Source organism: Alligator mississippiensis, chromosome 8 (assembly GCF_030867095.1).
Source record: "Alligator mississippiensis isolate rAllMis1 chromosome 8, rAllMis1, whole genome shotgun sequence".
In the NCBI taxonomy this organism is placed as follows: domain Eukaryota; kingdom Metazoa; phylum Chordata; order Crocodylia; family Alligatoridae; genus Alligator; species Alligator mississippiensis.
Window position 1 is genome coordinate 80,782,166 of NC_081831.1, and position 143,264 is coordinate 80,925,429.

At 47.2% G+C, this 143,264-nt stretch overlaps 1 protein-coding gene across 1 annotated transcript; it reads left to right on the plus strand.

The window, feature by feature from the left end:
- The first annotated feature begins 901 nt into the window (after positions 1 to 901).
- Positions 902 to 99,142, plus strand: GPC4 (glypican 4). Its single transcript, XM_019492796.2, has 9 exons — positions 902 to 1,083; positions 51,186 to 51,344; positions 67,776 to 68,167; positions 84,639 to 84,804; positions 92,411 to 92,541; positions 92,775 to 92,921; positions 93,477 to 93,613; positions 95,611 to 95,786; positions 96,419 to 99,142. The coding sequence occupies exons 1-9, from the start codon at positions 939 to 941 to the stop codon at positions 96,622 to 96,624; spliced, it is 1,659 nt and encodes a 552-aa protein (XP_019348341.1). The 5' UTR covers positions 902 to 938; the 3' UTR covers positions 96,625 to 99,142.
- The last annotated feature ends 44,122 nt before the right edge of the window (positions 99,143 to 143,264 follow it).

The following is a 143,264-nucleotide window of genomic DNA, read 5'->3' on the forward strand; positions in this document are numbered from 1 at the left end:
CTAACTTTTCCGGCTGTTTTTCCAGGGGGGTAAAAGATGCGACGTAGGGGACGGGCGCTCTTAAACGGGTATAAGAACAAACGCATATGTTTTATATAAAACGATTGTGTCTGCTGTACAAAGTGCTACACGTGATATTATCAGGGGGTCGTTATGTTTTAATGGGCGAATGCATTCATTCCTAGTCGTATTGAGGTATATGGTTTCCAGCTGTACCTCGGAGCCAAGGAATGCAAAATATGGTAGCGTAACATAGCTATGCGTGTGTTATTTGTACCGCGATAGCTCTCGTAGGCCCCACTCAGCTTCAGGGCTTCATTGTGTTAGGCACTGTCGGGGCTGGAGACTGTATAACCTCGATAAGACACAGGAAAAGAAGGGGGAAAGACATATTTTCTGTAGAAGAGGGACAGAACTGCATTTGGTATGCAAAGACTGAATGACTTGCTCAAGGAGACGAAGGCAGTCAGTGGCAGAGATGGGAACTGGCTTTTTTTTTTTTTCTCCCTATAACAAACCTATTTCACCCGAAGTCCCAGCGATGTAAAAGCATAAGGATCTGATGCTACAACTTTGCACACAGAATACCGTTTGGGGTACAGAGAAGGCACCCCCCCCCCCCCCCAAAAAATCCTCCGTCTCGGTCTTCTCCTTGAAGTTGTGAGACTCATTCTTCACTCGGATGACATCTGCGAACCTGGACACGCCACAAGCGAGTCGATACTTTCAGTGCCACCACGCTCCGCGGAGTGACGCCGGATTGCGCTGCTCCGCCTCCTGGCGCGTCTACACGGGCAGTAATGCGGCGGGGCGGGGCGGGGCGGAGCAGGCGCCGCCCCGGGCCCCGCTCGGCCGCGCACAGGCGGTCCCTCCCGGCTCCGGCTTTTGCTGCTGCGGGCTGCTCCGCCCGCGCGCGGCCAAGTTTGCAGCGCTCCGCGATGGCCCCGGCCGCGCTCTGCGCCCTGGCCGCCGCCGCCGCCGCGCTCAGCCTGGCCGCCGCCGCCGCGCCCTGCTCCGACGTGCGCCGCCTCTACGTGGCCAAGGGCTTCAGCCCCAGCGACGCCCCCAGCCACCAGATCAACGGTGAGACACGACCCGACCCGACCCGCACCGCCCTTTGTCCCGTCCCGTCCCGTCCCGTCCCGTCCCGCCGCCTTTCCCACGGCTCCGCTCCGCTCCGCTCCGCTCCGCTCCCCGCGCAGCGCAGCGCAGCGCAAGGCAAGGAGCCCCCTGCACGCGGCGCGGCCGCTGCGGGAAGCAGGCAGAGCAGAGCCCCAGGCTGCCGGGCAGCACTTTCCTTCCCTCCGCAGCGGCGCTGGCTGCGTGGGAAACGCGGGCGCGGGCTGGCTCGAGTAGCCGCACTGCCCCGCCGCCGCCGCGCGCCCCGGCTGCGAGCCGGGCACACACGGACTTCGCGGGCAGGGCTTGGACACCGGCAGCTTTGCTCTGGAACGGGGGAGGAGAAGAGTGCTTGGAGGGGGGAGTTTCCCCTGATGGGGCTTTTTTTTTTTGGAAAAGAGGGGGGAAGAGTCCTTGGAAGGGGGGTTGGGACATAGGAGGAAGAGTCCTTGGAGGGGGGAAGTTTTCCCCCTGATGGGGCTTTTTTTTTTGGAAAAGAGGGGGGAAGAGTCCTTGGAGGGGGCAAGTTTTTCTCTGTAATGGGGCTTGTTTGGAAATGGGAGGAAGAGTCCTTGGAGGGGGCAAGTTTTCCCCCTGATGGGGCTTTTTTTTTTTGGAAAATAGGGGGGAAGAGTCCTTGGAAGGGGGGGTTGGGACATAGGGGGAAGAGTCTTTGGAGGGGGGGAAGTTTTCCTCTGTAATGGGGCTTGTTTGGAAATGGGAGGAAGAGTCCTCGGATTTGGGGGGGGGGGAGTTGGGAAATAAGAGGAAGAGTCCTTGGATTTGGGGGGGGGAGTTGGGGAGTTGGGAAATAGGAGGAAGAGTCCTTGGAGGGGGGAAGTTTTCCTCTGTAATGGGGCTTGTTTGGAAATGGGAGGAAGAAGAAGAGTCCTTGGAGGGGGAAGTTTCTGTCTGATGAGTTTTTTTGGAAATGGGGGGAAGAGTCCCTGGATGGGGGGTTTGGGACATAGGAGGAAGGGTCCTTGGAGGGGGGAAGTTTTCCTCTTTAATGTGTTTTTTTTTTTGGAAATGGGGGGAAGAGTCCTTGTAGGGGAGAAGTTTTCCCTTTGGTGGGGCTTGTTTTGGAAACAGGGGGAAGAGCCCTTGGAGAGGAGAAGTCCCCCCCCATCCCTCCCCCCCACCCTGAGGCTTTTCTGGAAACAGGGGGAGACGTTTGCACCGGCAGTGACACTTGGGGGTTGGGGGTCCCGGGTGAGCTGCAGCCCCCTGTTCCCGAGCCCCCGCTCTACCATGGCGGTCCCCAGATGCTGGGCGCACAGCTCGGTGCCCTTGAATCTTTTTGCAAACTGGGTGTCGCAACCCTTTGCCGTCGGCTCAGGCCTGGAGGCCCCCTTCACGCCCCTTCCCCCCATGGCGGTGGGATAGTGGTGTGTAGCCAGGCTCTGCCTCTGCAGCAGTCGGGGTAAAGAATAGAGCTGTCTCCAAGTTGGTTTCATTCAGAGCAGAGGTCTGTGCGAGCCGCCTCGGGACGCACAGAATGGCTTTTGTATCCCCGGCACTCATTCACGAGTAAAACGTGAGCCGAGATGACGGTGGCAAAGGCATCTGTGTCCCGTATTGCCTAGGTAGGAGTCTTGGCATTCAGACTCCTCAAAGCCGGCGCGTACTCAACGTCGGCCTCTCGCCAAACTGCAGAATAAGATTTCAGCGCTGTCACGTGAAGCTGAATTGGCTTCTCGCGAAGTGACACTTCAGAGGAGTAATTTTGCCCATTTTTTTTTTTTTCCCCTCGTGGACTTACACTTTCCAGGGACAGGAGTGCCGTTAGCGGCCGGCAGTAGGAAATGGTAGCTAATGTGCTCACACCCAAAACATTTTATTCTTTTTGTTTCATCCTTCATCTCCCTCCCAGGGCTGCTGCTTTTATTTCCCCTTTTGAATGACCTACTGGACTGCATTCTCCAGGGGAACAAAGGAAGTGCCTTTTTAGCTGGAATCCCTTGGGAGACCACCAAGGACTTCAGCTCATGCGCTGCAGTTTCGCACTACTTTCAACAATAACAAAAATGCATGACTGAATGGCTCAAAAATGTGGAGTGTTAGAGGCATTCATTTGAGTCTAGGACACTGTCACAACACAGACAGACACAAGTAAATACCTTTAGACGGCGAATATAGAAGCAGGGGTAATCTCTACCATTGCTCTCCCCTCGAAAGATGCAGATATTGTCCCCTTGGCTGACATAAAGCGAAGTGATTTCAGTCCTCCGGACTTTGAGATTGTCAGAGTAATGATGTGCATTTAGCATCCGTCTGTTTGAATCAAAATCGTGCGCCCTTTGTACTTCTTCGAGAAGTATTTTAATGAGAAACATCTGAATGGGTTGAGTTGAAATGCTCCGCTCCCCTTTGCCTTTTTTTTTAAATGGCTTGCAATAAGTAAGGGAGTGTTGATTTTTTGGGTTTTTTTTTAAAGTTGGATCAGTGTCATGTGCCGGGGTTGGGACAGGAGAATGCCCTGTCCCCTTGAAGAGTTGATCTAGGCCTAATTTTATATATCATAATGAAGGGGATTTGATGTGCTTTGGAGGGTGTCGAGAGGGCATCACGCTGGCAGGACTTGTCCTGAAGTGGCTGTCAGCTTGACCCTGGCTTTTGAAATAAGAGGTCAGAGAACTTCAAGAATTTAACCAAAAGCTGGCTTTCTCTGGTTCAGGATGCTCATCAAAAGCCGCCATTAGGTTGTGTCGCCGTCTCTCGGAGGAGAAACAAAACCACCGTGTCAGGCCTGTACAGCGACAGGTCTCGCAAAGTGACGCTGCGATGCCGGCTGCTCGGAGGAGACTCCCAAGCATCCTCTGAAACACCAGCACGTGCGTCTGCAGCCCTCCTCTGCGGAGGTGCTGCCCGCACAGAGGGAGTTCGCTGTGCTCGTCTGAAGGCAGGGCGGGTTTGCACCTCTGTAGGCTTTCCAGATCTGAGATGGGGGCATAAGCGTTCGTAAGCACAGGGCCTCCTTCACGCCTGCTCCGGGGTAAATGAAATGAATTGTGGATCACGGTACAACCCCTGGGATTGAGTCCCTCTGCACAACTGGATGGGCCTGGGGGTCGGACCAGACACGACCTCCTGAGGTCCCTTCTTGCTCTTATTTTTGTGTGTGTGTGTGTAATATATATATGTGTATATAATATATGCATGTGTGTATGTATAAATGTGTATATGTGCGTGTGTGTGTAATATATGCGTGTGTGTATGTATAAATGTGTATATGTGCGTGTGTGTGTAATATATGCGTGTGTATGTATAAATGTGTATATGTGTGTGTGTAATATATGCGTGTGTGTATGTATAAATGTGTGTATATGTGTGTGTGTAATATATGCGTGTGTGTATGTATAAATGTGTATATGCGTGTGTGTGTAATATATGTGTGTGTGTATATATAAATGTGTGTGTGTGTGTAATATATGCGTGTGTGTATGTATAAGTGTGTGTGTGTGTGTGTGTGTGTAATATATGCGTGTGTGTATGTATAAGTGTGTGTGTGTGTGTGTGTAATATATGCGTGTGTGTATGTATAAGTGTGTGTGTGTGTGTGTGTGTAATATATGCGTGTGTGTATGTATAAGTGTGTATATATTTCCCCTGCCTGAGTGCAATATTTAAACAGAAACAGGGGAAAGGAGGGAGGGGAACCGATGCAATTAAATATATGTGCGTGTATGTATATCGAAATAAAAACAATATTATTTAAATGCATCTGTTCCCCCCTCCCTTTCCCCTGTTCCTGTTTAAACATTGCACTCAGGCAGGGGAAATCAAGGCCCAGTCTCGCATTGCCTAGGTAGGAGAATCCCTCCATATAGATCTGGTGTAAGTCTGGGGCCAAATGGTTCTTTCCCAAGGAAACGGTGAAAGTGAACGTAGGGAAAGTGCGGCCGGATAAGCAAAGTGGAAGAATTGGGGTGCCGATAATGTCCCCGATAAGGACTTGCCGTGCTCATTCTCTAGGAGCGCTGGTTTGACTTCAATAACGAGCGCAGCGGGGAAAAGGGACGCGAGAACCGCGGATGCGATAAGCTTGCTTACGCAGCGGTAACAGCGGGTTTTGTATGCTGAACCCGTGCGATGGTGGACGGCCGGTGTGAGGTGCTGAGAGCGCGGCCTGTCAGGTGTTCCTCGCCTGGCACAACCACGTGGGTTAAAAAGTGTGCGCTACAGCAGGCAGCTTCGGCAGGCCGTGATTTTCAGGGGACAGGTTACAGGAGACGGAAAGCTGTCATCACACTGCGTTTTCAGTTATCCAAGTTGGCCCGATAAGTGATTTCCCTGCCTGACAACTTGATTTTTGGCTCACTTGAGTGCTTCTTGCTTTTTGAGTGCATAGCAAAGGGACTGAAAGAGGGTGCTAAAAAGTTTTATGGCAAGTTTTGTGGTTTTTTGGGTTTGTTTTTTTTTTAATCTCTTTGCACTCCCACCTTTGCAATCAAAATGCTGGGGACATAAACTAGAAAATGTCGAGGCCCGAAACCTTCAAGGAAACCCCCATGGACACCCCTTAGCTCTGAGTCCCATAATAAAGCACTTGGTTTTAATTTAGGTATTCTCTCCTTGCATCTGTTGTGTGGGAGAACTAGGGTGTCACTGCTTCATTTCTTCTTGGCTCTGAAATACAATTCATGTATTTCACAGACATCAGGGCTGGAAGGGACCTTGCAGGATCATCGGGTCCAGCCCCAGGGGCAGGAAGTCAGTCAGGGTCATAGGATCCCAGCAAGATAAGTATCCCCTCAAAATACAATTCGCATCTCTTTTTTTTTTTATATCAGATTTTGGCCTACAATTGGCTTAGACCAAGTGTCAAACTTAATTTGGGTGGCCATAAATGGTAGGTAATTATCTAGCTAACGTCCTTGGTCATAAGTATTGCTTTCTAAAACAGCTGATCAGCTGGTATGTAGCGCTGATAAAAGGGGTCTGATACGGTCACGAACAGAGGAGAATGTATAACGCACAGCTTCTTTGAGCGCTTATTTAAGATGCAACAAACTATTACCTATTAAAACAAGTCTAGAGGCAGCCTGTGATCCTTCTGGGAGGGTTTCTCTGTGCTAGGTTGTATCTGCGAGATGTAAAGCACCCTCTTCCAGATGTCACCTGTCGTCCTGTCGAGGCTGGGGGTGGCTTGAAGCTAAAAGTGGGGTGTAAGGTGTAACCTCGCCGCTTGGGTGGTTGGCAGGGCAGCGCTTGTAGGACCGCGGCTGTCCCTTGGAAGCGCTGTGTTGGCTGAAACTTTCCTTGGCCTCTCAATGACATGGTGAATAACGCAGAGGTGGGATGGAGGGAACACAAGGTTGTAATTCGCTTGTGGTTTCTTTCATCAGCGGAGCCGCAAGAATGCAGCTCGAGTTCTCTGGGAACGGCCGCGGAGCCCGGGAAGGGAATGCAGACCTATGCCCACGTGTTTCTAATATGTACCTCTTCTAAACAAACCAAATGGGAACCAAAGTCCTTGCAAGCTTTGCCCTTTCCCTTCTCATCACCAGCCCCTTTGATATATAGAGGAACCGTGACCGGTTCCTGGACGTTCGCGTTCCTCGGGAGAGGTAAGGATGATGGATGGTGGTTCGTGAAGATTTTGCAGCTGGGTTTGAGTGCCGAGGACCTTGTTGGCACCTCCTGACAACCATCCGCTTTCTGCCCATGTAAACTGAGGGCTCCGGTTTGTCCGGGAGAGGCTCCTTGCAACCCGTCTCTCTGCACTGGAGCTCTGAGTCCTTGTGCTCTGTGTCTCCCTCCCAGGGATATAACTAAACCAGGCCCAACAGGGATGATATCTTCATTTTCTGTAGCTCATAAAGCTGCTGTTGAAGTTGCATGTCCCTTCTTAGGATCTCATCAAATGATGTGTGTGCATGCGCGTGTGATTCTTGAGAAAAGGATACCCCTTGTTAGGCGTTGGCCCGAGGCACACGACTCATTTCTGGCACTGCCCAGGAAGCATCGTGGCTGCGGAGTCCATGTGGCTCTGGATCGTGAAGAAGGCTGGCTGTGAAGTTGTCACTTCAAATTGGGAAGCACAAAGTTGTTTCGGGGGAGCGTGGAGCGCTTCCTGCCAGGGCACATCACCGAAGGGCTGGGGCATCGCGGACAAGGGGCGTTCAGGGAACCGCCAGCGCCTGCAACGAAGTGACGAGCGACGGCTTCTCCTAAATGAGATTCCCCCGTTCGTGCACGCACGCTGAACGCTTGTCTGGGTGTCCGTGTAAAACTCCCATCCCATCCCTCTTTTAGGAAGGAAAGTGGTTAATATGGTCTAATTCCTTTTTCTTTTTTTTCCCTTTTTTTAAACATTTTTTTTATTCCCTGATCAAAATATTTTCTGGCCTGCTTGTGGAAAATGTAATCGTTAACCTCTGAAAATGTTGTCCGCGGGCATGTTTTAAACCGTCCCGGATATTTTAGCATCTTCCTTGGATTGCACAATGGCTTGGAGGTGGATGAAAATGGAAAATGTGCACTATTACAGAGCTCAGACTTGAGTCTCCCCTTCTGGGAAATAGCGTTGGAGACCTATTCCAAGGGCATTTGTTGGGATAGTTAATAAAGATGCGTAGAGTTGATTGATTGATTTTACTTTTTGATTGTATTGACAGAGCATGACAGCTCCACTCTTTCCTCTGCGCTGGCTGAAAGCTAGTCACCAGTTTTCATGTGGCTCACGGTCAGTGTTGGCCAGCTGGGGAAGGTCTAGGTGGTGTTTCCCTGCGAGCTCGTGGGGATTTGTGAGCTGTTGGTTTTCACGTGGCCTCTTCCCCTGGAGACACCCGTCTTCTCGCACCCTCCAGACACGACTCTTTTGCTCTCTAGCAGCACCGGTCTCTCTGCTGAAGCTTCTTATGAGACCCATCACAGGCTCCCATGAATGCCTCCGAGGTTTCCTTCTCCCTTGGAGTACACGTCGACCTTGGCTGCCCTGCTCTGGAGCGCCGGCCTGGTGCAGAACGACTTGCAGTCCACTCGAAGCTGTCCATGAGACGAGGACATGGGTTTGCAAGCGTGGCCCTGCACGTTAGCGGAGAGACTTTCTGACTGCTAACGTCCCCACCCATCCGGAAACGTCCTTGAGGCAAATAGGGTGGGAAAGCAATGTTAAGACGCCGCTCGTTGTATTTTTAGCGGATGCTGATGCTGTTCAACAGCTGGAAACAAGGAGCGGGGGGAAGTCGGCTTCATGGGATTAGCTTGTTCTCCACAGACCACCAACAAGTGCTCTGTGGACCACTCGCTATGCATAGAGCCCGTCCATTTGGCAGCCATCGATTGCTGGCTCATTTCTTGGACTGTTTGCGTGGAGCGATACTTTCTCTCCCCGAAGTCGTCAAGAGCGGTGTTTTGTTTGACTACAGCGCTGCATTATGTCCTAGCAAACTGCAGTGTTAAGCATGTGGTGAACAGTAACTGCTTGCAGTGGTCCAGTCTGAGTGGGAGTATCGTTTTCCTTGGCAGACGCTTCATAGAAAGGCCTGTTTCTGGTGCCAGAATAAGCAGTCATTGGATTCCATACCATTCATAGCCCAATTATTATCTATTGTTAAAATTGCCTTAATTATCAGATGTTTCCTTAGACGTGGAGCTGTTTTCGGAGAGGCTGAATAGGAGTGTGTACATTGTGCAGGAGGCCTTGGTTACACAATGTTTTTAGCCCTATCTTGTCATTTCAGGGAGATTTTCTGTGGCTTTCATATGTCAACAGGCTTTTCGTTCTCCGCCGAAAATGAGCTAGAACAAGGCCAGCACAGTGGCGAAGTGCTAGGCGCGTTGCTGCAGGACCGGCGTTGCCAGCAACCTCAGGATGCTGGGCTCGGCTTGAGCGGGGCGGCGTCGGCTTTGGGGCGAGCCGGGCGGCGGGGAGTTTCGTGTGCGTAGTGCCTGGCTATGAAGCAGCATCCCAGGTCTTGGTTGCTTGTCCTGTATAATTGAAGAAGGTCCTAGGATCCAGGACCAGAAGATGAGCTGCCGGGGGGGGTTTCTCCCTCCCTTTTGGGGGGATTGGGAGGGTTATCAGCTGACCAGAAAGTGGTGCCTGGTGTCTGGGCCTGTGGTCACAGCCTGGGAAGAATGACAGACAAGGAGGGTTCAAAGGGAGATCAGGAGTCGCATCTAGTCCAACCCCTGCTCCAAGCAGGACCAGCCCCAACTACATCATCCCAGCCAAGGCTTTGTCTACCTGGGTCTTCAACACCTCCAAGGATGGAGACGCCACCACCTCTCGGGGTGACATGTTTCACCTCTTTGCTAGCCTTCTAATGAGAAAGTTTTTCTTAATATCCAACCTCAACTTCCCTTGCTGCAGCTTGAGCCCATTGCTCCTTGTCCGGCCATCTGCCCCCACTGAGAACAGCCCAGCTCCATCCTCTTTGCAGCCCCCCTGCAGAGAGGTGAAGGCTGCTGTTCAATCCCCCTCGGTCTTCTCTTCTGCAGACTCAATCAGCCCAGTTCCCTCAGCCTCTCTTCACCAGTCCTGTCCCCCAGCCCCACAACCATTTTCCCAGACCCTTCCTTCTTTGCAACAACTGGGGTAGGGCTGGGCTTTGGTGTGATGGTGTGTGTATATCTATTGGCTTCTGGTTAATGCATGCACCAATATTCAAGTTATTGCAGGAGTCCCAGAAGCATAACATGAGCTGCAGGTCTGTGCAGTTCCCTGGAGTTCACCTGGCGGAAGCAGGGGTCAGAATTGGTGCGTGGCTTAGCAGGACCCATAGGGAAGCCAAGGTGTGGCAGGAGACAGGTGGTGACATGCCTTTTTGTTCCTGGGGACACACAGTGGAAGCAGTGGGAGACACGGGACCCGTAGGGTGCTTGTGTGCCCGGGAGGGTGCACGCGGACATGCAGTACATGTGGTAAAGCACAGCTGGAACGGGGAAGGAGAATTTGGTTTGCTCCCTTGGAGAACGTGTGCGCTTGGGCTGGGTGTGAAACGTGCTGGTGAAGATGCCTGGTCTATAATGAGGAATCAGGACTGGTGGGAGAGGTGATATCTTTTATTAGACCAACTAGATTTTTGCAAAAAAAAAAAATCAAAAAAAATCCTTAATTGACTCTCCTTATTTTGCAAAAATCTAGTTGGTCTAATAAAAGATATCACCTCTCCCACCAGTCCTGATTCCTTTTGCCTCTAGACCAATACAGGTACAGCCTAGATACCTGGTCTGCAATATGCAGACAGTTGGGCGGGAGGCTCTGAGTGGCCTCTTTGACATTTAAAGTCTCTTCTGTGGCTCAGTAAGGAAGTGTCCAGGACCCGTGACCAGCCCCTCCTTATTCAAGCAAAGTTGTGCTCCTGCAAAGGGCTGGGGTAATGGCCAGAGGCCCTCCCGGCTTCCTGCAGCATAGAGAAAAGCACTGCACGGTCACAGAGGACTCTCCCCCCAACGAGGACTTTGATATTTTTTTGTTTAACGTTAGTCACTAGGGGCAATAATCTCTCGGCATTCTTGGCATTCTTGGTGCCTTGCCTTTCTTTTGGGATTATGAAGAAAACTCCCCTCCCCCTATGTCTGATATAATGTTACAGGAGAGCTGTTCACTTCTTTATTTTTTCCTTCCCCCCCCGGCACCCTCCACAAAATCCTTACTATCGGTTGTGCTTTGCCAGGTTGTTCTGCATCCTGTAGTGCCAGGGGAGAGGAAAGGCAGTGTGTTGCACCTGTGCCTCTCCCAGCCCTCGGTGCCGGGGTTTACAAGAAGACATTTCATTAATGCAGGAAAACAAAAGGGTTTCTCGGGGGTGGGGGTCTTCTGCTTGGAAGTTGCTTCTCAGCCTGGTAAGGGCTTTCCTTTGTGCGTCGTGGGGCGGTTTTGGTCTGTCTCGATTCTCCTTTGCCCTCTCCTAGTCCTTGCGTGGCAGGTAGCTCGGGCAGAGCTGCTGCTGAAATGCTGCCTGGGTTCCCGGGATGCTTATAGCGCCGAAGTGGCAAAAGGCAGCAGTTGGCAAGCAGGGTTCGAGGGGGAAAGAGCAGCTGGTAAAAGGCATCTGAAATCTCTTTGGGCACCTCTACACGTTCATTAATACGCTTTTGCTAATGCACCTTAAATTAAGGACCTCCATTGACAGGTTACTAGAAAAAAAGACACGTTCGCCTATTTTAATGCACATTAGCACGCACGGCTTTTTTGTGACGCTTTAATGCACATTAAAATAAGCCAGTGCACATTAAGGCACAGGTGTCGATGCTCCCCTCGTGCCTCGAGGGGTGTAACGGCACAGGCTGCATGAGGACGGCTGCACCTTTTCTCCCAGCTTGGCTGGTGCTGGGGGCGGGATAGAGCCAGAGTCTTCCCACCCTCCTTTCCAGGTACAGGAGGGGCCCCTGCATCACCGGGTGTGTGTATTTGGGACTCTGATGTGCCCTTGTGGGGCTATGGAAGAGCACTTGCCTAACGGAGAATTTCTCATGACTGCCAGAGCACTGGGCTGGCCAGCAATGGGACCCTAAGGAGGCTGGGGGGGAACAGCAAAGTGTAAAGAGGGTAAAGACAGCAGCTTTGCATACGTTCCCCGAGGCTGGAGGGTGCCAGTGGCGAACATCCCAATGCAGGCTGGATGAAGCGAAGTGACCATATGTACCGTGTACGGGAGCTGCCTCGGTGCCCGTAGGGGGTGGGTGGAGGGGCAAATGTGCTAAAAAGCACTTTTCTGCATTGCAAAGTCTTGAGAAAAGACTGCACTTGTGTGTTGTTCTGGGTACAGCAGCATGCACGCCTCTCTCGAAGCATCTAGCATGCTATTGAGGGCTGCCGAGTATTGGTTGTACTCTGAAAACGGTGTTTCAACATCCAGCTTTTCAGATTTTTTGGGAATCAAGCAGGTTGCAAAGAATACCCCCACCGTGGAGTAGTCCTCATGGGAACGCACGTGTGCTCCTTCAGCCTCGATAGTGCCTTTTTCTTCGTACAGACTTTATCCGCTGTCGAACTTGCAAACCAGAAAGCAGCAAACGTGTTTGTGGTGGTCATCGCTGACTTTTCCCTTGGTGCTTTATAACTTTAACTGCGGGAATGTGCTTTGATGGGAGAGGTAGCTCAGGAATGAAATGTAATTCTCTTAATGTTTCCAATTTAAACTTGAGAGTTGACTGGTGTTTTAAACAAATTCAGATGGGGCAAACGATGAGAAAAGCTTAAAAAAATTTCTCAGCATTTTTGTGGGAATAAGACTCGTTTTTGTGCGGGGCGCACTGCCGTGTTCAAAAGGCATATAAGTATTTGGGACTTAAACATCATCAGCATTGTTGCTGGGTTTTTTAATATTGAAGGGAAATTGGCTTTACTAATTGAATTTCTACCGAACCACAGGAACCAATAGCTGTTCTTTCCCCAGGTCACCGTTGGGTTAGTTATAATTGTGTACAGTGTAGTTAACTCCTCGTGCTTGGTATTGCTTTTCTACAGATGAAGACGCTTTCGGCAGCAACTCATGAGTTTTGCATGTCCAGTTTGAAATGCCTTCCAGGGACCCGTCCTAGGAGAACTGGATGGTCTCCTGGTGTTCCTGGGCAAAAATGAATGCACCTGCTTATAATAACTTGGGTCACAAAGGGTCTAGCTACTAATTTCATTCTTCTGAGTACACCTGCAATAAATATCTGCAAATTAACGACACTGGCTTTATAACATCCAGTCACACGAGGGTGGTGCTTTGTCCTGGCATTATTGGTCTTGGCACAGTTCTGCCACTTTTGCACGTTTGCTGGGTTTTGTAGGAGCATATGCCATGTCCGGCTTTCCTTAGGCTCTGCTGACATGGGGCCTGTGTTGTATTTTTTGCATTCGTGGCAGCGAGCACTGAACGCTGTGTGCTGTGCCTAGAAGAAGGCTGTAGTCATTTCGAAGGCAGGAGGATGTGAGGACGGGATGTATCTCTGTTTTAGAAAGAACGAGGAGCGGCGTGAATGCTAATGAAATCGGCACAGCAGGCAGATGGAAAGCTGCGCCGTTCTTCATGTGCTGTCCAAACAGGGCCCTGGTCCTTCAGCAGCCGCCTCTAGATCTGCATCTTCTAACATGCAAGGCTCATCTTCACTATGCTGAGCCTTTGTGGTGTCTGAAGGGCTCAAAACCTACTTGGCTTTGCCTGTCTTCCAGTGCTGGGCGCTGTCACGCTTTGAGGAAGCACCGTGCAATGCAGGGTGTAGCTGCATTATGGCACCAGCTGGTTTGGGGGAAGTGGCCCCAGTATTGAAGATGCTTGAACAGGATGGATCAGGGAATCACATAGGACAAACTCATTAGGATGCTCCAGGGTTGTTGGTTGTAGCAGTGTTGGTCTAAGGACATGTGTTGATCTAAGGACACCCGGTTGTAGCCATGTGGATCTAAGGACATGCATTGCCTAAAGACATATGGTTGTAGCCGGGTTGGTTTAAGGACATACATTGGTCTAAGGACACACGGTTGTAGGCGTGTTGGTCTAAGGACACACGGTTGTAGCCGTGTTGGTCTAAGGACACATTACATCTACTCAAAGAAGCCGGCTTGCATTAGGATGCTCCATACTTTTCCCATGTTCCTCCCTTGCTGTTTGCCCTGTTCGGTAGCTGTCTGTCGTAGTGATTGCCAGTGGATAGCATTGCACGGCAAAGCTTGTGTTGATGTATCTGCTGTTTGAAGCTGAGGATGTGCTGCATCCCACGTGCAGTTTGTCTCTAGAGCAGTGGTTTTCAACCTTATTTTTTTTGCGGGCCCCTAAAAAGTTTCGAATGGAGGGGCAGAGCCCTTTGAATTGTAAGTGTGAGTATTCACTTACTTTGGATTGATCATAGTCATGTCTCGCAATCCCCTTAGACATAATCTGCGGACCCTCAGGGGTCTGCGGGCTGCAGGTTAAAAACCACTGGTCTAGGGCATCTTTCAGCACATTGGAAAGAGCAGGGTATTTGCAGAGTTGCTGAGGCCAGTCTTCGATCCTGCATGGACGCGTGATGCGTTTGTTCCAGTCGTTCGATTGGGGTGGTAGCAGAAGCAATATACGGCAGTGATGTGGACCCACGAGTTTAAATTATGCATTTGTATGGGATCGGTCTTACACTGATGTGTGCCTGGGGGGGAAGTTACCCCCTGGAAAGTGAGGAGTAACTTCTTGCCTGCGTGAGTTATAGTAACGTACCCGCTAGTCTATGCAATGCAAATGGGCTCCTTTGGCACCTAGCGGCTATGGGTAACTGGTTTGGGAGAGCCGGGCATGCGTCTCCGGTACAATCTGGAGTAAGTTACTCCATGGTAACTGTCATGTGTCCATGTCCTGTCTCACCGTGACCGTATGGGAATCGCTGCTGTGTCATACAATTCGCAGGCAGCTGGTCGTGGGTGAGAACTTGGCTGCGTTTTCCAAGGAGGATGTGAAGAAAGGAAGACACAAATAAAGAAAGGCATCGCAACCAAGCTGCAGGGTGAGCCCTGGTTTTCTTAACATACTGGATCAGTCTGGAGGTTGTTCTTGCATGGGATTTGTATGGGATCGGTCTTACACTGATGTGTGCCAGGGGGGAAAGTTACCCCTTGGAAAGCGAGGAGTAACTTCTTGCCTGCGTGAGTTATAGTAACGTATCCGTTAGTCGATGCAATGCAAATGGGCTCCTTTGGCACCTAGCGGCTATGGGTAACTGGTTTGGGAGAGCTCTTATTTCCAGACAGACATCACGGGGTCGGGAAGGATTTGCTGGCCAGAGAGTCTAGCTTCAAGGAAGCCTGGATTGGGTTTGCTTGGTCACCTTGACCATTCGGGTCCAACACGCTAGATCCCAGGCCTTTCCGGCGGGCGGCAATAACTCACGTCTGATCCGCCAGGTTTCAATAATTGCATTTTGAACGTTTGACATGGATTCAATGCAAACTTTTCACTTCTTTAGACTGTCCTTTGTGGATCCTATTTTTACAGAGCTGAACCTGTTTTGATTCAGCATTCCTGGAATATAAAGGCCGAGCCAGGCTGAAAGGTAGTTTCTGCTCTCCTAAATACACGCGACTCTTGTCTGAATGCCTTTATAACCAACTGGCCAGAAGAGTTCTTTATATTAGGGAGACTTTTTCGTTAAAGGTAACTTTACCCCTGGAAGATTAAAGAGAAAGTTGACTCACTCTGCTCAGAATGAGCATTGTTAAAGGAAGGAGATTTGCTTATAATGAAGGGAGCCCTTTTTTCCTCCTCTTACAATTGTAAATGGAAACCCTTTAACACTTGCCATGCTGTCTTGGGCCATTCCCGTGCAGCAGAAAGGTGAGATGCTATGTAGGCGGAGGACCTAGAGCGATTATAAATGGATGCAAAGTCCTCCTTAAACTTTTTTAATGAAAGAAAAAATCCAAAATCTACATGTAAAGTTTGTGTGAAGTATTACTAGCTCCCATTTCCCCCCTTGGGTTTTGTGGGAAGAAGGTGTCCTTAATTAGTTACTTGTCTCTAGGGCTCTGTCTGCACTGCTTTATAGCGGTGACCTTAATGTTTCCCTCAAGCCTCCACCTCCTGACCAGCTTCCGGCACCACTCCAGCCTACCCCGTGTGCAATGTGTTTCCAACCTGCCTAACTGGAAATTAAAAAAAAAGTCCTCCAGCAGCAATCCCATAATTCCCTATTGCTGAATTCAGCCCCTCTCTACTCCTTTTCTTGCCTCTACTGCCTGTAACTGGAATCGGATGTGGGAGGGGAGACGACGCGCTTGCAGAGCGATTCCTGCAAGGGCTTTGCTGGGGACCAAGCAGCCCGGTCTGGCCGGCGTTGGTGCATGCTGCACGGGGCGATGTGGATGGGGAGCGTGGCCCGTGCAGCTCTGGCCCGTTGAAGGCATTTTAGATATCATTTATCAATTGAAGGGAGCAGCCCTGGACCAGACACGCTAGGATAAAAGCATGCATTTAAAACAGGATAGCCCCGCTATTTCCAAGTAGCGGGTGGTGTTAACGGGTTGAGGCGACCGGCTCTCCTGCTAAACGTTCGTCTCAAGCGGTTAATGCCCGTTCGAGTGGAGCTGGCTCTGCTGAAACTAGGATCTGAAAACCTGGTATCTGTCAGGCTCCTTTTTCGGTTTAAAGCTCTGCTTTTATCATAGCCTGGACAGGCCCTGGGGTTCTCCTACGAGGGAAGAAACCCAGTGTAGCGATAAGGGGCAGAGCCACACGTGATGATATTTAATCCATTCAGAATGGAAAACTCCTGGCCCTATAAAACCATACGCTTCTCTTTTTGTTTGCTGGGGGAGGAAGGGAAAATAGCATCTGTAGCATCTCCCTGAATGACCGGGCAATATTGATATAACAATTCTGGTTTGCTTTCCTGCGCTCTCCTAATGAGATCACTTTTCTTCAGTGCAATGGTGTGCCGATGCCGTAGTGTGTACTCCCATCCTCGCTTGGTGCCGTCTGTAGAAAACAAGTTGGCTTTTTCCTTGCCGTGAGTTTGCTTAACATGCTTTTAAGTTTGACCTTCCCCTTGCCACCAAAAGATCCAAGACAGCGGCTTTTTAATTGGAAGAAAGGAAGTGAATTTGCCTTCTGTTGCCGAACCAGTTTCTGCAAGAGCTAGGTAACGTTTCGGCGTAATAGTGCATCGACGCGGAGGTTTGTGTTAAATCCAGTTTGAGTAATCGCTCCGTTCAATTCTAATCCTTTTATAATAAACTCACTTTTAGCTACTGTCAGGAGGGGAAATCTCCGGACAAATTTCATCAGCCTGTAGGAGGATAGTCTGGAAACGTTATCTCCGAGATCCACAATTTCAGAAGCACTAATCTCTGACAGTTAACATACATCATGGATGCTGTTTGTGTATATTAGACTGCTAGACTGACTGTTACGGCTTGACCTTGATGTAGTACTTGTGCATTCGCCGTGTTTGAATGGCGGAGTCACCGTATCACGGGTTTACCGCTTGTTACTAACAGCTTTTACGCCGGCTGGGCTGCAGATAAGGTCTCGCCAGCTACCGCCATAAATACCGGAGGGTAAAAATCTAACATCGATCACGGTTGCTTTATGTGCAGGAAAGGACAATATTCTCAGCGACCTTTTGGAAAGGTCAGTGCCTCTCATGCCATAGCTAATTTTTAAGGGCTGAGAAGAGCCGCAGCGGCTGCATCGATGCTGCAGCGAGGGCCGGTCCTTTTGACGTGAGCCAGCTTGCTCGGGTGCTGTGGGCAGTTTAGCCCAGCTTGGACCAGCCACCCAAGTACGTCTCGGGTTTCGTGGGCAAGCATTGGAGCCTGTGCAGAGATCTTTGCTGCCAGGAATACACTGCTAGTCGGCATCGGCCCACCACGTCGAAGCTAGCTCTGTTGCATACCTAGGAGCTGTGGTCATTGCGGTGTTTGAATGTACAGACCCCTTAAAATGTTTCCCTTCTGCTGTCGGCCCTTTTTAATGAACAAAATTAAGTGAAGCGCCAGGTTTCAGGGGTCGGGAAGGCAAAAGCATGAATTTTCCCTCCTCTCCAGTGTTTCAAAACACCAACCCACGCTTGATGGAGCCCACGATTGATTGATTGATTGATTGATGAGTGCGTGTCTTCTGGAGGTGCTCTGCACCCGACCTGTTATCTGCTGCTTAGGCCACACGAGTCAAATGCAGCGAGCGGGTCCATCTCCCGTAATGGGGCAGTCGCTAACATATTGGAATAGCTGCTGGAAAACTGGAAGGACTTGAGCATCCGCATCTGAGTCCGCAGGAACCATGTGCCTTCCTCCCTTTGGCATCAAATGACTGTTTTTTAATTAAATTTTTTTACCCATCTGTTTGGAACGACGCGCTGCCTGTGGGAAATGAACGGCTCGGTTATGAGACAGAAGATGGGAACAGGTCGGGCTTGGTAACACTTTCTCCGTCCTCCGTGGCCTCAGCTCTGCTCCGGTCTCGCAGCTTTTGTGCCAGTCTTGCTCAGGCTGTCAGTTCCTCTGTCTGGAAGAGGGTCCCGATCCTATGATAAACCAAGGTCCCGATCCTGCAATGATCCCCTTTCTTCTCTAGGATGAGCAAAGAGAGGACATCTGACTGCCAGCAGGGTCCCTAGGGCAGGAGTGACGCATCTGAGCAGCGTGCACATCCACCGGAGGGTCAGCGCGGTGTCTTGGGCGACTGCTGATACAGCGCTCTGCTCATTCCTGATAACGGGGATCAATAAGGAAGGGAGGTGCAAGCACAAGGGGTGGCGAAAGCCAGCTTGGAGCGAAGCCGCAATGCTTTATGCAATAGTTTGGGCCAAAATCTGCTCCCTGACCCCAAAGGCCAATGCTTTGGAAGCCGGCCGGCGGGGCGAGTAGCAAGGAACTCACTTGAGACTTCATGCTGCTGCTTAATGCAAACGCCCAGGCCCTGATGCAGCGGAGGGGGAGAAGCATGACGTCTCGGGGGGAAGGGGTGGGAAGCACGTGGGGTCCTCACCGAGATCCTGCGTTTCAGGCTTGCAGCTAAGACACGTTGCTAGAATTTCACCTTCTACCTTTTTTAGAGGCTCCTTGTCTTGCACGAGGCCGCGGCACATGCATCTCGGCTCACAAAACAGCCAGCCTTTTCAGAGGGCTGAAGCCCACCGTCTCTACGAGGGCAGTTAAAAAATGCTTATGCTCTTCTTGGAGATGTAAGAGCAGCCTCACGTCTTGCATCCGTTTCTAAAATGCAACGTGTAAGTAGATCGGTCTGGCTCGAGCCAGGGGGACCTCAGTGGTCGTTGCGGGAGCATTTTAGAGATGCAAGCATGCTCGTGAAGTCCTCTTCCCCCCCCCCCCCCCCCCCGAAGTGAAAACTTAGTAGGAAACTGAAAAATAGTTCTGGCGAGTAAAGGTTAATTTCCAAATATCAAAATATGCACAAAAGGCTAAAGGAGATTTCCTCCTTGTTAGTGAATTATGGCTTTAAAATATTTGCATTATTTCCTGGAAGATTTAGGAATAATTATACAGTACTTAGGAGCAAGACATTGCCAGATAAACTTAACAAGTCTATAATTTGTACTCGAGGCAAGGTTTCCTGTAAATGATAGCTCTGTTTTAATTTTATAATACTGCTTCCAAATGTTTGCTGCTCATGGATTGCTGGCTAAATGAGACCCATGCATTTGGAGTATTATTTTTATGGACAATAACGACTGCTGTGTTAGGAGGGTACTTCTGCACCGGGTCACCTTTTTTGTTCACAGTGGCTTGTTATCCTGTCCTGTGCCGGACCATGGCTGCTTAGGCCGCGTGGATAAAATACAGCGGGCAGATCTCTCCTCTTTATTGTGCAAAATGCTTTGTGCTATTTTCGGATAACCCTCTGCTCTGCTGGGTTTTTGTTGTTTTTTTCCCCCTGAGTTTGAGAAAGGACCGGTGAATAGTTTTAATGCACATACTTTATTTCCATTACTCAAAGCAGGAGTCATGCATAGTTACAGCCAAAGACACTTCACCAGCTCTGGGGATAACAAGATAGCTGACAGACTGGAATGCAGATTTATCAGGGGTAAAAACTGGCAAAACTCCTTCTTCTTTTTAGATAGGCCTTTCTTCCCATCACCCAACATGTGCCCATCGCCAGCTTTAACCCTTTGAGCTGCGTGCCTAGCATCGCCGGGGACGTGTGACAGAGATCAGTGTGTTTTCTACGCTTAAACCGCTCTGCCTCAGACTGTGGTTTGGTTCAGTTGTGCCTCCCCTTCCCCTGTAACTATGAATCTTTCCAGAAATGTTTTTAAGGGCTTTTATTTTCAAGAGCCGGTCTTTGCACCAGATGTCTGGGTGTATGACCACAGAATGTAAATTTTGCTCTCTATTGCCTTTGCGCTGCTGGTGAGGGAGACGACTGGGCAGTTGCAAATAGGACGATGTGGTATGAAATCAGCTTTCTTGGGGATTTGATCCCTGTTCATTTCTTTCTCTCTCTCTTTTTTTCTAAGCAGAGTATTTCATTGACTCGGGTGACGCAGAACCACGAGTTTAAACGATGCATTTGTATGGGCTGGTTTGGACAGGGACGATCCTGCCCCAGGCAGGGAGTTGGACTACAGGCAGCCCGACTTCTCCAGGATTGTATGATTTTTATCCCTTTTTTTAGTAGTTGAAGGCTTTTTGGCCAACTTTTTGAACAACTTGAGCATCTTCTACGTGTCGTCTTTTCTCCCTCCCCCGTCTCATGTGTCTTGAATTATGCCCTCTTGGGTTTCTTCCAGCGTGGGCACAGTCGCTTCTTTAGCTGTGTGCCGCTATGGTTGGAGACCCAGGCTCTGCTTCTTGGGAATCCCAAACTGGGGTATGTAATAGAAAATTTCAGGTTGGGGGGGACCTTTAGGAGGTCACATCTAGTCCAACCAAAGCAGGACCAGCCCCAACGAGCGCATTTGGAGGATTTGGAGCGAGTGTCTCTCTTCTTGTTTTAATGAGCTCTTAACTAGCTGCCGGGGTGGGTGGGCGGGTGTGCTGCACTGGTAGTTATTTTGGTGGGTCTGCTTCGTGACTGAATGAGGCATGAAGAGAATTTCTGTCTCTGATTTAGAAGTGAGAAGCTGCTTGGGAATTGCGCAATGCTTTGTGTTTCGGAAACCGGTGCTGCGTGGGGGCGGCGTGGGCCAACGTGGGGGACTTGCGGAGGGGAGCAGCAGTGAAAGCAACCGCTGAAAGCTCCTCTGAAGGGCATGGACCCCTTCTTATGTGTGTTTCCAGTCTCATTTTATTATCCATATCAATGCACGCGCTTCCTGTTGCAAAGAGTCAAGACCGGGGGGCATGGTATTCCCTCTCCTGCTTAGTGGAGGGTGGGAAACTGCTTAAAAAAGGAGCTTGCCTCGACCCATGGATAGAAAATGTAGGGTTTACTCGTTTGTCGTACGTATGAGACCAACCTAGCCGTGTGCCGGGAGGCTTGCGGGCTGCAATTGAAAGCCACGTGTGTGGTCTGCCTGGTTCATCGTCCCGGCGAACGTGCTGCTGGAAGCCCCTTGAGCTCGACAGCAAATCCGAGGCACGATTTCTCTTCTGCAGCCAGACAAAAGGGGGCAAAGCAGTTGCAATGGCCAGTGGTGCCCCTCCAGCGGCGAGCCTGTTGTGTCCTGCCCCTGCCGATCGCGGTGCCCGACGGATTCACCTGGGAATGCGAGCTGGCGTTGGCTGCCGCTGGCGGTGAATGGAGGGGGTGGAAATGATTCAGTAGTTTAACGACTCCATGTGCAGCCTGCGATGGGAACGTCTCCTCCTCTGCTGCATCTTAGCAAAGCCCTCCATTAGCCAGCTTGCCCCCCGTAGCGGGGTGCTGACTTGTGTAAGCCTGTTTCCGCTCCATCTTCCAAAGGGCTGGGTGTTTAGAGACGTTAGGAAGTAAATGGGATGAGAACATGTTCATTGGAAGCCTTCCCCCCCCCCCCTCCATACACCCCCGCTTGGCTTTTTCCATATGGAGAAAATGCAAAATTTGGCAAAGTTCAGAGGGTGGCGGCGGCTGCTATTCGGGCTTTCTAATCCTGCCAGCCTCCTGCTCCAGTGCCAGTGCCATGAGCTGCGAAGAGCGAGCCAGTGGCTGCTTGGATGGTAGTGCTGGCATCGTCACAAAAGCAGCACTGTGCAGAAGCACAGAGCCCATCATGCTGGGTGGTCCTCCGCCGATGGGGTGGGACGGGAGATAAATGCACTACTGTAAGTGCCACCAGCCGTTGACCTTTTAGACGGCCTCTCCGTCTCGAGACAGTGGCCTGTGAGGAAGAAGAGGGTGGGGGTCCCCCACCCCCTTTACATTTTTGTCTCCTTCCTGAATTTCTGCTTCCCTTCCAGCTGAGTATCCGGCACTTGGAGATTGTCTCAAAATCATCCCTGCGTTTCAGAGGGAGTATCCAGCGGGGCGTGGGTGGGAGGACGGGGAGAGCGGCTTCGTCCGCAGGGCAGGAGTGAGAAACAGCTGGAGGGGGATCTGGGAGCTAAAAGCCCCAAATCCTTTGCTTCCTCTTTGTGTTCGGATGCCTTGCTTCTGTGCATGCTACTGCAGCTTCCCCCGTCGCTGCCGGTCATTAGCAGGGCAGTGGTTTCTGCACCCTTGGAGCTGGATGGTGCTTGGCGTGCTAGGTGCTGTACGTGGTCCTGCCTTAAGTGCTGTACTCCAAAGTCCTGACCCCGTGGTGCGGTGCATTGGCTTGTAGCCCCCACCAGCTGCTCCTAAGGAGGAAGGGGGCCCTTGGCATACACAGGACTCCAGAGTAAAGTTTATTTTTACATTATTTTAAGATGTTTCTTATTTCCATAGACTTCAGGAGGGAGGGAGACGGGCCCTCGTGCAATCTCAAGGGTATCCAGACATAGGCAGCGAGTGGAAATGGTGCAGTTAGTCATCCACCGATATGTTTCAATGGGGTGAAGTGGTAAAAACCCAGGACGGCTCGGTGACTCCTTCACCTGCTGGGGAGATGAAGAATCCCTGCCCCTCCTGGGACGCTGGGCCGGGTCTGCGGGCTGATTGCAATTAGCAAGCATTGTTGGTAGCTGCTGCTCTCTTGTCTGGGCACGGTGGGACTGTTCGGACCCTGGGAAATGCCGTTTCCTGGAGCATTTGCTGGTGGAAACTCTTGGAGCTTGGCCCCTGCACCTTGCTGTCTTCATAAAGGAGCCCTGGAGTAGCATCGTCCTGCACGGTCGGGTCTACACGCCCATTACAGCAGCTCCCCGAGTGCCGCTCTGCCCTTGTCCTTTGTGGGTGCCGATGCGGCTGCTTTCCACATCTCTCCTTTTCCGTCGTTTGCTAAACTTCTTTTAGGAACAGACTTCTCAACGAACAAACAGAGCACGTGTTTCAAAAGTGGGGAGGTGAAGAGACCGGCCTGCTCTCCTCGTGGCGGTCATGTCACTAGGGCCGGGGCGGTGTGATGCTTTCAGACCGTATTGCAGAGCTGACCCGAAAAGGGCTGGGGCTGGGATATGGGACTAAGGGTAGGCATGATGGTTGTTCTCAGGCTGGCTGCAATAGACTCCACCAAGGGGAACGGTGAAGCAAAGATGGCACGAGGCAATCAGGACTCGTAGTAGAGGTGATATCTTTTATTAGATCAAAAAGATTTTTGCAAAAAACCAAAATTCTTTAATTGCAAGCTGTCGGGCACAAACACCCTTCATCAGGCATTGGAGAAAAGACTGTTGTACCCCATGTGCACCCTTGAGCTAAGAATAGGGCTGCTCTTGATCTTCCCCCCTCCTTGGCTGCTACTGGGTGTTGAAGACAGTAATAAGATTAATGAAACCTCTTAACAGTTCTGCTTGCCCTGTCCCTCCCCTCCAAAACAGCTCCCATTTCTCAAAGAAGGTCCGAGATGCATCCTCGATACCACGTTTGCTGGCTGTGTCCTGAAATGCATCCCGTCTCATCGCAGTCGCCGCATGACGGCAAAGCAGAGCACGCCACTTGCTGTGTTATCCAGGGATTTAGTAACTTCTGGGAACAGGGCTATCCAAGAGCTTCCCTGCCCCTAAAATCTACTAGCACGAGGCTGCTTCATTCATGGTCATCGCCTTGCCTAGCAATGACCGTGGATGAAGGCAATGACCAAATCTACCAGGCTGCTTCATTCATGGTCATCACCCTGCTTGGCAATGACCATGGATGAAGGCAATGACCAAATCTACCAGGCTGCTTCATTCATGGTCATCGCCTTGCTTGGCAATGACCGTGGATGAAGGCAATGACCTAGTCTACCAGGCTGCTTCATTCATGGTCATCGCCTTGCTTGGCAATGGCCGTGGATGAAGGCAATGACCTAGTCTACCAGGCTGCTTCATTCATGGTCATTGCCTTGCCAGCCAGTGACTCGTTATGACTGCACTTATGGCTCCTACTCTAACGAGGCTGTTTTACAGATGTAGCGTGCATGGCTTTGCTAACCCCAAATGAGTTGTGATGATGTGGGTACTTGTTTAACTGCAATTAGCTTGGGAAGGGCAAGGGGTGGTAATTTCCAGTCCTCCAAAAGAGGTCATCAAATTCTCAAGTGCAGACAAGGCTGACGAGCGGGTTTGCAGCGGTGTGGGATGTGCCCATGAACACCGGGCTTGCTTGTGGAGAGAAGAGGCCTTTGGTTTTCAGCTCAAGGTTGCCAAGAAGACACATTTGGCTTTGTAGGCAGTGGAAAAATACGTCCCTCAGATAGCAAGCCCTGTGCCAGTGTTACAAGATCCATCCCTCCTCTTGGACTCCGTTAGCAAGGCAAGAGCGTGAAGGCGCCCTGCAAATGCGCGGGCATCACGAGGGGCTTTGGAGTTGGTAGCACAGTCCAAGTAACACCTCTACTGCACAAAGCTGCCTTCGACCAGGCTGCCAAAGGGAAAAATACTTCCCTTTCTGCAGCCCGTGTGGAGCAGCTGCAACGTTTTTTTCCCCGTCGCAGCCACAGGCTCTTTGGCTGGGGAAGGGGGCACATGTGGAATGACATGCATGCTTGGGAGTGGGCTGGGGAAATCGGAGAAGAGGCTCTTATCTCAAACAGATGCAGGAAAGCCGTTTATACGCAGGCCAAGAGCTGTTTGCCTAAACACCCGATACGCACCGAGGAATGAAGCGAGCGGCGGGCCCGGGCTCTCCCTTGGAGCAGCCCAGAAATCTTTCCAGACGGAGATGTGCTTTTCATTTAAAACGGGGTTTCAAATGCCGATGGGCTGCACCGCTGGTGAGGAGAGCGGCATCTCTTCTTCGGTGTCTGCTGCAGGATGGGACGCGTCCCCCATCCGTCCTGCCCCTCTCCCTTGCTGCGCTTGTTCTGCAACGGCTTTCATGCTGCTTTGGCCAACAACCCGGTGTCTACCCACGGGGGGACGATGGGGACAAAGCTTTTGTGCCTCCCTTTCAGCCCGCTGGGCTAATGGGCTCTTGTTTGTGACGAGGGAAGAGCTAACGAGATACAGGCCTAGACCTTTAATTGTGCCTGCCTTGGGAAAGACCTGTTTTAAGCAGAGAAGTGGCTTTTAAAAGATTGCATCCCAATATTCAGACATCTCCCTGCTGATGTGATGAGGGCAAGTCGTGGCGGTGCGTATGAACGGACAGACGGGCAGCTCAGCCTGGCGCGGCTGAGACGATGCGACAATGAAAAGGCCAAAATGCTTGATAGACCTGTTGATGGTTGAAGAAAGTTTAATTTGGTAGCATCCTAATTTTAGTCCCTCCCCCCTCCCCTACCCCCTTTTCTCTTCTAAGTGAGATTAAAGGGATCCAATCTGAGTTTAACCAGAGACACTGAGAGGCTTTTAGATTAGGGCCAGGGCAACGTCGTGCTTCCCAGGTCTGCTGCAAGGGAAGGTTGTTTCTAACATAGGTCACATTATGCGGTGGAGTACAGTAACCCTCTTGTGTGAGAGCTGGATTGCTTGTATAACTGATGCCCGGGCTGTTGGCATAGTAGCCCTCGGTGGGAAGAGCTGGCAGGGATTTGAGCACGTTTCCCGGAGTGGGTGGAGGGGCTATGGGGGGACGGACCCAAAATTATTTACAAACTGAGCTGTAGTTTTAATTGCTAGGTGACTTCTCTTGCTCAGTTTTCCCTATAAGTGCATTGTGATGGCTTTGGAGATGTACAGAAAGTTTCTCCCCAGTGGCTGGCTGGGATGAGAGCTCGCTGGGAAGCTGGGGAAGGATATTTGGTTTTGAAAAAAAAACTGACACCCCCCCCAAATACAAAAAACCCCCAAAAAACAGCCCACATTGAGCTGCTGAGACCTGCTCTGTCACTGGGGGTTTGGGATCTCACCTGGGATGCAGAAGACCCCAGGTGAGGTTTGGGCTCTGCCTGGCTCAGAGCAGGTCTCTCCCATTTGCAGAGTGCACTAGTGATGAGCAAGGATCCTGGTTTTCTCTGATTTAAAAAAAAATCCCCAGTTTTTGGATTAAAAAAATATATATATTAGTGGTGTTTCATTTTGATCATGGACACTGTGGGTTTTGGGTTACTTTACGGACAGCATGGGTGGTCTGGGCTCCTTTCCTAGCTGCAAATTCGCAGTGACCTTGACCCAATTGTCCATGCCTCCCTTCCTACCTGCAAAGCTTTCCTTTCCCTCCTCGCCTTCGGTCTTGCTCGATTAAGCACCGGGGGCAGAAGAAGTTCGGGGCACGTGCTGTCACTCGCTCTGTGCACGCGTAGGCCTGGTGCCGTAGGGATCTCCGGCTGGTTGCGGTCGCTGGTAGCGTCACATGTGGCGCGTTTCGAAACCTACCTTTGTGTGTTTGCTGCAATGGTGAATGAATATCTTTGGATGGCTTCAATTGCAAAAAAAAAAAAAAGCTGTGAATCAGAAATGCATGGTTATGGCAGTGCGAAAATGTGAAAGCAGCAGAAGTGCTAATCCTTAGCTTGTCAACCCTGTGGAACAGCCTGAGGTTAGGAAGCATCTTCCCCAAAGGGCAGGTGACTCAATATTAGTTTGAAAGCGGTTGCTTGTATTCAGTGCAAGGCGGGCGAGATTTAAATTGGCTGACAGCTGCCCTGTATCTGCAGCATCTTTTGCTTATCGCTGTTGAAGAGGAAAGCAGGTCTAAATAAGCAGCTGGGTTGAATTGGTGCAACTTCTTGAGCAATAGGAGAGGAGGCGGTGGACCCTGTTCCTAGTCTGTAAGGTTTTGGTTTTGGGGCAGAAATTCAGATTTCAGCTGGAATTGGATTTCTTTCTACGATGCTGCTCTTATCGGTTTCTATTGTTGGCTGGTGCCTGCAAGACTTGCACAACGGGGATGAGGGGCAGGGATGTCCAAGTGTGGTTTGAAGACCGTCTGCCCTTCGGAAAACCTGGTAGGAGCCCCGAGGCTGATGGGACAGACCGTAACAGCAAGCAGGAGACGATGCAAACATGGTAGCGGCCTATTTATGGAGACATTTTTCTCTCTGGTCCCATCCTAGACCTTTGGTAAGGGGCCATCTCCCAGAACAACCCTGCGTAACCCTGAATAGAGCAAGACAGTGGGCAGAGGTGAAAGTTGCCTCCGGGCTCGCTCGGCGAAGTTGCTGCCAGCAGGAACATTAAGGCTTCTTTTAGAGAAAAGAGACGGGAATAAAGAGAGCAGTGTGCTGCTTGGGACTTCCCAGACCGCTGCTGTTCCAGATGCTCCGTCAGCTATGAAACGGGGGCGGATGGGATGCTTTGCTTGCTCTTAATCCATTGCACTGGAAATCCACGTTAAGCATGTGCTTCTGCAGGCTCTGTTGAATTGACACCGTTAACCGCTCCGCATCTCGGCTCTCCACGTGTCCATTGAGTTCCTGCCTCCTTTGCACCGGGCTAGTTAGGTGGTATGGTGGTCAAGTGATGGATGTCTCTCTCTGTGGTTGGTCCAGCATGCAACGCCGGGCCTGTCTGGTTTCAAGGGCAGTAGACTATTACAACCCTTGGCAGATCCTGCCGTTGCATCTTCTGGAACATACGTCTCCTAGATAAAATATTAGCAGAAATGGATGTGCTTGAGAGCCAACAAAACACCGCTCTGATGCCTTCTCTTTGCTTTTTCGGTCATTCGGGAACATGTAGACTCAGCAGCTTTCAGTGGGTCTCGCAGTTATTAGCAGGAACGAAGAAGTCATTAATGATTTGCAGGGTGGGATCAAGTGCACGCTTAGCCAATTCATGGATGACACCAAGTTGGGTGGAGTTGCAGACACTCTGGAAGGCAAAAGGACCTGAGTAGGTTGGAAAAATGGTCTGCGATGAACCAGAGGAAATTCAGCAAGGACAAGCGCAACATCCTGAACTTGGGATGGAAAAACTGGATGCACAAATCCAGGCTGGGGAAGGACTGGCTAGGCTGCTGTGCTTCAGAGGAGGACCTGGGTGTTAAAGTAGACCATAAGTTGCATAGGACCCAATAGTAAAAAAGAAGCCAGCGACATTCTGGGGTGTATTAAGAGGAGTGCCCTTGCAAAGCACGGGAAGTATTTCTTCCCCTCTGTTAGCACTGGTGAGGCATCACCTAGAGCACTGCCCAGTTTTGGGCCCCACACTTGAAGAAGGATGGTGGCCAGTTTGGAAAGGGCAAATAAAATGTTTAGGGGCCTGGGAGACCAGACTTGTGAGGAAAGGCTGGAAGAGCCAGGGTTATTTAGGCAGGAGCAGAAAAGACAGAGCGGGGGTTTGATACCAGCTTCCAAATCCCGGAGGGGTGATTACAGAGACGGCGATGGGCTTTTCTCCATGGCTGTAGGGGGAGGACAGGGAGCAGTGGCCTCAAGACGTGGCAGAGGAAATTGAGGTTGGAGATTAGGAAGAGCTTTCTGGTTAGGAGGATGCAGGCTGTCTCCATCCTTGGACACTTTCAAGAGAGACGTGGCCGGGGCAGGTTTGTCAGGAATGATCCTGCCTTGAGCAAGGGGGTGGACTAGATGGTCTCGTGAGGTCCCTTCCAGCCTGACTTTCCTCTGATCCTCAGTTTTGGTGCTGAAGTTTTATCCTTTTGGCTGGGGACAACTGGTTCTTGCAAGAATGAATCAGGCCATTTATTTTATATCCCCCCTTTGCCCCTAGTCATGCATAATGACCTGCTTTCGGGCCAGGATTTCCAAGGTCCTGGGAAGTTAGCTGCTTGATTTTTTTTCCCCTTTTCCCATGTCTCTAATTCCACTGCTTATTTGCCTTTCTCCATATACAATTTCAGGCTCAGACATGTGCCTTCTCAAAGGTCTGTCATATTTACACTAACAGTTCTCAGAAAGTTCAGCTTAAAAGAATGCTTTTCCTCTAGGAAAAAAAAAGTAACCATTAGTGGACAAGTTTTGTGTATAAAGTTGCCTGCCTTTGCTTATAAACAGTGACTTCGGGACAAATTTATGGTGGCCCTGTTTAGATTTGAATCTGATGCCTTTCAGGGGGTTTTTTTTGGTGCTGATGTTTTTTTTTCTCCTTCGAGGTAAATAGCCTCTTTCTTACTGTCTTCCAGGAATAATTTGTGAGAGTGTTTTCAGCTTTGCAATTGGAAAATAATTTTAAATTGCAGTTACAATTTGCAAAGGGGCATGTGTTTTCCTTCCACGTCCTACACAAACGGCTTGCTTGCTCTCCCCTCCCCAGTCCTGTTTCTTCCGACCGCCGTGGCAAAGCGTCCTTGGAAAGGGGCACTATCCTTTTCAAGCATGCTCGACTAACTCATGGCAGTCGTGGCGGGAGCTGAAGGAAAGGATGTCTGCCCGTGGGTTAGGTGGTTTTTCAGGAGAGCCAGGCAGTCAAAGGGTCAGTTTGCTTTCCCATGCCGTCGTTGCTAAACCAGACAGGAAGCTAACGGCGCGTGATGTTCTTGATGGTAAAGAGAGACTTCTTAAAAGCTACCTGTGCATGCGCGTGGGATGGGATGAATTTGGGGCATGGGTCCTGCCAGTGCAGCATACCTGTTGGACTGATCGCCTCCTCTTTCAAACTGATTTGGGCGTTTGCTTTCTGCCCCGTCTTCCTCCTGCCAACACGGGAGGTGCATCAAGAGTGAACACGAGTGTCTTGACTTTTTAAGGGTAGGTCGATGCAGCCCCTCTTTCCCCTGCCCAGCGAGGGCCGAGAAGAGCAGCCTGCTCCGAGGTTGCGTGGAAGGGCATCCGTGGATGCCTTTTGTGGAGCGAGGAAACTGGGTGAGCTCTGCAGAGGCCCGGCAGTAGCTTTGGCTTGAACTCTTGGAAACCAGAATGGAGAAGCTAGTTGTGTTGTCCTCTTCAGTCAGGGAAGCAGACAAACCTTGACATACTGCACGGAAAGAGTGGGGGACTGGAGCATGCCCGTCTGGAGCTCGTTGGACGGGGTCTCCGTGGGGACGTGCCTTCCTGCCGATAGGTTCCAGTCCAGCCATGAGCTGAAGTAAGTGTGTGAAGACTAGTTGCTTACATTTCCTCTGGTGTTGAAATGCTTTGCTGAGTTGGGGTCTTAGGTGCTGAAGGCAATCGCATCTGCTTGTAAGATGAGAATATATCCTAGAGACGATCCAGTCTTAAACTCCGTAACTGCAAGCAGCAGTGTTTTTGCAAGCAGCCGAAGTCAAAGTACAGACCAAATTGTGGTGTGACCAGGAGAGCGCTGGAGCAGGATTTCAGAAGCACCTGAATGAGTCGCTTAGGTGCTTTGGCAAATGTGACCCCTTTCTCTGCAACAGGACATCACATTATCTTCCTTGCCTCGCATTCAAGCCTCAAAATCGGATAGACAAAAGGTTTGTTTCCCATTGGCTAGGCATATGCCATTAACGAGGTTGAATTGGGCCTTCGGTCAAGCTCGCTGACTTCTCCTTGCTTACTGGGGGACTTTTTGTGGAAGAAGCTCTTGTTGCTGCCTTTTCCTTTCAGCTCTTTGCGTGGTCCGGTTGCTACAGAGCTGTTTTGCGGAAGCCTTTCCACTTCTTGTAATGCAGCAAAACCCTCAGAAACTTCTCGCTGCCTTCTGAGTTAGCCCAGAGCAGTCTTTTAGGCTGAAACATTATAGTTTATTTTAGTTTTGTCATCTTTCTTTTGATTCCTAAGGTGCAACTCCTAACTTATCAATAGGCTTGTTGGATTCCCCTTCTAGACTTCCTGGGTTGGATTCCTTGGAGCACTGGCACCACGAGCAAGATTTATTTTTCCCAGGGGAGCTGTATAGGGCCAGTCCATCTACGTGCCCATCGGCCACTGGACTCTGCTGAAGATCTCCCCAGTTGTGCGCACTGGACACATTTGAAAACCTGGCCCTTTTGCGTGAGCCCTTTTGCTGGTGCTTCTTGGCCCGTTGTAAATTTGTCAGCTGTATGCATGTCAGATGTCGTCTCTACATGGCCGTGTCCCAAGCTGCGTGGGCCGCTGATATATTTATTTGTTTAGAAAAGGCTCGTTAGTAGAATTAGCGTATGCACACAGCATTATCTGTTGGGAAAACTTCTAGCAAGCAGTGATGGGAATAATCTTAACTTTATAGTCACTCTTTTTTTACATAAAAACACAAAATAAAGTGTGTGCGTATGTGAGAATTGTTAACTTAGTGTACCTTTTAATCAAAAACTGTGGCCACACAGTGCTTTGTGCAAGGAGGATATATATTTGGCTTAAAAAAACCCCAAATCCTAGAAGACTTTTTTTGCACACATGGGGAAAGAAAAGCATCAACGTTTGAATGTCAGAGCTAATAAAGTTTGCTTGGATCTTAATTTTTCTGCTTCACTTCACAAAGTAATTGAAACTTCCTTTTTGCTGCAAGCTTTTATTGGAGAACGAGTCTTAAAAGACCATCTCTTGGTCAGTGCGTTTATGGAATTTTGTTGTGAACGCAGCCGTGGTTTCAAGTCGGGTTTGCCACGTGACTGCTCCGCCAGAGCTCACCGGGAAAAGGGCTCGCGCCTGCAAGTCGTTTCTTCAAATTGAAAAATACCAAGTGCAAATAAACCTCGAAACTGAGGTTTTATAGGGACTCTTGAGTCTGTAAGTGAAACTTTTCTAATTGCAGTGATCTGATCACGTTTGCAAAAATAGGGGTTTTGTCAAGTTTTGTAGCAGGTCAGGTTGAGGTGATGGAAACCACCTCTGGGAAACGTTGCGTCCTCCCTCCTGGCGACCTGCGATACAGGCAAATAATTCCCGTTCGAAGGAGTCCGGGTGCTAAATTTTAAACCGATTTAGAGCCAGTGTCGCTCCATGGCCCGCGTCAACCTTTGCGGTATTTGACCTAAGGCAGGCAGAAAGCCGTCTGCCCAGAAGCACGCATTTCAGACAGAAACATTAGACGCCGGATTATTCCTGATGAGCGGACAAACCCCGCTATTGCTGCAAAGAGACAAAAATGAGGGTGCCTGCAGTAATATTAATAAGGCCGATTAGTTTGAGAGCGGTTGCTTGTCTTCAGCGCAAGGCGGGCGAGGTTGGAAACGTGTCCCGTTATTTGCTTCCTAGTAAACAGGACATCTTTGTTTAGAGGTTCAGCCAAGGAGGGGCTCGGAAATGGAAAGCAAGAAGAAAAAACCCCAAACCCGCAAACACGAAACAGATTTTCTAGATTGATTAGCTCCGTTCGTGTTTATTTAGGATACCAAAAGCCAAAGTGACCGTGTCATTAGGAACCGCCCTGTTTAGTAATAGGCTAACCGCTCACGCTCCGGTTCATCGGTAACCGCGTTGTAAGAGGGCATTCGATTCCTAGCTTGGCTTTTTTTTTTTTAATTCAAAAGCAGGTGATGGTCTGCAAACAGTTATTTGCATTTTTCTGATTGCACGAACTGGTCTCTGAAAGAAAGCAGCGCTGCGATTGAGTTCAGTTTGTTCTTCGTAGAGAAGACGGAGCGGTCTGTCTCTGTTTGTTGAGGACTGTGACTGTTGAAATGTTCCCCCCGCCCCAGTCCTGGTAGTTTGGGGCCGTCTGAAGTACATTGGGAAACTTTCAGGTGTGTAAGGCTAATTTTGTCATGGATGCTTGAGGATGCTTTGAACAGACAGATGCGTTTGCAGCGATTCCCCACGCATCCGGAAACCCTAAGTGGGATTTCTAATATTCCCTGCCATCCTGGAGTCCACGGTAAAACGCCCCTTGGTCAATTATAAGGGGACCGCGGTTTCACCCCTAGCTGAGACTTGTCAGGTTTTAATAATGCATTTGGACTTAAATGCACCGGTTCACGTCTGGAATGCCCGCGGTAAATATTTTGCGAAATATTCACGTTGCAAGAACATCTCCTAAGGGGGAACATTAATTTCTTAGCAATTTCCTTTCTCCCATTTTTGGAATAAACAGAGTGTACCATATATGCGGCTGATTATAATCTAACAAGTTATTGATATCAAAGGTCTGTGGAAGTTTCCTACGGCTCAAGCATCCTAGTTTCACCGTTCATCTTGCAGGCAGTGGGGAGTGTGCGTCTCCAGCCAAAGGCTTGGATAACCGTCCAAAATAAATTAATACATTAGTTGAACTCCGTTTTCTTTGGACAAGATATTCTGGAATGACTTAAATGTTATAAATATGCAAGTAGTTCAACTTCAAGTATTCTGGGATTTGGACATGGTCTTCATAGGTGTCTCCTAATGCAGCAGAGAGGAACGGTTGATTGGGATGCATCTTTTTTTTGCCTTTCCTTTTTTTTTTGTTTTAATCTGCGTTAGGACAGGACTCTTAGTTGATGTCTGACTTTGTGATTAAGTAATAATCAGCGGAGATGAATTAGGTTGTGAACCCTGTAACTTCACCGACCGGTATGGGACAAACAGGAACTGGAGGTCAGCAGCCTGGAGGTAGAGGGAGGTCATAACCTTTCTCAGAGGAGGCAGGCTTAGCTGATACTGCATTTTTTTTTTGTTAAAAAAAGGGCACTTGATTGCATGAAGGAATGCAGTAACAGGATTGAAAGGAAACATACAGAACTAACAAGGATTAAGGCTAATTGTTTGCCATGATTCCCGGAGAAATGGCAGGATGTGGCTACGCATGAAATGATTTAGGTTTGTAGTAGGTAGCACGCTGTCGGGGATGGAGTGCAGCATTTCAGAACAAAAGAGCCGCTTCTCACATATTTCCCGTTTTGCTGTTCTGTCTCCCTTAAAAAAAACCCCCAACCAACAAAACCCTTGGAGCTTGTTAAGCAACATCTCTTTTTGGCAGAAAATGCTATTCAAATGCTGCACTTTTGGGCCAAGTCCACACTATATGCTTTTTGCTGACATAGCAAAGGGGAAAATGTTTCATATAATCTTGCCAGCACCCTCTTGCTTCCAGGGAGGCACAATTCATACCTCCGAGACTGGCATAGCTTACGTTGTTTTGCGGCGACAGGACCTGTCTTTAGTAATATATGCTAGAGTTAAATCGTCTGAATCCAGTTCTGATGAAAGGGTCCTCTGCGGGGGTAGGGGGTTATGTGTTTTAGCCACTTGAAATGGGGACGGGGAGCTGCTGCTTAGGAGTGTGCATCAGCTGGTATGATGCCTCTGTTGTGTTGCATAATCCTGTAGGGCTACAGGTGAGCTAAACCGGGGTTATTTTAACCCAGAACGGCAGCGATCTTTTACTACATTTGCATTGCTTGCGGAAACTTGCAGCCGTTCTGTTGCAGCAGCGCCTACGGATATCAGTTTGACACCGATGCAGTTGTCCCGTCTGTTCCTAGCCTATGACAGGTTCCTTGGTTTTTTTAAATAAACCCAAAATTGATTTGTTTTCTATTGACCTCTTTTACACCTTTGCAAAACAGGGCAACTCTGTCTACGCCAGCATCACGGTTTGTGTAGGGAGGGATTTCCCAAGACAAGTTAGATACCCCCTCTAGCAAAGTTTGCAGTCCATGCCTCGTTCTCTGCCTCTGTAACACTTCTCACTATAAACTTCATCTGAGGATGGATGAAAAAACAGTGAAACAGCCACCTTTTCTTGCACTTTCTCTTGCACAATGGGCCCATTTTGAACTATAAAATCCTTCAGAGTGGCCTGGCTTTCAGACAGCACCAGACAACCGTCTTTGAAAATGGGCTCCTCTTGAAGTTGAGCAAGGCAGGATTGAAGCGCATGGAGTCACAAAATTCTTGGGTAAAGGTAGATTTTGCTATGTAAAGCCATTAGATGCACAATGTGGTGCAGATGGAAGGAGGTTGACCATGGCTGGGTTGATGGGGAGCGTACCACAGGGTGTAGAAGGTAAAAATGAATGATGCTAATACATAAAATGAGTTTATTGGAAAGGCAAAGGAATCCATGGAATTCATCCTGAGCAAGAATGGTTTGAAGTACCAAGATTGTATGGTCCAGTAGTAGAATAAGCAGGAGAATAAGACATGTTCTGGCACCAGAAAGGCAAATTGGATTGTTTTTCAGAGCTCCTTCAAGCCCCGTCCCCTCTGAAAGGAAGAGCAAGAAGTTCAGATGTGAACCGCAGCTAAAAAATTGTGGACAAGTTGGAGAGAGTCCCGTGGAGGGCAGTGAAAATGGTTTGGGGCTGCGGGACAGGACTGGTGAGGAGAGGCCGAGGGGATGGGGCTGATTGAGTCTGCAGAAGAGAAGACCGAGGGGGATTGAATAGCAGCCGTCACCTCCCTGCAGGGGGGCTGCAAAGAGGATGGAGCTGGGCTAGTCTCAGTGGGGGCAGATGACAGGACAAGGAGCAATGGGCTCAAGCTGCAGCAAGGGAAGTTGAGGTTGGATATTAGGAAAAACTTTCTCCCTAGGAGGGTGGTGAAGCCCTGGAGCAGGTTACCCAGAGAGGTGGTGCAGTCTCCATCCTTGGAGGTTTTGAAGACCCAGCTTGACAAATTCTTGTCTGGGATGATGTAGTTGGGGCTGGTCCTGCTTGGAGCAGGGGATGGACTAGATGTGACCTCCTGAGCTCCCTTCCACCCTAATTTTCTTATTGAGGGGCATGATATCTCAGTGTCAAAGGAAATGCAGTGAAGAGACAAGACTCTGCACCCCCCCCCCCCAAAAAAAAAAAAAAAAAAAAGAAAATCAGATATGCTGCATTTCTTAATTTTGTGAATGACCCAGATATGAAGGCCGGGTGAAAATCGGTGGACATGAAGTGACATCTTGATGCAGCAAACGCAGACTCTTCCACAGGTTGAAACTTGGTAAATGCTGTAGGGCTGTTGGACCACAGCTAGCGCATTGAGATCCAGTTTTGGTTTGCTGATTGAAGACCGGTGGGGAGGAAGAGGTTTATTCTTGCTGGGGCTATTGGCATTGCATCCTTTGCAGAGGGGCTAGGTTTTGGGGGGTTGATAGAGGCCTGACTGCACTGTTTGCTCAAGAAGTCATAGCTTCCAGTTGACCAAGTGCCTGGCAAAGGGTTGCTTTCTAGTCTCTCCTGTGGTTTGGGAGGGTCTCTGCTCTCCATAGCTCTTCTTAGCCTGGCTTCAAACCTGACCATGGAGGGGAGGGGAGGGGAGAGTCTGAAGTGCGAGGTAGTGTCCTGATGGTGTGATTTGTTATAATTGTGGCTGGATTTAAATATCCCAAGGAGGCTCTTTTTTTGTTAAACCAAAATAGTACAACCAGCCTGGCCAAGCTACGGGGCTGAAATATTTCTGATCATTGCAGTGTTTCACCCTGTCTAAAGGGTGTTTTAAAAATAAAGCCGTAGCGATGATGACCTGCGGTTGGGGGACGCTGGTGTGGTGCTTTCACAGCGAAGCGTGGGACGGGAAGGCTTGTTGGTAGGAGGAAATGGATAAGAAAAAGGTGAACCATCCTGAAACGCAGGCGCATCCTGATTTAATGACTCTATTTTCAAGTTGCAGAGTGGAAAGTAAATCCTGGTTTAGTAAGAGAAGTACCGCAGGCCATTCGTTGCTGAAGGTGCTCTGCCAGACTGTAATCAGAATTGATCCATCCGTATGATGAGGATGTAGGCTGCTAAGAGTTTGGTATTGGGGGAAATAAAATTGGATCCACATTCTCTGCTTATTTAGAGATTAAAAATGGATTTATCTTGTCCTGTCAGGGCACGCTGCTAATTGCAATGATCTACTTTCCATGAGACCAGACTTGCACATCTGTCCGGGCAGCTGTTGACACAGTATTTGGATTCTTCAGGGTTTGTAAAGCACTTCCAGGCAGCAGAGCATGTTGCGCTGTCTCCCTTTTTGCATCGTCTTCGGTCCGAAAGAGAAGCTTTCCCCTGGTATTAGCATCTGTGAGCTCGTTCCTCGAGACCGCTCACAACCGAACATTAAGTGCAGGGAATTTATCTGCCTCTTTGGAGTAATGAGCCTCGTGCAAAAATCCTTTGTTTAATCCAATTAAAAATGTAAGCACCTATAACCGCTTAGGGTTGTGCAGTATCTATTAGCGCATGTGTGTGTTGCTTTGCACACATCCGAATTTAGGCATGTGCTGAAGTCCAATAATAATGTCAATTTAATGGGGGAGGTAAATGAATATGGGCATGAAAATGGCACCTTTTCAAATTCCTGGTGTTAGTCCTTCTATAATTAATTTTTCTTTTGGTTCAGCTCTTTGCACATACTTGCTGCATATATAGATTAGATTTGCAGTCATGGTCTGTACTTGCCATCTATTTTGGGGCTAGTTAATAGAGTTTTAATCTTGTTGAAAGTTAATTACCTTTTCTTCTTCCCGTTGGATCTCTTGTATTACAGCTTGCAGATTAGATTTGTTTTCTTGTGCTAGGTCCAGTATATTTTATTTTTAAGCTGAAAACAGGAAATTGTGGCTGAATTTTTGTGACCTTTGCTCCTTATTTAAGAAGTGCAAGTCTCTGCCAGTCTGTTTTTGCTTCTGCTTGAGGCATTCATTGCACCCAATTTAAAAGCCATTTGTTAGTGCATCTCACACAAGGATATGCCAGCTTCAGTAGATGACATAGTTTGTTGCCAGCTTGGGCTTGGCTGATGGAGAAAAATGGCTGTTTCATTGGGCCTCGTATCCAGATGTACATCCGGCAATGGGTAGAGTAACATATGGGCGCTCTCCGTACGTATGTTTGTACGTGCGTCCAGTTCCTTAATCCTTCTGTTGAAGTTGACTGGTGGCTCTGCTTTTGAGCTCTCAGCATTTATGCAGCTGTGTAGATCTTCAGCTAGAAAAAATATTTACCGGGGAGAGGGCCTCCATAAAAGCACTGATTGCAAAGTATACTTTATACCCATTAAATGTATGACTTGCGTGACCCTAAAGCAGGTTTGAGACCGGTAGAAGGTATTGCCCAGATCGACTTAATGCCTCTTTGGAGCTGAGCATTTCAGTAGGTGTTTAGTTTTCTGGCAGGCCAGCGAATGCAATGAGCTCTGCATGGGCTGAACTGGAGCAGAGCACGGGAACACAATTCGGGTTGGCAATCCAAACCTGCACAAACACTTGCATCCACTGTGTAAAAAAACAACCCAAAAATCGGATGCATGATTGGCAGCCGTGGCTTCCTGTTTCTCCTGCTCAGACCTCATGTGAACGTTTTCTTACTATATTCCAGAAAATCAGGCGTGTCACTTGTAGGCAATTCCCAAGACGATGGAAGCAAGCAGGTTGAAGTAGTGCTCCGCGGAGATCGGCTAAATGTGTTTTGTGACTTTAAAATTTGCTTTTTGACCAAAAATGAGAATTTCTACAGGGCATTTTTTTTTTTTGTTTGGGGTTGGACTAGTCTTCCTTCTCCTCCTCCCTCCCCAAATCTTTGTGTTTGGAAAAAAGTGATTTCCTTGGTTGCATATGCAACAGCTTTTGTGAAAATTTGGGACAAACAATACTTCCCCTCTGAAAAGAAAAGAAAGGAAGGAAAAAATAAATCTGGCATTTTTTCAACCAGCTCTGTTCTTCTGATTGTCCTTTTTTTCTCTCTTCTCTCCGTCGACATCTGTCCTCCTTCCCTCCACTATGCGCATGCTCTCTTGGGGTCTCCTGAACTTTTGGGACCCCAGGTCTCCTTCAAGCCCTGCAGCCGAATCGGCACGAATGTCTGATGCGAAGGAGTCTGCCTTGACAGACTTCCCTTGGCTCTTGGGCATTCCTGAGACATTCCTTCACGTGCTCGCCCAGATTTTCTGTCCAAGAATGTTTTCCTTTGGTTTTCAAACGCAGCTTTTGCTAGTGACTAATGGGTGGGTGGGGAGGTTTCTGTCACCCTGAATAACCCTCAATGTGTAATTCTTGTTGTGAACTCTGTGTGCATCTCCCCCCCATCTCCCATATGCGAGATGAGTGAAAAGCAGCATATCATTTTCATTGTAAATTATCTGTTCTTTGACACATCCCTGTTTAGACTTGCATTCACCGATAGGCATGAACCGGCTTTCACAGTCTTTTGGATTCAACTACATTTTGTGAGTTCTCGCTTGACAGTTCAAAAGCTGATTTTTCTTTTTTTTTCTTTTTTCCTTTTCTGTAACTTTTGCCAAAAGTTTATCCTAGTCTGATCTCTCCATCACCAGATTGAGGGAGGCTCCTTTGGTTACCCGGGGCCTGACTGCTTCAATGTCAAGGCTATGTAAGGGGTGATTGATGGGAGCGGGGGGCTCTTCTCAAAGTGCTAACAACTTAGTTTTTGCGCTCTCTCTCTTTCTCTTCCTTTGTTTTATTTGCACATGTAAGTCTGCTCAGTGTCTCTCTGGCTTTTGATGTTATCAAAAATGAGTTCTCTTTGCCTCTCTGGCTTGTGTTTGGTGGTCCCCTAATTGAATCCATCTCCTGTTTGTTGATAAAAGGGAGCACGCTGTGTAATGTATTTTTTCAAAGCTAATAGACTTTACATATTTAGGCTGCCCTGTTAAAGAAATGCTTGGTTGTATCGCACGAGTACAATGACGATCGTATTTTTCCTGAGATAAATAGCTGGTAGTTGTGCAAGGTTTTTTAAAAACTGGCTAAGAGTAATGAGATCTCTGTCTCTCTCTCCCTCTCCGCTTTTGCTTAGGGTTTAATTTATAGTTTCATAAGGAAACTGTACAGTCTTAGTATAGAATAAAGTGTAGGGGATTAGGTTGAGACTCGCATACCTGCAGTCAAACATAACTTTTAAAAATAGGCTTCATTTTTCATTCTTACTGTAGGACTTTCTCGGGAGATATAAGTTCTTACTGTGTTAGAGCAGGGGTTGGAGATCTGGCCCGCGGCGCCTCACCGCGGTGCTGCCCATGGGACTCGGACTGGACCCACACGCTGCATGTGGCCCGTGGGGCCGGATCCAGCATGCACGTGGCATGGGCCACATGGAGCAGGTCGGGGTGCTCACAACACCTGCCACGGACCAGCCCCACACACTGCCCCTCACATTGCCATGAGCTTAAATAGAAAAATAAATGAGGACACTGCCACACCAAAATACCCCCAGAGCTGAGGATACCCAGAGCATCCAGGGCATCTTCAACAGGAGCTTTGCTGTTGCTTTGCAATGGGAGGCATTGGGATGCAATGCTGGTGGGCAGTAGGATCAAGCCCAGATGTAAGGAAGAAGAGGCAGTTGTTGTCTTCAGCCAAAGGGAGGATTCACTCACGTGGGACATAAGTCTCCTTCATTTGAGTTTCCTGAAGATGCTGGGACTGCTGCTATTCGGAGCATGGTAGTGTTAGGGTTAGGGTGCCTGGCCTGCTGGGCTCGGCAGGTTGTAGCAATGATGGAAGCGGTAGGCAAGGAAGCCAGTTTTGGTGCCGATAATAATTGGCGGTGTTGCGGGGAACGGTGTTTTGGACTGCTGTTGTTTCAGCCGGATAAGTGGAGTTCCAGAAATCGGGTCAAACCTCTCGCTGTGACCTGGGGATGGATGCTGGGAAGGTTACTCTACCCAGCTGGCCGTCGTTCACGGCAGTGCCGGGTAGCGAGCTAAGTCCCAGGGCTAGAAAATGAGCGTTGCAATGGGAAGTTGGGCTAGGCTAAGTGGAAGGACTTTCTCTTTGCCCAAAGTTGCTCTTGCCAGGACAGAAGGTTTTTAATGTGCATTTGGCTTAGTGTACACACGGATATAAATCTCTTGTTCTTCCCAGTCTCCAACCCTCATGGCAGTAAATCCACGAACCCAAAGCTGTCAACAAAGCAAAATGGAAAAATATCAGCCAGGCAGACCTCGGCCGTATAGGATATTTTAAGAAACTGTAGGTATGCTCTATGGAAATAATTAGGATTACTTGTGCTAAGGGAGATACGTCGCTGGAGCATTGTCGGCTGAGTAGTTCTCCAGGACCGCAAGATAAATTACCAGCTGAGTTAACAGATGCAGTAAAGCATGACCGAATATAGTTCGCTGTTGTTAGACTTAGGTGAAAGAGTTTGCGTTCGGGTATCAAACGGTATATTTTAACAGCGTGGTACGTTTGCAACAATTCATTCAATATTGCTGCCCTTCTCCGCACGTCTGGGGAAACTTCACATGCGATCAGGGTAATCGCTGAGCAGAGATGAAATGCCTACTGATTCAAAACCAAAGCAGCTTTCATAGTGGAAAAAAAGCAAAGAAAGAACTGGAAGAAACAATGTTAATGGGGTGGGATGTTACATAAACTACAGGCTTTTCTTTGTTTAAACAAAGAAGGAAAACCCAGTAACATAACAACTTGCACAGTGAACTCCTTGAACTAGCTGCGCGTGCTCAGAAACTCTGCAAGTGTTGGCTAGTGAGGAAAGGGGAAAGCGTCAGGGTGTCTGCTGATGAGCCTGATCTAACACCTATCGCGGCGGAGCCTGAGCCAGCTCTTTAGCTGGTGTGACCCGGCATGACTACATTGACTTGTTGGAGCGTCAGTGGTTGATGCTGGCTCTTGTGCAGCCTACACCCATTGCTATGTATTCAGCATCGCCCTGTTATGCATCGCCGGTAGCCTCTCTGGAATCGGGGCATTTCAAATGCATTGAAAAATCAGGTAGAAAAGAGAGAACCATGATCAGATACTAAGCTGCAGGCTTGTCTCTAGCTACCCTTGGGGACCCAAAGTTTTCTAAACTACCGAGGACATCCGTAATGTTGGGTGTTGGATGTACCAAAACACCGGGCGCACGCAGCCCTGGGAGGCAGGACAGCCAGGGAACACCTGTACCCATAGGTGTGAAAGCGGATGGTGGTGCACAAAGGGTGGCTTATCCCCGAAGGCATGGGAAGATGGTGGGACAAGGGGACTGGGGGAAGGAAAGACAGAAAGCAAAGGAGAAGAAAGCCGGAGCCGCGTGCTTGTCTCTCTCCAGTCTGGTGGCCTGTTCCAGCTTGCGCTGCCATTCTGCTGAGCGAGTCGATTCGCGTGCTATGCAAAAGCAATTAGGTTTTGGCGTCTGTAGACTGTTTGGGAATTGCTTCAGATGGGTTCCAGGGAGAAGTGGGGATTGCATCTCTTCCTTGCTCCAAATGCTGTCTAAGGGCGGGTCTAGGCCGGTTTTGCCAATTGTTTGTTCCTAAGCCAGTTGGTCTGTGCACATAAGCAGAGGTCTAGGCTCCATCGCAGCAACTTTTTTAAACATCAGCCTCCCATTAAGCTTGAAAATAGTCCTCTTAAGCTCAGTCACTTAGCGAAGCAGATGCTTATGTGCCTTGCTGAGTTTGGCCTCGCAGAGCAACAAGACTAAGCACGAACCTTTGCACAAGATGTACGTGGAGATGCATCTTTTGAAACCTTTTCTCCTTCTGGACGTACTTATTAGAGCAGTAAACTTTCCTTTGGATGAAAAGGAAGCTTTTGTAAATATTTGTCCAAAGAATTCAACACGGTTACTCAGGAACAGAACCTGTAAACCTCAGTGGATTAATAGACGTGGCCTTTAAACTTGGAAACTTTGCAGATCCTTTCCAAAACATGGCCCGGGGAGGCAGGGGGAGGACAAGCCTTTGTGCACTGGAGATGCTGCTTCGCCTATGTCCAGATGGTAAAAATACCAAGTACATTTGAGGCCGGAGTGAAATGTGAAATCATATCCCAGATCTGGGAGAAATGGGCTCTTGGGTTGCCAGTGGTGGTACCTTCAATTCTTCCCACCCTAGGGCGGCGGGCTCCCAAACTCTGCTCTGGTCAGTACAGTCCAGTATTGCAACAAGTCTGGGTGCTGTTTTAGCCTGTTTTGCTTAAAAATTGGTGATTCACAGGAAATTTTTGAGGGTTAGCAGCTGCAAAATGTTCAGGAGCAGTTGCTCTAAGGAGCTGGATGTAGTTATTCTTCCAGTAAATGCAGGCAGAGAGTGTGCTCAGCATCTCCAGGTGATGGTGGAAAAGGCACGTTGATACGTATGAGGATAATTAGGTTTGATTCAGTTTATTTGCTTCTATTTTCTTCATCTCTGAAGCAACAGAGACTTTTTGCCCGCCGGCTCACTAAGACCCAGCCTGTATCAGTGGGCTTTATACTGCTTTTTTACATCTTCTGTTTCTTGGCACAAGCACATTTCAATGGGGAGCTTTTTCCCTATTAAAATGAATGAAAGCCCCACAGCAATGCTGTGTTGAAGTAACAGCGAAGTGTACCGTAAAGACCGACAGGAAAGGGTAAATCACGTGGGTAAGCTCCAAATTCACGTTGCAAGTAACATTTTGATTTCAAATACCCCACCGCACATACGGGGTAGCTTCAGAGGCTGTTGTGAACTCGCGGTGTGCCCAAGAGCAGGAGCTTTCCTTTAGCCGTTTTAATGTCCAGTAGATTTTTTTTCCCCACATCTAAAATATACACCGAGATATTTCTTTAGTGCCTTGCCTTGGGAAAATCTGAAAGGAATATAAACAGCAATTGAAGTTCACAGCTCTGTTCTTCGGGGCAGGGACAGTCTTTGCTTTGTGCATATATAGCATGCAGGACCTGGGTCCTGCAAATAGCCATAGTTTACTAGGCAAAGAGAAGCGACGGGCGAAAAGCCAAGTGTTTGCTAAGTGTTGAGCCCTTTTAACATGTGAAGTCAGGGGAAACCTGCAGGTGCTCAGTAGGGCTGGCAGGGGCTGCAGGAAGTCATAGTCCAGCCCCCTGCTCGAGGCAGGCATCTCCATCTCTGGGGTATCATCCCTGTCTGAACCATCCCAAATCTAACCAAAAAGATCGCGAGCTGGCCCCCCCAACCTTGCATAGGTTCAGAGTTAGTGGGTGACCCGCTTTACTGACTTTGCTCCAGGTCCCCTGGTGAGCTGGTGTGATGGACCTGACATTTTTGCTTTTATCCAATCTCATCAACAGGCATGAGACGAGCTGGGCGAGTTTGGGGTCCCCCCCCCCCACCTTTAACAGTGTTTTCTGTCATCTTGATGTTTTCTTCAAGCAGCATGCCAATTATCACTGACGAGCGGAGGGCTAATGTTCGGCGATGATTAGACACAAGTCTAGTGTGAAATTGGATTAGCGTCCGGCCTTGCTGTCCAGGGTTCTTTTTATAGTTGATTTAGAGGAAGTCATAAAACTTTTTAAAGATGATACAAGCTGATGTGGGTTACAGGAAGGAGACAGACAGTATTACGAGTCTGAGCTACTGGCAGCGCTTATCTGTCCTGGAACAGTTTTTCACCCCTGAGTATTTCACCAGCCTAATTTATGAGAGGACCACTGCTCCACACGGCATCGGGGCCAGCGGTAGCACTCTGAAAGGCCTCGGAAACTGAATGTTGAATTGCAATGAAAGGATGGATTGCCCTCAGTTGCATTATTAAAGAAATAATGAACCTAATTAGCAACTCCCCAACAAGTCTTCTGGCCTCGCAGCTTTATACCTGAAAATATAATTTCCATATTGTATCGCATTGCATTGTATCATGTATCGTATTGTATATCATATCGTATCATACATCGTATCTCGTATCACATAGTTTTCATATCATAGAATAGGAATATACCCTCTAAACATGGTGTGTTCATGAAAAACATGATCTCTGGGCAGGCTTCTCAGTAATCAAGAAACAAAACACCAGACTGGAAATTAAAGGCAGGATAATGGGATGACAGGTTAGGCTATAAATCCAGAGATGGCGTCATTGTGGAGAGGTGATGAAAGTATGTGGGTGAAAGGAGCTGTTTTTGGGATAGCTGGCTCCTCCCCTGTGCTTTCGATCCCATGTTAATTGAGTTGAAGAAACACAAGTTTTCCAACTGGCTGCAGAAATCTCAGTAGTTGAAGGGACCTTTGTTTCCTCCTGATGTTCCCGGTCCTGCATTTCAGTTGCTCTTGACAGCGTGGGCTTGCGAGATTTCTATTTTGAGCTCGATCTTGTGGATGTATGGATAGGCAACGTCAGGTAAACCTGGTACCATGAATGGACATGTTTCAAAGAGGTATGCTCCTAGTTTTTGCTAGGCGTCTTAGCAGCAAGCCTTTGCGGTCCCTCCTATCGGGCAACCATGCAGGTACCTGCAGGATCCTATGGAAAATGCGTATTGAAAGCCCCTGTGTGAGCCGCTTCAGTGCGAACGTGCAGTTAATATCCTCCCTTGTGTGCTCCCTCGCTTCTTCATCTCCAACTGTTGTAGCAACTCAATTAAGTGCCCCAAGTGCTTATTGGAACATGTTTTATTGAACTGCGTGCTAAGCCTACTTTGAACGGGAGCCACTGCAGGGCTAGGCGAACCCAGAGCAGTGCATGTTGGTAAATTAAAACAAGGAAAAAGGCCAAGAAGTATTAATGTAAAAGCGAACAGAAGATCAAGTGTTCTCTTGCACAGACGTGGTTTGGGCTTCCACCAGAATGAATGACGGCAGAACGTGCCTCCATCCATCGTGACAGCACTGAATTAATAGAGCCTACCATTAATAGAGCCTCAAAAGACCGTGAGGTGCATAGTTTGGGTCCATTTATTTTCTGATTGTAGCTGGATCTAGACATTGCTGTGGTTTAGGCCTTTTTCCTTCCCAGAAGGAGCCGCCGTAGTTTTCCCCACTTTGAGGTCTTCCTTGGACGCGGTGCCGCCTCCTTCCCAATCTGTGCTCCTCCGGCCAACGTCCTCTCCCCCGAGCATCCTACCTCCGTTCCCTCGTGTGCAGCCGTCTTAGCCCAGTTGAACCCCAAGCCTTTTTGTTTAGCAAAACATTCATTTTTGGGAGTTGCACGAGTCCCCAAGAGGTGTTTTTTGTTTGGGGGTTTTTTTTGTTTTTTTAAAGCTGGGGATAGTGTACGTAGCACGACTGGGAACCCGCTGCGCTGTCAGGTGAGCCTGCGCTTTGTTTGGATGGGCTTTGCTCCGCCACCCCTCCTTTCCTTCCCTGCAAATTCATTTGAAACCTGCCCCACAGACAAACGCTGAGCAGAAAGCTCTTTCCAGAAGTAATTCCCAGAAGTAACTTTACTAGCTAATTTTTTTTTTTTATTAATATTATTTTTAAAGCCCCGTGTAAGAAATGAAATTCCTCCAGAGCATGTTAGTTCGGGGCGCGGTTGGCAGGAGAGGCAGGAAGCGGGAATGCGAAAATTTATTTTCATTTGGAAGATGGAATTGCTAAAGATAGATACTTTCAGTGTTACACCAGTGGCTCAAAATATCTTTTAGGATTCTCATTTACTTCTTCCCCTCTGGCAGAAAATTTAATATTAGGAAAAACAGCCCACAGTCCATAAGTATCTGTTCTGTAACACTGAGTAATAGGCTGCATCCTCCGCTGTATTAGCACTTAATTTTGGGAGCTCCCAAGCTCCAAACAGAACGGATACCTGGTCATAAGCCAAGACCGCATAGCGCTGACATGATGGAGAAATATCTCCCCAAATTAGACCTCCGGTCATTTTATTTCTGAATGTCTGCGTTTCGTTTCAGAGCACGGTCTGCTAATGGTCAATGGAATAAAAAAATTCAAATCTATTTAAAGTCTACCAAGGGAATTTCTCCTTGCTTTGGGTGTTGCACATGTGCTCCTGAAACACCATTTGCACATCAAAGGCAAAAAGGATTGTGGAAAAAAATGTTTCTACTTCATGCCATCAGAATATTATTTCCCATACGATATTTAAAAATGCAGAACAGCATAAGGTAGTGGAAAAGGATGTTGTAAAATAGGTAATGTAGTTTCCTAATGGAAATGAGTCTGAATTCACGTTGGGAATGGCAAAAAAAATAAAAAAGAAAAGAAAATCAGCTACTTAATTATTTTTTTGTGAAAGATACATTTCCATCTTCAAACATATTGATAAAAATGTGGAAACTGTTAGTTGAATTTTTCTTCTTTTCATTTAATTCAGGGAGCAGACTTCTGATAGTATTACCAGTAACATTTTTTGGGGGGGATCGAAAACATTGTGAAAATTTAACAAACACCAGATGAAACGCTTTGAAATAAAACGGCTTTTGCAATTTAGGAGATTTTCACAAAGCTAGGTTTGCTAGTTGCCAGCTGTGTCCTAACAGCGATGTTAATCCATGGTCACGGACTGGGACTTCATGGCTGCAGGCGCTGGACCAATTTAGAAGAAAGGTTACAACTGTTGAGCTGTTTTATTGTCTGCTGCCAAATCTTTCATCCAAACCCTACTTTGCCCATCAGTAAGACTGACTTACATAGGGGTGTCCAAACACGTTTCTTCCCATGGCACGTATGCAGCCTTTATATAACTATTATAAGCTGCTAATTGAACTGAACAGCTCCTATTTTCATATTCAGCTCTCCCTACTTTACTCCCATCTTGCAAGCATTGACCTCGGATGAATGAGAGAAGTCATCTTCTTCGGCAGTCCCTCGCAGTCGAGGATGATTGTCTTCCATGAATATGGGTCCCAAGTTGGCTGACACGACTGATACGGGATCGACAGGTCCTCTATTTGGGGTGGTCTTGATGTAGATGTAGAACCCTTTCGATCCCCGTATGTGGATCGTATATATAGTTGAAGATGATAAAACGGGTAGATAGGGCTGCTGTTGTTATACAGCTCAGCGTTGAAACTTCTTGTCCCACCCCGCTTTTGTTTTATTAACACAACTATGTCACCACATTGAAAACAGGTAAAGAACAATAAAGTGAAAAGGTATTTTGGGGTACAAGTTGTGATTACCTACATACAAGTTTCAGTGACTTCTCTCAAAGTCACTGGCCATTAGGTTTTGCTCAGAAGAGGGAAAGGACTATGTCTCATGCTGTCTCTCGATTTTTGGATATACTTATATTCCATGTTGCAATATAATGTGTCCTTCATAGTCCTCTTTTGTTAGGTAGTCGTAGCATGGCAATCAGGTGGCATACACGTCCACATACTTGTTTTTAGCACAGTGGATTGCTTTCCCAGGGTGAATATATTCCATTCTATCCGTTCTCCCTTGTTAGGTGGCGTTGCCCATTTCCATGCTTTGGCAATCCCCTGGATGCAGCTGAGATGAGGTAGATGCACAGAGATCTGTAGTAAGCTGTGATTGTAAACTTGGAAAATATCCTGAGAAGGAAAAATTTGGGTGAAATACGGGACCTACAAGCCAGTTGCGGTGCAAATATTTTTCCTTACAGATATCTAGAACCAGTGTTTAACGGGGCAGTTCTACCACATATGTATGGAGATGCCTTATGGCATTTAGCTCTTCCAGCATAACTCAGAGTTGGATCGAGGTACTTCATAAAGTCTAGATGTAGTGAGATACGTTCAGCGTCATCATTTCGTAGAAATTTGACCAAAGTCTCTCTTGTTGCCGAAGAGAAGGTGGTGGACTATGGGCATGGGTCCCTTATTCTGATCTCCGCTTCTGAGTACCTACATCTGTCGGTGGTTATTCTTCTTTTCTCCGTTTTGAATGAAATGTTAATCATTAAAGGTGCCTGGCATCCATTCAGCTGGGGTAAGTTGTATACACTAGTGGTTAAAAATGCCGGGCCAAGCTGGAGGAACAATCCCCGAGTTAGGTCGGGGAGGATTTTTTGTTTCCAGAACACCGCGTTTTAGCAACATTGCTTCCGGCTCTGACGAGACCCCAGGCTTTCCGTAACTGGAGAGCATCAGACGGTATTGTGCAACAGATGATTTGCTGCAGAATTGCCTGTTGACCGACGGCTCCTGAACTGCCAAAGAAAACAAACCAACCAATCCCGTCGTGCACCAGAAGAGTAGATTTAGGAAACGAGATTATTGAGGATGATATTTATTTATAAAGGCATTTCATAACTGTCTGAAGGAGACGCATTAAGGCATTTAGTCTGGCTACAAAGCTGACCTAAATTGTACACCTAGTCCCAGAGTTAGGCAAATTATAGCGTTGTTACGGGATTGTAGCTGGCTACGGGAACGCAGGGTGGAGAGTGGCACACTTCATCCTGCATGCAGCACACACCTTTTTTAAAAATTTTTTTTATTTATTTACTTATTTATTTTGCTGCTGTAACACATGGAGATGCTTTTTTCTGTCAACAGATAGGGAATCGAGCAGTGGTTCTCAACCAGGTGCCTCCAGGTCTTTTGCAGGTTGCCCTGAGCCGTGAGAAGGTAAATGAGGTGTTAGGAGATAAACACAGACGTGCAGGCTCCAGCTTGTCTCTGCCTGGATGAGCCGCCGTTCCCCATGCTCGGCCTCTCTTCCAGGAAATAAGCACAAAATATAGTAATTAATTCTTGAAATAGGGTACCGCTGAATTCACGCAAGGTCTGGAGGGGTGCCTTGAGTCCAACAACGTTGAGAACCTCTGGCAAAAAATGTACAGCGCCATGTATTTAAAGCGGCCATGGTCTCCTGTAGAGTTAGGAAGTAATACAGGACATCTGTACGCATGTTTGCACACGTGTTTGTGGCACACGCATTTGTATAAATGGCAAAATGTGTGTCAGCGCTGAGAAAGTGGCACAGCATGCTTTTGAATTAAAACACATTGAAGGTGTTTTAGTTTAAAAGGGCACCCCGCCATTTTCTGCTCACGTTTCACTGCATATGGAACTGCACACGATGCGACGCAGCACGTGCACGTCAGCTGGCGTGCCGAGGAGACTCGATGAATCGGGCTAGAGTGGAAGTGCTACAGGCTTATTGATCAATCGAGTCTGCTCCAACGCACCGGCTCTCTGGGACATCCGAGCATGAAAATGTACGTGTATAAATGCCCGCGGAGGTGTTGCAATGCTCGAGATGAAGACTGCTCTGAACTGTTGTGGGAATCTTGACCAGTGTGTTTTGCTGCCAACCTGCTCTGGCTTTCAGGTCACCGGGTGATGCTAGAAAGTTGTTGTCTTCTCCATCCTCTTCCTTAGACGACAAGTTAGGGGGTAGTGCTTTTGAGACGCCCCCAGAACTGTAAAACTGATAGCGGCGTTATCATTCAGCTGCAACCTCTATGTCCTAAAACTCCTAGCTGATTTGCAATCCTGAGTTCCCCCAGCAGTAGATAGTTGATTGCATCTGCCATCTTTCCCACATCTCGGTACTCCTAGCTGGTGCATCCCCAGGGCCACACATCCTGTTGCCTCCGCCCCTTCCTGCAAGCTCATATGACACCAGGGCAGCACATTGAGGAGCCGGATTGACAGCTCTCAACATGAAGAGTTCTCAAATCGTGAGACCTCAAAGAAATTGTTCACGAACGCGGGTAAAAGGGTAGGGGGCAATCTGATAAAGCATCAGGATGTTTAAAAATCAAAACACGCAGGGCCAAATTCTGTCCATGCATCTGCTCGAAAGTCTGGAGTAACTCGACTGAAGTGTAATTGAGACCAGAGTTCGGCCGTCGCTTGACGATCGAAGCTCACAACTTGCTGGTCACTTGGGAAAACATCTGGCCATCTTAGGCAGTCCCTGAAGGTCTGCTGACCTTTTAAACTGCTTCCTTATTGGAAGCAATAATGTTTTAAGTAGTCGAGGCATTCTTTGCCTGTAATTTAAAAATTGTGAGTTGGCCATTGCAATTACAGCAAAAAACCCAACCGCACGAGCCCGTGAGAAGGGCGACTATCACATGCTGCAATGTGTTTGTAGCAACTGCACCACCGAAGAGGTAGGTATCGATTGCGTTTTGTGATTGAATTAGTTCTGGATGAACAAAATAACCAATCTCTTCTACTTTGTAAAATGAAATTAAGCCGTATCAGATTGTTTTATAGTTCCTGTGACTCGCCGACTCTCGAGCCGTTTTCTGAGTAGTCTGGCGCTGAATTGTCATTTAAGGCAGGGGCGAATCTCCGTGTGGATTCCCTATAACAAGTGCACGACTTTGCTCAGGCTGGTGATTGCAAACTTTGGGAACTCAAGAGCTGGAAAACGTAGCGCGCTGGGCTAAGCAATACTCCAAATCACACTGGGTTTTAATACCCTGGCGGTATTCATTCTGGGGGTACGTTTCCTGTGCAAGGCACATGTGTATGGGTATTTATATGCTTACAGAAAGTACCTCTTGGTCACAAGGAGGCACTACCACTCCTGTTAAGACTTTTAAGTGAATGAACGGAAAGTAATTAAAATCCACATAAAAAACCCTTGTTTTTATATAAAATATAGTAATGTATACAGGCCACTTAGCCAGCCCTTTGTTGCAAGCGGTATTGTTTATAATGAATAGCTAGCTATTTGAAGAGTTTATTTACTGAATAAATCAAACTTGAGGACGTATTTTTAGCATACTGAGAGAGAGACAGAGCGAGGGTGTTCACGTGGGCACTGCTGTATTTCCCCGGTGATTCGACCTTTCCTATGTACAAATCCTGCACTCTTCGTCGAGGTAAAATCCCATTGATCTAGAGAGTTGGGCTCAAATAATGGAGTTCAGGGTTGGCGCGTGCGCCTGCATCAGCGACATTTATTTTCTTGGATGTCGAACTGAATGATTCATTCTTGATCTTTCATTCTTGATCTTTCAGGTGACCATTTGAAAGTATGTTCACAAGGCTACACCTGCTGCTCCGAAGAAATGGAAGAGAAGTACAGCCAGCAGAGCAAACAAGACTTCAGAAACGCGGTTGTAGAGCTTAGCAATCACTTGCAAGCCATGTTTAACTCCCGATACAAAAAGTTTGATGGTAAGTGTTGGAGTCCTGCCTTTCCTTTCTGATGCAGACACAGTGAAATCATCCCCCTATTTCCTTTTGTCGGCAGACGACTTGCGCTGTGTCTTTCTTTCTCTGTTCGCTGGGGAGGTTCGTGACTCTCGACTTGTGGCGGTGAGGTTAGAGCATTGCTTGTTTTGCAGTCCAGCCTGATAGAAATATTTGCTGATTATGGTTGTTGGTTTCCCCGTAGGGGATACATCTTTCTATCTGATTAATCCACTCTGCCATAAATACGTTGACTGCAGTTAGTTTTGTCTCCGCGGAGCGTGTAGTTGTAGCATGCTTGCCTTGCAGCGTTGATCTCCATGAACGCTTCCACGTTCCCAGCGTGCCAGGAACTAGATGGATTTATTCCCCATTGAACTCCAGCATTGCTGAACAGATACAGTACCCTTATTATATCAGGGCCTGGGTTCAAGTGAGACGTGTCTAGTCTCTGCCCAATTCCTGTCTCTGAAACTATTGCCAAAACGGGCACGTCTTGGCGACCGATAAGTAGGAGATGTCATTTCTTTTTTTGTCCACCTGAAGTCTGCTGCAGTTTCCCTTCAAGCTGACTTTTCTAGAGGTAGACCCAGCTCCTGGGGAATAATAGAAAGACAACCCTCACGTACAGCGTACCACGTGAAAGAGACACCTGAATGCTTGTACACCGGTGACCTCTCGTCCCCAGCCCCGTCTCGCCCGGGCCAGTCAGTGTTGCTTTCATTGCACGTTGCCATCCAGTAGTTATACTGATCAAATCACTTATGAAAAAAAGCCCAGCTGTCCTTAAGTGGGGGGAATTTGCTGCTTTTCAAGAGTTAATCCTGGATTGGGCTATGCAGGTGACTTCTGCTCTTGTAGCATCGTGCCAAGACCATTTGGACAAGGATTTCCTGGTAGAGCCTTGGGTTGGGAAGCTCCATTATAACCAGCTCTGTCTGAAAGAGTTGTGTCAGCTCTTGTGTGCATCCCTCTGCAAGCTCCGATACCCTCCGAGCGTAGAAGGGGAGGGAGCCGGGATGTCCTGTACCTCTCAGCTACTTACATACATCTTCTGTTGCCTGTTTTGGAAACATGAGGTGGGGCCCATTTCATGCAAAAAAATGACCTTGAAATGAGTTGGATGGATACAGAGCTCTGTTGAGCTTTCATGGTGTTGCATCCGGTTTTGTCCCACCTTTATTTTTGTGGTCTCAGTCGCTGGCTCCAAAGTTCCTCTGAACTTTTTTTTGTTCAATCAGTGGTGCAGCTTGCATGGATTTTTCTACGGATGCTGGCTGTAGCTTAAAAAGGGCATGATTTTGAATGCCGATAAGGAAGAGCCCATATGTTAAACTTTGTGTCTGGGAGTTTCTGTGCGTGCATTTTAGTCCTCAAGGGCAGCAATAATGCGCCATGTAGTTGTGTGATGGGGCTGTTTGTTAGCATTCAAACAAGCATCTGCATGGGAAGGTTTGGATGGGAACAGTCCTGCCTTGAGTAAGGGACTGGACTAGGTGACCTCCTGAGCCTATGAGCTTTCTTTCAAAATACACCAGAACTGGGGGAAATAAAGAATTGCAACTTGTCAGCAAGTTGAGGGAAATTACACCTTCCCCAACTATTTCGCTTTTGCCTTCATTTGGGGTTTCCACTGTCTCTCCTTCCTGGTGCAGAAGGGCATGAGAGAAGCAAAACCATGGTGCCTGGACTTGTAGACTTACTAAACACTGACCCAGACACTCGTGTAATCCAACCCTTAGATAAGCCCCTAAGAGAAGACCAGAGGAAAAGCATCTGCATCCCCTTAAATGAACACTGAGACTCTTTGAAGTGTTGTGTGCACATTTCTGCTTTCAGATGCAACAGTTGATTGCCTGACCTTCCCTAACCCGATGCAGACGTAGGCCGAGTGTAAGGAGCACAGCAAGGTGTGCCTGCTTCTTGTTTTGGTGCAAGATGCTGCAATTCTCTTTGAAAAAGATGCAAGTAGCTGGAATCCTCAAAGTACAAGCTTTTAACATAAAAGAGCATGATCACCTTTGATAGGCACCTTGGGGTAGGGGTTAGCATGCAATTTAAGTAGAGGTTTCCTCTATTGCATGCTTGCTTTCTCTGGGTCCCACCACGATGAGTCCTGCTGCTCCGCCGTTCAGAATTGAAGGCCTGGTAGGGCAGAAGGAGACCCTTGAAGTCGCCTTGTCTAGCCCCCTGCACTTGAAGCAAGAGAGGTAGATCTAGCCCATCCTGGGAGATGTTTCTCAAACCTTTTCTTAACCTCCAGTGAAGGAGGAACCGCATTGTTATCCTTAAATCTGGCAATGGCAGAAGGGGTAATTTTTCGATGGAGTATACTAGATTCTCTGCTCCAACAAGGCAGAGATTTTTAGGCATGGCTAGTTAAGGATGCTTCAAGTGACTGGCCTGACTTGCAACCACTTTGCCATCTGGGGAGTGACTTAAGCACTGACCTATGGGTACCTTTGTGAAAAAAAAAATTTTTTTTAAATCCCATAACCGAAGTGAAATGAAAGCAATGGAGGTGTGTTGAAAATGGAAAATAGAACGATACATGCTTCAGACTTGGTTGAAATTCCCGTGTCTGCAGATTGGCAGTACATGGTCTGAAGCCAGAAAGAGAAACGCCTGACCCAAATATTGATGCAGCCCTTTTCAGGGTTGAGGAAGCAGCTGTTCCCTTGCAGAAGTTCACTTTTTCTTGCTGCGGGTCTGCATGTTTTTGGAACTGCTTCAGGCTGCCTCACTGATGTTTGCCATCGGCCAGATCATACCAGTGAAAATAGGGTTGAGCGCAAGCAAGCGAGCAAGTTGTGTGCTTTCCTCTGCCTCGTATGAAATCCTCTGAATAGCAGCTGTCCCGTTCACTGCGGAGGCATGCGGGTTGCTGCTAAGGACCCGAGTTTACTGAACAAAACTGCACGTAGGGGTCAAGTTCAATGGGACAGCTGTTAGCTCAGTTGGGCAGAGCCTGGTGCTGATAATACCAAGGTTGCAGGTTTGCATCGCTGGTTGGATTAGATGATCTCTTGAGGTCCCTTCTGGCCGTACATCTCTCCGAACAGGAACGCGCGCTTTGTCAGCCAGGCCAAAAGCCGTTCTTGCTTAATAGCACGTTAACACTGCTCTGGGAACGAGGCATTGTAGCAAGCATCTTTCTTGTTCCAAACGGCAGTTTCTGGCCTTGGATTTAAGCCCTTTTTTCACATCTTTGGAAGTGTTGTCACTAATCTGTTAGCCTTGACATTCCCATTTGAAAAGGAGACAAACCAGTACAAAGTGCTGCTAATGCACTTGACGTACCCATGGCCATAATACAATGACAGTAGAGTTGTCCCTGCGATGGATGGTACAATGTAGCATGGTTGTTAGGTATTTTTCCATGTGTTTAAAGCATCCTTCAAGCGCTATACACTGTGTGAGCACCGATCTGAGTTGGATCGATCTGACACCGAAGCGACACGTTGCAGGAAATGGAGCAGGCACACCAGGTCTTTGATGTCCGTCTCTAACTGGACAAACCAGAAGTGATTTCCACTCCTTGTCCCCTAAAACTCCAGATCGAGGCATGTGTGTCTTCAGCTTTCAGGGGACCAGAGTGGATAAAGACTTGGAAACCCAATTTCCTAGCCAATGTTGTACTTTTTAACACACCACACTTTTTCCATCCCCGCGGGCCACTTCTGTTTCAGTCCAAATCGTTTAAACCACACGTCTCCATGGCATAAGGCATAGCAATAAGGTGTGACCCCAGAAATAATTTGTTGTGATCCGTCCTGACCTTAAAAATGGATGAATAATGCAGCGGCAGCTGCTGCAATTACTGTGCTGGAGATCGCGCAAACCTGTAGTCCTGCTTCGGACTTCATGAATTTGTCTCTCAGGCAGGAGTCCTCTATGCTGTGGTCTCTCGGTTATGAGATATGTGTTCAGGAGGGTGAAGGGATGGCCCAGAGGCTTTTTGGGGCACTAAAGTATGGGTAGGACCCCCTTTTTTTTCCCTTTAGATTATTCTCCATTTTTTGGCACTTCCTCTCTTGCTTTCTTTTACTTCTTGCAGGGTGCAGGCAAGGCTTAAAATGGTCTGTGCCAAGGGCAAAAGCTCTGTTGATGTGATGGTTAAATAGGGCAGCACCCAGGTACCCCCTGCCAGCCACGGAGAGGCTGACAGATGACACAAATACGCAGTTTGAATGCAAGTTGAAACTGGAGCGTGGTACACATCTTATGGCCTATCAATCTGCAGTGAGCTGGGCAGGGAGCTCGCCAAGGGTGGTGGGCTCCCTGGGCTGTCTGGATGCTACAGTAGTGCATCTAAACCAGTGCCACGGTGTGTTTCGGTGCCTGGCTAGTCATTGCCTCTATGGGGAGCCACGCATCTGCTAGTGCAGTCGAGTCGATCCCCTCTTGTCATTTCCAATGGACCTACCATGGGGTTAGGGAAGGCGTGTGAGCTCCAGCTCTTCCAGTCTCTTCCCAAACAGTGCTCAGATACTATCATACAATCATAGGCAATGAGGGTTGGAGGGGAGCTCATCTAGTCCAAGCAGGACCAGCCCCACCTACATCATCCCAGCCAGGGTTTTGTCTACCTGGGCCTTAAAAACCTCCACGGATGGAGACTCGACCACCTCTCTGGGTAACCTGTTCCAGTGCTTTACTACCCTCCGCATGAGAGAGTTTTTCCAGATATCCAACCTCACCTTCCCTTGCTGCAGCCTGAGCCCATTGCTCCTTGTGCTGTCATCTGCCCCCACTGAGAGCAGCCCAGCTCCATCCTCTTTGCAGCCCCCCTGCAGGGAGGTGAAGGCTGCTATTCAATCCCCCTCGGTCTTCTCTTCTCCAGACTAGCCTGTACAAGGTGATCAATCCCCCAGCCTGGGTCGGCAGGAGATCCGGCGCCTGAGTGACAAAGTAATTCATATGACACTGCATCTGGGAAGCTATTAAATGCTGAGAAGCTCCAGTTCCTGCCTCCCCTGCTGCCCCACCACTTTCCATTAACGTTTAAGATAAACCAAATATGAATGGAGTAAAACAACCCCCCCTTTGGGACGGCGGACTGGAAAGTAATTGAATTGGAGAGAGGGGACCTCTCCCACCGGTCACCAAGAGGCTGGATGTAAAACATGAGCAGAGCTCTTGGCTCGCGGCGGAGAAGTCTCAGGTGCCCCGCGCCCCTTTCAAGTCCGAGGACTTGGCGGGTAAAACGCTCCGGCTGGAAGCCCAAGGGGTCCGGTAATTCAGTGGAGCTCTTCCAGCCTTGTTTTTTAAGCCTTGCATCTAGACAGATTTATTTTAATGAGGATTATGTCTTTTCTGCCTGCCAAAGGTCGTTCGAGTTCTGCGGTGCCGGCGAAGCGGAGTCTTTTGCTGTTATGAAGCCCCCTGGAGAAAAAAAAAATTGCAGGCTTCCTTCTTTGGTAGCCAGATTGTCCTCGAGAGCAAAAATGCTGCAGCGCCCTGGGTTTTACTAGCTGAGGGAGATGGCGGGAGGGAAGGGTTGCTGTCGAGGGACACAGTCGTCAGCCGCTTGGGTGGTTGCAGGAGTCTCTCATTTCTTGGGAATGTGGGAGCGGGGTGCGGCTCGAATAGTCGTTGCATTAGAGAGGCGAGGAATTCACCTCCTGTCCCGTCCTCCCGGCACTGCGTGGAGGACCCGAGCATTGAAGCCGACGGCGAGTTTGCTGCCGACTTCACGGGAAGTGGAAAAAGGCTGGATCGTTATTCAGTGGTTTCAAGCATCGGCTAAAGATGGCTTGAAACTCAGCCTTATTGAATCCCCTCCTGGGTTAGCTCAGCCTCCCGCGGGGAGCTGGAAGTTTTGAGTGCCGCGTGGAGGGAGGACGGGCCTGTGAACCCCACGCTGCCCTGTGTTTGGGGGGCACAGGTACTGGATGGGTGCTCAGGCTGGCATAGCGTGCTGAATCGACGCCTTTGTGCTTCTGGGAAAATAGGGGAAACTCCTGCATTTCCATCTCCCAGGCTGGATTTCCATGCATTGTCTAGGCTTGTCCTCCCAGACCTGATAGGAAATCCCTAGCCCTTGTAGGCTGCTCCTCCTGACCCCCTGTGAGGATTTGCCAGGCTTTTGCTGGGGCCTCTGGTAGTTTTATTGCCTCCTTGAGCTATATCTCTTTTTTTTTTTACGGGGTCAGAGGATGCAGAAAATAATCTAACTAACAGCCTTGTTCCTGGTGCAGCTCCTGTGTGTGTCCCGGAAAGCCTGCGGCGCTTGCTTGTAGGTGGGTGGACCACGGAAATCGCAAGTGTGTGAAGGGAGGCCAAATTCATCCCTGCCAGTCTAGAAGCCTCTGGATGGCTCCAGGCAACCCACGTGTCGCCCTTCACGCTGCACCATTGCTCATAACATCTCTCTAAGCGTGTAAATGGGCTGTGAGGTGGGTGCATATTTGCACGCTAAATTGGTGCTGATACACTGGTGGGTGACTATTTAACAAGCAAGGGCCACATAATATAGACCTAGGGACTGACTTAATTTGTGGTTTCGCGGCTTGTCTGCAAAATCCATGAAATCAATGATGAAAAAAGCTTAATAAAAATAAAATGCTGGCTGCCCCGTGGGAACGAGGGGTAAGAATCCGTCCTGGTGCCCTGAGGCAGGGCTGGTGGGTGCAAGTGCACGCTTTTCCCCCTGCCCGTACAGCCCCCAGCCGTGCTGTGGCTTGCATAGCTGTGCAGGGGATGCGGCATTCACGCTCCTTTGCCGGAAGGGAACGGCGTGTGTAATGCTCTTTCGTTACTAATTGCTATAAGCCAGTCAATCTGCCATTGTTTTCTGGTTTAAAATTAACTTCTCCCCCCTCCCCTCCTTCCTTTCCTCAGGGAAAACCATCGTGTGCACGTGCCTGCTTTGCTTACAGGTGCGACTCTGGCCTGTGTCCTTGCATACTGGCTGAGCAAATGCTGTTGTGCATTTCCATGGTGACCGTGTGAATTGTGTCTCCTAACATGATACGACCTTTATCGTTGCCCTAGTGCCCAGGATCCTGGACCCCATTGCGCTCACGTGGCTTAAACAGATGCTGCCTGCTCCGTAGAGATTACAGGCCAAGTATAAGAGCAGAGATGCCAGGCAGGTCCAGACAGACATAGAAAGCCACAGAGATGGGCCAGGTCAACATGACGGGTGATGATTGTGGCATATCCCCAGGTTAGCTGTCGTGGTGATGGTTTTGCATCAAGGATGGTTTTGCATCAAACTTGAAGGGACTTGCAAGGAGCCTCCCCGCCTATTAGTGTGTTTGCAACCCCCCTTTGTCCAATAGGGCCCTTGGGGATCCGCTTTCTGATCCTTGCTGCACAGCCCAGCCTCCCAAATGCCACCGTTAAACAGCAGAGGAGTCAGGGGCAAGGGCAAGGAGAGCGATGAGGTAGCTGGGCAGCGTACAGGGAGCTGCTGCCAAGGTGCGAGGGGAAGGTATGGGATGAAGCATGAGCAACGAAGAAGAGGGCAGTGGAGATGGACTTCCTTGGCTAGCGAGACATGGGAGCCAATGTTTCCGTGTTGGGAGAGGACTAGGCTAAGGCAAGAGGGAGCTGGGAGCTGGGATCGGGGAGGGCTCGGGTGGCGAGGAGGTGAGAAGAACAAGGAGGGGCAAGGACAGATCGAGGTGGATGTTTGGCTGCTGAAAGGTGGGGAGGGCGGTGGGGATTGAGCAGGGGAGAGGGGCTGGAAGTGGAGAAATGGGGAAAAGCCCCACCAGGACCTGCCCTGGTGCAGGAGCATGGCAGGGGGAGGTGAAGTCTCTATTAGGGAGGGTCCTGTGGGTCAGGTGTGGGGTCCAGGTCTCCGGGAGGGATGGCCCGTGGATAGCGTGTCATTCAGCGCTCTCCTTTTCTCTCCATCTCGACTGTCTCCTCCGTGAGGTTGGTTTTGCTTGACCTCAGGGTGGTTGTAAATGCCTCTTCAGCTTTTCTCTGCTCTCGTGGGTTGGATCTGGAGGCAGCCTCCCCCCAAATCTGGCGAGAGGCAGTCTGTGGACCTACCCGAAACAGGACGTTCCAGGAACCCCAGGAGGGCTGTTCTTAGGAGACTTCAGGATTTTTGTTGTTGTTGCCTTTGAGACCTTGCAATAATTATGTGGGCTCTTGGGTGCTTTTGTAAATGCTGCTTCCCAGTTCTTTGAGGTCTGTGTGTCACGAGGGCTGTGACTGTGATACGGGTCTGGTTTTTAAACCTCCTTTTTTTTTCAGACTAGGCAGAAAAACTCTTCCCATGTCAGTAAGTGCTAACACATGTTTGAAAACCGGACAGAGAAACCACTTTTGGCCTTGCCCTTCCCTTCCTTACTTCATATTCAATGAATGTGTTAACGCTATGTATTCATCAGCTTCTCAACACTTCGGGAAAAACGGTCGTTAAACTGCAGTTTGTTTTTTCCCCCAAGTGGAAATTACAAATGCGGTGTATGCAATAAAGGAAGTGAACGCCTATTAAAAGTAATGAGCCACGTTTTTGGGGTTTTTTGTGTTTTTTTTCAGAAAGCTGAGGAAGTGGCATGGCTGTGGATGTGTTTGCCTTGGAGATGAAGGCAAAGCTGGGGAGTCCTTGTGTCTTTTCTCTTTTATCTGTCGGGCTTGAACGCTGCCCGGTGGAGTCAGGTCCCCAAATGCACCTGGGAGAAGAGCGCAGCGGTCAAAGCAAAGCCAGAAAGTGCTTTGGGGAATTCCTCTGTCATCTTAGTGTCACACGCACGCTCCCGGTCTCTCTCTGTGCGAGCCTGTGTTACGTGTGTGCTTATCTATGCAATATAAAGATATATGCAGCTGTGCCGCTCTGGAAACAATCGCAAGTATAATAATGCCCTGTCAAGACCAAGTAATTAAGGGCTTAGATACGGCGGGCAATCTTTCATTTCTAACGCTTGGACTGACCTTTTAAAAACACACCGAAAGTGCTGGGTGTTGAATTATCTAAAGCCCTCCCTAATTGTGCCCATAAAACGGAGCGCACCCCTTTGCACACTGGTTTGATGTGCCCTGGAGACTTGCCCGTCGAGCTGGTGTTTGTTTGCACAGTTAACTCAGATATGCAAAGCAGCGCATGCTTTAAAGGCCGGGTGAAAACGTGACCTTAAAATAAACAACCTTAGCGCTTGGTGTATATAAAATTTAACATGTTCAAAGGCCTTTGCTAACATAAAAGTGCAGTGTAATTATTTTACCCTCCTTTGGGGTTACAGGAGTTCAACAAGTGAGCTTGCATTTAGTGGTTTGGGGTTAACAGTCACTCCACAACCTCGGGCACAAAACTTTTCCTCTTCCTTTTGTCCCAGTTTATCCCAGTTTTATGAAGGGGCAGCAGCCTGCTCCTGCTGAGATCGGATTGAAGTGGTTGTAAAATGCCTTGGATACCTGAAGGGGAAATGCTCTGCAAATGCAGCGTAGCCTCAGGTGCTGTATAGACTTGTGCTCTTAGGTCATGTCTGCATAACCGATGATAACTTGATAACAGCCTTCAAATACCTGAAGGGCGATTATAGTGAGGATGGAGATGGCCTTCTCTCTGTGCTCGTAGGGACTAGGAGCAATGGCCTCAAGTTGCAGCAGAGGAAATTTGGGTTGGAGATTAGGAGGAGCTTGCTGACTAGTCAGGGTGGTCGAGCACCTACCTGGAGAAGTGGTGGCATCTCCATCCTTGAAAGTTTTCGAGAGCAGGTTGGACACGCACTTGGCTGGGATGATTTCGGCAGGGACGATCCTTCCTTGAGCAGGAGCCTGGACTAGATGTGACCTTGTGCGGTCCCTTCCATCCTGATTTTCCTATGGTCCTTCAAATAAAAAAAAGCCTGCAGATTTGAGATGGAAAGGGACATCCAGAGAGTTGGGTTTGCTGTTAGACGATCAATTCCCATGCTCTGTATTGGATGAAAGAAGTATTTTTAACGTGATCTGTAATTCTGGAGGAAGTAGCGTTGGCCGAGCCTGGCCGTAGAGGTTATCTCAAGGAGTGGGACTAGCGGGAGGCTTGGCTTTCCCTGGGACTATGGCCTGCCAGGTCTGGTTTTTCCCTAGTCTGACCTATTCTTCCTAGCTTTTCTTATTCAAAGAAAGCGAATGGCCAAGTAAGCATGGAGACAGTCTTCCTATGGTTTGTGGTGTATGAAGATGGCTTCAAAGGGCTTGTTTAAAACATGTCCCCCACCCTCGAATTTTCTTACTGCAATATCTGAAACATCACATCTTGTTCCCCTTGGTGCTTCAGGATGTCTCAGAGCACTTTCCATAAACATTAGTCACTGAAATTAGTCACTGGAAGTGAACTAGATGCTAACCAAAGCAAACCGAATACCGAGGTTGAAGCCGTCTGGCTGTCGATCACCCCCCTCTCTGTTTTGAAGTTGAGTTGTCTGTTGGCAGGAGAAGTCCCTGGTTCTTGAGTCACCAGACTCTTCCAGGGTAGGCCAGACTCGTTTCTTCTTCTGTTGAAAATGGAAAGTAAAATACTGATGTTAGGGAAACCTTATACCTCGGACAGACCTCTGTGGGCTACCTCTGTTACAGCCGCTTCGTGGCGGGCACTGGTTTTGCTTGCCCGTGCCTGTTTGAACGTGGTAAGGCCGTTCTACCAAGCCAGATTCCCTTTGGCGCTGTCCTTGGCAACCTCTCCTATTTAAACGTAGAAAGCAGCATTTGTCTCAGTGGAACTGGTTCAGCTCAGTCGACTGCGATGCAAAGAATCTAACTTGGCATAAGTCCGTGCTGAATATTTGATTTGCTTGAATTGAGTGTGGAGCTTGTATTTAACCGCTAGGAGCCATGCAGTTCCTTGCTTTCAGTAAAACTGCGGATACATTTAAATACACAGTGGGCACGTCTACACATTCATTAATGCACCCTAGTTACTGCGCATTAAGTTTAGTACTTGGAGGAGAACCAAGTACTAAATCAGCGTGCAGTAATTTGCACTACTGTGCAGTACATAGGCGACGTGTGGGGGGAATGGGGAGCACGTGCTCCCCCTGAGATTAGCTCTCACCAGCTGGGGAGCGGGGGCATCAAAAGAAGTGCCAGCGGCACGTCTGGTTTTGCCGCCGGTGCTTGTGGAGTCAGCGATTGGCCGCTGGGGGACTCCCCTCCGGTTGGTGATTGGCCGCTGGTTCCCCCTCAGACTCAGGAGGCAACAGTCTCTGTGGTGCACTAGCACTAGCAAACGGGTTTTTAGCGACGCTTACTGAGCGCTAGCTGAATAACGCTGTGCAGTATGGGTTTTGCCTGGCACACTACTGCACAGCGCGCATCTCATGTAGACGCACCCAATGATCAGCACACTTGCTGCAGTAGGTTTGCCGTGGCACCAGGCTAAAGCAATGTTTGAAAAGAAGGTCTTGTCTTTACGGGCTACTTGATATACTTGCCTGAGCGCCAGCCTCTGTATAGGTATGTTGTGTTGGCATAACTTGTCGTTCACAGCAGGGATGCCATTTCAGGCTGCACCACTACACGTCACCGTTCCTGGTCGTGGTTTGTTATGCCGGTGGCCAAAACCGTCCTGTTGATCGGACTCTCATCTAAGCAGTGGATAGAGATCAATCGATTCTTAAAGGTCAATCTAGCCATGACCCAAAGCATCGGGGTATGACAAGTTGGCAAGATAGTGCCTGGATTGTAGAGGTGGGTTATGGGTTGGCACCTTTATAAGATGCCGCTTGTTGTGTTACGCTGTAGTTTCATTTTCCAAACTCACCGTTGAGGTTGTAGTCTCTGATCCTCCCAGTCGGTAGGTAAATGGGGACATGGTCTCCCTTTCATAGAGCAGAAGGGAGAGGCGGGCAAGTAGAGACCCCGTGTCCTCACCAAACCGTAGACTTTCTGAGGGACCGGCAAAGTATAATTTGTCATCTGTGAAAAGCGTTTGCGTTTGACAGCTTTTCTCAGGCAGCCTGTCGATGTGATAATTTAATGAGTACAGATTGCTTGCACCACAGCTGTAAAGCATGCTTTTACAATGCTGTAAAATAAGAAAGTAAGCCTTTGTCTGTGCGCTTTGTTTGAGAACAAACCGACTGCTAGCACAAGCGAAAGGTGGTCATTTATTTTGCCTGGCAAACAGCTACGACAGAGGAGAGGAACTTGCATGACTTTTCTCGGGGTGACAAGGTTCGTCCCAGGGAGCACCGTAGCTTGGTAATGGCTGAGAGGCAGAATTAATATCTAACTAGATGGAGTGAGTTTCTTGCAGGAAGGGGGTGAAGATTTTTCTGAAACACAATGGGAAGAAGTTGACTTTCCTGCAGAAATCCTCCGCCAGCGGGGTGCGGAGAGAAAAGGGCCATATCTTCTGTTCTCCCCAGCGTGGATGCCAAGGGCCAAAAACAGTAGAGTTCCTCATTGCAACCCCTTCCCCCTGTGCCAACAGCGAGCAAAATGTGTCTGTCATTAAATCTCTGCTGCTAAATGAATTAGAAGTGGTGGTGCGATGGGTGTGACAGGATACGGGCATAAAAAGATGGTTTTTGCTGAACAGTTACTGGCATGCTCTTCAGCAACTATCCACCATTCAAGCCATATGCTGTTATTCTGCATATTGTTCTCTACCCCGATTTTGTTCTCTACCCCGTGTCGCTAAGATGGTGCTAGACATCCCTCGTTCACACCGGTGCCTTCCGACGACTCCTTCCACAAGCGTAGTTCGGTCCTGGCACCTCCGCGTAATAAGCTCAGCGTCCTCTGAGCTGCTCGTAGGAGTCCTGCTGCCTGCACTGCCCAAATATCGACCGCCCCTCTAAATAGACACGTAATCGGATCCTGCAGCATGCCTGCCATTTCTTATTTTTGGCCACGGAGCACTTTGTTTTGCAGGGCTCTCCGCTTCGCCGGGGACTCGCGTATCTTTTTACGTGACATCTGTTGCTTTTCTCTGCTTTCTTGTTCATGCCCTTTAATTGGGAGAGAGTCAATTAACTTCACATGGGCAACTCAGCCACCAGCACGTCCGGGAGAGCTCTCAACTCGGTGCCGTATCCCTCTTCGCTCCCCCCCTGAAGTTGTGTCTACGTTTTAGTTCGTGGGCTGTATCGCCAGGTAGTGTTCACAAGCCCGTTTTTAGGGAGGGACCACGCCGTGGATTTCCTTGCAGCGGGTGAGACCAGCCGTGGTGATGACAGCAGCTTCATTAGCGTGTTTATTCCAGTGCTTGAAGTTGACCCGTGGCCCGTAGAGGCGATGGCATTTTCGTGTTCTGCATCCCTTTCTCCCCTTCGTTTGGGAAACGGTGTTTCAGAGCAGCCTCTTTTCTGAATATGAAGTTGTTGGCATTGCAAACCATCGCAGTAACTCGTGCTACATGACGTGGTGCCTTTCTGGCAAGGGTCTCTGCCATTTTGTTTTTACTCAAGTGGCTTTAGGTCCCGTTAGCAGATGGGGAAAGTGAGGCACAGGACAGGGAAGTTGCCTCTCCGTGGCCGTACACGGGATCGAAGGATAGCCAGGAGCAGCCCCTCGGCCTCTGCTCGATCCGAGTGCCTCGTGCCCGGCATTCGTTGAGCAACCAACTGGTGGGTTGGTAGGCGTTTTGGAATTCACCACTTTTATTGTCAGGATGTCTTAATCCCTCATTTCCTTGCTTTTGGCGAAGGAAGGCTGATTTGCAAGACTGCAGACGTGAAGACTTTTGCTGCCAATTGGAGTCCGTTTCTCAGCGTAACGGATACTTCTGGGAGCAAAGGCACCCCTCCTCTTCCCCAAATAAAAATCTCTGCATGTTTCTAGGGAGTGGAACTGTTTTAACAGTTACAATATATATATATATATTTTTCAAATCTCGTTTTTTAATATTTCTTAAGCAACCCTGTGCTGGTTTGCAACGAAATGAGGTGCGGGCCATGTTCAAATAGGCCACGGGGGTAAGAATTAAATGGGCCACGGGGGTAAGAATTAATTACTCGAAATGATTTTCCTGGCTTAAAACAGTGCCCTACACTATCATTTGATTGACAGTTGGGGTCGTTTAGCACTTTCTCACATAAGTGTCATTTAAAAATCTAATCCTTTTTTTAGAGTTTCCTGATGCATCTGGTAGCGGCGTGCCCAGGACAAGGGTGTATTTAAACAAACAGCCTTCGTGGTGATATTAAAGAGTCTGAACAAATCTGGCAGACGGGGGTGCGGGGAGGAAGTAAGCTTTCAGAATGATTAAGTGAATTAGAAATTAATATACACCAAACTAATCTCGATAGTATAAACTCAAGTGAAAAATCTTCCTAGACAGGAAATGCCAGTCATGGGAACTGAAGGAGAGGTTCATGCTGATATTGGACAGAGGACATGTCGGGTGTTTGAAATCAATCTCCTCTTCCCTGGATCATTTCTCTTGTACTCCTAAGAGGCTGCATTATATACAGCTATGTCAACCACCAAGCCCCATGACTTTGTTAATAAGGAACTCAAAGAATGTTTCAGTTTTTCCAGAAAATGTTCTGTGTGTTAGTCTTTGTTTGTACTGGAGCACTTTGAAGCCGAAAATCTGAACTTCAGCATACTTCATACATTTTAACAAGGTCTAAATTCAAACCGGGCCAAAGATTTTCCCCCCCCAGCTCCAATCCTCCTAACAACTTCTGACTCTAAACATTACTCCTTTGAGGATTAAAACACAAAGGTGTGTTTTAGGAAAAATTATTTATTGACTATGAGTCACAGACAAGCCCAGGTCAGAATTTTAAATTGCTAGCGGTATGCAGAAAAGTGTTTCCCACGTGGCATTAAGGGAAAGCGGGTAAATCCACGCCCAGGCGTTCATGCATCCCAAGGTAACTACCATCCTTTGTAGACCCTGCACTCGCATTGCATCTGGACGTTCGGATGCGTTCTCACGACCCGTCCTTCGTTGTTGCTTTTTCTCCCTTTTACACCAGCTTCGCCAAAATTGTACTTACCTGTCCAAAATAGGGTGAGCAAAATTGTTGTTTGGCAAATCATGTAGTCTTTGATAAGTGCAGTGATCATGCTTTTTTCCCCCCCATGTCTCCCTTGCAGTATATAGGCACCTGCATCTATAGAAAAAGTAGTATGGTGCCAAAATTGGGGGTCGGACGTGATGATCTGCTTAGGTCCCTTCCGACCCTACCAACTATGAAACTATGAAAATGGCCACAAATGTAAATTGGTTTTGTATGTACAAACCCCAGGTTGTTTTGCATATCTGTATCTAAGCCGCCAAGCCAAACTTTTTATGGTTATACCACTCCTTGATCAGAACAAATAAATGCTATATTCCTCCCTCCTTTGAAAAGTGTTGCCATTTCTTCAGGGACAGATTTGGTCACAATTTTTTACTCTAGTCATTGGGCAACGTGCTCCATGTGCACATGTTGCACTGCACCACCTCTTTTTATATAGGTGGGTCTTAAATGAAGTAAAATGGAGGTAAGTCTTCCCATGCAATGGGTGCCTTTGCTGCCAGCCCTGGTTTAGTGTTGTTAAAAAAAATGCACGCTCTGATTTCATCACGTCCCCCAAGCTCAACAGCATCCGTTACGCTCAGTAGATAAATGAGACTTTTTTGGAAGGGATAATGATTGTGATTCGTGAGCTGGACACTTCTTTGCGAACCAGTGGGTTGGGTGTCTTGCTGGGAGTCGTGGCACTGTTGCGGGGACGGTCTTTTGACCAGGATGAAAACAAAGATCCTATGTGTTTGCCTGGGTTAAAAAGTCCTTGGGCTGTTTTGGGAGAGTTTTGAGCTGTCGACTCCGGGACAGATTCCAGCCTCTTAAGGGTATTGTAGCTTTTTGTACTCCAGCAAACATCTCGTGGCCCGTTTTTCTGGAAGTTGCATGTATGTTGTAAGAGGGAGGGTTTGTTGTCAGAAGTAGAAGGCGAGGAGAGGAGTCCCAAATTTGGTTTTAGTTTACAAAAATTCTTATTTAAAAAAAACCAAACCCAACCCCAAACAAGCCAAAACCCAGATTTTTTGGAGCAAGATGTGATTTAATTTTGTTTTTGAAATCATGTGGTGGAGAGTCCTGGACTGGAGGAGCCATGGTTGTGGACACCCATTTTAAATACCACTTTTTGTTCAGGATAGTCTGTTTTTTTCCTAAACAAACTGTTTCAAAAGAACAATTGAAACTTAAGTAACTGCCGTGTTTTTCAACGTTGCTGCCTCTCTGCTTTGATATTCAATGAAGCATGGAAAGGGATTTCACTCATCCATGTCTTAGGACCTGTTCTTTTCATTTATGAAATATTGAACAAAAATTATAAAACGGGAACCACTCCTCAAGGAGAGATTTCAGCATTTGACTCCTGCCTTAGTGCAGCCTCTTAGCTTTCAGCTCTGCGTACCGGGTAGCATCGGTGCATGGAGTTGTTCAATATTTGAAAAGCTTGTAAAATTGCAGATTGTTTCACCTGAAATCCATTGACCATGGGCTTTTGTTGATCTTTCCCCAGAGTTCTTCAAAGAACTGCTTGGAAATGCCGAGAAATCCTTGAACGACATGTTCGTGCGAACGTACGGCCGTCTGTACATGCAGAACTCGGAGCTGTTCCAGGATCTCTTTTTAGAGCTGAAACGTTACTACGTGGGTGGAAACGTGAACCTGGAAGAGATGCTCAACGACTTTTGGGCGCGCCTCCTGGAACGCATGTTCCGGTTAGTGAACCCTCAGTACCATTTCACGGACGAGTACCTGGAGTGCGTGAGCAAGTACACGGAGCAGCTGAAGCCGTTCGGAGACGTGCCCCGGAAGCTAAAGCTGCAAGTGACACGAGCGTTTGTGGCTGCCCGCACTTTTGCACAAGGCCTGGCCGTGGCCAGAGATGTCATTTCCAAAGTGTCCGCGGTGAGCAAAAATTGGTGCTTGATCTCTTAACTGCTTGCATCCTAGCTGGTATGGCATCGGGGTATGGCACGGTCCGCTCTGGCCCTGGTTTGTCCAAGCGCTTAAGCACGCAGCTAACTTTAAGCACATGCTTAAGTGCATCGATAGCTTCTTTCTGCTTGAAAATGGACAAGAGCGCATCCCACCGGGGCAAAGTTTGGGTGAGTTGCTGAGTGTGATGCTGTTATGATCAAGGGATGCGCCAGGGCTGGAGATCATTCCCTCGTGTGGGAATTAATAGAGCAGTTGGTGTTGCCTCGTCTGCTCCCTTTGTCCTCTCTGCATTTCGGGAGCACATTGGAGGTTAATCTCTTCTGGAAAGGCAATTGTTTGTGCTACGGTGGCACCCAGGAGCTCTCCGGATGGGACCTGGGTGTTGCCTACATGATGTACGTTAAGCTTTCAACTTCTGTTGTAGAGAGCTTGAAAGAAGTCCTCCTCTGGAACAAAGCCTGCTCGGTGGAGAATGGCTTTTTTAACATTCAATTTGCATTGCATTTCCATGTGTGAATGGTATCGGTCGTTAAAAGGGTATTTCTTCTTGACTACATTGGAGTGATTTAAGCAGGCACTTTTTTTTACACAAGACTGGAGTGTATTTGAATCTGAATTATGCAGTATAAGGAACAGATTGATTAGATGATCTTGTTAAAATGACCATGTATAGTAGTAGTGGTAGTGTTGTTGTTATTAATGCTGGTCTTATTCATAATAATAGTGATAACCACCATCATAATAGTAATAATAATAATAGTAGTAGTAATAATAATAGTGGTTTCCAGTCAAACAGAAATTCACTTCATTTCCCACAGCCTGGAAAATCTAATATCAACATTTAATCACACAGGGGGCTTCTCTTCCTATCTATGCGGTTACAAGCGCCGGGTTCACTTGAAAGCTTGTTAAGATACAAAGCCAGATAGAAGAGTTTGAATCACACTGAGTGACGGACGTGTTAAAAAGCCACTTTCGATATCCTGCAGGCTTTCTTAAAAGGAGAAATGCAATATGGGGAGCAATGCAAACAGTATTTTTGATGATGTGGTTACCATTCAAATTCTTCCGTATTAATATTCAGCAGTCCTAAAAGCTGTTGCCGTACTCATTTTTCTTAAGCAACCCCTCCCACCCCCCACAGGCAACAAAAGTACCCTGCGAGGAGGCTGTGTGCGTGATGGAGATAAAATATTAGTAAGGAAGCAAACTGTGCTCCAGATTTCAGTGGGGGGTTGCAAATATACGGCAAGCAGTCATACTTATTTGGACACCTTCACTGTTTGTTTTTATGCTAGGATTAATGCTTTACATACATTTCCCCCTTGCCGTATTGCTTCTCTGTCGCGAAGGTTAAGTACTGCGGAGCAATACGCAGCAAAATCTTGACGCTTCTCAGTTGATGATAAACTACTTGCATTCAACTGTCAGTCTGCAGAAGAAATAAAGTTTCCCATAACTTCAAGTGAAATGCCCGAGGATTGAACGGGAGTCGGTGAGGCTGAGCTGCTGTACTCTTTTTCAGGTCTAGGATCAGACCTGTGGTCTGGGTCAGATGGAAGAAAGTTTGAGTTTCCTGGGTGGGCAAAGGGTTTCAGTTTTGGTGGTTGCCTTTCTGGTATCTTGTATCCTCATTAAATTTACCGTCAGTATTCCTGGGAGGGAAGGACGGGGAAAATGGAGAGAGGCTTTTGGGGGCACAGGTTGTAGCTGTGTTGGTTTAAGGACATAGGCAGACAAGAACCGAGAGGCTTTTGGTCCATCGAGTCCATGTTGGTCCATGGAGCCGGTTGGGTTTCTTGTACTAAAGCTGATTTCAGTGGCCGGTCTCCGACCTAAGTATGCTTGGGCAAAGAGTTCGGGAGCACGCCTTCACTTGATAGAGACAGGGGATGTGTCCAAGGGAGAGATTTTTCTTTATCTTTTTTATTGCATCTGCTCAAAATTCATCAAAATGTCTTTAGACGCAACACTGCGTACAGTTCCTGCCTCCGTCGTGAATCAAACTCGAACTCAAGGTGGCATCATGATTTTCTTTTTCTTTGAAGCTTCTTGAGTATAGAATTGCGTTGAAGTCCACGATGAATTGCTTGGGTTTACAAAGGGATCTGGGAAAATGTTCAGCTGCAAAAATAGCTTCCACTCCACAGAGAATTAGTCTTCCCAGGATTTCCACGGAAATTTTCAAAGTTCCCGCTGCAAATGAGACAACCGAAAGAACCCCGTGTTGATTATCGCCATTCAGTCAAATGACAAAGTTAGTTGCAATGCTGGAAGATGTCATACTTTTCCATGGCATTTTGGTCTTGTTCTACGGAAATATAATTTGTGTTTCAGCGAAATGTGGTCAAAAACTCTGTTATTGAGATTAAAACTTTAATATTTTGTTACATGTTCCCTTAAAAGATTGTTGGGTGGCCCTGAATCTTTTTTTTTTTTTCTTCTTCTTTTTCATCTTATTTATAGGTTACTTCAATGTTACTGAGCTCCATATAATCGTTCTGTTGACTTGTGGTGTTTGCCTACTATTTCATTCATGGGAGAGGAGAGGAGAGATCTACTTTATAGCGAGGATGAACTTTTTATGTGACAGAGACATGTCTTTTATTTCTGTTGTTTAAAAATGGACAAAGTAGAAAAAAACTAGCACTTTTTATATGACGGAGAAATATCTTTTTAGTTCTGTTGTTTAAAAACAGACAAAGTAGGAAAAGCCAGCGCTGCTTTCTATGCTCTCCTTTTTTTTTGGTAGCCAGCAGACAGAAACGTGCTTATTTGAGAGTTTGCTGGACGAGGCCAACGCATGCACGCACACTGGATGCTGCGCAGCCCAGCTGTTCCTTCCCTTCCCCGTAGTGCTCTACACTAGTGTGGTCTGTATGACTTTTTAATTGCACTATATATTTTCAGACCTTTTCTGTGGGGAAATAGATGCACCTGGAAGGTAATATCCTTGTAGGGAGGAGGAAGAAGTGATTTGGGAAGGCTTCGTTTTGAAGCACAAAAATACTAGACGAGAAGAGAAGTAATGAAACTTTTTCTACCTAAGCTGAGCATGTTGGGAAGTTGTATGGTGCTGCCCTGTGGTCTTAAAAGAGAAATGCGGCTCTTCGTCCTCTGAAGTTGGAGGAAATCCACCGCTGAGGATTTCCACCTTTTGGCCCGAGGTCTGAAATCCCCCAGATCTGTCCCGAACTGTAAGCGTTGCCCAAGAGGAAGAGGCAGGTGTCATTTCTGCCTGCCTGGGTGGGTGCAGATGGGTGTTTTACTGACTCACTGATTTTTTTTTTTGCTCCATTGGCTGTGAACGATTATAAAAGTCGGCGTCTGATCTTTATATCATCTCGTGGAGATTAGTACTTTCTTCCCAACCCTCGTTCCCCTGAGCGGTGGGGGAGGGCAATCCAGTCATCCTGCAATTACTCGGTTATTACTGAGCCCCTGACAAGCATTAAACTCAACAGAGTTAAATTGCTGCCAAACGTTGACATTTCCTGCCTTGAACCATGAGGGCTTTTTCTGTCTTTCTTTCTTTTCTCTCTTTTTTTTTTTTTAAACTGGAAGAGTTAAAAAAAAAAAAAAAAAATCGAAGTCAGAGCACAGAGCAGCTAAGGACAGCTCGAACTTGATATTTTGCAATTCACGGACCTCAGAAAATTCCTCTTAATTAGTAACACATGGTGCAAGCGCGCGGTGGTGCCAACCACCTTCGCAATGCCTTGTCCGCCTCTCTCATCGGTTGTGATGCTTTGCCTATTTACCAGCTCGCTTGCTCAACTCGGCCTTCAAGGGCAACGTGCACGAAAGGGCTTTTTAAAACTTTGTCAGTGGTTATGCGCCCCATGCAAATGAATGGCCAGCTAGCCCGAGAGCGCTCGGCGGCTGCGGCTCGAGTGAACGCTGGCCTGAAGAAGGGTCAGTCGGACCCACAAAGTGCGGGGCAGGAATGGTTGTAGGAACAGAGGCCAAAATTAGGATGTGCTAAAAAACGGAGGGTGAAGCCATGTGAGGTGCTACCAACATCCTTGCATTTGCCGTTATTGCCGCGCGGCTGTCCATTGAACAGAGCTTCGCTGCCGAGTTTGATTTTTTTTTTAAGGTGGGTGCTAACAAAACGCTTGCTGTCTATTAAAGAGATGAGGACTGGTTCATGCCACTAATTCTCAGGTGTAATATAACCTTAAACTGAATAGGATATACCTTAATCCCCCTTTGAAAGGTGTTTGAATAGTGGGGACTAATGCATCCATTTTTCACGCTATCAAACAAATCACCCTCTTTTTTTTTTTGGTCTTTACTTTGAATCTGATGAGTTCAGAATGAAGCTGTTTCAATAAGTCCATGGTTTCCTGGCAAAGGTTCTTCCTTTATAAAATCTTTTTTGGACCGTTAGAGAAATGTTTCTGCCTTTTTTTTTTTCATCAGGGAAAATAGACGATTTGGGTTTTACAGCGCTTATAAAACAGCGGTCTTGTTCCTTAATGTCTGATGTTCGCATACAGAATATGCTCTTTTCCATCTGAGCTGCGCTACAGGGACCACGTGAAGGCGTGCGTTGGCTACGCCGGTTTTGACGGTTGCCAGCCCCTGGCCCACGTGACTTTTCCACTCCTCGCTGGGAATGATGGAAATGCTCGCGAAACGTTTCGGCTCCAGATGCTTGTGCGATTGAAGCAGCAAAGAGTTATGCGTCGGGGAAGACAGTTGAGCTGTTTGGAAACGGGCCTTTCTTTCGGTCCTCGAGACTCCCCTCTCGGTAGAGGAACGAAGCAGAGTTTTTGAAGTTGTAGGTAGAAGCTGTGCTGCAGGAAGTCGTGCCAGGTTTGGAGCCTACCGCCCAGGCGTGTGTTTTCTTTCAATAACCCACCCACTTTTACGACAGCGAGGAAATTCAGAGAGTGGAGAGGAAACCTGGGCTCGGTTGATAGGAGCGGTTTCTCTGGCACCTCTGCTAATGAAGTGTGCAGCGAGGGGCTGGGTGGAATTCACGCCTAAATTTTCATTGAAAATAGTTGCTCGAGTGCCAGGCAGCCCGCCCTTCCTCGAACGAGTCCAACGCTAGAAAATCAGCTGGTTTCTGTCTCCGAAGCCCTCTCCCACGGCTACCTCATCCTGAATGAGGTATTCATTAACCACGAGGCGAGGTCCCGAACCTGAGAAAAGCCCGAACCGGCTGCTGCTTTTGCTTCCGTGCCTCCTGGAGCGGCTGCGGTTCTGAATCAGTGACTCTCAACCAGGGTGCCACGGCCTCGAGATCTGCTCAAGGATGTCGCAGACTACTACACAATGTTAGCACTGTTAGGAGTACAAAAGTGATTCACAAGATGCACCCGGCGATTTCCAACAGCAATTCACAGTGTTAAAAGCACTCTGACCTGTTGCGGTCTTTCTGAATCCTTTGCAACAGAAGACAGACTCTTTGGGTGATTTTTTTTTTTTTTTTTTTTTTTTTTTTTGCAGTCAAAAAACATGTGAAAATGTAGAGCTGGCATATCCCAAGGGGCCTCAAGTCTATCAAGGGGTGCCTTGAGCCTAAAATGGTTGAGAACCATGAGTCTGAATAGAGACCTGGCTTTTTATTTCCTTTTCCATCCAGAATGCTGCTTATAGGCCGTGTTTGGGCCCAAAAGGAGGAAAGCGGCAGAAGGAAACTCGGAGCAAACCTAGCACTGATTTAGTCTCGAGTTCTGTTGTGAATTGAGTGGAGTGGACACATCTACACGCTCATTAATACACCTTAGATACTGCGCGTTTAGGGTGTGTCTACACGTGCATTTAAGTGCACCTAAATATAATGCGCATTAGTTTAATGCACATTAAGCAGGATTAGACACATGCAGGCATGAAAGCACATTAACACTGTGTGTGGACTGACTTGAGACTGAAGTTAGTCCCAAGTCAGTCCACCTACACAGCGTTAATGCGCTTTAATGCATTTAAACATGCGTTAGTGCGCTTTAATTATTTGTGCCTAAATGTAACACCTGCATTTGCAGGTATCAAATTTGGGTGCAGTTAGTGCAAAGTCACCATTTTTAAAGTGCATTAAGGGCACGCACGTGTAGACACGTGCCCTAACGCTCCTTAAAGCGTCTCATGTAGACGTGCCCTTAGTTTAGTACTTCCTTAATAAAGTACTAACTAAATGCTCAGTACCTAGAGTTACTGCACGGTAGCGCCGGCGCACGAGTATTTAATGACGCTTACTGTGCAGTAGCCTAATAACACTGTGCCGTAGGCTATTAGCAGTTTGTGCTGCGCTGTGCTACTGGGCAGTGTTATTAGGCTAATGTGCAGTAAGCGTCTCGTGTAGATGTGCCCAGTACCTCCAAAATTTGTGCTCCCCCTGCCCACCCGGACAATCCAGTCCTCTGCACAAATTCTCCTACTGAAATCACAGCCAAATTAAAAAGGGGCAGCCTTATCACTCGGGTGCTTTGAGGGGAAAACTTGCAAAGCTCGATGCTTCATGGAAAACCTGGCCACAGGGACTAGAAGAAATCCTTTTTCTGGTGCAAAGGGCAGTCCAAACGCAGCCACCCTGCCCTGTCACTCAGGGGGCACGTCGCAAGCAAGAGAGCAGAATAGAGGGCAGCTGTGCTGCAAGGGCATCATCTCCTGTGTGCCAAGGGCAAACATCAAGGCAGAAAACAATACCAAGCAGCTCCCCACATCAAAGATGACCCTGAGTGGACCTGCCAAGAATGTGGTCTCATCTGTGCCTTTAGCACCAGACTTACTGGCCATCTGAGGCACTGTGCTAGGCAATAACCTCTGCGGTATGTTGTAGCAGCAGTCTTGATGGCTTTAATGGGCTACATGTGTCTGCATGTGTGTGGCTTTAGTTTGTGTCTGTCTGCTGGCAGCGATGATGCCTCCTGACCAGATTTAGTCTGCCGTGAGTTGTATTTTTTTTTTTGCTAGCTTCAGAAATAAAGGCAAGGAAAGGTTGGATACTTAAAGCATTCCTTGAGCGTAGCCCCCGAGATCGTGTTCCTGTTGTGTTGTGTGTTCGAGCAAATAAAATGGAAAATGTTTATTTTATGTGCCTCTGGGCAAAGGGGGACGCAGCGTTCGGTCCTCCCTGAGAAACTCAGCTTTACTTCAGGCCGCTAATTGCTCTCGATGGCACTAATATGGACTATCACCAGTCTGTTGCATTTGGAGGCCAGCAGAGTCCTTTTTTTTTGTAAAGTGTTTTGGGGAAGTTCAGCATTTGTGAAGAAAGCATCACAACAGCAGTCGCCGTCTATTTTAGCGGCTCTGAAAAGAGGTGTTGGCTTTCGTTATAGGTTTGCAAGACCATTTAATGAAATCTTTTCACTTCTGCGGACAGAGCGTCTTTCTCTCTCTTTTTTCCCCCCCTTAGCTGCTCTCTAAGCATTTGCTGAAATAGCACCTGCTTCCTATTCTGTGTCTGAGCCATGAGATCTGATCTGCTTTCATATGGGTTCTTGGGTTCCATCTGGAGTTGCCAGAAATTGGGGGAGAGGAGGAAAGGAAAGCATGATATCAAATTCTCTTGTTGCAGTTGCTCATGCCACATGATCGCCATTGTCAGGACCTTGGGTTGACTGGATGGTTTCAGCGTGAAACGGGACAATGACATGTGGGACCGATTAGGATGCTATAGGCGCGCTGCTGATTCGAAGCGCCGTCTCACGCTAAATACCCCTTAGGGATAGCACGCTGCTCTGCATAGCATACATTCGTATTCAGCTGGGCAGGTTGAACCAATAATGTTGTGAATCTCAAGAGTCCTGCTGTTTGTACCTGGCAGCCTGACATCTGCTTGTATAAGACATAGAAGCGGGGAATCTAGCGTAATGTGCACGTTTGGTCTTGCGTGTGCACAGAGGCGAACTTAACCAAAAGGGAGAAATCTGCAGCATTTCATCAGGATAGGTGAAGACTACTGGAGAGGCGCAGAGTCGGGGAGGTCGTGCAAGTATTTCCTTCAATGTGCACATGTAGTTGCACAAGACTTGAGTGGACCCAGTTGCATAGTTATGTTGGCTTCCTTAATTACTCGGGCTAAGATGGGGCAGCGGCGTTGGTTTAAAATATCGCAGAGTAAGACTTAGTTTCCAAATATTTTTGTTTGACTGTAAAGAAAGAGAGATGGAGCAAAACTTGATTAAACTTCTGTTTTATTGTGCACTTATCTCCTGGACTGCCACGGGGTAGGACCTTGGCCTTGTTATTAGCCACACCTTGAGCTGAAGCATGAATGGTAGGAGTGAAAGCATATTGAGAGCTTTATTCTTGGCCTAGTTTGTCTGCACTGCTCCAGTCAGGAAGGGCCTGGGCTTCCGCCCATCAAGCATTTAAAAGAACAAAATGGGTTTTGGAGGTAGGACAACTTCACTCCACGGTTTTTTTTAATTAAGCCATCTCCTCATTTTGTAGATCAAGATGTTTTGCTTTCTCCAGGATAGTGGGTAGCTTAAGTGGAAGCTAACGGGCCCCAAATGAGGTGTTGCGAGTGAGCTGGTGTATGAAAGGGAATACTAATCCAAAGGTTGTCATGGCATTTCTTTAAAAATGTTGGATTTTACACATTCTCCTATCATGTGTGCTTCCACGCACCAGTGCTGTGCTAGTGTACCATGCACTTAAGAAATAAAACGGGTGCATCTGTTCTTGCTGCCAGTGCCTGGGTCAAATCATAAGGCTCTGATGCTTGGTGAGAGAATTTTTTTACAACCTGATTTAAAAATCTTTCCCGCAGAATGGCATACGGTCCGATTGCTGTTGCCCCGATTGCAGAATGAATCCGTGGGGCCTGCTTACAAGTTAACATATTGCTTAGCTCGAGGAAAACTGGAGCGAAACAAATTACCCATCTGAGTTGGATTCAAAGTTTTGGAGAAAGAGCAATTTGAAAACATTGTGCAGTTGCCTCCTTCGATAACGCATACGACGCACCGAGTGATGAATGTTCCAGCAGATACGAGCTTTGCCAAACAGCTTCGGGTGAAAAGCCAAATACTGGAAAAATAAAGTCTGGATCTTTTAAGCACAGAGCGAAGCATGCAGCCCCGCTCACATTGGCTCTCCAAGTGTGTGCAAAGCCCTGCGCCAGGGACTTATATCCATTTCCAGGGCTGGGGGTCCTGGGATGCTTCATTAGGATGTTCCCTGGCACCGTTCTCCAACAGCGGAGACCCACCCAAAGGCACATGGGTTGCAAAGGCTTTAAACTATGAGTCCCGAGGAATAGAGCCTGGCTCTGGGCTTGTAGATTCAGTCTCTTTGAAGATGGTCTTGGTTGTCAGGCTGTTTGCAAATTCATTGGGTGAGTTGGTCGGTCGGCTGTGCGGATAAGGCTCTTGGCCTGATGTTGTTCTGGGAGACGTGAGCGTTTGACTGGTGCAACTTCTCAGCAGAAAACCATCTGCATGTAAGACCAGGCACTTCACTAATGATTTGGAAACAAGCTCGAGATGCAATTACAAACCACCCACTCCAGCTATTTGACCATAAGCCAGGATGAAAGTCACTAACTGTGCTTAATTGACAGGAAATTTCTGAATGACTTAAAAAAAAAAAAAAGAAAAGATTAGTTAAAAAATTATTTTATCCAATCTAGTGAATGAGGGTAGGAGGGTTCTGGACCGTGGTAATTGTCTGCAGTGTTTTAAGTAGTTGAAGAACAAAAAAATAGCTTGCTCGTCACTTGACTTTGCTCATGTGAAATCCCGTGTGCAAGAAACGGGCTTGAGACAAATGCCGAGATTGGTGCCAAAGCACGTCTGTTAACAGCTTTTAATTGTCACGTTTGACAAAATGTAGCGGCATGGACAAATTGGGATTTACATGATGAAACCACAGAGGTGATGGATTGCTGTGGTGACAAGGAGCGCTAGAGAAAGTAAATACATTTCACAAGATAAAAGGAAGGTCTTCGAGTGCATGTACTCTCATTGTAAGCTTTTCCAAAGTATGTGCGGCACAATGTACTACCTGAGCTGGCATTGCCTCGAGTAAATCCTCTTCAGCAAACAAGCTTTCTTTGGAACTCTGCTTTATTAGAAAGGGGATTATTTGGTGTTGAGGGTCACTCTGGAGTCGAGTTTGAATGAACTTGAGTTTCTTTCCAAGATAAACACAACCCCAGAACAAAGCGGATCGGGGGTTATGGTTACACACAATTGTGCTTTAAGAGCTTGCACCTGGCATTGTGGAGGGTGCATGAAAAGCTTGTGAAGAATTGCCAGCACTGCATTTGGCTCGTCCTGCCTCAGTTTCACAATCGGGCCGGACTTGGTACTGGCCTTTTGCTAGGAGCTTGATAAGGTTTTCATTGCGGTAGTATGCAGCAGTTAAGCATTTGCTGCTGTGGCAATGAGGTATAATTACTTAATCTCCACTGAAACAGTCTCTTAGAGCTGATCTCTACTTGTATCTTTTGGCTGGATTTTTTTTTGGTTGAAGGCAAAAAAAAAGGCCAAAAGATGGATTCGTTGACTCCCTTATCTCCGGCTGCATCTTGCAAAATACTCTTGCGTTCACTTGTTCCATAGTATAGCTTAGTTATGATAAAGGCATGACATTGCAATGGGTTGAAGTTGGCCCAGTTTCGTGTTTCCTCAGCTCTGCGTTGGTTCGAGACATTTGCAAGAATACCCGGGGGGCTTCGATTGCAAAATGGAGAGCTGGGCATGGAAATCCCCCATGTAGCATCTGAGCAAGCAATAACGGTCATGATAAAAAGAGAAGTATCTTTAGTGCAACATCTGAAGGTGTCTTCTGTTTGCAATACCCTGCCTGTGTATCCTCCAAAATCCATAAAGGATATGAAACCTCAAAGGAAGAAACAGATCTAGCGAAGGATGCCGCTAGATTCCTCTTGCATCTGCCCAACGCTTAGGTGATGAAACGGGAAGGGCAAGCGCTCCAAACGCTGCCTGCAGGCACAGATGATGCGCCATCCTGAAGGCAGCATGGTGATATCTCCAGCGAGAAGGCGCTTGCCACTGAATGCAATGAAATAGGAGGAATTTTTTTTGTCAAAGGAAGAGTTGAACTCGGTGACCCCAATCTCTGGTTGTGGGAATACTGTGTGGGTTCTCCCCAGAATAACTTAGGCAATTATAGCCCATCTGGCTGGCAGATGATACCTCTGCAACTTTCTGTTTTTGGTTTTTCTGCCATAAATCATCTGATTTGGCTCTTCTCCATCATTCCTTCTCCGTGTTTGAACTGGTTCCTCGTTAAGGCAGAGCTTCTTGCCTAATAAGCTGCTTTGTTGTGGAACGTATCCCCCTGCTACATCTTTCAAGTCCAGCCTTAAAATCCAAAGATTCTTCTTTCCTCGTGAGTCGTTGCTCATACTTCTGCTCTCCTACTTTCTGCAGAGCCAAATTGCCTTTTGTTGGCCTTGATTTTCTCTGTAGTGAGCTTGAACGCTCTGGAAGTAGCTGTATATTGGAACCAATTTATGCAAGTCTTTATTTTTTAACCCAGAGATCGTTCCCAGAGCAGGAGTTTCACAAGAGGCTTTTTTTGGTTGGAACCAGATGCGTGTAACCAAGTCCCTTGAGGACCACTCATCTTCTGGAAGTGTTGGAGGCTCATCCGAAGGCACCAATTTTGTCGTGGATCGACACTAAGGAATATTGCTTAATGCACGGGTGTTCGACAGACCCTTGCTTTCTTTTAAGGAAGATGATCTGAAATTATGGCTGGGGTTGAACTAGATGACCTCTGAAAGTCCCTTTCAGCCCCAATTTTCTATGGTTCTGTATGCGATGGATGGCCAGAAGACATATTTCTATGAGACTAGGAGGCATCGCTTTGCTGTTCATTGTTGATTTGCGTTTTCAATGTTATTGCAGTGTTGGCTATCACACAGCCCATGTAACAGCCATCGTTTCTTGGCAATGAGGCGTGTGGATCCGTGCCATTGGGTTTCTGTTTTCTGAAGACGTGGAGGCAGACTAGGGCTGTCTATCAGCATGGGGGAAATATGGTTCCACATAGGAAGAGTTGCCCAGATTTCATCTCTCTTTCCAGCTCTTCCTCCTACAGTATAAAAACATTGGTTTCCATCTCCAGGCCCTCAGGGTCTATGATTATGAGCAAAAGGGACTGCCTTTCTTTGCTGGTCCCTGGGGTTTCTTTATACCCCCGCTCATCCGTAGGGAGTGTATCATGATGGAAAAAGCCAGGAAAACAAGGGAAGTCAGAAACTCTTATGTCCCTCCCTATAACTAAATGCCCACAAATGCTTCTGAAAATGCTGGTGATGGGGATAGCATCTTGCAGACTCAAGAGGTCCGTGTCTCTATACCTTCCTGGACGACTTTCTTAACCAAACCATGTCCAGGAAAGATGAACGTTAGGGAAGAGTGACGCAGTAGGCACAAAATCAGATAGCGCACCGGTGTTTCACTTCCTGGCGAAGGAACTTGGTCTCCCAATAATAGATCTGTTTTCCTCCTACCTGAATCGCAAGGCTTCGGGGATCCCCAGCAAGATGGTAAATGCATGGCCGCAGCTGGCTTGTCGCGAAGAAGACTTCCCACCCTTTCATCCTCTCACCAGAGCACTGCAGAGGGTCGGGGGAGATGCTATAGTCATCGTACTGGTAGACCTGTTGTAGCCAGGGAGGTCTTGGTTCATCAACCTTCTTGATGAGCTTCTCATCTGCTTTCCTTCTAGACAAAGTAGTATGGTGCAAGGGCATTTGATTGTGCATTGAAATCAATTCAATTTAAGCCCAGCTGACTGGTCCTTAAGTGGAGCTTTAGAAGTGAAAGAGGTGATTCAGGAGAGAGGATATCTCCACACATGTATTTTCCAAAAAGAAACCTCCTAACTCATTGTATTTCATGCTCATGCTTATCTTGCTGGGATCCTATGACCCCAGCTGACTTCCTGCCCTTTGGGCGGGGGGCTGGACTTGATGATCCTCCGAGGTCCCTTCCAGCCCTAATGTCTATGAAATCTATGAAATTTAAGAGACCTGAACTTTGGCCGTGAATTCTCAGATTTCTTCGGCAGCCTGACAAATAGTTGGAAGAAGTTTTTCAACTATTTGAGTTAGTCTAATAAAAGATATTAGATTTGCCCAAAGAACCTTGTCTGCAGATTTCTTCAGAAAGATGGTTTTGGACTTGGCCTGGCAGGTTGGACACGTGGGAAGATGAGCTTCTGCTCTGTTTTGCATCCTGAACACAGCAGGTAAGCAGAGGATTTCTCTTTGCTCAAATGTGCAGCATTTTTGAGAGCATCTTCACTTCTTCATGAGCCTGAAGTTCTCAGAGCCCTTTCCTAGGATCTTTACCTGGTTCTCATGTCATCATGGGACATCCGCTCGTGAAGGTGTCTCATTATTTTCCAGCCATTAAGGTGGCCTTTTCTAAAACAGTTGTGTCAGTCTGTGGGTTTTGCAAGTCAGGAGCAGCATTCCTGGCATATCAACGAATACGGTGCTTTTGCTAGAACAAACCTTAGTCACTGCAAGACCTACACTCATCTGGTGGTGCCAAGATTTAAATAAATGAAAACTTCTTTCCAGGTTTCTGAACTTTGTCATCAAACTTCTCTTTCCAGTCCTCTAGCAGATGATACTGCTTGCTGCATTTTACCAAGTGACCACAGCACGTGTCGTGTTTTTACCCCCCCCCGCCCCCAATAAAGCAATCCAAAAATTAAAACCCTGTCTTTTTTCTTGGCTCATACTCACAATTTATTGTTTAAAAAATCTTAGTCCTAGTGTTAAAACACTGGAGAGATTTATAGATTCATAGATTCATAGATGTTAGGGTCGGAAGGGACCTCAATAGATCATCGAGTCCAACCCCCTGCATAGGCAGGAAAGAGTGCTGTGTCTAGACGACCCCAGCTAGATACTCGTCTAACCTCCTCTTGAAGACCCCCAGGGTAGGGGAGAGCACCACCTCCCTTGGGAGCCCGTTCCAGACCTTGGCCACTCGAACTGTGAAGAAGTTCTTCCTAATGTCCAGTCTAAATCTGCTCTCTGCTAGCTTGTGGCCATTGTTTCTTGTAACCCCCGGGGGCGCCTTGGTGAATAAATCCTCACCAATTCCCTTCTGTGCCCCCGTGATGAACTTATAGGCAGCCACAAGGTCGCCTCTCAACCTTCTCTTGCGGAGGCTGAAAAGGTCCAGTTTCTCTAGTCTCTCCTCGTAGGGCTTGGTCTGCAGGCCCTTGACCATACGAGTTGCCCTTCTCTGGACCCTCTCCAGGTTATCCGCATCCTTCTTGAAGTGTGGCGCCCAGAATTGCATGCAGTACTCCAACTGCGGTCTGACCAACGCCCTATAGAGGGGAAGTATCACCTCCCTGGACCTATTCGTCATGCATCTGCTGATGCACGATAAAGTGCCATTGGCTTTTCTGATGGCTTCGTCACACTGCCGGCTCATGTTCATCTTGGAGTCCACTAGGACTCCAAGATCCCTTTCCACCTCTGTGCCACCCAGCAGGTCATTCCCTAGGCTGTAGGTGTGCTGGACATTTTTCCTCCCTAGGTGCAGCACTTTGCATTTCTCCTTGTTGAACTGCATCCTGTTGTTTTCTGCCCACTTGTCCAGCCTATCCAGGTCTGCTTGCAGCTGTTCCCTGCCCTCCGGCGTGTCCACTTCTCCCCATAGCTTTGTGTCATCTGCAAACTTGGACAGAGTACATTTGACTCCCTCGTCCAAGTCGCTGATGAAGACATTAAAGAGTATCGGTCCAAGGACCGAACCCTGCGGGACCCCACTGCCCACACCCTTCCAGGTCGAGACCGACCCATCTACCATGACTCTTTGGGTGCGACCCTCCAGCCAATTCGCCACCCACCGGACTGTGCAGTCATCCCAGTCACAGCCTCTTAACTTGTTCACCAGTATGGGGTGGGATACCGTATCGAAGGCCTTCCTGAAGTCTAAGTATACGACATCCACCCCTCCTCCTGTGTCCAGGCGTTTCGTAACCTGGTCATAGAAAGAGACTAGGTTGGTCAGGCACGATCTGCCCGCCACAAACCTGTGCTGGTTTCCCCTCAGCATAATTTGTCCTGCCGGGCTCTCACAAATGTGAGCCTTGATAATTTTTTCAAAGACTTTACCAAGGATGGAGGTGAGACTGACTGGCCTATAGTTGCCCGGGTCCTCCTTCCTCCCCTTCTTGAAAATGGGGACCACGTTAGCCCTTTTCCAGTCCTCCGGGACTTGGCCTGTGCGCCACGAGCATTCGAATATTCCCGCCACAGAATTTAGCTGTAACCCTTCTTGTTTTAATACACTCTACACGATTGCTTAATTGATGCTCAATGGTCTCTGGAGTGTATGGTCTCTGGATGCTTGTATGGTCTCTGTTTGGGGAGTTGCACTTAGGCACACAGTTGTGTTGGCGTGAAGGTAGTTTGGTCGAGTCATGTATGTCCACACCAGGCTTGCTTTTTATGTGACAGTTGTTTCACTTACCAATCTGAAGCTTTGCCAAAGAGCAAATAAAATGTGAATGACCACGCGTCACTCTTGAAAATAGAACTGCAGAGGGTCTCCGGTTGTCATCGCCCACTTCAGATACCGGTGTCGGGGTGAACATGAGCAGAAGACCTGGAACGAATTAGCTGAATTTGTTCCCTGTCCCGACTCTGCTGTGAAGTGCCGAAAGCTCAGCTGTAACTTCATTGAGACATGAAAGCAGTCGTATTATTTAATGTGGCTGAGTACTTGCTGTAAAGTAACCTGGGTATAATGTTGTAGTGTGCAAGGGTTTGGAGCTGGAGAAAAGCCTGCCCAGAGAAGGAGCAGGATGGAGCACGGCACTTGGCGAAGGAAGAAATCGGCAGCTGTGATGTTTCCTGCTGGTCAATTAAAGAGGGAGTTGGCAGTACCTTGGACATAAAAGTTTTTGCTTTCCATTGCTCAGGCTCTTTTATTACCTTTTTTTGAGCCGTTCTGAAGCTTCCACCTTTTGCATCAGAGGTTGCTTTGTTTGTAGCTGCATCCTGGGATGGGCCCGGGCACTTTGTTCCAGTCTTGGATTGCTTGATCTCACCCTTTTTTTTTTTTTTTAATTCCCCCTGGAGTCCCAGCTTCATTAAGAGCTGGGACGTTAAGGTAAGGTTGTTTGGGAAATGCTGGATCTACTGTCACCCATCTTCTGAGCACTTGACTTTGCAAACTAACAGACGTGGTTTAATGTTGCGTTACCTTTTTTGGTTGGCGCTGTTCCATTTTGATTTAATTTCTGTAGCAAAAGGACCTCCTAAAGAGCCTTGCACCCCCAAGGTGTGGTGTGTAAAACATCTTTCTGCAGTCACCATGGTTTAAGGCAGCTGAGCTGCAGCCAGGAAACCAGACCTGACCCTGGGGTTTCTCCTCCAATGGATGGTCTTTCCTAGAGTGGTGCAAATGTGATTTCTTTTTGTGACCGACATGTAATTGCCGTCTCTTTTCCTCTTTCTCTCTCAAAGGTGAACCCGACGCCCCAGGGTACCCGAGCACTGCTGAAAATGATGTACTGTCCACATTGCCGAGGCCTCGTCTCCGTAAAGCCATGTTACAATTACTGCTTTAACGTCATGAGAGGCTGTTTAGCTAATCAAGGGGACCTGGACACAGAGTGGAATAACTTCATAGGTGAGACGGTAGGGGCTACAACCGAGTGCGCAAGTAGGTGTCTGACGGCTGCTACCTGTGCAAGCTGCCTTCGCGGCTGGTACTGAAGATGCTCCTTTGCTTTTTTACACAATGACCGTAACTACTTTGTTTTAAGTGGCTGTAAGAGGTACCAAGATGGTTGCATTGCCTCCTTATCCTGCAAACCTCTGCACCACAATCATTCTCCCACTCACGTTGTTTCCCAAGGACACCGACTGACAATGTACCAGTCACCAATAGAAAGGCCAACCTTTTTAATGGGGGGAAAAAAGTAGGCTGTATGGGCGAGAGACCAACTGCATGCATCTGGGCCGCTCTTCCGGTCTGGGTCCTCCCATCTACATGCAGTCCTGTCTATACTTCTGTTTGGCTGTGGGGCGTAGCCTGGACCTGGCGTGCTATCCAGGAGCGGTGTTTATGGCCCAAGACTGGTCTAAAAGAGAAATTCTGCCCCAAAGCAATGTGTTTTGTGATGGAGATGTGCAGTCTCCCAAGACTTCTCACCCCCCAGATGTGCTTAACAAGGCTCACTGTTTTGCACCGGTAGGTGAGAGACTGTAACCCGCTTTCCCCTGTTTGACTGCAGCTTCCCCTCCTTATAATGCATCTTCTCTAAAGCATCTGCTCTGTCCCTTTTCTATGGCAGCGGCATAACCTCTCCCTTTGCAAAGCATAGAGGCACTTTCTTTTTGTGGCTCCCCTTATCTTTGGGCTGCCCTTCCCCACCCTCCTAATCACACTCCTGTCTTTCCTAAAGACTCATTCCTTCCAGGGAGTTCCTGATCCTGCCTTGAGACAAGGGCCTGTGCCAGAAGACCTCACGAGGTCTCTTCCAGTCCTGTTTTCTCTGATAAGAGTTGAAGGCTGGCAAAGGTGATGGATATGCACCGAGCTTCAGAGCAGACCAGGTCTGCACCGTCTTGCAACTCGATCTCTGGCTGTTCATCTCCATGTTTATGGGCCTCTTTGTTCGTCTTGTCAAATTGAGTTTGCAACGTCATATCTCATTTTGGGACGGATTTTGGTGGTGATGTGCCTTTGCCGTTTCTGGATATAACTGATATTATCCTGCCCCCCAAATGCTAATGCTTAGAGCATGTTTTCAAGAGGAATCTGGATTTTTGTCAGACACTTCCTTAGGGACAAGCACCTCTCTCCTTATAATGCAGATTAAAGCACAGATGTGAAGTATACTGCACCATTGAGAAGGCACCGGTGCATTTCTATAGCAATGAGACATTTGAAGACGTATTTGCATAGGAAAGATTTCCCACTCATTAGGTTGTATATGTAGGGGAAAAAAGGAAGTGTCTGGTAATTGGCATATTTTAATATTTTAAGCCAGATTTTCATTTAAAAGCTATAGTTATGCCCCGTTCTTCTAAACACACATTTTTTGCTTAATTGTCCACATTAACTGGATATATGCACTGTGTTTTCAGAGGAAGGTTTCGCCTGCATGTTTCATGGAGGGAGCTAATTACCACTTTAACACTATTTGCAAGTGCAACATTAAATTAGGCTTCAGAGAGATCCTCAAGAACACTGACACTCTCTCCTGAGAACATTATTTCAGCCACAATGGTAGCTGAAATAGCTTAAAGCTGGAAGACATGCAGACATCTAGTCCAAGTAGAAAAGAGGAATCCCATGAAAGGGAAAGCATAATCCCAGAAAACAGACAAAAGCACAAATAGTTAATTGCTATAGGTTGTATGCAACTAAAAAGTAAAGTCGGGGAGAGGCGGCGAGCCACGTTAGATGAACGAGAGTCTTCGGGATTTGCATACAAAAATCCCAATTATTACACAAGACAAAATAAACAGATTGGAAGTGTTATTTCTCCCCAAATAATCCCCACCCGCCATCCCCAAATGTTATCTGCCCACTCACTGCTTAAGTATTTGATGTTATGCTTGCAAATGCATTTACTGCCAAAACTCTTTGTGTTGCTTGTTTCTGGGTTGGTTACTTTTGCTGCAGAAGGCAGACTTTGAAAACATTAAGATGTGCTCTCTGTAGACAAATTTTAAATTATCTTGTTTGCTGCAGAAACAGAAAGGATTCATTAATCAAGAGGCAAAATGCCACATTTTAATGGATCTGTGTGAATATTTTCCGTTAGGAGTTGACTAGTTCTAAGCACTCGCAAACGGAATAATTGAGCAAATGCTGGGAATTTGATTTGCCTTCAGTCTTAATTTTCCAGTTTTGCAACACAAACTATACAGAAAATAACAGAGGATTTACTGGGGTTGGGGGCACGTATTAGTGTGCTAGCCTGTAGACATGTCCCCTGCGTATTGAATATTGAAGTATGAGAGGACTTCAGATGATGGGCTGCCTTTGCTGCCCGTTTCCTGTCTGCATGCTTAACAAAACCAGAATTTTAGAGACCATTTTTTAACGATGGCAGGGCTTATTTTTGCACGTGCTTTAATTGCACGTCTCCTTCCCTTTGCTTGTCTTTGTTTGCCCAATACTTGCGTACCTAACTCACGTGGGCGTGTAGTCCCTTGGCAGTCGGTAGGACCGTCCAGGACCTGAGACTGAAGCTCTGGTAGACATCCTCCCAGGATCAGGCCTCCACGTGTGTGCAGCCCAAGGTAGAGCCTTTTTGGGAAAACCTGATACGATGTTGGAGTGTATTTCCTACAAGGTTTATTATAATCTCTTCTGTCAACTAACCACCTTTTAAATGACTTCCCAAATGTATTCTTGGCGCAGTTATGCAGCAATTAGACAGGGGCATACTTTGCTACAAATAAGCTGCTGGAAACCCCCCCCCAGCCTGAATGAACAATGCTGATCTCCAGTGCCTTTTCATGGTTTTTTCTTTTTTTTCCACAAGGGTTTAATTTACTCTTAGATGGTAAAATTCGGTCTCAATGTACATCGCTCTAGTCCTACTTTGTGTGCCAGGAGCTCCTTTTTTCTCTCTCTCTTTTTTTTTTTTTTAAATGACTATTGTTAATGAATGGTCAAGGCCCTCCCCCCCTTTACATCGTGGGGTTAAGTCTGAGAACTGCCTTTTGTTCTTCAAGTCAGACAGTGAAGCTGAAGATGTGGGTTTCTGATTATTGGTGGCACAATGCAAAAGAATTGCTTTCCTGAGCAAGAGCAGGCTGCTTTGTTGCTGTGGGTCATCTCAATGCCAGTAGCGAGCACAAATTTATGCAGGAGGAAAAGGCTCTTTAAGGGATGGAGCGATATGTTTTTTCAATTCACTCCTGTCTCCGCCGTGCGGAGAGGAAGCGAGGGCTTTGCCGTAAAGCGGAGCTCCGTGCTGCGTTTTGCACCCTGCCGCCCTTTTGTGGGGCACGTCGCACACTCATTCATAAATGTCCCTGATTTTGAACCAGGTTGTAGCCGCGTTGGTCTAGAGGAAAAGGCACTTCAGACTTGGAGTAGAGATGATCTCTTGTATTAGACCAACAAGTCTTTTGCAATTAAATAATTTTTTTTTTTTTGTGCAAAAATCTTGTTGGTTTTAATAAAAGAGATCGCCTTTACTATGAGCCCTGATTGATTTTGAACCAGGGGAAGCTTTCTCAGAAGGCTGCTTCTCCCCACCCCCCTTTTTGCAATGAATTACGGATAGGTGCAACTCGTTCCCTATCACGTACCGGTATTTTGACTCCTAGCCAGCTTTATTCATGTCAAATGTTGCTGCCAGAGAGAATTTACTGTTAGTTATGATTGCTGGCAGGACACTAGCCAGTTCCTAGCAGGAGGTAGGAACGACTCGGATATCCCCCAAATAACACTGTGGCCTAGATACAGGTTTCTCTCTTCCTTTCTTTCTTTCTCTCCTTTTTTTTTAAATTTTTTTATTTTAATGAAAGTTTATGTGGTTTAGTGCTTCTTGTCAGGATCTATCACTGCTACTGAAGAGCTACAGTTGAATATATTCTCCAAGGCCAATTATTACTTTCCTTATCTTTTATAGCCAGCTTTGGCAGCTCTGCTGGAGGCCGAATGCATTTTCTATATCAGCAGTCAAAGCGGAGGCTGCATTCCTTCGCTGTGATACATGTAACGCCATGGCACCATAAGTAACAAAGGCCCCAATTCGCTCTACATTCCCATGCTCTTGTGTATGGCCTGCCCGGCTCAAAGTTTACAAAGACGCCAAACAGCCAGAAGAATTGGGGTTTATGTTTCCTTTCAGTCTTTCACAAACACTTTATTGATCTGGGGCCTTTCCTGGCCACTCGGAGAATTAAGTAGTTACAAAATGGAATGATTTTCTTGTTAAAAACTATACACGATGCGTGTTTATTATCTGCCCATTCATAATATTTTTATCTGAAGCGAGCGGCGTCCTCCAAATTACGACGGGATGCTCTTTATGGTGCCTGCAACCCCCCAAAAGCTTTGACAGTGATGAACACATTTAAGTTGTGCTCCACTTGTTTACAAAAGTCTCCATTTGCTAGCACATCAAAAGCATTTTTCTCTCCTCCGGCACAATGGTATATTCATGCTAGCAGTCATTACTCAGAGATTTGAAGCATCACTTTATTGGAGCCCACCACAATACAGTCTAAGACTCTTTGTTTCATTTGTTATTACCTTTTTGGGGGGAAAAATGCATTTAGTTGAGACCTGTTTGCAGTCCCTGATGCCTGAATTCCAGCCATGCTGTTGCAGGAGCTCTGTCATTATTGCCGTGTGTGTGTGTGTGTGTGCGCGCACGCGCACTAGCACTCTGTGTGTGTGTGTGTGCATGTGTTTTCATTTCCTATAGATTGCAGGAGTACTGGCATTAATGCTGTGTGCTGGTGGGGGGATGTTTTAGCTGTCTTTGCATGTATGTGTTTGCATTTCCTATAGATTGTAGTGGACTGGCCTTAATGGGGGGGGATGTGTGTGTGTAAATGTCTTATTAGCAGCCTTTGCATGTATGTATATGCATTTCCTATAGATTGTAGCAGCTCTGGCATTAAAGCTGTGTGTGTAATTAGCAGCCTTTGCATGTATGTGTTTGCATTTCCTATAGATTATAGCTACTCTGGCATTAATGCTCTTTTGTGTGTGTGTGTGTGTGTGTGTGTGTGTGTGATTAGCACTCTGCATATATGTGTTTTACTTCCTACAGGTTGTAGGAGCTCTGGCGTGCGTGCATGTGTGTGTGTTAGCAGTCTTTGCATGTATGTATTTGCATTTCCTATAGATTGTAGCAGCTCTGGCATGAATGCTGTGTGTTTGTGTGTAATTAGCAGTCTTTACATGTATGTGTTTGCATTTCCTATGGATTGTAACAGCCCTGGCCTTAATGCTGTGTGTGGGTGTGTTTGTGGGTGGGTGTGTGAGCAGTCTTTGCATGTATGTGTTTGCATGTCCTATAAGTTATAGTTGCTCTGGCATTAATGCTCTGTGTGTGTGTGTGTGTGTGATTAGCACTCTTTGCATCTATGTGTTTGCACTTCCTATAAGTTGTAGGAGCTCTGGCATTAATAGTGTGCATGTATGTGTGTGTGTGCATGTTAGCAGTCTTTGCATGTATGTGTTTGCATTTCCTATAGATTGTAGCAATTCTGGCATTAATGGTGGGTGTGTGCATGCGTGTGTGTGTTTGTGCACATACGTGGACATTTCTGTTTCCTATAAACTGTAGCTCTCCCCAGATTTGACTGCTTAAATATTAGCTCTGTGTCTGAACTGAGAGAGACGGAGAGAACCCGCTCCTGAATGGTGCACGATTGTCAAGGTTGAAGTTAATTGCAGTTTAAATTAACCGTGCGCACCAAACTCTAATAGCAACCCCTTGGAGAGGATTCCTGATCTGTGTTAGCTATTGCCTATTCAGTCAGCCAACCCCCAGAAAAGACCTCTACAGATTTATTTGTATTTTGAAGAATTGGGTTTATGGGGCTGAAACACTTCCTCTACAATGGTTCTTTTTAAAATGTACAGGTATCTTACTTATACCGGGATTTTTATTTTAAACAGAGTGATGCCAAAAAGTCTTCATAGTTTTATAGTTTGTAGGGCAAGTTGAGCAAGGCTAAAACCTGTTTAATAAATGGGATCTCTTTATAGGCCTTTAAGCACTAATATAAAAGCACAGAAGTTTTCTGCCCCTGATAAAGGGACTACGTTCCCTGAGAAGTACTTGAATTCAGCAGAAATTAATTGTTTGAACGTGAAACGCCCATTGCTGCGTAATGGGAGTGAACAGCCGTATCATCGGTGTTGAGAGGGAAATCTTGCACGGCCTTTTTTGTTAGGGACCATTGCAGTCGTGGAGTCTGACCTCCTGCATAATGCCCAAACCCTACGGGTTCAACACAAATCGTTGACAAAATTGCAGGTTTGTGACCGTCTTCTGACAAAATGAGGGAAGGAGATGGGAAAGGGCAGCAGAAACGACTGGGATGGAGGGGCTGACTTGGAGTTAGCGCTGCTTTGGCGTGGCTAACAGCCGCCTGTTTGGTAACATCAATCTGCAAATATTTGAAGTGTGTAAACACCGAAGAGGGAGGTGACTGATGGCCCTAGCATGGTATAAGGGACACTGGGCATGTGTGTTACAGGAGGATTTGAATGGAAATATATATGTTGAACGTGAAGAAAAACTTCCTGCCAATAATAACTGCCTGAATGATGGAGATGCCTTAGCTAGCGGACACGTTTAATGTTGTATTTGACAAATACATGTGTATCGGGGAATGATCGTGCGGTGACAGCCGCCATCCGTCTTTTTTCATCTCCTTGCCCTGAGTGATACAGGAAAGCAGACCGTTAGTCCCAAGCTTTTGGCTGTGGTCTCATGTAGTGTCCTTGTTGCGAAGGATGCAAGCCAGGGAGCAGAAACCTTTGATTCCTTGTGCGTGCAAAATCCTTCCTTTTTATCAAAAGTCCCAAACTTCAGTTTTGTAGTTCCAGGCACTCTTGTCTGCTGTCTTCCTTTGGGATGAATAATAAGCAAGCCAATATTTTTGTCCTAATGCCGAAAATTATTTATTGTGTAACGGGAAGATAAAAGCCCGTTGTTATAAATAGAGGTTTATTCTAATGCGGGTAGTTGTTGTTGGACTGTGTTAGAGAAGTGCATTAGAGAAAACTGTGATTGTTTTCTCTGATCAAATATAGATTTTGCTGCATGTAGTTTGCATTGTGTTTCTAACATTCGGGCCTAAGCTTTCATCTGCATCCCTTTACTTTTACTTGCTGGAATAAGATCGAAAAGCCTGAGCATAGAGCACGTTTCCTCAAGACGCATGCCGATCAGCAGCGGCATTTCAACAGCTCACTCCTGCACTCACGTGTCGTCTCCTCTGTTTTTGGCAGCCGCGATAGGTCTCTTATCCTTGCCGGCAGCTGTCCCACCGATGAGCGAGATTCCTTCGAACAGATTTCTTGACCGCGCGAAACACGCGATTGTCCAAGTGCGATGGCATGGAGTCTCAAAATGCAATGTTGGGTTGCCTTTTTAAGAGCGATACGCTAAAAGACAGCTGGGGAGAGGGTTTCTTTAACTGGAGACTTTGCTTTCAATGGGCCGCTATTTGTACTTGCCGTGTGCCATGCTTGCCTTTCCTCCATTAAAACACTTTGCGTCTGCCTCTTTCCACGTTAGATTCCATGTTGATGGTGGCCGAGAGGCTGGAGGGCCCTTTTAACATCGAGTCGGTCATGGACCCGATTGACGTGAAAATTTCCGATGCCATCATGAACATGCAGGAGAACAGCATGCAAGTGTCTCAGAAGGTAGAACGTCAATGTGGCTTAAAGAGAAAATCCTGTTTTTATTTCTCCAGCACATGATATTCATCTCCGCTAATGGAAAATGTCGCCTTAAATGCTTTTCTTGTGTTTTTAGCACTATTTTATTATTTTTGCATGGCACAGTCGTGTTTGATTGATGGTATTTGGATAAGAAACGTAAGGGAAGGTCTTGTTTGAATGCCTGTTTTCTAAAGCGACTTCATTAAATTACATAGGTTTTCCAAGGATGTGGGCAGCCAAAAACACTGGCCCAAGGCCGGACCTCTCGCTCGGTTTCTGAGAGCGGTTTCAGCGCTCGCTTTAGACCCTACAATCCAGAGGAGCGGCCGACTACAGCTGCTGGCACGAGTTTAGATAGGCTGGTGAGTGCGTGTTGACCTGTCGAATTGCCACAGAACAAGCTCTGTTCATAATGCACATAATGTGCTTTGTCACCCCCATGGTTAGCTTTGGCAGGCCTAAAAGGTAGCTTTTCCAGGTGAAGGTTTTAAATGAATTAAGAAGAAAGGGTGTGCATGTCTGCGTGTGTGTACACACGTGCACGGCAGTCTGCCTGTTTTCCATTTTGTCACCTTAAAAGCAGTGGAGGGAAATCGCAGGGATCTGAAACTCTTGAAAGGATATAATCTACTTACAGGTCTAGACAGGAACTAAATCAGCACTTGCTTTCCAGGTAAATGCTTGTTTTACTGGCTTCCCTTCTGAAAGAGAGACTTCTTGAAAATCTGGGTTTAATTCTATACTGAAATAATAAAATAAACCCAAACAAGCCCAGAGGCTGTTGAGTCTGATGTGACGACGCCAACCTGCGTGCATTGAGGTTCTGGCTTATGCGTAGCTATTGTGATATAACTCCATTTCCAGCTTCCTTTGCGGGGATGAGCTTTGATGTTCTGCTTTCTTGTTTTTATTATTAGGTCACTGATGTAAAGGAAAAGCTGAAGCAGGCCAAAAAGTTTTGGTCCTCTCTGCCTGGCAACATTTGTAACGACGAGAAGATGGCTGCCGGCAGCGTCAACGAGAACGAATGTTGGAACGGGAGTGCCAAGAGCAGGTTGGAAGGGTTGACTTAATTCACTGTCTTTTCACGGGACGCAGTACTTCAGCCTTTCAGAGTCTGCCTGGTTGCATTTTGGCTGTCTCTGACTTTGACTTTGGTACCTCTCTTGGGTGCCCATCATTGTACTTGCGTAGTTCACACCATCCTTTCTTGGACAGGGCAATGCTCTTATCTTCATTTTACAGCTGGAGAGCTAAGGACACACAAGGAACAACGTGGCAAAGGGGGGGATTGAATGTGGGTGTCTAGTGCAGTAACCCTTGGACCCTTCTGCTGTTCATCTGGCCAGTATCTGCTTGGGAGGTAGCTTATGTAGGGCACGTACATTAGACAAGAAACCAAAGTGTTTCTGACAAGCAGGCCAGGAAGAAACTAGCTCTTCCCGTTCCCAAAAGCATATGATGATCCTCAGCACATTCTTCTCCGGTGCCAGCTGTGAATACCCAACCTGGCTTATTATAGTAGACTAGGGGAGACGCATGCACTTGGACAGCTTTGTTGGCATTTCAGGTCTCATCCTACGCTGCCAAAGCCAGGATAGAGCTGGGCAAAATTTTTCACACAATAATTTAGGTTGAAAGATAGCCTTAAAATCCACTTCTATTCAAAAGGGCTATTAAGCAACCGTTTCACACATGAGGCATGTTCTTAAGTCTAATTGACTGGCCTCCTCTGGGCCCGTGGGCTTTGGAGTATTTGTTTCAGTGGGACTTAAGCAAGCTCCCAAAGTTAAGCACGTACTTACATGCTGCCTTGGATGAAGATGCTGTCTTGCGTTGGGAGCTGCTGTCCGAACGATCAGACTTGCATTTTTCCAGAGCAAGTCTCCCATCAGGTAGATTAAGAGGAAAAGTGAATTCTGTCAAATTAGGCAGACGAGGTTCTTTGGGTAAATGTGATATCTTTTATTAGACCAACTCAAATAGTTAGAAAAATTCTCCTTTGCTATTTTCTGCTATTTGAGCTGGTTTAATAAAAGGTATCACATTTACACAAAGAGTCTTGTCTGCTTATGTCTTTAGATGAACACGGCTACAACCTGTACCCTTTCTATCCAAATTATTAGTTGTCAGGTTGATATGAAGCAATGAATTCTCTCTCAATTTGTTATTGAAATCCTGGATAAATAAAGGTCTTTCGCTCTGTAGATGAAGATGATTTTTCTTGCAGAGCATAAATTCTCATTTGAGCATGATCATTCAACACTTAAAACCGAAGAGCTAGACTGCATCTTTCTACCCTGTGTTGCTTCAGAACCACGTATTCCCACGAGCCGCTTGTTGGGCTGATCCTGGTCAAGCCAGGCTAATAGCAATGCAATCCTCCTTTTAAAACCAATAAGGAACAGTGCTTTGTGATACTCGATGCCACAAATCTGATTACACAAATAATCCGCTTTTTGCTAGAGTTAGGAAAATTGGATATTCAGTCCTTTTGTACGATTTCAGTTCACTGAGATCTTGACTCTTAGCCTGAGACTTAACACTAATAGGTCCAGACTTTGATGTCAGCCGTGCCAGCGCAAATCCTGAATACCTCTTTCCCCATCGGTGGATTTTCCAGGTTCAGACTGGTGTAATTAAGATCAGACAATGTTGTTCCCACTTCATGTCTACGGGAACGTCATGCAGTCGTGAAGTTGAAAGATCAAAATGCTTTAATCAGTGCCCGAATGGGAAAAAACCCCATTCTGGCCTTTATGAGCTATTTTATTTTAGGAATTCCAGGCCTTTTTGGTAGCAAAGAAAATCCTGTTTCCCTTGTGCCCTGTCTGAAGCTTCCTTAGCCTGACGAAGGGTTTTTGAACCTGAAAGCTTGCTTAATAACTATTCACCAACCATTTGGGTTGGTCTAATAAAAGATATCAAATTCACCCAAGGAACCTTGTCTGCCTAGGCCCGTGTTTGAGGCACGTTAAGAAAACTCTCCAAATCCTTGAAACGCTCTTCCTGACAACATGCATCCTAATAATGGCCAACTCTACTTTTCAGGTATGACTTTGCAGTGACAGGGAATGGCTTAGCCAACCAGGTGAATAATCCCGAGGTAGAAGTTGACATCACAAAGCCAGATATGGTGATTCGTCGGCAAATCATGGCCCTTCGAGTAATGACTAATAAAATGAAGAACGCTTACAACGGAAATGACGTCGACTTCATTGACCTAAGTAAGTATGGCTCGTCTTTGGATGGTGTTGCCTTGTCTGTCCAGAGGGAGGTGATATGAACGGGGGATCCGTTACCTAGTGGTGGAGGGCAGAGAAATGGGGTCCTTTGCTGAGCCCACGGGGAAAACTTACTGTGCCCAGAAGTGGCACCTTGGGACGTGCCACGCTGCACCCCACCGGCCGTCCCTAAGCCTAGGAGCAGTTGAGCTGTGCGTGCAGTTGCAACCTCCAGTGGGTTAATGAACTTGTTGGCCCTGTTGCTTTGCAGTGCTAACTGGCCCAGCCAAAGCTTTGTGCGGATGCCACAGCACCACTCCCATTGCGGCGGCAGCTTGCTGGAGCACAGAGTACTTGAGGCAGGCATGCCAAGTTTGCACTGTAAACGCATTCCCTGGGATTTGTCCAGTATTTTCCTGGTCCGGTACAAGACGCTGCTTAAGCATGCGTTTCACTTAGGCACGTACGCAAGGAAGTCCGCCCTTGATCCTAGAGATGCCGCGACTTCGATCGGGTTTCCGCAAACATCCGAAATGAAACCTTTTAGTAAAACCAAGACTTGTTTTTCCTAAGTGAGGCGGTTTTGCGCAGATCCGTGCGGAGGGATGCAAATGAAGTGCGTGTGTTTTCTGTAGGTGACGAGAGCAGCGGAGAAGAAAGCGGAAGCGGCTGCGAGCTGCAGCAGTGCTCTCTGGAGTTTGAGTTCAATGTGACTGAAATTACTGGAAACGCCAAGAACGATAAAACTGCAAACACTTCTGCTGCCACCAGTCTTGGTCTATCAGCAACAGCCTTCTTCTTTAGCATTTTGTGCTTGGCCTTGCAAAGACAATGGAGATAATTGTGCAACCTAAGTGGGGAAAAAAGACTATTATCAAAGTTAAAAGGCACCCATTCTCACTTTTATACCATCTAGTGACTTTGCTTTTTAAGTTAATGGACAACATTGTACAGTTTTTACTATGTTGCCACTGATTTTAAAGTATTGATTTTTCTTGTCATTCGCTATTCTGGGAACAACAGGGACTTGGACTATTAGTCTGTCCTGTTCGCCAAGAATCCGTGTGAAAGGTGGCTAACAAAGTGTATATACAGACCTGTAGTTAGCTCTGCTTTTGTGTTTTTATCACTTTTCCTTTTTTTATTTTATTTTACCACATTTCTTATGGAAAAAAAAAGCAAAAAACAAACAAAGGAAAAAAAAAAAACCACCCCAGAGTCCTATCTTGGCATGTGACAAATATGTGTTTCTGCAATCTGAAATATCTGTACAGAAGCAAGTTTTATTTATCATGGTATCTTATGGGCGGGGGGGAGGGATGGGGGGGACAGGGACAATCGCCCAACAAGCAAAAGATGTTTCATGTACTTCCCATTTATCCATGTTATGTTAGTTGCCTTATCAGGAGGGAAATGGAAGCAATTTGTCTTTATTATACAGTAGACCGAACGTGAAGGCATCATGGGTCTATCCACCGTACGCGCCATTTGCATGAAGCATTAATACCAGGAGCAGGTTATACTTCCTTTACAGGACATTTGGCTACATTAGAAGAGACCCCGAGGATACCGAAGCGAAGAAGCGCGGCCCGTTGTTCCCCGAGACTCTTGCAATTCACTGTAATCCCCGTAGCTTCAGTCCTGTCGTGCCCCCCAGTAGGTGTAAGGCATTAAACGTGTAAAGTTGGAAGCAGCTCGTGTTTTCGGGGGTGCAAGTGCCAACGCGTGTCTTGTCTGCAGATTCGTTTAGACGAATGTCGATGACTTTTAGGGATAGTTTGTTTTTGACGTGGCGGTCTTTCTCCCCGGGGATGAAGACCAGCCGGTATGGCAGCCACTTGTTGCGCTGTCATCCGAGCGGGTTTGGGGCGCTGTAGCTCGAGGGTTACACCCGGTAGGACGGGGACGGCGTCACTCGAGAGCATCGGTGCAGCTCGGGCAAGGCCCTGAGCGACCGCAGCGCAGAATCTCTTTTTCCGGCTGGAACAGCGTTGTGTCAACTCAGAAATAAACTCAGTATATATATTTTTTGAAAAGGAAGAAATGAAATAACTTGAAAAGTGTTACAAAACAAAAAGTCTTCAGAAAGACTAAAAATTTTTCTGCAAGTCTCTTCCTGCTTCAGAGCGCCGTCAGAAGCCGGCGGGGCCCTCCCAGGCGCAGAGAGAGGGCTTGTGATTGATTATATTCCAACCTTGCATTGTAAGGATAATTTTCTATTTTTATACTGAAACGTTAACTACTTGTTAGCTCAGGGTCAGCATTTTCTTCAACTTTATTGTCACACCAAATTTCTGCAAAACTTATAAAACCAGAATATACTTGGCTGATATAAACAATCCTGGAAGCTTAATTTTACTAGAAGTAGCCAGTTATTTATTAAAACACGATGTTGGTAGAATAGGCATATTCTGGCTAGATTATTTTTCTTCAGAAAACCAATCATGGAAGCATAAAATTGAGAAGTTATAAATTTTATGTGTGGGAAAAAAATGGATTGTAAATAGCTAAGTTGCCTTGTGAGGCATTGGAAACTGTACTGATACTTAGAAACTACCTCAGTTCTGAGGAATTTCCTTTCTAGCTTTGAGTGCTATTACATTGACTTGGTAGAAATGAATCTGGTCTCCAATATGTAGCTGAAAGAGTTATCCCTGTAGACCTTGTTAGATTGTTTTTAATTTAGAGGATTCAACTACATCCAGCTGTTTTTCTTTCAGCGAAATTCCCTAACAAAGAGAATTTCTGAATTAAATATTGCTGGTGGTTTCCATGACTTTTACTGATTTGTTTGGTTTCATGGCTTTTTTTTTTTTCTATTGCCCTTTAATTATTTAAATGGTCCTACCCGTTTGAATTTTAATCCTGCAGTAAACAAACCTTAGATGCACTCCCCTTGTCAATACATTGCAGCACGGCCTGGCTGCACAACCCTTCTGGCTCCTTCCCAGCTGGCAGGCCAGCAAAATTAAACTAAGGGAAAAAAAACTGAACTTCATCAGAGCTCAGAGAACGAGATGGAACAAAAGCCCTTGTATTCAGAACAGCTGACTTCTCCAAGAGCTCCGGTTTTGGGCGTACAAGCGTTCGCATGTAAGAAAGTTCCCTGTAAATGCTCCTGTTTTCAGGCAGTCTGCCCACTCTGCACCTAGGAACGAAACCCATTTCTGAATTGAGATTTATTGGTTGCCAGCTAATTGCTTACTAATTATTATTCATTCGTTTGGTAAAAGAGAACAATGCAAAGACCTGACGTGAGTTTTAAATGTGTCTGGTGACGTAACAACCCTCCGCTGAGCAAAGGACGAATTGTCAACTGGGGCTACAGAAACCAGAGTAAACGTAAATGTAGAACGAGACGAAGTTGTCTTCCTGCTTTTATTTGGTGTTGTGTGTGATCTTGGTTTCCGGGTGTCAAGTCATTATGGCACCTGACTGCCTAAACTTGCCAATTGGGATGCCCTGATAGCACTGTTAGCAACCAGAGACCTACCTATCTATCTATCTATCTATCTATCTATCTATCTATCTATCTATCTATCTATCTATCTATCTATCTATCTATCTATCTATCTATCTATCTATCTATCTATCTATCTATCTATCTATCTATATTTTATAGAAACTATATTGCTGTTACAACAGGAACATTATACAAAAAATCCCACCAACAGGACAATGCTGAACTTCAAATTGGCCTAGTGACATGACTTGAAGAGTTGTCATAGCTCTAAAAGATCTGCTCTTGCACAAGTGATGTGCTTAATCCTGAAGTTGCTGGCTGGGTTGCAGTGGCTTGTCTTATACAGGAGATCAGACTAAGACTTGGTGATTATAATAGGCCTCTTTCTGCCTAGAGAGCATATTAACCCCCCTTGGAAATGGAGAAGTGGTCCAGTTCGGTGGCACTGTCTAGCGTGAAACATCCATTTGGACTCATCTGTGTTTGTCCGGGCTGTTCAAGGCAGCCTCCCCCTTTCCACGTATGACGGTAATCAGAGCATAGAGAAGTGTGCTGTTCAGTAATGACAAATATCCATGCTGGCAGGTCTTATCCCTTGTATTGTGGCGGGGAATGGCTGCAGGATTTGCTGCGGTTTACCCCTCTTCTTTCAAAATCATGCTCCAGAATCGAAGCTAGCTTTAAAAACAAAATCTTCTGGCTTTCAGGGTTGCAACCCCCCCAGAAATCGCAGACCTCCCTGCAGCCTTTGTCTTCCTTGTGGCATGGAACAAAAGCTCTGAGAGGGGGAGATGGCCGGTTGTCTCGATATTCATTTTGAAAGCTCAAGATGCTGTTTTTCATGCCACCGTTCTTTTTAGAAGGAGCGTAGGAACTGCGACGCCAGGTGCAGCCCCTGATTCATCTGCTCTCGTGTCCTGATGGGACCAGATATTTCAGGGCAAGGAGCGAAAAACCCACCATTAATTGGACATTTCTATTTGTGCATCTGCAATTGCCTCCTGGCATGGTAGCCACTTGCTGGGATCCCCATCAGCTGACCACTTGCTGCGGTCCTCCGCTGCCAGCGTGGAAAGCCTGCTGGACGTGGTGTGTTGGCAATGCAGAGGGAAGCAAACAGCAGAAGGGTCAGTGTCAGAGTTCGGTGCAATCTTGGATTTTTACATTGCACTGTTCTGGTTGCAGATTCCCAGCCAGCCCGTCCAGCGTGCAACAGTCCCGAAAGCCCTTTGCAGTAGAAATGTAGTGCTGGCTTACTGACGAGGGCACCAATGTCTTTCCCTACATGCGAGGGAATGTGACCATCAGCCCTATCAAAGAGGCACCTTGCACTTCTGTCTGGAAGTTGATGAGATCCTTGTTCACTGTGATGTCCTCCCAGGGACAGGACAATCCCTTCTCAAAATCAGGCTATTGCAAATGTTAAACATTGCAGACAGGCGTTTGAAAGAGGATTTTCTGTACCATGTGGGGCCATGGCTCTGCTGTCTCCAATGCCTTCATTTGCAGACAGTCCTGGATACTTCAGAGAACAATAGGAAAATGCAACCCAGACCACATCTGGCCAGTTGTGCCACGGAGGAAGAAGCCTTAATGGTCTTTGTCCCCAAATGTTACAAAGATGTGGAGGGCAGTATAGGTTAAGTCCCCTGGGACCACGCAGGATGGAAATATGTTGGGAGGGACCTGTCTTTTCTTGTCTGAGAGAGACACGGGTCATGATCTCAACGGGTTGGCCGTTTGTCTGTAATCGCTGTTCCACCGCGCTATTTCTTGCTTGTTCGTCTTTTCCTGTGCACGCCACCTTGTATCATCCGTAATAAATCAAAGCAACATCCACCGTGCTAAAATCAGGGAAAACCCAAATCCCTACAGTTCCCAGCTTAGACTGAGATCGTTGGAAAGGTGATGGTATTATTTATTCATTTTTTGAAAATGTGGAGAGCTACCTGCCTCTTAACAGGAATAACTGCCTTGTGCTTGTAATTACGCCAAGGCTATAATCATTGCTAAATTCCCTATTAAGAAATATCACATGCACTCCAGAGGGGGGAAAAAATTAAGGATTAACAATATGGAACGGATTAGTATCAAGATCGTTCGCAGCCCTGGTCTGTAGAGTGGCTATTCTTCATGCTATGGTTAGGGTCTGTCAGTGTTTCCATTATAAACCTGGTTTTTCCCGGGGTTTATAACTCTAGCCATAAAACTTAATCTTGCCTGAAACTTGGCACGTCAGACGTGGGCTGAGCTATTTTGTTTTTTCTGGTGGGAGAGATTGACAGGTTAAAAAAAAACAAACTTGTTAAGTTAAACTATGGTTTAAAATGTCATTTGGCATTTGCATGCACCAAAGCAGCTTTGTTGAATGCCCATTTAACTGGTGATTAATCATCAGGACAGTCCCATTCAGGGTCCCCTCCCCACAAAAGAGGGAGGCTGCGGCAATAGCCCACGTCTGACATGTGTGTGCCACATGCCGTCTGCCCCCCAGCGGCTGGAGCTACCGGCCACTGAAGTCACCGGCTTTCAATGGGAGCTGCATCAGGCCCCGAAAACTGCCGTGGGCTTGTTAGTCCTGGCAAGGTGATACACGTGTGCATCAGCTGGCTTCTCGCGGTTGAAAGCCTGTTACGGCTGATTTACGATGACATCTGTTTTTGAAATGCTGGCTTAATTCAAGCTTATATTGTGTGCGGTTATCTGAGAATTGGTACGGCGTATCCTGTGCCTTCATATGCCCGCCTTGACCGTAGCCTGAGCGCTGTGCAGTCTTTAATGCTTTTTTCTCTATGACATCCCAGGGGCCAGGACAGTGCTATGATCCCTTTTTGACGTCCGGGGATGGATGCAGAAGCTGGCTACTTGACTTGTCCATGGAAAGCCCATGGTAGAGTTATCTCGGTCTCAAGTCACTGGGCCCATCCCTCTTTTTTCAAGACCCTTAAAATAAGGCCCTGTTACCAGTTGCTTACAGGTTTTCCTGCCAAGTGTCTGCTTTAGGCATTTTGGAGGGGATGTTTCAGCTGAAGCTGGACTGTTATTTCTGAGAATGAGATCAAGAAGGGAACAAATGCAGGGTCCAGCCCATGCTTTGTGTCAAGGATATGGCTCTAGCTGTTCCTGTGCAAAAAAAAAAAATGCCCAAAATTTAGCTAAGACTTCTTGAACTGTGTCTAACATTGTGTTTTCCTGCAGATAGACTCGTGGGCCGCTGGCAGACGTCAGCGATAGGAAAGCCCAGTGGGAAATAGGGCTCTTTGCTACAGAATGGTGACGGGATGCAGAAACCCGGTTTTGAGCAGTGCCAGATTGTGCTCTCTTGATGTGCGAGCGTAGCCACGTCTGGGGTAGCAAATAACAGTTGCCTCGTAGTGTGAAAAAGTGCATTGCCTTTTGTACAGGCCTTTCTTACCCGAGTTATCTGAAGTTGGCTTAACCAGATAAATGACTTTGCATACACATTGCCTTGGTTCCCAGCTGTGCCGTTAGACCTGATGAAAGGGATAATGTTGACACACGTGTTCTCCTATCTTTTAGGCCTTTAGCTGCCAAGGTAAATTCACTCCTACTTGACAGACCCATTTACGGTTGCACAGAGAGGGCAGGATTGGAGGCTCCATCACGCTTGGAGCAGACGAGGGAAACTTTCCGTCTGTAGACCCAGCAACGCTTTCATAGACAGAAAGGCAAGTGCAGACTGTGTGTAAGGATGGACGGATACTGTGGCTTGCTGCGTAGAGAATTTAATAACAGGCAGCAAAAACTGTCTGGCGAGATGAGCAGTTAGTCCTGTGCTGACATGATGGATCACGTCGGCCGGTGAACAAAGGCTTTGCAGCACTTCTGTCCCCACCGCATTCATGGCTTCTTGCATGGATGGTGGCCAAGCCAGCGCTGTGACCTAGCCCTACCTAATTACATAGCCAGAGTCATTCTTTTGGTGCTGCATAGTGCTCATGGGGGAACAGAGGCTGCTTCCTAGGAATCTGTGCAGATGTGTTTGTGTAAAAAGCACTTGCATGATCCAGAGTCATGTAGCAATGGTCTCTGGAGCCAGAACTGGTTCACTTAGCTGCATGCATGGACGTGCATTGTGATAGGGACAGGCCCGGTGCTGTGGTTTGGGTGGCAACATCACACTCAGTGGAGTTATGCCCAGATGTAATCAGGGAGGATTTATCCAGGAAAAGCAGGTTTGTTCTGAAAGAATGAAGAGACTGCTTTTCCAGGTATTTGCAATGCTATGGGGAGGCTGCCAGTACTAAGTCTACAACAACCGTTTCCCAATTTTGGGTGACAACACTGAGCTGGTAACATCAGACTTTGCTCTGTGTCCACGTGAAGAACCGTGTATCTCATGGAAAGCAAATTTTCCTGTGTCCCTGAGCCACCTCAGGGGTCTGATAGGCCGGACAGAGATCACGAGCTGTGGGTTGAGGTTACTAGCTTAAGAGATGTGCCCTATCTCCGGATCGGGATGGTATGTGGACCTTGCAGCCCATACTCCTGGTTTGGAGCCATGAGCGCTACCACAAAGCTGCAGGCAGGCTCAGGAAACAAGCTGCCCTCAGTGCATGGAGAATGCAACATGGTTTGTCAGCTGAATAGTTTTTCCTTTAGATCGACCACCTGAGAGGCTGAACAGGTTAAAGCATTGAAGAGGCTTAGTCGATTGTACATGCAGATGCATTCAAACTCTGAGAGTTGAGGAAATGGAACTGAAAAATAAGACCCCAAAGGGTAAATCGGGGCGCTCTTTTATTCCTTGCTAATATACAATATCCTCTAATCACAGGCATGCTTCCTTGTATGCTTCCGACCCCGTGTATGCATCCAAAGAGGGTTAAACAAGCCGGGGGGTGAAACCCTGATGTGGGTCTCCCATGTCCCCAGAAGCAGGGAAAACCTGGAAGGAACAAAGAACAAAAGCCCAGGGCATGCTTTTCCTTCTCAGCCCCAGCATGCATGCTGCCGTGAAGGCACATGGCTCCAGAGGACAAAAGCCAATCCCTACTTTGTCCATGGATGTTGGCAGGGTGTTTTTTTGAGCAGATCTGTGTTTCCATTGCCGCATGCTTCCTTCTCCTCGTTTTGCTGCTGGGTCCAATATGCATCATGCGTCTTTGCAACTTCCCTTGATTGCGTGCTGACCTTGTAAGCAGAGCAAATGGTACAATGACAATCTTTTCTTTTCTTTTTTTTTTTTTTTGATTGCACTTTTATTTCAAGGGCATTTACTCTTGGCAGGTTTCTCAAAGGCACATTGCTAACACATGTCCATCGTGAGGAGGTCTGACCTTCCAAAAATGGAGAGAGTCTGAATTGCAGTTCAGATGCCGAGGAGGAGCAGGGGGTCTGCACCCCTGCGTGTCGATGGGAGAGCTCCTGGCAAGTTCAAACTGCAAGCGCGGGCGAGAGAAGTGGGCTTGTGGCATTTGGCAGAAAGGGTTCGATTTGCTGTCAAAGCAAATGGTCACTAAAGGTTATCGGTCTCGCTGTGTCACCGTGGAGGTCAGCTCTTTTCATTGATTTGGACTGTTTGCCAGCTTCTCTCCTCTTAAGTGATTAGCAAACGTTAAGTAATATAAACTAAAAAAACTATTTGCCCGTTCAATAACAAGCTGTTGGGTCCGATGGAGGAACCACAAAGGGAATTTCTCTGGTCGGGGTTATGCAGAAAGTCCACCTAGATTATCATAATTATCCCTTTTGGCCTTCAACTATGAAGCTCTAGATCTCTTCCAAGCTGGCAGTCCAAAGTAGGACTTAAAAATGAGGATTTGGGAATAATTGTTAAATGCTCCTGAAAGGAGCCATGTTGGCTTATCGGTAATCCAGTAAAACGTATTTGTTCATGATCCCTGGGCTTTCCCATGGAGTAAGTCTGAAACCCTGGCAGTGGGCCTGCCTTAGCTATTTTTTTGCTGTTGATACCTCCAAGAGCATTTCCCCTCACCAAGGCTGAAGGAGTTGCAAGATCACTTGAATCCTTTTGGATCCAGAGCAGATATGAAAGTACTGAGAGAGAGAATCAGTCTCCCACGCATTATAAAATGAGGTCTGTCACCTCGAGGATAAGCATTTTGTATGACTTATGTCTCCGACTCTTTCTGCCCATCCTTGTCTTTTTTTTTCTTGTGTGAAGGATCTCGAAAGCTGCCCTCTTAATGCACGTGATTTCTTTTCTTTCTAGTTCCCTTTCTTCTTGGGTTCCTTTCTTTCATTTGAAAATCAAACACCTCCTCCCCATCCCCCCAAAAACCTCCAATCAATTTGCATCTATTTGCAAAATGGTTGAAGACAATCCTGTATCCTCCACTGGATTCAGGTTGAACTCTTCCCTCCAGCTACCATTGGGTCTCTTGCCTTTCTCTTCTGGTTAACATCCCTGTCACCGATGCAATGGTGGAAGTGCTGAGACTTTGGATGGAGGCTGACCTGTCCCATCGAGGGCCAAGGCCAGGCAGGTATGACAGGCATGGCCAGGCCAGTTGACCAAGGCCAGGCAGGCATGACACAGGCATGGTGCAACCCCACTTAAGATGAGTATGATGCATTGAATCAAGCAAAGGTAGGATTGAACTCAGACCCAGTCTTGGCCCTTCCTAGGTCTAGGTCTTCAGTGGATGCAGTTAAGAACCATGCAAAGCATTGTGGGTACTTCATTACAGGAGCAGCAGGCAGTGCTTTGCTCTCCCAGTTTGCTTTTCTAAGCTCTAAGAGTCCTGGAGAAGTTAAGTAAATAGATCCTCAAGCAAACAACGGGAAGTGTTGCTCGTGCACATCAAAGCGTATGCTCGGTGGGGCAGCCGCCTTTGAGCTCGCACAATAGCCTAGGTGAGCGAACCTTTCATTTGCAGGTGGCGGTTTCACTTCTGTCACTGTCTGAGCCAGACACTATTTGCATAACGCAATGAGTGTTGTTTTTATGAGAGCACATCAGTTTAAATTGGTTTTCTTCTTTCAAAATTAGTGGCAGACTTTGGCCATTTGGGTTGCAGTTTAACTGCACCAGATGTCAGGCATAGCTTGGCCAAGAGCAATGAGTAATCCAAAGGAAATACTATTAATTTCAAAAGAATGTGGTCAATATTTTAATGTTTTGGATCTTTTTCATGTACAGACTTATGTCGTACTCCAGCTGGGCTTATTAACTCAGCTTTTGAATCAGTAGTTCCATTAGTGCAAATTAACGTCTATTAAATTAGGAGTGTGAATTTATTTTAAAGATCAGGCCCGCAACAATATTAGTTACTTAAACATTCAAGAGCAGTGCGCAGTGTCGGGAGCTGCTGGCTGCGGGCCAGATCTGTTGAGTGGTGGGTGGATTGGGCCCTGAGGTAGGCACCGGTCCAACTCCAAGTCAATGGAATGACTGCCGTGGACTTCAGCGTCCAATTTCGGGTTGCCAACCCCCTAGGATTGCCCTGGAGTCTCCAGGAATTGGTTATAAATCTTCAGGAGACTGCTGAGAATCATCCGAGAGATAAATGATAGGGCATTCTTTAATATAAAACTTAAATATTCAATCTGATTTATACAGCAGCCCAGCAGGTTTTGAAAACATAATAGTCATGTGCATTTGCCTTCCTGATGTGTAACGTCTATGCATCATAATCCATAAGTGATGTACACAAGCACATGGGCACGTTGGCCTTCCAAAAGCCTCCCAGAAGAGACCCAAACAGTTGGCAACCCCAATGACCACTGGGGGCTCAGGAAGGGCTCACCCATTTCATGCCGTTTCAGTGCAAGGTTGATGACGCTTGGGGCTCTTTCATGCATCCTGCATGCTCATGGGTGAGAACTGAACATTTGGTGAGCAAACGGGTAGCCAAAGTAAACCCTCTCCCTGCACCATAGCTTTTAGGCTGAATCCTCCCACTCTTGAGTTGACTCCACACCAGTGGATTTAGCAGAATTTCACCTGGGTGAGGAGTAACACAATGGTGAATGAAGCCTGAACATTGCAGCCCATTTTTGGAGCAGGTTATGAAGCGGTCTAGCTACCATATTTTCTTGCATAAAACACACCCCAGAATATAACATGCACTTCTTTTATGAAAGGCAGATTTTTCCCAGTCCTAGCTGCACAGAGTAGGGACAGAGCCTCATCTTCAGCTGGCTCACCTTCCTTTTCAGCTGAAACCTTAGCTGTTGCTAAAAACTGGTCTCCATGAGTGGATCTATCATATGGAAAGAACTAAAAAGTCTCCAAGTTTGTGAAATAGGAGGGGACAGACCAAAAACAGCTAACAGGCAACAACACTTCCCCATGGAAGTTTAGCTTGATGAATGAATGGAAAGCTAAGACCAATAAAAAATTTTTAAAAGTGGTCGTTAACATCTCTGGGCTGAAGTATAATGAGCCGTTCGTTACCTCTGCTGACTCCTTGAGCTGCTTGACTAGTAATGCAATAGCTGCTGCCCTGTGGAGCAGGAATCAAACAGGGTGCTTCTCTTCCAGGCAGAAAATCAGCTTCCCCACTTAATACACACCTACGTTTTTGGGATCTGATTTTTGGGAGAAAGGTGAATGTGGTGTACTGGAACATATGGTATACCGCAGGACGTGTGCGCTGCAGATGGGTTGGAATAATCAACCAATGAGACCCAAAAAGGATGGCAACTGCTTGAGCTGCCACGAGGAACGGGACATACTTTGCATCAGCAAAGCTGCAAAAGGTTGTGAGACACAGAAAAATCTCAATACCGCGGATAATTCATTCTGCAAATGTAGGTGTTTTAAACAAGAAAGGAGACCTTTTGTGTTCAGCAAGGACACGTGCTCGTTTTGGCTTATCTTGCCAACGTCATTTTTCACTGGACAGATGTGAAGGCAGAGTTTTTGGAGCTTTAGCCCTCCAGGTTGGGGCACCGAGGAGTTGAGAGCATGGGGATGTTGATGATAAGGGTGGTCTTCCAGTTTAGCTGATGCGTGGACCTTACTTTTGGGAGAGTTGTTTTGGGAAACGGGGACCTCTCGCTCCTGAGAGAAGGAGGAATGTCTTGGTAAGCCTGCATGTTCACTAGACTATCACAAGGAAGAAGGGCTGGGACCAGGGAGGCTGGAAGTCTTCTGAAGTCCCAAAATAAAGGCACCCTATGTAACAGCTGAGTGTTTGGCATAGGTAGGTGACCTTTTGGATGAACACGGTTCCAGTCTTCAAGCAAAAAGTACGTCCCTTATGCACCAAAGCATCCGAGTGGTCAGCAACGGCAGGCTTGGGGTGGATGTTTTTCAGTGCCCGCTAGGTTCTCCATTACGGTGACATGGGTGCTTGGAGCAATGGCTTGTTTTCGGCTGATGCAGGCAGGCTAGAAACGTAATTTCTCATACAAATGAAAGCCTTCAATTCTGCAGGAATCTGACATGAGATCTGCGCTGTTCGTGGGAACGTTGTGGAGGTCATTTCCTCCGGGGCTAGCCAAGTACGTCCATGAGAGCAGGCGTCCCCGTCTCGCGGGGTGGAGGGCAGGATTGCACATCTGGCTGCTCCGGAGTTGGCAGCATGTCCGTAATACGGTGTTTCTCTGGACGTGCACTAGGTGGCATCGTCAACTTAGTTAACGAGCAAATGCTATTGTCTCAGCTCAGGCCTTGAACAAAAGCTGCATGTGGCTGGCTCAAAATACCTGTTGGAAAGCAAGAGCTTGCAGCAGGCGGCAGGGTCAGCTGTCTGCAAGGAGCTTTCAGGCACAGAATACCTTGGCATGTCTGATGTCTTTTTTGAGGTCTCTTTCTAAATGATGCTTGAAAGCTATGGAGCACACTTGCTAATTAATAAAGGCCGGTGTCTCAGTCACTAAATGCTCTGTTTGCATTGTGTCTCCAGGGTTTCTTAAACCTCCTCCTGTGGGAGGACATAAGGCCCTTGATAGAGGATCCAGAGCTGGCCGGCTACAAATTGGCTGGCTAGGCCACGCGTGTGCGAGCGCCAAGCTGCTTCATATGGCTGGTGTTGCATGTAACCATCACACGCATGATAAAATGCAAAGGCTTCACTCCTTGTGTGTATCTGCTGGTGCTTGGTATCCAGGTTGTAGCCGTATTGGTCTAGGCCAAGGGTTTTCAACCTTTTTGGATCAGAGTACCTCCAGCGCCCGGATGCGGAGCAAGGGGTGGGGAGGAGTGTGCGGCCAAACGTGCACCCCCTGTTGACAACCCCTGGTCCAGAGGCAAAAGGAATCAGATCTCATGGTAGAGATGATATCTTTTATTAAACCAACTAGATTTTTGCAAAAAAAAATCTTGAATTGCAAGCTTTCAGGCTCAAGCACCCTTCTTCGGGCATAGGAGACAAGATTGTAAAAGGTCTCCTGGGTAGAAATGACAGTTCATATTTCGTAGGAGAGTTGAAGATGTGGTGAAATCTCCTGGTTTGTTTTTATTTGCAAAGATCTAGTTGTTCTAATAAAGGATTATCATCTCTACCACGAGTCCTGGTTCCTGCTAGGGCTAGGCACTGTGCAGTTACCCAGCAAGGGCGTCCTTCCCCCAAGGATGGACAGAGGCAGCTTTATTAACCCAATGTTTAAGAAAGAGATGGGGAACTGGAGCCCAGAGAGACTTGTCCAAAGTCCCACAGGCAGCCTAAGGTACGGTCAAGATTTGAACTCAGATCTCCTAATTCCCCATACAAATGTCTCCTCCTTTTGTCCTCCCTGTCTTCATTGCCACTGAGAGACTGGCCTGGGAGATCGCTTCTACGTTGCGCGCCTGAGAAGGGATCACTGACCTTCGGGGTATGTCATCCAGCGGTGGGACGGAGAGTCTGGATTCACCAAGAAGGTTTTAAAGCCAAGATCAATAAGAGTATGGGTCGTGTGTATGTGAATAGCTATGAATGCATTTCTAAGAAATATAGGGACTCTCGCTCGCCCTCAGACGTGGCCTCTCTTGACTTTCCAAAAATGGTGAGTTGACCATTTCCACTTTCTCTTTTTGTACCTCTGGGATCTGCACACAGAGAGGAAAGCATGGTGGTAAAAGCCTGGGAAGAAAAGCTTTTTTTCTTGGGTGGAGCTGCCGTTGCAACAGCACACAAGAGGAATGGGAAGTTCCCCAAGGGCCGGTCTGTCTTCTCGAGTTTTGGCCCAATTTCAGAGCCCCAAGAGGCTGAGAGAACAGCTATGAGCTTGGGTGTTTACCAGACAAATGACACATCTGTCACGGCCAGAGGGTCGTTAGGGCCCCGTGGAGGGCGGTGAACTTGTAAGCATTTCAGACTCTAAACTTGGAACTCAAAACTGAAGTCTCGAGAGCGCTGCGTCCTTGTTTGGAGAAATCAAGAAGCTCCAGTATGACAAATGTGTTTAGTTTCTACTGCCGTTTATAGAGTTGCTCTCAAAAAATAAAACCTGGTGTCCAACTGATGTCAAAATGAGCTCTGGCTTTTCTGGCTGGCTGCAGCAAACCATGCCTTCCTCCAGGAACGCGCGCTTGATTTGCTAGAAGGACTAACTTGTGCATAATTTTATAATGATGGATTCTAGATGTTCTGTCCCAATCTAGATCAAATACAGAGGCTTTAATTAAAGGTACTTGTTCTTTCAGGCTTGAAAGTAAATGTAATTTGAGATGCATTTGTAGAGCAACTTCCTGTGGATACCAACAGGTAATCAATTTTAATTGCACCATGCGTTTCAAAGTCCCTAAACTTACCAACCTGCTTGCATAAGAGATTACTGTATCTTGGCTTCCACCTACATTGAGGCCCACGAGTAATGAGAGAAAACAGAAGGGTTTTTTTATTAAATAGATGCTCTATGGACTAGAAAAACAGAGCTGTCATTTGTGGCATTGTGAATATTTAAAAGGCAGGAATATAGGATCATATGCCTAGCCCACCTGTACAGCCTGTTGCATGAGCAAGCTAATGAAACTCGCCTGGGGTTTAATCATATCAAGGGCTTTATTCTGCTTGCTTTGTATACCAAAGTGCTTGCACTGATATCAATAAGATGAGCAAAAGAGGTTAGAGGAGCAGAAATTAGGGCCTGAACTACAGCACTTGTGGTGTCCACCATTTCTTCTGTCTACTGGAGATGACTAGAGTTGTTTTAGCTCATTGAAGTCAATGGAAACCTCTTCATGGACCTCAATGGACTTGGGTCAGACCGGTGAGTCTCAGCCAGGGTGCCGTGCCGTGCCGTGCCCTGTGATACATGCAGGGTGCACCTGTATATGAGCCACAATATAAACCCAGAGATGTCTAATAGGAATCCATAGTGTCAAAAGCATGCTGCCCGGTTGCGAGCTCTTTGCAACAGAAGACTTGCCCTCTGATTTTTCTGCAGACAAGAAATAAATGCAAGCTCAGAGCTGGGTTTTTTTCTGAGGGCTGGAGTCCAAAAAATCTTGAGAATCAGTGGGTTAAATTAAGCAGCTCCTGGTGAAGGAGGTTTAACAATATTCTTGTTTTAGGGAGGAAAGAAACCGGTGAGAATGGCGAGAGATGGATTAACGGGCAGAAAATATGACGGCCCAAGGGAGCAGACATGCCAGGGAGAAAACCAAATAGTGTAGGTGTCCCCGTTTGCTAGATGCTTGCTTAAGAAAAGTGTTAGTTTTCCCTTCCATTCAGGGGACCTTGCTCTAGGATTCAGTGGTTTGAAGAGAGAGGAAACTTGCAGCAGACCATGCAGGCCAAACTATTGCTTGCTTGCTGTTGTACGCTAGCATGTTGTGCTGATCTCCTCCCCCTCTTCCTCCAGCCCTTGCACCCGTGAACCGTCTCAGAGGCTCATGCCACCTGACAGCCTACTGCTGGATTGCTCCCACTCCGTGGGCAGGAGCAAGGAAGGGTTGTCGCCTCTCACCCGCGCTGTGCACCCACTCGTGCGAGGGGAAGCAGGGCAACGAATCATCCGTACGTTGAGGTCGCCCCGTGGCACTTCCATGTACTTCCAATCGCACGTCTGCTGCGCGTAGTTTGGGTCCGGGCAAGTGGCAGCGTGCAGGGTGAGCCCGTACCCCTGACACAGAGAGAACCTGTTTAACAGGCCACGTGCACCACACATGTGCATGATTTGACTTTGGCAAAGGTTATAAAAGGAGATTATATAAATGGGCCCTATTATATTAAAAAAATACCTCCCTGCCCATCCCTATATGGCCTTTGGGATCTGCTTTTTTTTGTGTGTGGGGCTTTTATGCATGTTGTCGTTCCATAGGCACATCTGTATAAACCTAGAGCCATGGTCCATGCTGACACGCGGTATATACTTCCAATGGGATGTTTTAAAAAACCTCATTACGGTAGATGTTACCAAGTCACCATGTTACACATACTCTAGCAGATTTCTTTTCTCCGTGTGCGAGCAAATGTTCAGTTTTGGGAAGACCTACCTTGTTAGTCCTGGAGGTGAACAAGAAAGTTTTTTCTCTGAATTAGCCTCTGATTCTGCTCAGTTCTTTGAAGCAGACTTGCTCTTTGGAAACAGGGCGTTGGGCTGTGGTTTCTGGAAGCAGGAGACGGTGCAAATACTGTTTGAGCGACTTCTGTTTCAGCATCGGTGTCTATATAAATAAAATGCATTGCACCTAAAATATAACCAGAGTTTGACTCGTTGTTTTCATCGCCGCAGGGGAGCTCGCTTGCAAGACCCCAAGCATCTGCTTCTGTACGGCAGGTGATGGTGCCGGAGTCAGAGGAAGTGGCAGTAATGTTAAGCAGGCCAAGCTATGCTTTGGTGACCAGCAAATGAATATACCGTAGTACCATATTGGGGAGACAAGAGGTTAAAATACATCTCAGCCCTCCTGTTGCCCCAGACCAGCCGAATCTCCAGCACTGCCCACTCCCTCACGTGTAGCAGGAGAGCTATGACTTAATGGGATCTGGAGATAGCTTTGGCTTCATGCCCTGTGGATGGGATGTCGTTTAGGAGACGCTGCTCAGGTGGGGGATGTGGGTAGGGGCCATCTACTCTTGGTGCCCAGCAGGTTTTGCAGCTGTGTAGAAGCTGGGGAGACGCTGTGAAGGACAAGGATGCTCTAGATGAGTTTGCGCCTAAAGGTTTGCAGATGGACGCTGCACGCTCCATATCGGCATGGACAGATGGGGAAACAGGTGCTAACACACATGTGTTTTACAGCCTGAAATGCAACCTTCTCTGAGGTGCAGCAAAGCAACACCCTTTGCATTACACGGTGCTGCGGTGAGGAAGGAGGGATGTTGAGACGGTCCTATGATCGTGCAAAGCGGAGAAGACCTTCGTTTTTGAAGATGCATCAATGGGTCATAGATGTTAGGGTCGGAAGGGACCTCAGTAGGCCATCGAGTCCGACCCTCGGGTCAGGAGAGGTGGGTAACAGGCTAGTGCTCAATGTTTGTGTCGCGGCTCAGAGATGCTCAGTTCTGTTCCTTACTTTGCTACCGAGTGGCTGTGAGACCTTTGGCAACCCCCTTAACTTCTCTGCCTCCTTTACCTGAAATGGGGATGCAAAAGACCGCATCCTTTGTGAAGTGCCTTGATGCTTCCCTGCAAAATGCCCCGTTGCAAAACCACTCCGGTCTTCTTATTCTGTTGGTGACTACATCCCCTCCTGAGAGCCAGCTGTGATAGAGCCACTGCGCTGTTCTCGTGGCCTGTGAGAAAATGCCGTCTTTAAAGAGGATGTTTTAAAAACCTTATTACCAACTGACAATGTTATACATACCCTGGCAGATTTTTTTTCCCCCCCTGTGTGCAAATGTTCAATCTTGGAAGACCTACCTTGTTAGGTCTGTGGTCCGAAGTCCCTGGAGATGAAGAGGAAAGTTTCTTGTCTGAATCAGGCGCCGATTCCACTCAATTCTTTGCTCTTTGGAAACATGGCATTGGGCTGGGGTTTTTGGAAGGAGGGGACAGTTCAAATGCTGTTTGAGCTACCATGCCAAGCCGGGCAGACGGCTAAGCCGTCCTGCTGCAGCAGGAATCTTCCGTATTTTAGCCTGGAGTTAAATGGGCATGACATGGCCTTCTTTTACAATCGAAGCAAATACATCTGCTGTCTTCGGTACTGACTTAAAATGCAATTGGCTCCTTAGTATTCCTGCAGATCTGGATAATTTGACTTGTTTGGGGAGACCAGAACATCTGTATCCGAGGCTGTGATGTGGACAGGAAATGTGCATTTTTACTGCACACTCAGGGAAGAAATCTCATTAGATTCATGGGATCTCTAACCAATTATATTCCCTGCACATAAACCAGGCCTCAAATGCTGCAGCAAATATCTTTAAGGCAATGAAAATAAAACAGTGTCATCTGTAACTTCCTCCTTAATGGGATGAATTAGGAAGCGTATATATGGGCATAATGCTATGTAATACAATAAGTCTAAGTGGCTTCAGAAGGAGGGTTAAAAGGACACAATGAAAGCCCTTAGCTTCAGTAAAGAGAAACTATTATTCAGATGTGCAAAATACCAAGTGCTGTGTCAAAATATTATGGTTAAAGTGAGCCTTCAAGTAGTGTTTGTACAATGGGGAAATAACAGTGAGTTTTTCCTTTGGGGATGAAATGGCTCGTTGCGGATTTGGAGGCTGCGTGACCGGAGCTTTCCATCGAGGCTGTCTTGGTCCTCTTGTTTGGTTTTCCTTTGCCTTTTGCAGACAGGGCTTGTCCTTTTTCCTCGAGAGTCTTGGTCCATGTCCAGTGGAGCAGGTTCGACGCTTCAACAGAGGAGCCGATCCAAAGAACGCGGAGGTCAACGAGAGACTTTCCATTCGCTTCAAAGGGCTTCGGGTCACATCTGAATCCACCAGAGCTGAAATCTCTGCATTAAGGACGTGAGCGTTTCGTTGTGAGGTTGATCCAGATGTGTTCCCACTCAAGACGATGTGAGCTTTGCTATGGATTCGAACAGGAGCCGATTCAAGCCGATGCTGAGCATTTGCTCCGAGATTGGAACACACCTTAAGTTAGCATGAGCAACTGGTTGAATGCATAAACCTGTGAGTTATGGGTCCAACCAGTTGTCATCCCTAGAGCCTTTTTGGCCTCCAGAATAAAGCGAGCTTGAAGAATTAGATAATGTCCTATGTTGTAACTTCTGCAAGGTGCACGCGGTTCTTATCCCTCAACAACCCCTTCGGTGACTCAGGAAAACAGCATAAAATAACTCGGAGAAAACTAAATCTCCCACATGCTCCGTGCCCGGTGTTCCAGTTCCCGAAGCAATGACTTTGGCAAACCTGTCTGGTGACGTTTAAGAGATCGCACCGGGCTGCACGTGAGAAATGAGAGAAACCTCCAATCACACACAGAGTCATGTTTATTCAGCAGTAGCAGCCAAGTCCTATAATAGGAGCCAGAGATGACATGCAAAAACCCAAGGATTATCTCAGGGCTGAGCTCCTGGCCAACAGAAAGCAGAAAAAAAAGCAAATGTACTTCCCATATCAGCTTCTGCAAGTCCTAAGTTACTATGAGATGCTAGCCTGGGACTGGGGACTGTAGAGTTGAATGCACATGTAACGAGCTAAGGTTAAAAAAGTTTTTACAGGGGTAAAGGGGTTTTAATTATAAACCCCTATAAAACCCCTATATAAATTCTATTCTAAAAATTACAGGGGGGGTTAAAGAAGAGAAATTATAGAAATTAATTAACTTGTTGAGTTCTAGGGCGACCTTGCCTTTGTCCCGTAGTGACACCAAACAAGTCAGAAGATGATATTTTAAGTGCTTTGTATTTGTAATGCCACGGGGACTCATTTTTAAAGGCACATTTGGTTCCCCGCAGGGGCTGGGCTGGGAGTTGGCAGCTATCTGCAGAAAGCCATTCCCTGTGGCCTTGTCTGTAGAAATTTCTCCTTCAGCAGAAGATGAAGAATAGCCTTTGTTGTTGAAAACAATGGGAAGAAATTACCATAAACTGCCAAATCAAAACAGAATTGGCTTTTTTGAGCTACAGGCTGTGTATTAAAGATATTGGTGAATTTTAACTATAGGCGCTTTGCAGGGTCCGGGCTATTCTAATGCTGTTAAGAGCCACAAGTGAATGCAACATTTCTACAGGGCCTCTCTCTAAATCTAATTTTAACTTGTAAACTACCCAAATTACCTGTATGGTCTGCTCACAAGGAGGAAGCTCTGCTGTTTGGAGAGAGGCTATTTTCTGTTCTTTTTGCATCTTTACAAGTGACCGAATTACTGCAGAGCCCTGCTGATTTTTGCATTCCTGAGCAGTTCTCCATATGGGAACTTTCTAGTTTTGGCACGTTACAGATAGCGATGAACAAGAGTAGGGTGGGGGGTACAAAGCAGGCAAAGGATGCATTTTTGACTTGTGATAACCTTATCGGGTGTTTGGGACCCGGTTTGCAATGATTTAAGCTTCATGGAGAAGGAGGAGGACTCTAGTCCATCGCTGCAGGCGGGTGTAACATAGTCCTCTGAGCACATAGGGAATGAAGTCAGGTTTTGTCATGGGTGGTGGACGCCCTGGGTTGATCCTGCCCAAGAGATGGAGTCAGAAAAAGCTCCCACACCCAAAAAGCCTCAAGGTGAAAAAAAGACACGAAGCTGAAATGATTTTCTGCCGTTGTTCCCAAGCGTTTGCTTCCATTTTATCTTTCCAGCCGCCGGAAGTGTCTCCCAGTTGAGTTTCTACGGCTTGCGAGTCCAGCAAACGTTCATCCTCGCGTGATTGTCGTTGCCCTTTGGGCTCTGCCTTTCTCCGCACAAACCCACACCTACCGTACGGAGGGCGGCTTTCCTCCGAAAAGTCGTCCCTTTTGGCTGAACTTTTCCCAGGCTTGGTCTCAGCCCAACAGATTAGCTTCTAAGGTTTTGATCTGGATCCAGCCATATGACTTTTTACATGCGGGACAGAGGGGGGAAAAATGCTGTTTCTGTAGGGAGACGATTAAGTGATTTCTTTTCAAAGGGAACGAAGGGGGGTGAGCAGTGCACCCTATGCCCGGTGGGTTTCCATGCATGCTGCGACGACCCGCCGCCCCCGAAAATCCCAGCCGTGTTGCTTTATATGTAGAAAGGGAACAGGGCTTGAACTTCACACCCGGTGTTTTAAATGACAGGGTTTCACACAAGCACAAGGCACATCGCTGTCACCCAGTAGTCCTGTCCGAGTCTTTGGAGTGGTTGTTGCTGGCAGTGGACGGTGCTTGTGTTCGACCGCGTGCTCTTACAAAAACAGTGCGAGCTGGTTTGGAAAATGTCTCGCCTCGTGTTTTTTGAACCATGCAAACAGAAGGGCGGGGAGCCTTTTGGCTCTTGGTTTTGGGAGGTGGTGAACCAGGCCCAGCAGGGGTTGCTTGCTAGTGCAGCCGGTTAGAAGCGGCCAAAACAAATGACTAAACAATCATGTTAATGAAAACCGCCTTGAGGGGTTTTGCTGCTTTTGGGTGTGCTGGTCCCTTCTGGCTGACTCTCTGTGGGCTCAGCATTGGGTCTGCATCGCAAAGGCCTGCACTCGGGGTGGGGTCGTTCACTGGATAACATCACTTAGAGTCCAGGATGGCTCTGGCCGGTGTTTATCCTGCGGTTGCATCATCTTTAATACTCTTGCATTTGTTTCAGGCTTTTTAAAGAAGACTTGTGCTGAATATCGATCCCCCTTTTTTGTTTGTCCTCTTGCCGGTTGTTAAAAGGCCAGGACCTGGACCGCCAGATGTTGCAGGAGCTCTGGCTGAGAGCGGGTATGACCAGCACTAACCATCTAATTTCAACTACCCATGAATGGAGAGGGGTGGAAACCCTGCGGGGGCTACTATGGTCTCTGTGGGATGGCTGCATCAGAGAACAACCAATACTAGCTGGTTTTCTGGACCACTAATACTGGCTGTGGAGAACTGAGCAAATACAAAACCACTTGCTATGGAGTGATGTATAGCTGGGGGAGTGCCAGAGCCACGTGCTGCTTCCTCCTGAGTGAACAGAAATGGGGATTCACAATCTGAGCTGCTTTAGCGGTCCTTGGGGTGGGGGTTAGCCATGCCTCCCTGTGACGATGGCCTTGTAGCTCGATGGAAGGACCCTTACAGTTGAATGCAAATACTCTGCGTCCTCCTGCAGTGACAGCAATGCCGAGGAAAACGGAGACTGTTCCAGGTGATGTGGCAACACAGAGGAAGGTGGGGTTGGTTCATTTGTGTCTACGACAGATTTCTTTACTACTATTTAGCCAGCTAGCCCATGACTCCATCCACAAAGGGATGGGCGAGTGCATTTTCTTCTCAGTGCTGCTCTCCTGGGTGGCTTCTGTTGCCTTTCCTAATTAAAAACCATGGATAAATGACAGTTGTGCTGACCGCGGTGGTGGGTAGGTACCACAAGCCCGGTACCACCACTTGATGGTACCAATAGTACTTGGCTACTGCTTTGGGTTGACCCAGCGTCTTTTGCAATTCCCCAGGCCCCCAAAGATCTGCTCTAGTCTTGAGTTTCCCAATTAAAACATCATTTTGAAATCAAATTCAGGTTGTAATGAACATCATTGCATTTAATAGGGAGCCAGGTGGTTTTCTGCACCACCAGGAAGTATCTTGCATCCCTTGGTCACATGGTCTCAATTCTTGAGGCTCACAACAGCAGGTGCTAATTGCTAATCACTAAACATAGCAGCTGCTAAGACACTAATCACACACTCGCAACGTCTTAGGGCCAAGTTTTTCCTTGCTCCCTATGATTCCCCTCTGAAGATGAGATCAAGATCCATCTTCTTTCTTCTCCATTCCCACTTCACACTTTTCCGTCGGGGGTGTTGGGTATAGCCGTGTTGGTCTAAGGACCGGTCTTTGGGGAAATATGATCTCTTTTATTAGATCAACTGAATAGACCGAAAGTTTGTAAAGAACAATTTTTCCAACTCTTCAGTTGGTCTAATAAAAGATATCACAGTCACCCAAAAAACCTAGTCTGCCTGTGACACTCTTATATTGTCATTTAGGAACCTATCCTCGCAGTTCAGCTTTCCTTGGAAATTGGCTGGATACTCCATGGGCCGATGGGTCTTCTCAAACGGAGTTAAATGGTGGGATTGAGACCTCAGGTATCCCATCCTCTTTTTGGACCTCTCTTCTAGACTTGGTATAAAGGCCTATAATGTAGCTGAATTGATTCCAGGTTATTTGTTTATCAAGAAATTGGGTGCACAAAGCCAGGTAACAGCCTTCTGCCATTTAGGATAATCTTGAGTTATTGTGGTCAAAAATTTAACACTTAAATAGCTGCCTAGAAACCCGACCCCAAATACCTCAATGTGATGCTTGAGACGGACTTCACTGTTTTGGGCTTGTGTTGCTCTGAATCCACATGTGGAAGATTTTAACCGCACATAGTAAAACCATTTCCTAAATTACCCAAAGAAAAGAAATGCAAGTCTGGCTGATTGAGCTCTCTTTCGAAAGATGACAGGCAAATGCTTTCACGGGATCTTTTATGACAATGCTAAGTATCTTCGAAATGGATTTAAAAAGGCTCCTGGTAAATGTAAGTCCATCTGCATGGGTCTGGCTGCAGGATTATAAAATGATAAAAATTAACAGCAATGCAGGCACCTTTTGGAAGAAATACGGCCGCTTTTTAACACTGCACAGCAATGTTAATGGTCAGGCCGGGATGCCCCTATGTCAACCAGACAAGGCTCTTTGGGCAAATCCGATGTCTTTTATTAGACCAACTCAACCTATACCCCATAGCAAACTAAATCTTCACGGAGGGCTGTTGGTCGTTGACACTGGAAGGAGCGGTATTGGGATTTGTCGGAGGCTTCTGGATTTTATGTAATCAAGGAGAGCTTGAACAGGCATGTTCACTCTTCAAATGCAAAGGTCACCTACTTCATGTTTCTATGCACCACCTTCTCCCGAGCCGAGCCGTGTCCTTTTCTTCCAAGACCATCTTGGAGTGAAGCGGAGCTAGAACCGTCTGAAATTAGGGGGTTTACGGGGCAGGGAAGAGACAAGTCATTACATCGGTCCGACTAATGCCTGCCTCCCTTCGACTTGAACGGCAATAGGATCCTACCCACGAAGGCTTTCCAAGGGAGCTACAACCAGGCAACTTGAACATATTTCTCCTGCTACGTGTGGTTCTGACTGATAAAATGCCCGTTTGCTTTATTTCTCCTCGGAGGCACAATGCTAATATTTAGGCAGACTCCCATGTGGAGTGTCTGAGGGCGCCGGTGCCGGGGCTGTGGCAGCCGTGGTTGTGGGTCTGGCCTTTCTGGCATTTTTCTCAAGCGTTCGGCAAGAAGGGCAGTCCCAGCTCGACGTGTGAGAACCACGTCTGTGCCGGGAAGGCGTTTTCCCAGCATAGCAGAAATTGTTACGTGAAACAAGTTGATTATTTTCTCGTGAGAGAGGAATAAATCCTTGGAAGTGTTATTTTTCGAATGTTTTATTTGAAAAGTCCTAGCGTGACCTTTACTTGATGTCGCATTTGCTTTTTCTTTGCAGGGGAGGGGGAAAAAAACCCCCAAAACCTGAAGGATTGTGATTAGCAAGATAATGAACACCATCTGCTTTTAATCAGCCCCTTTCCTTTCTCCCAAACCCTTCTAACTTCTAATATTAATGGAAACAGATTTGAATACTGGGAAGGGGCTCTTCTGGAAAATGATTGGATATTTACTAGGTGAAAAGTGAAATTGCCCAGGCAGTTCAGGGGGGACGGTATTTGACAGGTGCAATTTTTCTTCCGAATGTGTTGCATGCCTGTTTTATAAACCAAAATGGATATTGACCCACGAGATTACAATTTTGCATGGAGGGACGTTTTCAGCCGGGGAGGTGAGCTCAGGCACGGTCTCCAAATAGCAAGAGGTTCTTGTAAATAGAAAGCAATCGTTTATTGCAACAATGAAATGCTAAACCTGCGACGAGGGCATGCCAGGTGAGTTGGCGCAGCCCGCCAGTAGGAAAGCTGTTTTTACGTGCCCAAACTGTAATTCTTTGCTAGGTTTCACAATACACAGAAAGAGAATAGTTAATGTGCATTGGCCCGTGATAACCTATGTGCTTTTGGTTTCCTGCTGAATTAGTTCATCTTGAGAGCTGAAAAAATGGAGTTCTTCATGTTCTGCTAAGATTCAGGCCTGTTTCCCCCCCACCCCCCTGACAAAAATCAGGTTGATTTTGAAACCTTTTCTCCTCAAGCAGGAATCAATCACCCTCTGCTGATTTTAATGAACAATTTGCCCCTCTAACAGTTCGTATTTGCTAGCATTCTCAAGATATTTTCCTGATTAGGTTCAAAACATCCCATACTCCAGTCTGTCCTGATTGACTGAGAAGCCCCTCTCCCGAGTTCAGATTGTTTGGGAAGCTTTTCTTTTTCTTTTCCGCTCAAGTCCTAACTTGCTGCTTTTTTTTTTTTCTCCTTCCAGTGTCACATGCAAAAGAAATGACTCTCTCAGCTACAGGCTCTTGCTCATTTTTTATTACAAAACAGATAAATGTAAGTCAACAAGCAACAAATATTCACCTTAAACCTGCCTGTATTTTTACTACTGCTTATTATTATTTTATTTATTTTTTTACGATGGTGATACCTAAGAGTCCCAACCAGAACTGGAGCTCTGTTGTACCAGGTGCTGTGCAAACACATAACAAGACTCTTTCCAAGCCCCAGGGAGCTGGGTATCTAAATAGACATCACAGATGCGGAAAAGCTGGGGAGAGAGAGAGATAAAGAGATGCAGGCTGAGTGGGTGGTTTTATTTCAGCAATAACCTTAATGCACATCTCCGTGCACAGGGGCAGGCCATTATTAGAGCACAGACAAATACCAAGGAGAGGCAGACGTTAAGTGTGTGTGTGTGTGTGTTGATATATAGATACGTGTGTGTGCATATGTGTGTGTAGATATATAGATATGTGTGTGTGTAGATATATAGATATGTGTGTGTGCGTATGTGTATATGTGTGTGTGTGTGTGTGTAGCTATATAGATATGTGTGTGTGCGTATGTGTATGTGTGTGTGTGTGTGTAGCTATATAGATATGTGTGTGTGCGTATGTGTATGTGTGTGTGTGTGTGTAGCTATATAGATATGTGTGTGTGCGTATGTGTATGTGTGTGTGTGTGTGTAGCTATATAGATATGTGTGTGTGCATATGTGTATATGTGTGTGTGTGTGTAGATATATAGATATGTGTGTGTGCGTATGTGTATACGTGTGTGTGTAGATATATAGATATGTGTGTGTGCGTATGTGTATACGTGTGTGTGTAGATATATAGATATGTGTGTGTGCGTATGTGTATACGTGTGTGTGTGTGTGCGTAGATATATAGATGTGTGTGTGTGCATATGTGTGTGTGTGTGTGTGCATATGTGTGTGTGTGTAGATATATAGATGTGTGTGTGTGTGTGTGTGTGTGTGTGTGTGTGTGTGTGTGTGTATATATATATATATATATATATATATATATATATATATATATATATTAGACTGGACATTAGGAAGAACTTCTTCACAGTTCGAGTGGCCAAGGTCTGGAACGGGCTCCCAAGGGAGGTGGTGCTCTCCTCTACCCTGGGGGTCTTCAAGAGGAGGTTGGATATGCATCTAGCTGGGGTCATCTAGACCCAGCACTCTTTCCTGCCTGTGCAGGGGGTCGGACTCGATGATCTATTGAGGTTCCTTCTGACCCTAACATCTATGAATCTATGAATATATATGGGTATGTATATGTGTGTATATGTGTGTGTGTATATATATATATATATGAGTATGTATATATATGTGTGTGTGTGTGTGTGTGTAGGTGCAGTGGGACTGCAGGTAAGAGATTGCCCCAGATTCCAACGTGCCCGTGTCTATGGTGCTGCACCAAACACCTGGTTAAACAAGGACAGTCAAAGCACTATTGCCTAGATCTGGTTTTACCGGGTCTGTTTCTGCAGCTGAAGGAAACAGGTAACAATAATGATTTGTTTAAAGTCCTAGAGCAAATAATAGCAAGCGTACAGCTCCCACATGCGCACAGAGTGCTTGGCCCTACCGAAGGGAAGAAGGCCTTGTGCATGCCTCTTCCAGCGGCCTCCCCCACTCCCACGTTGCTATGGACCTGGGTTGCATTTCTTTCTTGGCCACAGGCTCCCAGTGGGAGGATCTGTTTCTTCCAATGTGCAGAATGGGGCTAGTTCCTCCACCCTTTGTCCAGAGTCATGAGATCTGTGTTCCCTCTATTGAGACAAAGCCGCAAAAGTGCAATGTCTACCTGATGTCCCATAGAAGAAATGCAGGTTGTAGGCTACAGAGTCTGTCCCCACTGTAATATTAGATATGGTTTGGGGCATATGCACAATATAGGAACTTGTTTATCATAAAAAATGAGAATCCAGTGATTGTATTATGACATTTTGGTGCTCCCTCGCCAGCTACTAAGTAGATGTCAGGGGCTTGCAGGTCAGTTTTCCGTTGGAGCTGATACACTATCAGGGTATTTTATTAATGTATTTTGTGTACCGTATAAATCAATGGTTTTCAACCTGTGGTCTCCAGACTCCTGGGGGTCCACTGACTATGCCTAAGGGGTCCGCGAAAGATGACTATGATCAACCAAAAGTATGTGAATACCTGCACGTACAATTTAAAGGGGTCCACCCCTCCATTCAAAACTTTTTAGGGGTTCACAAGTGAAAAAAAAAGGTTGAAAACCACTGATATAAATGAAAACACCTGGCTTTGAACAGCTATGTTTGCAAATAGCACATGAGGCTTCAGGGATGCCAACCAAAAATGGAGTTCCAGGTTCTCACAGAGTAGCTTTGCCCCAAGGATTGATTCTGGTAAAAGAGTAAGATGGGGAGTTCAATTCCTTGCTGCTTGCAACAGCTTCCTTCAGAAATACTGCATTACAGATATAAAAGACAGCTCACAAGGTCAGCACCCGAACTTGTACAGCCATGTGCCAACCAGTGATTCCTGCCAAAATGGGATTGGTGCGATCATGATACCCGGTGTAGCCCATCCCATCTGAATACAATACAGGAGTAGACTGTTGTTCAGGTTGCAGCCAGGAGCCAATTCTGCGTTAGAGAGGAAAGGAAGAAGGTGATTCCCAGCATATTCCTCTCCGTAGGATCTGAGCATAGTCACATTTTAAGATCAACATTCAGGATCTAGCTGACATAACCCTAAATGCATTGCTTTGGCTGTGTGGATTAGAGGTAAGTGTATTACTTGGCTGCAAAGCCATCTGGATGTCTAAATGGAGGCTGCATGCCATCCCACAGCATGCCTTGCTTGGCTTATGGTATTTGCTTTGTTGTAGTTCTGCGCGGGGTGGATGTCTGCAGGGCTGGGGAGCATACCACTCGTTCAAAGCCTTTTCGCTGAACTCTGCAGAAAAAAATCCAGTTGTGGAGATGGAAGGTTTTGCTCTGAAGACCGGGTACAGGACGGGCTGTGGCAGTGCCAGGGCAGCCAGTATTGGCACCACCATGTTCCTTTATCCCCCTCAAATGTCTGGACCCCTACGAGGGTTTGGACGGCTGTCCGTGCTCCGCTTCTGTCACCGTGGGGGCATTTATACCACACCTTTCACTTGGGTCTCTATAGTATGGCCTGATTGGTACTGAGTGCTGCATGGAGATTTAAGACATGTTTGAACCATCTTCATGATGATGCTTTTTATCTTTGCAGGGGCTCCCGGATAGGAGGGCAGCAGCAGCAAAGAAGGAATGCAATGGTGGCAATGTGGGGTAGGTTGGCATTTGCCAAAGTCTCCTCCAGACCATCCAAGAGGGGGAGATCATATTAAAATAGTAAAATGCAAATAGATGAGCCAGCCCCGTTGTCTCAATGGGCTCCCTCTTAGGGAGAAACCGGGTTTGCTTTCCAAAGTAGGAACAAGCTGAATTTTCTTTCCCTAATCTCTTCTTCTAATGGCTTTCAATGCAAGTCAGAGCCCTGGGAAACAATGATGTATCTGAAGTCATGTCGGAGACATGCATGTAATACTGCCGATTAGCTTCTACAGTTGTATGGAGACCAAGGCCTGATGCTACCAAACAATGTGCTCTTGTTCGCACTCCTCCTTTCAGGCGCAGCCCTGGCATCGCATCTTACGCTTCCCGGAGCAAACCTAGCCCAAAGTGAGCGAGCCGAAGTTGGGAGGTCGCCAGCATGCTTTCTGACAGCAGGGAAACTATATATTACTGGGGTTTGCAGCAAAATTTCTCATTGTGTTTTGCCAGTCGGAGGGGGGGGTTGCTACACAGTGCATAAACCGCTGGGAAAACACCTGCATCCGAGAGCTTTCCCCTAGGTAGAGCTGTGAATGAGGCTACTGTACAAGACAAATCATCTTGGAAGCGCGGCTGCAGAAATTCAAGGAGGGGGCACAGAGGGTCCCCCTCTCTTGGCTCTGGGGGGTCCCACAAACACCCAGCAGCGTTTTGTGGGTAGGGGGTCGGGAGGGGAGGGTGATGGGGGTGGCTTGAAGCTGGAGATTGGCATTCACCTCCACTGTACAAGCAACCGAAGGTCAGGAGTTGCCTTGAGACTCCAGTTTGCTGGGCACAGGCATGGCAGGAAAGCTGCCCTCGATACCCAGGAGGCAGAGGCTGCCCACCCCGTGTTTCCACTTGGCACCCACCAGTGGCTGCTTAATGACTCTCCCGATGCCTAAAGCAGGGTGTTTGAGCCCGAAAGCTTGCAAGGAACAATTTTTCCAACTGTTTAGTTGGTCTAATCCAAGATGCATTTACCCAAAGAACCGTGCCTCCTTAGAAAAGAGACTCTTGCCTTTTCTAAGCAAGAAATTGGAACGGGGAAGAGAAGACGGGGGCACGCGTGGGAAAAAGACCCTGCTAAGGGAAGCAAAGGAGCCGCGGCTTGCTGTTCACCCCACACTTGCCTCGCAAGGATGGCTCTCTGACCCTCCTGGGCTGAGGTGGAAGCCGAGCAGGGGAGGGGACTGCCAGGGAAACTCCCTTTACGGTTCGCGTGGCGTGCACACATAAAAGGCATTCTTCCTGGCCCAGATCATCTGCAGCTGCACTTGAGGCTTGAAGCATTTTTCAAATTCTGCATTTCTTGGGCTAATTGGCCGGGTGCTGGGATCACTCCCCTGTCACTTCCCTGGAATGCGCTTCCCCTGCAATCTGGACATCTCTCGCTAGCACTAGATACCCTTCCTTCCTGTCTTCTCCCAGGGTGTATATTATTACTCTTGGCTTCTGCCGGGCTTGACTGCAATCCAAGCGGCTCAACCCTTGTGAGTTCAGACCACGGGCAGAAAAAAAAAGACAGCTTCTTGAAGCCTCACCTGGTAGCGGTTAGTACCACGGCATCTCAATTTGATACCGTCCGCAAGGCCAAACGAGACCTTTCACCGCCTCCAGCTCAGAGCCCGCAACGAAATCCTCATCCGCGCAACCCGAGGCTTTTCATGCGGCTGGAAAAGGCGTCCGTGCAAATGTCCACTTTCACACGAAGAAGCTGACTCAAGACGATGCCTTTCTGAATCTGCTTTCCAGACCGCTTCCCGGCACAGTTTGCATGGCCGATGAGGGCTGTTTCCAACTCCTCGGGGGACTTTCATAGCCAAAAACTGATACTTCGCGGTGATGTGATGTGAGGCTGGGTCATGAGAATGGATGTTTGGAAGAATGACATAATTCATTGTAGGCAAACTGAATTAGGAGAGTGTCTTGAGAAACATATGGGAAGGAAATTGTCACTGAAACCCTGATAAGTGCAGTTTTTAGTTCTCATTACACCAGACCCTCACAATGCCCTACACGGAGCCGGACAGGGTTCATGGAATTAATCTTGGGGCGATTGTGTGAATCAATTGCTGCCTTGTTTGCCAGGGAGAGCAAGCCATTATTTATAGTTTCCTCTGGTGCCTCCGGAGAAGCAAAAAATAATTGTGGTTCAAAAGCAATGGGATTAAAATGAAAATATACCCTCCGGCAGCCACAGGAAGTATTATATTCGAACCGGTATTTTAGCTAGGGACACCTTACACACCACTGATTTGCAAAAAAAACCAAAAAAACCAAACCCCAAAAACTCAGGGACGTGCATGGTGCGTGTGTTTGTTCCAGCTGGTGCCAGCAGCGAGACCTGATGCCAGGACTATATTTGAAGGCTTGTGTTCCCTGGGGGTGCTGGGGGCCGAGCCTGTTTGCAGGAGGGCGAGCAGCTGCATCAGTCTCCTAGCACCCCCTTCTGGGAACCGGACGGACCGGTTTGTGGGAAGGCCGTTGTTCATCTCTCCGTTTAATTGTGGGTGGAGAGGAAGACTTGGGAAAGCTTGGCCTGACTTCGAAGACCCAGACATGGGGGTCAAAAGGATACCCTCACTGCAACCTCTGGCGTTCCTGAAACAACAACCCAAAATGTGTGTATTCCTCTTACCGCTGTTTCTGAATTTGAAGCTGTCTAATAACATCTGACACAGTCGAGGAAAGGTCACTGGAGCTGACTGGCTGCCAGGCCTCGCAATTATTTTTTGAACAGCAAATTCTTTCTTGAGCAAACTGCCCTGGGACAGGGAAGACTGCAGCTTCCTAACGAGGAGAAAACACGTCTTGTTTTGTGCCTGCTCTGTGTAGTCGTGGGCTTGGCTCTTTTCACACTGATTATTAGTTTCCCCCCATTTTCATCCTGTGAAATGGAGGCTGTAAAGTTATAGCAAGTGGACGCTCCCTTCTGCAACTATAACTAGTGGAGGAAAAACCAAACCAGAAAAAACCTTAAGCTCAGCAAGGAGCAAAGGAGGCTATTTTGCAAACAAAAACATCCCACAAATGCAAAGAGCCGTTAGCTTGGGGCACGGCGCTGAGCTGAGAACCACGTGAAACATTTTTCATACACCACCTGGTCTGGATTACTTGTCCCCAAGAGTCCTAAAAGAGCTGGCTGAGGACATTGCAGGTTGACTTCAATGTTTAATAAAATGCAGCATCCCAGGAAAACTCCGGGAGACTGGAAGCATGCTAATACCGTCCAAATATTTCAAAGGGTTAAACAGGAAGACCCAGGCTGGTTAATTAATCCCAGACAAGCAATGGAAAAGCCAATGCAGGGTTGACTGAAGAGAAAATTGAAGAGGAGAACCATAATGAAAGCCAGCCAACATGGCTTTATGGCCAACAGATCTTATTGAATAAACCCTATTTTATTTTGAGAGGAAAAGTCTAGCTGGAAAAGGTGACTGCATTGATGCAATAGATTTTTGCAAGGCATTTACCTGAGTTCTGTGCGGCAACCTAATTAACAATATCAGCACTGCACAGTGTTAATGAAGGGCAGTGACTTGAGACTGGATCTGCCTTCAGGGTGGCAAGTATCGTTGCACAGGGTGGTTTTCTGGGATTTGGGGAATCACAAATCCCAGAAAACCATAAGTATGAAGTCCAGTGTTATTCACTGTGTTCTTCTTCAGCAATCCCTGGCAGTCGGGATGATGGTCTTCCATGATGCATGCCATGAAAACGGCAGTCACCATGGTCATCGCTCCCCTGGAAGTAGGCATACGTCCCTGCTGGTCAAATGCTTAGGTGACATGCAGACTAATCAATGGGATGGTAAATAGGAGCAGAGCCAGAACCAAAGGTTGGATGTGGAGGCCAAACTCCAGTTGGAAAAGGCACCGATGTTTAACTGGGAGGGTGGCGATAACCTCCTGGACGGAGCTCCGGTGGGAGGTGTTGCGCTCCTCATTTTGGGGTAGCTTCACCTGGTGCCTGGAACAGGACTCTGGAAGACGTGCCTTCCCTTCACACAAGGGATCGAGCTTATTACAAGGGGAAACTTCTGACTTACAACACCATGAACTACATGGGCCCCCAGACCTGGGGAATTTGATTTCTTTAACGCTGTTTTTCTTTAACGACACTTGTCCCCTCTCTATCACTGCGTATCTCCGATGGGTTAAAACTGGAAACGAGAGATGCCTCCTTCCTCTGAACTCTTGCAAAGTCCAAGAAGTTTTTTGGACCGGGCTCCTTTATAGCCGGAGGGAAAAGGGTTGAGCATTTAGCTGTGCTGCTGCGGAGGGTCAGCTGCCAGCAGCCCCGTCTTTCCGAGCGGGATGCTGTTGTTCGTAGCGTGCAGATTGTGTGCGTCAGACAATGAATCCGGCCTCGGGTTTTCTTTCTGGGGTTAAGAGGATTTGGCGATTCGGACGTTTCTGGGTGAGCGTGGAGGAGGCCGGGGCTGCGTGCTAGAGCTGGCAGCGGCACAAAAGAGGGTGCAGCCCATGCGATGGGGTGCGGGCGCCTACGGAGGGTCACACAGAGGTTGCTCTCGCATTCAGTTGCAAAGGGGTTAAGGAGTTTCTCGGAAACCACTGGAACGGGCGCTGTTATGGTCTATTTAGTCAATGATCTGTTACAATATCAATGGCATTTTCAATGGCAGTGTCTCCTATTCTTCTATTGAAGTCACAATCGCTTTGAAAGTTCACGGCCGCTGCAGCCTCCGAGACAGATTTCTGTTCATTTTTCTTTGTTGTGAAGATTTTTCCCCCCCCCCCCCCACAAGTAAATTAACTCACACAAATGTGAGAGAAGCATTAAGAGGGTGACCTTTCGACAAAAGCCAAGAGATTCAGATTTGTCATTCTCTCTCCTCACCGGGCCTCGGAAAGGCAGCCCGAGCAACGTATAATGTACCGATGACGGACTCCAGCAATACCTGGGCACGATTATGGGAGCAAGGAGAGAGACCCACGGCCGGATGGGGTATTTCTGGGCTGCTGTTGGTTTCCAGCACTTAGAGACAAAGTCGGGCTCTGGAAGCTGTCTGCTTTCTATGCATTTGAATGTAATGCAAGCCACATGGCTAAACCTCTCCATGCTTCTTCAGAAACCCAGAGGCTAATGCAGTCTTGCAAAACTGTCATGAAAGTTTATTCGCCTAGTCTTCACTTTGATGATTGATGACAGTGGAAAAACTAATGATATTTTATTCACCTGTCAAAAAAATTACTTGCCCCAGGCATGGCTAGGCTAATGCTCTGGTATTTTAATGCTGCTTTTTATGAAACTATTTCCACCCACCCCCCTTCTCTCTGCCTAAAATATCATTTAAGAAAAGATGTGTTCTCTTTTGGAGCCCAGCTGAATAACACCCACTTCGAATGCTCCCTTCTCTGTACAATTTGAGCACAAGATATATCTATTCAGAATGTATTTCCATTTTTATTGTACATGTACTTGGGAGCCTTATGATGAGAACAGGAGGTGGATTCAAGCAAGTATCCGGAGCCACCCACCCCGCGCGGAAACACGTGCCCGAGTCGCAACAGTCGGGCAATCCCAAATCGGCCTCGTCAGCTATTTCCAGACCCACGGATACAACAGTCCGGGGACACGATCATCCTCGACTGCAAGGGATTGCCGAAGATGAAGAAAGATTTGCAAAGGTTTCCATGATCTCTTTCCCACGCAGAAGTCCCCAGGTCCTGCAGAAAGGTGTAAGGGTCTCACCAGGGAGGACAAGGTGATCTTCCGCCAAACTCATCTCTCAATCACTTGTTGCGTCTTGAGCAAATGTGTTTGGCTTGAAGCTCCTTGTGTTTCTACCAAAGGAAACCATTTCTATTATTTTAACCCAGATGGGTGTATCGGTCTTTTTGTGCTCCTGTATTTCATATTCTCCTGGTCACACCCATGGCACGCTCGGAAAGGGCCCACTCCCTCCCTTTGCACGTGTGTCAGATCCCTGCACGTGCAGCCTCTCTGATGTCCCCTCTTCTGGCTCAGGAGATGTGGCTCTTCCTAGTCCTTGCTTTCAGATCCTGTCTTGAGCGAGAAGATGAGCCACATCCAGGTTTTTTGTGCTGTTTGCCCTGCCTGAGCTTTCCCCGTGGCCCTGGGGCCTGTAAAGAGCTTGCACCGGGGCTGAATGAAGTCATAATTCAGGGAGCAGTGAAAATACATCTCTTGCCAGCTTTATTGGGGCTTTTCCTCGACTTTTCCAGACACCAAATGTGTACCCTGGACTGCACCTCTCCCTCGGTTTGAACTCAGCCAGGCTGGACCTCGGGGCAGCAGCTTCCTTTGACTTGTCCCAGGTCTGAATCGGACTCTGCATCGCTGTGGACCCAAGACAGGGTCTGAGCAGCTGCCTGGCTTGGATTCTCCTCCTGAACCCGATGAGATTTTTGTCCCGAGTGGAAGCAAGACTGAGCTTGTCACCCCGGAGAGATCCCTTCGCCACCGGGCCAAGAGAGAAGATGTCCTTCGTCTCTCCCTGGTGGAAAAATATTCCAGATCACCTCTCTACAAGGGCATCCTCTAGGTCCAGGGGTTGATGTGATAAAAACCCTGGTGATAAAGCTGGATCTTTATTCTTATTTTTTTTCACATACACGCTGTGATGGAGCCTGGAGATGGAGCTGGCACGGTGGCCCCGAGACCTCTCCTGTCCTGGGATGCCTTGCAGCGTCCTTCTGCCTGCCTGCACCGGGTCTGCGAGGCTTTGCCAATGCGGCAGACTCTCTCCTGAAGGAAACAATTGATAAAGCAGCTGAACTGGAATCTAAATTCCCAGCCAGGTTCAGCGTCGAGGAGTTGGGCTCTCGCTGTGCAGCTTAAAGTGCAAACATATGAAAAGTAAACATTTCATCTTAATACTAGAGCAGGTAGAGCTGTTCAAACAGAATGCAAACCACTCTCGGCGGCTGAACTAATCTAAAGTGCCATTAAAATTCATATGTAGAAATCCACAGCATAAGAAATTGCTTCTCTGGGCATGTTTCTGAGTTTGCCATGTCACCCTGCCACCCTCCTCCTCTCTTTCAAGACAATAGCCTCCAGATGCCCATGCGTGCTTAGGCGAAACTCAGCCTCACCGAGGTTTTGAATGCATCTGCATTTCCCCCCCCTGCTTTATTTTAACAGCGATGCTATTTCAAACCACTCAAAGCAACCAACATTTGCCCAGAACCTGCTATCAGCAGAACAAGTGCTGTGAACCAAGCCACCCACTTGAAGGCACATGTAGTGATGGTGTACCTTATCTTCCCAAATATGAGTGCAAAAAGAAAATACATGCCCGGCCCCCTGGAGCAGTGACCGTTTGGGATCTCACCGAGACGGCAGCGGGGTTGCTACCGAGGAACACCAGGCCGCGCTGATAGCGATTCATTAGATGGTCCTCGTTAGCCTGTCAGGGGATGTGGCAAGGTGTGAAAGGCCATTTTGGTCCTCTGAGCCATGATTAGGATGAAATAGAAAATTAAGCACTCTTGGGAGGGATTTTTTTTTTCTGTTTTAGAGCTGGGTAATTTTTCAGCTCGTCTGCCTGAATCTCTCTCTTTTTTTCCCCCATGAGACGACGGTAGCCAGTTTGGTTGCAGGGACTTTGCTTTGTTTATTGCATACCGCTAATGAAAAACTCTTCTTGACATTTTAATGCAGGTTATTAAAAACCAAAAAGAGAGAGAGAGGGGGAGGAAAAAAAAAACACCTCTCTTGAAACATTTAAAATGCAAAGGCTGCACTAAATCTCCCCCTCTCTCAAGTTTTTTCCAAAGGGAAGTTTCTTGTCTGACTTCTCACAGGCTGCAGGGTGGCTGGGATTTCCACGGGGGCATTAAGAAAGTCAGAGGAAGTAGGACACCCCGCGTCATACCCTTGAAAAGCCTGTTCTCCATGTCCGTTTTGGGTCACAGGGCTCAACAAGGCAGCTCTGGATTAAGGGATCCAGGCACTTCTACAAATCCCACTATCTGCTTTTTGAATGAAACACTTCCCTATGGTGGCAGTGATGGGATACCGGCAGTGCCCTCACCTCTGGGGCTCGTCTTGGTGGGCTGCTGGCAGGCGTGCCCGGTTTTGCTGATATTGCCCCGTGCGGTTGTGGGTGAGGGTTTGCACGGGCCATTTCGGGGATTCCTTTGGGCAAGGCTGCCCATGATCATAGGGCATTTGATGACTCCAGAGACCGGTTCCCATCCTATATTCCTATGATCAGGCACATAAGTATTACTTTAGCATCTGGGTGTCTCAGTCACAGCTGGCCAGAAAATGGGCTTGATTTTATTCTACAGTGAAATGATTTTTTCCCACTGACAGTGACTGCATACAACTTTTACTTTTCTTGCAAACTGGATTTCAAGCTTGCAAACTGGATTTCCTTTCCTTTCCTTTCCTTTCCTTTCCTTTCCTTTCCTTTCCTTTCCTTTCCTTCTTCAGAAATGCTCCTGCGTGCCGCCTCTCCAAAGCTGCAGTTTAGGTGCCTCCTGCTTCTCTTGTCCTCTCTGGCCCAGGTTGCCTGTTTGAACTGCATCTCCCATGGTGCACCACAGTGTGCTCTCATGGGGAGGCTGTTGCATGCTGGGAGTCCTTGGTTGTGATGCCTTTTGGGTGGGAGAGATCGTCACCGGGAAGACCGGCCATTAAGTCAATAGAGGCATGAAACAGGTCCCATGAAACACGGGAGCAGGAGGTCCAAACTGAGGGCTTTTATTTTTCAGGAATTTGGGGTTTTTTCCAAAAAAAGAAAAAGGGGATCCTTGCCCCCACAGAAGCACATATTCAACTGGAAAAAATGCGACGTCTGTCTTTCACTGACAAACAATCCTGCTGGAAAATTTTCACTCCCTTCCCGCCCCCCGGCCTGACCTTGGTGAGGTCCTTAACGATTCGGTAGCTTCTCTCCACCCGGCTCAGCCGTGGCAGGACACCCTGGCCGTGTCTACACAAGATGCTTTAATGCACAGTAGGCTAATCTACTGCACAGTAAAGCGTCACCGTCTGCACATGCAGGTGCTTACTGCGCAGTAAATTAGTCCACTGTGCAGTAAAGCCAAATAGCATTAATTGCAGGTGTAGACATGCTCCCTGGGAAGGAAGGAAGGATTATCTTGTAACAGCCAGGGAGATTCAGGTACCAAAGCACTGAGGCCCTGATGTTTGCAGGAGTTGGCACCTAGACTCCCCCTGAAATCAAGAAATAGGAGGCAGACAGTTGGGTTTGGGACCAGAGTGGCTTACCCCCGGTCACCAGGGATTTCCATGGCTGTGCTGAGAAGGAAACCCAGGTTTCCTGCAGCTCTCCTTGGTGCCCTTCAGGATTTCAGCACAGTCTTCCCAATGTTGAGGTCATGCTTCCTGGTCAAATATTCACCCACCGATATTTAACACGACAACCTCCCACACGCCGCTGGAAGCAGCCTCTGGAGCTCAGCTTGCATTTGACTAATAGGCTGCGGGTGAATCTCTCCAGGCTATTGCTCTAAAGTGCCACTAAGTGGCAGTCACGTAAAAATTATCATAAAATGCAACTTTCCTGAATAAATATTTTGCCTCCTGCCTTCCACAAAAGCCCAGCCCCTCGTTTCAGGAAGCCTTGCAGTTGACTTGCTGAAAAATTCGATTCCCAGCGACTATCAGTCCCTCCGCAAGGTCAGGGGAGTCTCTGAGCGGCCTCGTTTTATCGGGGTGGGGGCGTCGGAGATTGTGTTGTGCATGTGCGTGTCTGCACGTAGGAACTGAGATGCAATTAAAACAGTATTTTTTTTGCTTCCTGAGCTGGCCTGAACTGATCCGTGTGATACGTTTGAGGCCGAACAGATTTGGGGCAGCAGTCCAGCGGGAGATAGGGGAAGGCAGAGAATAGACTAATTTGATGGCATGTGACTGGTGACTTCCCGCGGTCAATATGGAGCATACGCTCTCCTCGAACCAAGCTAACGTTGCTTGCGTAGGAAGCGTTTGGGTCCTCTTTGGTTCGGATGGCGTCATTGTTTGCGCTGCTTTTTGTTTGAAATGGTTTAAAACAACGCAGGTAAAACCTCCCGCAATCCAGATCTAGGTCAGGCATGCAGTGTGGTGGCTCTAATTAGCAACCAAGCACATTTTTAACCTTTTGTGCAACGCAGGGACTGCATGCTTCAGGTAACTTCTCTGCTCGATTATTGAGCTGAATTGGAGATGACCTCTTCAGGGAGAAATTATAATTGGAAGTGTCATTTATCCTAAACTTTTATCCGAAAAGACGTGATCCTCGGCAGGAAGCCAAGAGCCTCCTCTTTAGAGTATTTTAGACTATCTGAAGAAGGTGGTGTGCGGCGGTATGATCGTGTTCAGGGGACTCGCGAGACAATGTTTTCTTATATGGGTAAGACTAAGACTGATTTTAAGGGGTCTTCTAGGCTCGGGACAGAAGTTACACATAAACAGGTTTAAGAAACTGGTTCAAACCTGTAGCAGAACAGATGCTCAGTGCACATAAACCAGTTTCCAAATGGCTGAAACTGGTTTAAGATAAACCTGGTTGAACGTAGCATCAGACTGAACTGATTTGAGTCACTCCGGTTTATGAAACATCTGTCCCAGACCCTAAAAGCTGCAGCGGAGCTTGTCTTTGGGAGCCAGCTGACAGATGCAGCCCTACAGATGGAGTTTAAAATGAAGGTCCAACAAAAATGGTCCTGGAAATTGTGGCTCTGTGAGTTTGCCTAGCCCAGAAACTCAGTCACCACTTCACTACTGCAAGCATTGCTTTGCTAGTCTTTAGCTCACCGTCCCAGCTTGGAGAAGGCACCTCGAGAGCTGCCGTTCCTCAGCCGAAGCCCCTAAAAGCGCCTTTAGGCTCCCTGGTTTTTCTCATAGACTTGCAGCAAATGCAACCCTCCCTTTGCAGGTGTGGAGGGGAGCAGGGGTCAGGACACGGGATCCTTGGTAATACTGATCCTCTCCAAGGTTGCAATCCTATCCTTGGATGTCCTGGGCGCTCTAAGCGTTCAAGAAACCGCTTTCTGCTGGGCTCCTTCCCCCTCTCTGGGGTGGTGCGTGACATGTTAGCCTTGCTCCTTGGAGCTGGTGGAGAAAGACAAATGCAAGGTCTGCACTTACCGACTAAACTTCAATGCTATTCACCGAATCAATATTCATTCACCGCGTTCCCGCCCTGCCCCCTTCACGCAGTGTCTTGTCTCAGTTATGTAAATCACACATACGCAATTATGAGCCTGCAAGGGCACTTTTTCTATATTAAATAACTCCCGTAAACAGGCCAAATGAGGATGGGCAATTCAGATGATACCTGGACGGCTATTTCTGGTAATGTCTTTTTAAAAGGTCATGCCGAGAGACCGTGCCTCCAGCTCTGAGAGCATTCATTTCCACTGCAGTCATTATTTAAACTTTAATTTTTTTTTTTTTTAAAGGAAACTCATTTCTGAATATTGTATTCTTAGAGAGATTAAATAATGCAACCAGAAAGCTCTTTGCAATGCATAAGATGCGTTTGGATGTCTGGACTCTGGGCACCATTTAAAAGGACCATTAGAAATCTAGCTGATGTCAAGTATTTTGGATATTTCCAATACCTATTCCTGCATCTTCTAGGTGTTCAAGAGCATTGTGAACGTACCCACCGACAGGTGAGGGTTCAGCTAATGAGTATGACAGGCCAGAGAGCTTCCAGGCTTAGCTTAAGGCAATTGCTGCTCTAGGTGTTGCGGTGTTAATTATTATTCCTGTATTTATTCACATATCCCACTTGCCTTTTCCCCTAAAATTAGCAACTGAAAAATGGGGACGGGGCATCTTAAATGAAGCTGATACCTGAATAAAGTCTGGTTAAGAGAGAAAATCTCTTTTTTTTTCTTCATTCTGATTTCCCAAAACAAGGTGAGCGTCTTATTTGAGGGTGCATGGTATAAAATGTGGTGTTACTGGGTATTGCTCATAACAGACAGCATCTGTCTCAAAGAAGCCACCGTACAAATAGATGAGGGTGGTTTTACAGCTGGAAAGCGAGACTCGGAGAATAAGTGATTTGCCCAAGTTCAAAGAGAGAGTCTGTGGCAGAACTGGGCATCGAACCCAGGTCAGTATTTGGACCATAAGGCCCTCTTCATTAAGGGCAGCATGCCCTGCTTGGTGCATTATGTAATGCACTCGGTGAGCATCCAGGCCTTGTTTTAGCTGCTTTTCTTTTAAATGGGGCATTGGTGCCATTGTGCTGAGCTGCACGGCTCAGCCCGGGTTGCAGTCTGCAATCTCTCTGCCTTCGTAACCATTTTTCTGCACCGTCTCAAGCTGCCCGTACCCACAGCAGCCGAGACACTGCATTACCGACTAATCTATTTGTTTTCTTGTTGCTCCTTTTCACACTCTGATTTAGACACAAGTTTGCCCTTGTAGTTTATCTTCACCTCCTATCTGGATTCAGTTGGACGCTGGGTGCTATTTGTCTTCAGCATGTGACACCCTGGAAAACTGCAGCAGGCTTCAAAGCAGCATTTGCTGTGTGCACAGGACATGTCCGAAAATATCGGCAAAATCCATGATTAGGCATAGCAAGCTTGAGTGGAGCATTGCAGAGCCGCAGAACAAATGTTGGCTGGAAGAAGCCTTTGAAATCAACTGGGGAGCTGCTTTGAAAATGCTTTTCTAACCAGCTGTGCATCTGAGGAGTTGAGTGAAAGCTGTTTCTTAGCAGTCTTCCCCTTCCCTCAATTCTGAACCCATCTAGGAAGAAATAAATCACACCCTCCCGAAGAAGTACCTTCATTGTTCAGTTCTGCTCCTGCCTTCTCAGGTCTTCTTGGATTTACCGGCTGTGTTTGTATTGATGGCAATCAGCTATTTAGCAAACAGCAGCTAAGCCCTTGCTTGCATTTCCTCCGCTTCCCCATCCCATAACTGTTCTACTACTTGCTATATTTTCACATCATCACAAAATATTGTGGCTTTGTATTCTTTTTTTTATATCACCACCAATAGAAAGAGATATTAAATAAAATCTGAACAAAAAAAGGCAAGGGGTGTGATGGATGAATATTAAATCATTAGCGCCAAATGCTTGGCTGCTATAATTTGCAATAAGATCTTTGGGATGCCAGCTGAGGATGTTGCCTTTAAGGTTTCCAGACCCCTTTTCAGATTCTAGATGGTCTATTAGCAACCTCGACTGCTCTATTATTTGCATTGAAGAAGCATGGCATAATATGGGTGCGTCTTCTGTCTCCACACCAGTGGCTAAGTTCGGCTTTGTTGCATCATGAGATCCGCCTGACTTCAACGGGGTCTCATCAAATTGCGAGGGCAGAATTTTTGACCGTCGTTTCTCCCCAACATTAACATGCTGCGTGTGTAGAGAACATAATGAACAAATATTGATAGAGAGCAGCAACTTGTACAAATAAAAATGCATCAAAGGATGCTGGGAAACCATATAAAATGGGCAAGAAATATCCAATCAATCATATTAAGATAATATAATTCCTTGTTGTGGATGTGGCATGTCGCCTCCAGCCATAACAATCGCTTATACACTACACACACACAAAGTTCACTGTTGCAATAAGACATGACAGGGTTGAGAAATGTGAAGTGTTCATCTGCACATATTGTGCTGGGCTGTAATTGCATTGACAGTACAAGGCCAAACAGCTCATGCCTAACAAACTAGGTATAATACAAACAAAAACACCAGTAGGCATGCCCATACTGCACATGATTTCGTACTCCCACTTGCTGAGTGGCTTGTTATATTATCCAAATTTGCAAGGTCAACACGTACGAGCCATCCACCAGTCACATGCACCCACCGGACCGGGTGGGCATATAAAGAAATGCATGCTCCATGATGTGGTCTTATGCCTAGTGGACAGTGCATCGTATGCATTGGCGTAGAAAGGAGCTTTATAATTCACCGGTCGAACATTTGACTCCAGTTGCAAACGTTCATTTCCTCGGGCTTTCAATCTGAGCGACGCTCTTCCCCTGCTGGCTTTGTTTCCATTTTTTTTTTTTTTGCCCATTTTGATTTAGAGATTTCCTTTCTCATTAAATATGGTGGCAGTATCAAAACCCTGAACCACAGCTCCTTGATGGACTTCAAATTGAATACAGGGTGTATTTTATTAATGCCGGCTGACTGTAAATGAGGGAGGAAATCCATTAAGTATGTGGCGAGCATCATCAATATGCCACAGCAAAAAAGTGTTAATGTAATAAGAAAGAGGAGAAATCAAATGCTCGCAAGTCAGGGGATGCCTGATGCTGAAAGCTCCTCCTGGGCATTATCTTCTTGTTCATGAATAAGTTTTCGAGCAATAAAAGGTCATTGTTTGGATTGATTGGTTTGGAGGGGTCCAGTAAAGTGCATCAGGGTGCCTTTAAGAGTGATACGCCTACTTAATTCTGGCTCCACCCACTCTGGGGACTGTATATAAGGTGAGCCAGGGAAGCTAAGGGGCAGCAAAAGAGCAGGAGGTCAAAGGAGCTGGACAGGAGTTTGCAGAGCGTGAGGCTGGGGGGACCTGCAGAACAGAGCAGGGACTGGCAAGAAGGCCAGAAAGCCTGGGACCGAGAAGAAATGGGTCAATGGTCTCATGTGGCAAAAGCAACCTGATGCAGAAGTGGTCCACGGGGTCTGGGATGTGGCTGACATGGTGGTACGCACAGCTGGAGAGGCCCTGAACCTGGGTCAGTCTGGGTCTCCTTGGCTAAGGACAGAAGTTGCACATAAACCGGTTTAAGTCGTCAGAAACTGGTATAAACCTGTAACAGAACTGAAGTTCAGGGCACATAAACCAGTTTCAAAATGGCTTACGATAAACCTGATTGAATGTAGTATCAAGACTTACCTGATTTGGATCAAACCGGTTTATGAAACTTCTGTCCCAGACCCTTATTTCTTCCCCCGTCCCAAGTGGTAAGGAAATGGTGGTGCCAACAAGACAAAGAGTTGATGTGCTGGGGAAGGCTGAAGAGCAAAGCTATATAAGACTGTTGTAGTGACCGAGGAAGCTGATGATAATTGAGCAAGTACTGCCCAGAAGGGGCTGGGTCGACTCTGTAGTGACTGCATCAAGCCACAGGCACACAAACTGCTTTATGCGACCGCGTGGGCAGAGAGCAGATGCTGAGAAGTGTCCCGTGAGATTGACACAACAAGCCAGGTTTGCACAAAATCCACCCACTAACTTCTCAATATTGAGGGCAAAGTAATGTCTGATATAAGCAGAAACAACTCCAAGACTTTAATGAACTTGCACTCGCTTCATGAGAGCATCTGTCCCATGGAATCACAATATGAGTGCCATCCCGTTTTATATAATATTAGTCCAGCATGAGCTTTCACCTTCCTTAGCTAAGTGGAAAAGATTGCTATGTAGCTCTTCCCATTGCCAAGTGTGGACCATGGTGCACCTGAAAGTCTGCGCTGGGTGTTTGTATTGACACCAGGGGCCGGTGTATACAATTATGAAGGGTTTATTGAACAATCAATAGGATGCTTTCATCTCAGTGCATAAAAGCAATGGGATGAATGCACTTCAAACCAAGACAAAGGAATGCCGGCTGTTCCCTACCTGGATGGTTTGGTGTGTTGGTTAAGGAGATGCATGCTCTGGCTTGATTTTAATATGGGCATTTATAACCTGTGCAAGCAAAGGCAAGGGCAGGGTCTTGAAGAACAAGCAGGCCAAAGGTGCTGCAGCTAGCTTGTATCTGCAGGGAACATAAGTAGCATGCACTGGTGTGTCAGGAAGGCGTGCTCCCAGAGCAAATGCGTGCGATGCCCCGTGCCCCAGTGTGAAAGCCGTACCGTGCTCTCCATCATGTGCGTTGACTCTCCTGGATTCACACAGGCAATGGATAGAGCAGGAGTTTTCAAGCGTAGTGTCGATCGCATCTAACGAAGAGGCTGGTTCAGGATCCAGCCTCTTGTCACGTCCCATCGCACAGTCCGGCTCCCCTCTGTTCTCAGGAGCGTGACCTCGCTGTATCGCGGCACTCGCTTGCTATTAGGAAAGCGATGAGACTATCTGTAGCTGTCTCAAGTTGCAGGTAACAACTGCAACCAAAGAAATGAGCCAGCCCCGTGTCAGCTCTCTGCACATCAAAGTGGTCCAGGGGACAGAAGCTGGGACCTATTGCATGGAAAGAGTTGCATCTCATCAGCTCCATTGCTCAGTAAGGAGTGTTTCCCCAAGCACCAGAGGAGACAACAGCCAGCAAGTTGAGCAAGGTTTATTGCCCTTGCCCAGCTCCCCGGGTCGATCAGTGCAATAGAGAGGATGCTGGATGCAACAGCCCTGTGGGCTCATACAGTAAGGGGCCACCCATCTCTGTCCCACAACCTTCATTCCTGAAAAAGCACCTGCTCTGTTGCAGCCGGGCAGACTGCGCTTTAATGGAATAGAATCAACAATTTAATAGGGAGAAATAAAAATTTATTTCTTTAATTATCACCTTGGTAGGAATAAGCTCCACTCAGGTCTCTGGCATGCTGTCCTCTGGGATGAACTTGTCTTCTGAGCATATATCAAGCTGTTATTTCTCCATCGTTGCACTGGCAGAGCCATGGCAGTGCCCTTGTCTCCTGGCTTTTGCTTTAGTGCAAGTATCAGACTCATCTGGGTTGGCCGGGTGGCACCGGGCTGGTCCATGGGCCAGATCAGGCTGGTCCAGCACAGTAAGTGGGTTAACAAGGTAGCACTGTGGGCTGAATTATGATGCTCCTTGGGTCTGCTTTAGGGCATGCAGCACAGTGCTTTTGCTGCATCTGGTTTGGTGCCTTGCAGTTGTGGGTGAGGGTTTGAAGTGTCGATTCGGGGGCATCCTTGGGTCAATGCTTGCCTGGATTCAGTGGCCCAAGAGGTGCAGCCCTTTGTTCAAGTGCCTGCCCTGCTCCAGGCATGACAGAGCACAGCAAGGGGACACGGATCTGTTCCTTTGTTCGTGTCTATCAGCCTCGGCGATAACTAAAGCAAGAGGGTGTAGGTCACCAGCTACTAGTGCAGAACACTGAAGAAGAGGAAAAGTAGGTGGAGATTTGGGGTATCAGCACTCGAGGGAGAGATCTGCAAAGTTAAGTAAAGGGGTGATAATTGCTGTGGATGGGGCATGGCTGCAAGGGCAGATATGGGGAAGCTTGGGAGGGGGGTGATCAGCCCATGAATCTTCCGCCGGATGGTCCTCCAGTGCCAGGCAGGACTGCTTAGCTGCATGTGAACTGGGCTGTGGGAAGGTGACGGTCATGGGACCCAAATGAGAGTCAGGATGCTGGCAGACCTCTACGGTCCGGAGTGAGCTGCACAGGTTGCAGTTGCAGCAAAAGCATGGCAACGTGAACTTTGGCATGTGCTGGCCATCAGAGCACCTGCCTAAGCTTGCTTGGTTTTGCTGTGTAGAGGCTGGCCTTGTGGCTTCCTAAACAATCCCAAGTCCATCCACACAGCCCCCAACCCTGCCATGAAAACGCAACCTGCTTGCTTGCTCCAGCTCCGTGTGCATCAAAACTTGGACCGCTGACACGCGGGAGGCGGCCTGCTATGCCACGAGGCAGGAGACCCAACCTCTGAAACAAGGTAGGAGAATGAAACGCGTTGGATGAGGTTCATCCCAGGTGCGACGCCACCGGTTGTCACCAAATGGACGAATGTGGGGTCATTACAGTGTAGCATGGGAAAGATGCCACCTTGTTTTGGAAGCACCTGTTAGTAGCTTGATCAGCCACTGAGGTCTTTTGCTCAGTGTAGTTTATGAAGAAGTCCTTTAGCATTTAAGAGGATGATGGCAACACAGTTATGGAAGTTAATGAAGGTTAATGGACAAGACCTTTTCTATGGAGTCTTCCAGTAGCTGCACAGAAGGAAACGGTGAATTCTGCTCCTGGTCGAGACCTCCATGACTTACTTTACTCATTCTTTAGAAAAGTTTTCCAAGTCTACGGTGTTGTGCAAGTGCTTTTCTGATAGGGTTGGGGACAGAGAATTAATTGGATGGGTAAAGGAGGAAAACATTTCTCTTGTCTCCTATTCCATCTCTTCAACTCAGTCCCCCAGTCTGAGGATTTTTAGTAGTTCTTCACCAGCCAGTGTGATATCTGTCCTTTATATGTATATATGTGTATATGTCTTCATGACTTTGTGCTCCCATTCCCTGACTATATTGCAACCAGCCAGCCATCTTTGGTCTGACACTTCAGAAACTTTTTGTGCCTTCTGCCTGCAGAATTTAATGTATTGAGTGGAAGATAAGTTCTCTGAATTGCAATGGTTTCTGGCATGAGTCATTGGCACGTACTGGAGCGACTAGGAAAACAGTAAGTGAGTTTTTTTCTG

Coding starts and splice junctions, on each gene's coding strand:
- GPC4 (XM_019492796.2), top strand. CDS start 939: ATGGCCCCGGCCGCGCTCTGCGCCCTGGCCGCCGCCGCCGCCGCGCTC. Junction 51,345..67,775: donor CCGATACAAAAAGTTTGATG/GTAAGTGTTGGA, acceptor ATCTTTCCCCAG/AGTTCTTCAAAGAACTGCTT. Junction 68,168..84,638: donor TCATTTCCAAAGTGTCCGCG/GTGAGCAAAAAT, acceptor TCTCTCTCAAAG/GTGAACCCGACGCCCCAGGG.